This window comes from Rhinatrema bivittatum, chromosome 1 (genome assembly GCF_901001135.1).
Source record: "Rhinatrema bivittatum chromosome 1, aRhiBiv1.1, whole genome shotgun sequence".
Lineage (NCBI taxonomy): Eukaryota > Metazoa > Chordata > Amphibia > Gymnophiona > Rhinatrematidae > Rhinatrema > Rhinatrema bivittatum.
Window position 1 is genome coordinate 808,645,460 of NC_042615.1, and position 131,267 is coordinate 808,776,726.

The 131,267-nt window shown below is 42.9% G+C and overlaps 1 protein-coding gene across 3 annotated transcripts; it reads left to right on the forward strand.

Annotated features, from left to right (window-relative positions):
- The first annotated feature begins 13,026 nt into the window (after window positions 1-13,026).
- On the forward strand, window positions 13,027-108,257 carry UBAP1 (ubiquitin associated protein 1). 3 transcript variants are annotated; one of them, XM_029581209.1, is made up of 7 exons: window positions 13,029-13,209; window positions 53,813-53,853; window positions 55,789-55,913; window positions 73,954-74,892; window positions 97,119-97,319; window positions 102,373-102,474; window positions 107,085-108,257. In XM_029581209.1, exons 2-7 carry the CDS (start codon window positions 53,820-53,822, stop codon window positions 107,223-107,225), a joined length of 1,542 nt encoding a protein of 513 aa, XP_029437069.1. In that variant the 5' UTR covers window positions 13,029-13,209; window positions 53,813-53,819; the 3' UTR covers window positions 107,226-108,257. The 3 variants fall into 3 exon arrangements, with proteins under 3 accessions (XP_029437088.1, XP_029437069.1, XP_029437077.1); XM_029581217.1 differs by lacking the exon at window positions 13,029-13,209 and adding an exon at window positions 42,800-42,890; XM_029581228.1 differs by lacking the exon at window positions 102,373-102,474 and having other exon boundaries at window positions 13,027-13,209.
- The last annotated feature ends 23,010 nt before the right edge of the window (window positions 108,258-131,267 follow it).

The following is a 131,267-nucleotide window of genomic DNA, read 5'->3' on the forward strand; positions in this document are numbered from 1 at the left end:
CAAACTCATTCAGATTGCTCCTTGTTCTGTGGCTCCCGTTTTACCATGAGTACCAGGGAATTGCACTAGTCTAGCGATGGTGAATCTTAGCTATTGAGCTCAGAATGCCTGAGTTGGATGGTGAAGTGCACTGTCATTATGGTGCCGGGCTTATGGGATTTGATAAATCATTAAAAAAAAACAAAACATTTATTCACGCTGACAGAGAAGGGTGCAGGCTAGAGCACAACGCCCCGATACGAGGTGGACGCCCTAATCTCTGCTCAGCAGTCCTAGGAACATCATCACGTGGTCCAGGAAGCCAAAAGGCTCTCGTCGACACCATCTACATAGCCATTAATTCATCATGTATGAACACTGTTCTGCAACTCTATAGGCCATCACGATGACTACGCACAGCGAGTAAAAAATCTACTGGAGGTGCCATCCCTGAAGCTGGCTCATTTGGGCATCACAAGGAAAAGGGCCTTTGCGGTACAGAGGCCCCTAGTGCTGGAAATCCTTTCCTGAACAATTGCATGCTAACATGCTTTAAATCATTCAAGCAAGCATTAAAGACCCACCTGTTCACCCGGAGCCAGCCCCAAGCCTGCAGAGTGCACCTAAGACCCTCCACTACCTGAGCCTTGGCAACTCAGCAGTCAGCATCTCCCCAGCTCCAGGGCCACAGCTGCAGGGGGCGCTTCCTGCCCTAGATTTGGAAATCCCAGCTGCCTCCTGAGGGATATAACAGGGAAATGTATTTAGTTTTGTGAACAAGGAGAAAAATAATCATCTCAATCCCTCTCAATTCAAGCCCCCATCACAGATCCTCTCAATACTGGAGCTGACAATTTTTAAGAGAGAAATTGTGGGCCTATGGTGTGGCATACCACCACTGTAAGGATTATAAGAATATGCTGAGCCAGTCCAATACTTCCCCGTCTCTTGTAGGGACTGGCAGTGCTACAAACAGTCATCACTTACTTCACCTTTCTATACAACCCGATCAGCCCAGGAATTCACACCCGTTTGTCTCAGAAGAGAGAGCTGTTTATTGTAAGGCGTAGGTTACCAGGTAATGCTAACAGCGATTTTAGCAATTTTAGAAACTTATAATAAATCCTTAGCACGTCTGGTAATCAGCTTAGCGGATATGAATAAATAAGAAGAAATAGAATGCATCACCCTGGCTGCAACTTGCTCATACTTTAAAACAGTTCTGACTTGCTAGTCCATGGATACTGAGCCAGGATTTAACTCCTTCTCACCACTTTGAAGATCCCTGGTCTCTGAACTGTGAGGGAAGTTGACAGTACCAAATGCGGCCCCTCTCTCTCTCTCTCTCTGAAGCGAGCTGTGGGTCGCACCCCTGAATGAGGGCAGAGGACTTTGCCTGGTTCCTTGGGAAGACCCCCAGCAGGTGAGACTCTGGATGCCATAGCAGAGCCGGGACCCTGATTCTGGTCGGTCAGCGCAGTTGCGGGGCGGGGGACAGGGTGCAGTGTCTCAGACGTCTTCTTGTTGGTGTGTGGAATATCTGGTGAGCCCCCAGCCTCCTTTTCCCCCCAACAGATTTAAAAGCCAGGGTGTGCCTATTCAAAGGCTTAATGCATTCTAATTTAGTGACATGAGTCCAATTCTGACGGGGTCTTTCATGGCCATCAGGCAGACGTGTGACAGTTTGAATCTAGCTTCTGTTTCTGATTGCTCTTGGCTTTCTCTTAGTGTCCTCTCTGCCTCCTCATTCCTTTTTCTTCTTAAACTTATTTTCCGATCTTCCATTCATTTCTTTATCATTTGTTATTTTTTCTTCATGTCTTTCCATCCGTTACCCGTCTCTCCAAGGCTTGTTGTCTTCTCTCATATCTTCCTGCCACTTCCATTTCATCTCTTCTTGCCTCTTCCCTCCACCATGATCCCCTCTTTTCTAACAACTCTTCTCTTGGTTTACCGCCCCTTTCAGCACTCCTCCTTTTGTCTACACATCTCCTTTCCCAGTCCTCTTCCCCCTTCTCTTCCTTTTAAGTTCCCTTCAGCTAACCAACCACTCCTCTTCTTACCACAGCCTATAACCCCTCTCCCTGCTTGCATCCCCCTTTTCCCTTCTCTTAGCTACGTTCCCTTTTTTTGCTATTTACCCAGCCCCTCACAGCCCTGTGTCTATTCCTTTTCCGTAGCTCCTCTCCCGCTCCTTCTTCCCCATCACGGCCAGAATTCCTGATTTCGGTTCCTCTCCCAGATCCTCAAAGCAGTATTCTCTCTCTTAGCAGTCCTCTCAGCCCTTCATTCCTTGTCGCAATCCCTCTAACAACAACGCTCCTCATCTCCACTGCATTTTAGGAAGCCCTGTCTGTCCTATGCTGCTGCTGCTTTCTGGTTCCCCTGCAGCTCATTGGTCAGACATTCCACAGCAGCCAATAGGCTGCAAGGTGCGATAGACACAAGGCACTTCTTGTCTGATCTCCCCCGCAGCCCATTGAAATAGGAAGCAATATCCTTCTGGGGATTGAAAACGGGTTAAAAGATAGGAAACAGAGAATGGGAATAAAGGGTCAGTTTTCTCAATGGAGAAAGGTTAACCAGTGGAGTGCCTCAGGGATCTGTACTAGGACCAGTGCTTTTTAATGTATTTATAAATGATCTGGAAAAGGAAGCAACGAGTGAGGTGATCAAATCTGCAGATGATACAAAATTGTTCTGAGTAGTGAAATCACAAGCACATTGTGAGAAAGTACAGGAAGAGCTTGTGAGACTGGGCATCCAAATGGCAGATGAAATGTAATGTGGACAAGTGCAAAAAGATGCACATTGTGTAACTACAGTGTAGGTTACTTTTCCCAATGTTAGGTTCCATATTATAAATTATATCCCAGGAAAAGGATCTGGGCATCATCGCTGATAATACTTTGAAAGCCTCAGCTTAGTGTGCAGTAGCAGTCAGAAAAGCAAACACAATATTAGGAATTATTAGGAAAGGAATAGAGAATACAACAGAGAATAATACTTCTGTATTGCTCCATGGTGAGACTGCAACTAGAGTACTGTATGCAATTCTGGTCGCCGCATCTCAAAAAAGATATAGTGGAACTGGAAAACGTAGAGAGAGGTGACTAAAGTGATAAAGGGGATGGAACAACTCCCCTAACAGGAAAGGCTAAAGAGGTTAAGGTACTTCAGCTTGAAGAAGAGATGTCTGAGTGAGGATTTGATAGAGGTCTATAAAATCAAGAGTGAAATAGCACGGGTAAATGTGAATCGGTTATTTACTCTTTCAAATAAAACAAAAACAAAGGGCACTGCATGAAGTTAGTAAGTAGCACATTTAAAACAAATGGGAGAAAATTAATTTTCATTCAATTCACAATTAAGCTGTGGAATTCATTGCCGGAGGATGTGGTAAAGAAGCAAGTGTAGCTGGATTTAAAAAAAAGATTTGGATAAGTTCTTGGAGAACAGTCACTACACTTATCCCCGAGGGATAGCAGCATAAGATCTATCTGTTGTTTGGGATTCTGCCAAATACGTGTGACCTGGATTGGCCACTGTTGGAAACAGGATACTGGGCTTCATGGACCCTCGTATGGCGATTCTTATGTTTAAACAATGGGCTGCAGTGGGAAGCAGGAGCAAGGAGACAGTATCATTCCCCTATAGCCCTGCAGCATGGAGTTCTCAGGAGTGCAGCAGCCAATAGTGTGGGTGTTCCAAGCACCCATAGCCAGAGCACCTATGCCCTAACTCTCCTCTCCCATCCCACGCTCTAACATAATAAATGACAGCAAATAAAGACCAAAATGTTCCATCCAGCCTTCCCAGTAGATATTTGTCCAATCTGGATGAATATGCATACAAATTACTACATGGAACATAATACAAAGGAGAACATAAAACAAAAGAGACCACATCATAGGAACACTCGCTGAACTACACTGGCTTCCAATTGAACAAAGAATACAATGCAAGGCACTGTGTATAATTCATAAACTAATCCATGATGAAAAAGCCGACTGGCTTAACACAGCTCTGCGCTTACATGTTCCACACAGAAACCTGAGATCTGCTAACAAGGCCCTACTACCTGTCCCTTCTGCTAAATCGGCACGCCTCACTCAGGTAAGGGAGAGAGCTCTGTCGCTGGCTGGACCTGTTCTATGGAACTCCATGCCACTCGAAATAAGGCTGCAGACAAATCTGAAACTATTTAAAACTAACCTGAAAACCTGGCTCTTTAAACAAGCTTTCTTGAAAGACAAAGAGGAGGAGGCAAACAGTCGACAGATAAGGATGCACCAAGCAATCAGTTTTTTCTTTTATATCTCCAAATTCATATTAATGTAGATTTGAACCGCTTTACAGTTTCCTAACCGACATATAAGCTTTATTTAACACATAGTTTCTATTATTAAAATATATGTTATCGTTCTATGTTGGCACATGTTTAATTTGTAATCTATACCAATTATAGTTTTTCTTATTGCGCCTTTCTGTGAACCGTTGTGATGGTGAATTAACTTAACGACGGTATAGAAGAGTGTTTAAATAAATAAATAAATACCTACCTACCTACTCCCTTGTCTCCCTAGGGTTGTAACTGCCGCTCTCTGCAGATGACTTCAGTGCTCCGTTACCATTCTGTTGCCACTAGGGATCCTCCGTTCATATTCCATCACTCATTAATCTCCCCTCTTATCCCCTTGTCTGTCCTCTCAGGTTGCAGCCACCATAGTCTGGCAATACAGGAACTGTTGGATAGTGCACACTCATGGTCCCTGTGGAGCCTCCTCCATGTGTTCTTAAGTTATGTTACGTTCTTGTTTAGAGGGGGGGAACCTGTGCCCCGGAGAAGTCAGTGTATCAGGAGACGGGAGAGAGAGGAGTGAGAGTCAACCTGGAAAGACCCAGCTCAGTTTGTTCGCCACAAGGATGAGATGAGACAGCATCAGTGCTAGATTTGAATTGGGCGAACCTTATCCCATGTGACCATTTCAGTTGGTGAGACCTCGGTTTTCTCTTGAGAAAGTTAGGTCCTGCATGTGAGAAACTTGGCAACCTAGACCAGAGTGCAAAGAACTTTTTTTGGAGGCAATTCACAGGGAACAGGGGAGTCAGGCCTGTTGTTTCAACTCCTATTTTAAAGCTTTCTGCATTCCTGAACAAGAATCCTTTGAAAAGGAGAGTTGGAGAAACAGGATTAACTCGTGTCTTTTATCACTGGGAACTAGATGTTCAGTTTAACTTCATCTTTAAACATCAGACTTCCAAATAATGCATGCAAACAAAAAATCACGGCATTAAAGTTGCTAAGTTTCAAATTGTATTTATAAAGATTAAAAAAAAAATTGAACTTGCAACCTTTTCATTAGAGAAACATAAGAAATGCACTTTATTTTAACAATCAGAAACGCAAGAATACTTTTTAATTCTGGGAAATGCTGTGCTGCAACCCATTTTCTGTAGGCCTGTGCTGGCTCTTGGACACCCTTCCCTGTTGTCTGGTGGTGCCTGTTGTGCTGAAGCAGTACACCTGCAAACAATGCTGTGGGGCTGGTTTGTAAAAAAAATGGGAAGAAACAAAAAGCTTCCTCCAGAAACTGGGCCACTTAGCAGCTCTGTCCTTTTTTACATGCTGCCTTGAGGAGGGCGCTTCAGAGTCCTATGACAAAAAAAAGGAGCTGCAAATGCAACAGAAGACAGCATGCCGTGGCCAAAATGAACAACCCCCAGTCTCCCATCCAAAGCTGTGACAAAGATTAGCAATCTCAGATCACCAGCATCAGGCATCTTTGGTCCCACAGCTGAAACAATCCTGGAAAACAAACATTCTCAAGGGTTTCTGGACCCTTGGTCTGACTCAGTATGGCAAGTTCTTCCTTTCTTAAGTCAGTTTCTCCAGATGGGTTTATTTTGTGCATCCCTTGACAGGCATGAGCCTCGTTCGTAAGCCATGACAGGCTGGGGCTTGATCTCCATCTCTGAAATGTACTGCTAATGCCCTTCTTAGTACTTGCATTGTACCAAAGAGAAGCCTCCTTCTGGAGTTCACGGGGTGCAGTCTTAACAGGCAACATCTCAAGATGCGCTTGGAAATTCTTCTTAATCAGACCAGTGGCACCCAATATGATTTGGACGATTTCTGTGACTTTCTGCCACATTTTCTTACTTGCTGATTGCATCTCTTACAGGCCGATACAATACAGTGCGCTCCGGTGGAGTGCACTGTTAACCCGCATTTAGACGCATGTTTTCGACGCGCTAACTTTACCACTTATTCAGTAAGGGGTAATAGCGCGTCGAAAATGCGCGTCCAACCCCCCCAAGACTAATAGGGCCATCAACATGCAAATGCATGTTGATGGCCCTATTAGTCATTCCCGCGCGATACAGAAAGTAAAATGTGCAGCCAACCTGCACATTTTACTTTAAGAAATTAGTGCCTACCCAAAGGCAGGCGTTAATTTCTGCCGGCGCAAGGGAAGTGCACAGAAAAGCAGTAAAAACTGCTTTTCTGTGCACTCCGACTTAATATCATGGCGATATTAAGTAGGAGGTCCCAAAAGTTAAAAAAAAGTTAAAAATAAAAAAATGTAAAATCAGCCCGCGGCTCACGGGTTGAAAACCGGACGCTCAATTTTGCCGGCGTCCGGTTTCCAAACCCGTGGCTGTCAGCGGGTTTGAGAACCGACGCCGGCAAAATTGAGCGTCGGCTGTCAAACCCGCTGACAGCCGCCGCTCCTGTGCAAAAAGAGGCACTAGGGACGCGCTAGTGTCCCTAGCGCCTCTTTTTACCGCGGGCCCTAATTTAAATATTTTGTTTTACTGTATCGCGCACACAGGACACAGGCCTCTCCCGCGAGTTTTACTGTATCGGCCTGTTAGTACTAAAGGATCTTTGCTCTCTCCATATGATCTACAGAATAGTCACTGGGTACTGACACCTCTATCGGCAATGCTGTTTTTGGGTTCTTCTCAACTTATTATTATTTAATATTATTTGGCTCAGGCTTTTTCATTGTAGCTCAAGGCGAATTACATCCAGGTACAATAGGTATTGCCAGGTACTGTGAGGCACTGCCAACGTTAAATCCCCAGCAATGACCGCTCCCTCTCTCTGCCCATTTATTGGGATAGTTGGAATATTATTCAGTGACTAGGTGATACCTGATGAAATTCTCCAGAGGCCCCTATTTGCTCCCCTCCTCTCAAGCCTGACTTGGGTTGGGATCCCAAGTGGAGTCACAAAACCTTCAGCTGGAATCACAAGGGTCTCAAAGGGCAGTACTCTGCATGCACCAGCAGCAGCATTAGTAGTGGAAATCAGTACGGGGCCTGTGAGCCACCAGGCACTCACAAGCCTTATGCTGGCACTGCCCTTGCATGAATTCATGAGGAAACCCTGCATGAGAAGGGATCTGGGTGTGCGAGACTGCACTCACCCACAGGCCTGGTGCCGACTTTCATTAGTGATGCAGATCACTGCCAGGCTTGGGATCGGTCATGACAGGAGATCACCTCTATTCTCTCCTCACCCATCACAGGACCTAGCCGAGGGAAAAACATTACCCCTTCAATAGCCTGCCCTCTCTTCCCACCTGTTGCCATCTACCTTTGGCCTGAGCACAAGGACAATTTTTGCCACTTACCTTGGCTATGGGTAGGTTTGGAAAAGGAGCTGTTTATTATTATTTATTTATTTATTCTTATACCATCAATCTGGTAGACAGTCTTGGCGGTTTACAGAAATTAAAATACAAGTATACAAACCATAAAACATCAAATAAAAATACAATAATATTAATACTCTTAATACAACGTTGCGCCCACCCAAGTGGCATAGTTTTCCTGCTGCTCTTTGCTAATTGTAATAGTTAAATCAATCTTGACTGTTCTCATTACCTACTGCCCTTTTTCTGCCTGAGGAAATGCTATGCCAAACAGCCATGATTTTAGTCCTTTTTTAAGGATCATCTTACTCGGCTCAAGTCTGAGTTCGACTGGCAAAGTGTTCCATAATTTGGGACCAGCTACGGAGATTGCTCTCTCCCTGACTTCACTCAGGTGAACCCCTTTAACTGTCGGCATTTGTAAAAGCCCTTTATTTGCCGATCTTAATGTTCTGTTTGGTGGGTAAAGATGTAGAGAAGAATTTAGCCATGTGATGTTTTTATTGTATAAGCAGTTATGTATAACTGTTAGTACTTTATATTGAGCTCTGTATTTGACAGGAAGCCAATGCAGTAAAATGCGATGGCGTTTTGTAAGATCTGTAGCGGTCAGATAGTGGTCGTTCAGATGGGCAATATATATGGGAGTTGTATCCTTTATTTTTCTATTCAAAAGGATGATTTCTGTTTTGTCCAGATTTAATACTAGTTTCATTTGTCGTAGTAATTAATAGCGGAGAAATAAATTTGGAGCAGTTTTAAAGAGTGTTCTATCGATGTGGTAATTGGAATTAGGAACGGATGTCGTCTGCGTAAACAAAGTATTGAATGCTTATGCTCGTTAACAGGTGGCATGTATATACTGAACAGCATTGCCGATAAAGATGAGTCTTGTGATAATCCTGTTTCTAATTTAAATGAATCTGATGTATAGCCTTCAATTCTTACTTTATATGAACGATCACTTAGGAAAGAAGAAAACCATTTTAGGACATTACCGGTTATGCCAATTTCTTTTAGCCTGCTTATCACGATGTTGTGATCGATTGTACTGAAGGCGGCTGACAGATCGAATGGCACCAGTAGACATACATAACCTGAATCAAATCCACGCAGAACTGTATCTTGCATTGCTAGTAGAAGTGTTTCCGTGCTGTAATTTTTCCTGAAACCATGTTGTACCAGGTACAATAGATTGTTGGTGTCTAAATATTCAGACAGTTGCGCAAGTACTGCTTTTTCTATTACTTTGGCTAAGGCGGGAAGATTCAAAACTGGTCTATAGTTATTTAAGTCATTTATCTCTTTCTTGTTCGGTTTTAAAACTGGTCTAACAGCTGCGCATTTTAAGTCGTTTGGCATGTAGGCTTCCTTAAGCGATAAATTGATTTTGGCTATTAATAGTCCTATAGTGTCTTTTATTAATTTCAAATTATTGACGGGAATCAAATTTTATTTATTTATTTAAAAACATTTCTATACCGTTGCTAAGTAAAATACCATCGTAAAGGTTTACATGTAGGCACATATTTCATGTAGGTGAAAGTGTACTATAGTACATTCTAACAGGTGCCATCAAAGATTCGGTTACAATATATCATTATACATAGTTGTTTAGCGAAGTAGTTCATGACCAATTGTACCAAGGTACTTACACGGGTGGTTTTATCACACATAGTATTATAGTTATGCTTATTGTAAAGTAGAGTTCATAGACTAATCTACTGTAATGTTCTAAGTACTGTGTGTTGGTGCCTTTCTGTCTTTCCTCAATAATTTCTCTCTATTCTCTCGTCTCTTTGCAAAATGCTTGTTTAAAAAACCATGTTTTTAAACTTTTCTTGAATGCCTTGAGATCACGTTGTAGTCTGATCTCTGGAGGCATTGAGTTCCAGATTATGGGTCCTGCTAGTGATAGGGCTCTTTCTCTCACTTGTGTCAGTCTTGCTGTTTTAACTGATGGAATGGTTAGGAGGGCTTTATTTGCTGATCGGAGGATCCTGTATGGAGCATGTACCCGTAATGCTGTGTTCAGCCAATCTGATTTCTCATCATAAATTAATTTGTGAATGATGCATAGGGTTTTGTATTTAATTCTGTGTTCAATTGATAGCCAGTGTAACTCTGCTAGGGTTTCAGTTATATGGTCTCTCCTTCTTTTTCCGGTTAGTATTCTAGCTGCTGTGTTCTGAAGTATTTGCAGTGGTCTTAATGTCGTATTAGGTAGTCCTAGCATAAGGGCATTGCAGTAGTCCGTACTAGAGAAGATTAGTGCCTGTAGAATTGTTCGGAAGTCATTCTGAGTTAGTAGTGGTTTAAGTTTTCTGAGTACCATGAGCTTTGCATAACCTTCCTTTACTTTTATTGATATGTGTTGTTTCAGATTGATTTCAGGATCTATAATTATTCCCAGGTTACGTACTTTTCCAGTTAGTTCAATTTTCTGGTTGTCTTTGAGTATTATTGAGGTTTGACTGATCTCAGAATTTTTTCATTCTAAGTGTAGAAATTCTGTTTTATCATAGAAACATAGAAATGACGGCAGAAGAAGACCAAATGGCCCATCCAGTCTGCCCAGCAAGCTTCTCTCATTTTTTCTCTCATACTTATCTGTTTCTCTTAGCTCTTGGTTCTAATTCCCTTCCACCCCCGCCATTAATGTAGAGAGCGGTGATGGAGCTGCATCCAAGTGAAATATCTAGCTTGATTAGTTAGAGGTAGTAGGGGTAGTAACCGCCGCAATAAGCAAGCTACACCCATGCTTATTTGTTTTTACCCAGATTATGTTATACAGCCCTTATTGGTTGTTTATCTTCTCCCCTGCCGTTGAAGCAGGGAGCTATGCTGGATATGCGTGAGGTATCAGTTTTTTGCTTCTCCCCTGCCGTTGAAGCAGAGAGCTATGCTGGATATGCATCGAAAGTGAAGTATCAGGCACATTTGGTTTGGGGTAGTAACCGCCGTAACAAGCCAGCTACTCCCCGCTTTGTGAGTGTGAATCCTTTTTTCTTCTCCCTTGCCGTTGAAGTTATGCTGGATATCAATATTAATCACAAGTTCCATTTGTGTCAGTAGTTGTTTTATAATGCTTAGGTACATGTTGGCTAAGTTTAATGTTTTCTCTAAAGTGTCCTCTATGGGTAGAATAAGTTGGATGTCGTTGGCGTAAATGTAGTGTATAATTCCTAGCCCGGCAAGTAAGTGGCATAATGGCAGCATGTATATGTTAAAAAGGGTCGCGGATAGGGCTGATCCCTGCGGAACTCCTGTTTTGAGATTAGTTTTTTCTGATAATGTATTGTTGATCTGACCTTGGAAAAACCTGTTTTCTAGGAATGAACCGAACCATCTAGCAGATGCATAGCTGGATTGAGAAGACATATAGTTAAATTCTGCCCAAGTGTTTGTCATTGATGTTTGCAAAAATACTTTATTTGTGGCAGTTCAGAAAAGTTTTCAGTCAGTTTTGATACTTTTGAATTTAAAAATTTTGCAAAATTATTACACATTTCAATTGAGGGCAATGATGTAATGTCAGTATTGGTATTAGTGTTTGAAATAAGCATTTGTATTAGTGAGAATAATACCTTGGAGTTACATTGGACATCATGAATTTTGGGAGTGATGACAATTAGAAGGGATTTTAGGGTTGGATAAGGTATTGGCTGTGGAGGATGAGGAGGGGGGAATGACAGAAAATCAACTGAGAGATGTAAGAGGGGTTGGGGAGGATGAGAGGCGATCAACTGGGGAAAATATAAAGGATTGTAAGGGAGGTGGTGAAGTTGGGAGGTGAGCGAAGGGATGGGGATAGGGTGTGAGGAAGGGGATGCCAGAGGATTAGTTGAGTGTTATAAGAAGGTCTTGGAGGTAAGAGATCAGTTGAGGGGATGCAAAAATGGCTGGAGGGAGAGGGAGGGAATGGGCTGGGGGGGTGACAAGAAGGGGAAGTTGAGAGAGAGGATATACTGGAGGAGAAGAAGTTAAAAGAGAAGTTTATTTGGAGAGGGTAGAGATTGAGAGAGGGGATCAGCTGGAGTGTGAGAAGGAATGATTGTTGGAGGGGACCACAACTCTGATAATTTGTTTTGGTTGTCCTTTGGGGGTCATGTGAATTTAAGTGCTAAAATAAGGTCACATTGGCCAAACCCTTCTGCAGCCTAAGCCCAGAACTCTCATTGTCCCTCTCCCCAACCCAACCCCCCCCCCCTCCCCAATATGAGCCCAGAATTCTCTTCCTGAATCCCAGCTTGATCCCTGCACACTCCAACCCAACTCCAGAACTTTCTTCCCCCACTCCCTAGCCCAACATCAGCACACTGAGTTCTGTCCCCAGCCTGACCCAGCCCACTCTAATCCCTCTACAGCCCAGAACGTTTTCCTCCCTCCCTGACCCCTCTCCTCAGCCAGAGCCCGGAACTTTCTTCCCCTCTCCACAACCTGACCTCAGCACACTTCAAGTCGCCTCCCCAGAATGAGCCTAGAACTCTCTTACCCTTTCCTCAACCTGATCCCAGCACTGTCTACCCCATCTCCAGCCCAATCCCAGCACACTTCCCTCCCACCCTGTCCCCAACACATTCTGACCTTGCTCCTCAGTACAAAACCAAAACTTTCTCCTCTTTCCCAGCTCAAACCCAGCACACACTACCCCCCTCCTCTCTCCCCAGTATGAGCCCAGCACACGTTACTACTGCTACATATGCAGCGTTGCACTGGTGCACGTAAAAGTCAGTCCTAATGTAAAGAGTTTAATCTGCGGTTTTGTATATTCTTAATAAAAAAAAATTAGCTGTACATACGTGGCTTGAAATCCTCAATTTATATTTTAATTTATAGTTTTCGTTTATGGATGTCATATAATTATGTGCATTTAGTGAAAAGGAGAGTTATAAATAACAAATAAATAAAACGTAGACAAAAAGTGAAATTGAAATCTCTTAAAAGCAGGAACACAAATGCATTTCCTCCTGTGCAAAAGACAAAAAAATATCAGATGTGCGCATTACCTAAATCAGAGAAAAGAAAATAAAAGCCGTCCCACAAAAGAAACGCTCTATAATCTTCGGAGAACCAGCAGCCGCAGCAACTAACATTTCTAACCATGTTTATGTACATTGTTTGGTCGGCACAGTCACTATCAATAGCATTTCCTTGGATCCGAATCCCTAAATTAAAGAGTAACTCCGGAAATTGATACGCGCGCCGCACTTCCTATCCCGAGAGCTGCGAGATTCCAGACACCCGCCGTCCCGCCCCGACCCGACCATGCCCAGCAACCGTCATCGCCTCCTCTCATCCGCATTACGTCATCCCAGCGGCCTCCCATTGGTTGCCGGACGGGCAGCTGACCTGCGTGGTGACGTTTCGCCGAGCGGGGGGGGGCGCGGCGTGGAGGGCAGCGAAGGAAGGAAGAGGTGGAGAGACAAACTGGCGCAACATGGCGTCGCGCGCGGAGGCCGGAGCGCGGCCCTGGCTGCCGTAGAGAGGAGGAGGAGGAGAAGGGGGAAGGACAGCAGTGCCTTGGACGCTTCGCGGTGTGTGGGGGCAGGTCCGCCGGAATCAGGTGAGTGCTTGCCGCCGTACCTGGGTCCGGGGGTCCTTGATGGTTGGCCTCCTTCTGCCAACCGTAATAATGGAAATAGTTAGTCCGTTGTTGTTTTCCGCCCTTGCTCGGTGACCCGACGAGCTGGGGCAGGATGCGGCGGCCTCCTCCTCGCTGTCCTGAGGCCGTGCCCTCGCTGCCTCCCCTCGGCACCAGCTGTGTAAGGGGGAGGGGAAGGAAGGGAAGTTTCCAAGTTTTATGTAACTCCGGCGAGCGTCGGGTCGCCGTCTCCTTGGCCTGGCCCGGCCCCCCTGTGGCGCTGAAAGAAACCGAGCGGCGCTAACACCACATCCCCCCCAGGAGGTGAGAGGTGTGCGGCTCTGAACCTTGGGATAGGCCACAGTCATTCGCCTCTGCACAGGACAGAAGCCTTTTTATTTGAACTGTAAAAAAAAAAAAAGGGTTCATGGTATCGTAGCCTGATAGCCTAAAGAAATTATTGGGCTTTCAGTTCAGGTTTATCAGCTGGACCCCCTTCTGTTTTCTCCGTCACTATCCTACCACGAAGATCGCTGAGCCATCCACCTTCTTGCATAGACACACAGGGATTGGTATCCGATAAAGCCATCTAGGTTATTATGGTGTGCTTATGTTTCTTACCTATTCGATCTCCTATCTTTACCTTCTCTTCCGCCTCACTAAAGGTTCTCTTTCTGCTCCGTGCTTTTTTATTATTTTTTTAAGGCTTGCAGTACTGTTTAATCTGCACCATTTTTCAATAAGTAGGTGTTTTCTGTACCCACCTCCCTTCTGTAAGGTCTTTATCTGGCATGTTCTGTGTGTGTTTACATTTTTGAAGTGGTACAGAATCAAATTAAGTGGCCCAGCAAATTGGAATTAGCTTGTAGCTCATATGTGGAAATATTCTCCATAATAGTTTCTTTTTTTTTTTTCACTTATTTATAATTTCACCAAACTACAAAAACATAGTTTCTGCAAGAAACCTTCATGGTAACAGGTGAAATAAAAAAAAAAAAGAGAAACAATACTGTGAAACAGAAATAAAAGAAATTACTGCTGTTTACTGTAACATTAGATCTCAACTGGAAGGACCCATAATCAGTTATTAGAAGAAACAAAACAGCTACTCTAGGTGAATATTTGAATGCTTGTAAATTGTTTTGATTGCAGTTATATTGATTTACAGTTAATATAGTTCATATATCCTATCCACTTCTTTCCCACAGAACCTAGTTTGTCTTAATTGGACTTACCCAATGAACACATTTTAAATAAGTGAAGAGTTACAGATCAACTCTTTGACAGACTGTCCTCTGCCTTAATTTATTTACAATTTTTTATATTCTGTATATACAATCACAGCTTAACCACTAAAAATATAAATGTCAAAAACAAATGACACAAAATCACTAATCTTAATATATTTACAAAGTCTAAAAATAACAAACTTGGAAACCTACTTGTACTATTAAATTGCTTGCTGAAAATTCAGTGTTTAATTATTTTCAGAATGATTTAGTTTCATAAATTTCACAAAGTTCTAAATGGAGTGTATTCCAAGTTGAAGGCCCAGCTACTGAGAGAGCCTGCTTATGAGGTTTTTTTTTTTAATGTAAGTTGGCTACTTTAACTGAAGGAATCTCTACTTAATGATGATGTGATGAGTTGAGCAGAGTGGCATAATCTTTTCTGAGTCACGTTCTAGGAAATGGAAAAAAAACATTTGGGTGCAGCACTTTGGGACTTTACTCATTACTCAAGTATTTTAGTAATAGACTTCAAGTTTTACTAACATTGTTTTTTGATAGAATTTGATTTTGCCATATTTCTGAGCAAAATAGTTTTCAGATAGAAGATATTGTAACAATAAGGTACTAACTATGGCCTCCTTTGAGGAACTTGGCCAGCTTTGATTTTTGAAATCCCATGGTATTTTGGAAGTTTTACTCATTCTCTTTCTGTTAAGTTAGGGCTTCCCAAACCTTTAGCCTATGTGACCCCATCTTAGCACTTGAAAATTCACATGATTCAAGAGGACAACCAAACCTAATTTGGTATTAGGTTACCCTATGAAATTAAGATTGTAGAACATCTGGATTCCCTCAAACCATAACTTTAGGTCATCTCTGATGCTTCTCTCCCTCTGCACACATTCAAATCATTGGTAAAGCATGTCTCTTCTTCCTCTATATCTGTTCCTTTCTTTCTAAGCATGCTACTAAATGCCTCCCGCATAGACCAGTGTTGCCCAACCAGTCAGTTTTGCCATATTGAATATGCATGAAACCCTAATTTCAGCTGAAAAATCTAGAATAGTTTATTTTCTGCTTCAAAACTTTTATCTTCTGGGAAGTCACTAACAACTTCATTTTATCTGTAAAATTCAGAAACTTAACAATTACTTGACTCAGTTCCTCATTAACTGTTTTGAAAGGCCCTAGCCAATGTATCTTCTTTCACATAGATCCCCAAAGCCTCAGACAGCCAATTCTCACAGGTGGGAAACCCTGGCTTAGACTATTACAGCTTGCTCTTTGTGGGACTCCTGCTGAATTGTCTTTCAACTTCAGTCTATTCGCATCTCAAGAAAGATATAATTGCGATGGAGAAGGTAAGGAGAAGGGGGACCAAAACTATAAAGGGGATGGAACTGCTCCCCTATGAGGAAAGACTAAAGGGGTTAGGGCTGTTCAGCTTGGAGAAGAAACAGCTGAGGGGAGATATGATAGAGGTCTTTAAAATCGTGAGAGGTCTAGAACGGGTAGATGTGAATCGGTTATTTACTCTTTCAGATAATAGGACTAGGGGGCACTCCATGAAACTAGCATGTAGCACATTTAAAACTAATTGGAGAAAATTATTTTTCACTCAATGCACAATTAAACTCTGGAATTTGTTGCCAGGGGATGTGCTTAGTTCAGTTAGCGTAGCTGGGTTTAAAAAAGGTTTGGATAAGGCCTTGGAGAAGTCCATTACCTGTTATTAATCAAGTTGACTTAGAAAATAGCCACTGCTATTACTAGCATCAGTAGCGTGGAATATATTTAGCTTTTGGGTACTTGCCAGGTACTTGTAGCCTGGATTGGCCACTGTTGGAAACAGGATGCTAGGCTTGATGGACCCTTGGTCTGACCTAGTATGGCAGTTTCTTTTATTTATTTTTATTTAAGACTTTATATACAGTCTTTAGCAAATTAGATTTGAACAAAAACGGTTTACAATAATGAGCAAAATAATAAATACTATTGTTTCATAAAGTGAAAGTAAAAATAAAGTGTGAATAAAAATTACATAGTAACTTATCACTATAAATATTACTAAATATCTTTATCCTAAAAGATATTAAAATTAAATTAACTTTAAATTTAACCAAACATAAAGATGGAAAATTAAATAACATAATAAAAGAAAATGGATCTACTTAATCTTTTATTCAGTATTCTAAATGCTTCTCTAAAGTGTGTTTTTAATGATTTTTTAAATTCCTTAGTATTTGAAATTTGGGTAGGGTATTCCAATGTTTAGGAGCAGCTATAGAAAAAGCTCTATGACTGGTAACATTTAATCTTGCTAATCTGACTGAAGGCATGTCCAAAAGGTTCATATTTGAGGATCAAAGCTCTCTAGAAGGATTGTATATTCTCAAAACAGAACATAGCCAGGATGAATTAGGGCTGTTTAATAGAGAATGAATTATGGTCTCTTCCTCTACCCCTTCTTATGTTCTTATGAACTTGGATACATGACTTATCTATCTTAATCTTATGACAATGCAACACATTTTCTCAAATCACTATATTTGTTCCCTTTCTGCTTCTGCATGCAGTTTCAACTTCTCTTAGTCTGTCAATGCATTCACTCTGCAGCTCCTCATCTATCTTCTCTTCTCTCTCCCTACAACCTTCATCATGAGCGCCATTCATTTCCTCCACAGCTAGCTTCCAGCGTTGTGCTTGCCACCTTGTTGTTCTATATGCCTGGAATAGACCAACCGAGTCTGTCATGTTCTCTCTCTGGCCTTATTCAAATCCAGTTTTAAAAAAATCACCTTTTTAAAGTTTTTAAATCCTAAGCTCTTCTCTTCAATAAATACTGTCCATGGAATATAAAGTGTCATGTATGTTTGCTTTGACTATCAGCTCCATGGAGCAGGGACTGTCTCTTATGAGTATCTGAACACTGTTGCTTCTGTCTAGGAGCACTTTAGAAATGATAAATAGTAAGTGGTTGTGGAATTGAAGCTCTCTCAGCACAGTCCCTTCCTAGTAAAATCTGTCATCACTCGGGTGCATTGGGAGCTTGCTAAAGGGGAGTTCTTGCTTTAGCAGAACTCAGTTAACAGTGAACCTTGATAGAGTGAAAAAAAACCAACCCCAAGCAAAACAAATTCAAACACTTCATTGGTTTCCCAGCTAGCTTTACAGTGCTCTTGAGAGTTTGTAACTTCATGGACCTTAGGTTAGTGACTGGGAAAACTGTCCCAACATATTGCTTTAAATGCTGATTTTGTAAACAGTTGTGATCTTCTTTTGGAACAACAGTATATAAAACACTTAAATAAATTGTAGGATGGTTTCCCCAAACGTTCAACAGACGGGGCACATTGGACATCATCAAATCACTGAGATGGCTGGGGAGTTTGGGGTGTGGGAAAGAAATCTCACCTTAACAGTGGTTAGAATGGAGGAGACAGGGTTCCCAGGAGTGGCAGCTAGTAACAATTTCTATATTTTTTAGAACTTGCCAGCCCTACCCTTGCCTTTTCCAGTGTTTTCCCCCACCCCCAAGATATATGTGTGGGAGCGTGCATTCACTTTCCTTTCCTTCTCCACCCCTCTTAACTCCTTCCCTCTCATTGTCCCCTTCCCTCCTTTTGCCTCCTTTCACTCTCAACTCCTCCACCTGTGCCCTCCTTAACAGACTTCTTGATCTTCAGCTGGATGGGGCTTGGCCTCCCCGTTGGCAGCTCTCTGTATCTTGATGAGTCCGGCTGGCTTCTCTACTGCTGGCAGAACCTGTCCTTCCCGCCAGTCGTTCTCTGCTTCTTTCGGGGGGGTGTTGTAGCCGGCCAGTCAGCTGGCTCTTCTACCACAGGCAGGGTTTGGGAAGTCTAGCCAGCCTTTATGTTGCTGCTGTACATGAAAAAAAAATTGTGTACTGGATCTAGTTGCCTAAAAGAAAAGTAATACTGGCTAGAAAAACAAGTTGCCTAAGCCGGAACGGAGCCATGGGCCATGATCTGGCCACCTCTGCTGTAGAATCTTTAGGGAGTCTGCCCTTTTTGTTAAGCTGCTGCTTTTCCATGATGGTATTTTGGTCTCTGGATAGTGAAGTGAAACAATACCCAAGTTTTTGCTTTGGCAGGCTGAAAGACCATAAATGGAATACTGACTTTAAGATGGAAACCAGAACAGATATTTTTTTTTTAATGTGCATCTTTTCTGTAATCCATTTTTTAGGGAGGAAATATTAAAGTATCTTTTGGATAATTGAATCGCAAATCTTATCAGAACTTTGCCTCATTGACTTCATGTGTTACTTCCCTTATTTTAAATCCATTTCCTTGACCTTTCAACTGGTCTGAAGATCATGCTTTTAGAGAGTGGTAGAGTATAGACCATAGATCAAGTGTCAGAATAGAGTACCTGTAGTCCAGGCTTAAAAAAGCTAAATAATTCCCAAGTAATTCAGGAGTGGGTAGTTTTCAAAAGTCATTTACACCAGTAAATAAGCTGACTGAAAACTGCCTGCCCTTTCCCCCAGGTAAAAGTAGGTGCGAGGTTCAACATGCCTACTTTCACCCTTGGGAAAAGTAGGTGAGGCCAGAGAGGTAGCGAAGTGTGTAGTTCTGCATTTTCAAAATTAACCCCCGTTCTTCAGGGAAAAAAGCTGTCACTTCTTCCCAAGGCAGTTTTCAAAGGTAAAATAAGTGCATGTGTTCCTTAACTTTTTAGTTTATTTGATTTATATTCCACTTTTCAAGCACATCAAAGCAGATTGCATTCAGTTACTGTAGATAATTCCCTGTCCCCAGAGGGCTCACATTCTTCATTTTGTACTTGAAGCAATGGGGGGGGGGGGGGGGTAAAGTGAGTTGCCCAAGATTACAAGGAGCACCAGCTTTATACCCTAACCATTAGGCTGCTGCTCCTGTAGTCCAATCCACTCCTCTCTCACAAACCTCTTTGTTCATGCTCATAGCTCTCTCTCCTCTCCTCCTTCCAGAGAAAACAGCACAAAGAATGGAGGGGCAGCAGAGAGTGAGCTGAATAATAGGATACATGCCCTAAATAAATAAATAAATGGAGGAGTTGTAAAATTGCATTTTTGCCTAGGTTTGCAAAAAATGTGCTTGCAAGTACTGATTAAAGCATAATTGTGTTGCTTGGATGTAAAGTTTAGCTGGATTATATGAACATGATGGGACACCAGAATGCTTTTGACACATCTGATCTGTATTGCTTTTTTCACCAGGATGTAAGAGCTTTCTTGCATTAACCTCTCTCTTTTATGTGTATGATTGCCAAGTTTTCTTAGTCTGTCTCAGTGTAAAGTGAATGGTTTGAGAGGTGAACTGTTGGAAAGTGGGTGACTCATTCGGAACAGTGAATTATGAGTCAGTGCAGTTGAGACAGATGAGTGCACCTGGAATCTAGGACATCCTTTCCCTACAATTCATGAAGGGCTGTACAGTCCAGGCACATTGGAAAGATATTAGTAATGACAGGGATTGAATGAAAGGATGAAATCATACAATGGACCAAACATACCCAAAATGAATTAGTTACCTGCCTTCCCTGTTCTCAGTGAGTCACCGAGCTTCCACTTCATCAGAACAGGAAAGTTTAGCCCCACTACATTTCAGTGCTGCAATTCCTACTCATCCTGAGGACAGCCTGGTTTCGCCAATCCCACAACTTGGTGCTCTGTGCTGCTTTCATGAGAATTTTGGTTAAATCTGTTAAATCTGCAGGGATCAGGAACCTATGGCTCGCGAGCCAGATGTGGCTCTTTTGATGGCTGCATCTGGCTCGCAGACAAATCTTCAATAAAAAAGTAAAAATCTAACAAAGCCCCCCAAGACCTACCAAAAGTCCCCGGTGGTCCAGGAGCGGTCCGGGAGCGATCTCCTGGACTTGGGCTGTCGGCTGCCAGTAGTCAAAATGGCGCCGACGGCCCTTTGCCCTCACTATGTCACTGGGGTCGACCAATGGCGGCGGTAGCCCCTGTGACATAGTAAGGGCAAAGGGCCGTCAATGCCATTTTGACTACTGACAGCCCAAGTCCAGGAGATCGCTCCTGGACCGCTCCTGGACCCCCGCTGGACCACCGGGGACTTTTGGTAGGTCTTGGGGGGGGGGGTCAGGAGGGTGGGGGGTTGTAGTTAGTATGGCTCTCATGGAATTACATTTTAAAATATGTGGCGTTCATGGCTCTCTCAGCCAAAAAGGTTCCTGACCCCTGCCTTAGTAAGGCTTCCCAAACATGGCTGGTAACCCCACAGCCAGTCTGGTTCTCGGGCTATCCTCAATGAATATGTACAAGAAAAATGTGAAGACTTTGACTCGGTATATGCAAATTTACCTCATGCATATTCATTGTGGATATCCTGAAAGCTCAACTGGCTGTGGGATCGGGAAAGGTTTGGGAACTTGCCTTTGAGCGTGTTCTTTATTTTGCTGGTAAAAAGATCACTTGTGAAATCACTGTAGGATTTCTTGTTTAAATAATAATTCTCTTTTCAAACCCTTTATCTAATATAAAATACCTCCAGCTTGGAAATCCTTTGGCATATTTAAACAGTTATGTCCCCTTTATTAGCTTGGTGGCCCCTTTTTGTAAGACCTTTGTGGTTGCCTACTGTCTTATATTCTGTACTGCATTTCCTGTTCTGAGAATATATTGCTTCTCAGCAGCTATCATGTGATAGTGGTCACTCGACCTGTTGGACAAATGTTTTCAAAAGAGCAATATTTATGAATTGGATGCTCAAGAGGCACAAACTGCTATACTTGTATTTAGAAATTTCATTTTATTTAAGCAGTTTAAATTCAGCTACCATTGATAAGGTGTGAACTAAATCCAAATACATTAAAAAAAAAAAAATCAGGATTGTACTATTTGATTTTCAGTACGTAGTTTGTTTACTTATGGAAGGTGACTGGGAGTCACAACTTGGCTACCTGATCCTGTTCTGCCTCAGAGCCACTTTATATGTTGTGTTTATAATGGAGAAATATGGAAAACTATTTCTTCTTGCAAAAATGAACTAAGTCATCCAGTATGCTTGCGTAGAGAGAGGAAAAAAGAAAATTCAGATTGGGGCCAGAAAGCCTGTCTAGTTAGTCTAATTTCCTTTTCTTTTGCAATATGCTCTACTTTCAATTCTTTTGCAACTGAAGATCCTCTAATTCTAAGCTTATCCTGTTGAGTGGAGAAATGCTCTGTAATAGAGGACACAGCATATCTATCTTCTTTTGCACCTCCATAGTGCTCTATCTTCCATTTCAGCCCTGGTCATTGTTTTGAACAGAGGTTACCTGATACATAGCAATTACTAGCAAATTTCCTCAAAATAGCACCTAATTTTGGATGTTTTTTTAAAAGGTAACTGGTTATAAGGACTTTTTCCATTGATAAGCAGCCTGAATTAGTCAAGGGGGGAAACGGTACATTAGAGGTACAAGGGGAAATCCACTCACTGTTGTAGATTTCTTCTTCCAGTCCAACATGTTGTGAGGTAGGATGATTGCTTTCATTTTTTGTTTTGTTTTTTTAGGTAGCACTAAAAGTGATGTAGGGCTGCAGGGGCTGCGAAGCAACTTAGAAAGAATTTTAGATGCAAAATATCACAAAGATAATTAGAAAAAAATACCTGAGGAGAAAGAGTACCATGCTTAAGCTTGGACAAAATAAGCGACTGAAGAGGTACAAGGGGAAACGGACATGCTCAGTATACTGAGCTAAAAGCTAAAATTCTTTCTAAGTTGCTTCGCAGCCCCTGCAGCCCTACATCACTTTTAGTGCTACCTAAAAAAACAAAACAAAAAATGAAAGCAATCATCCTACCTCACAACATGTTGGACTGGAAGAAGAAATCTACAACAGTGAGTGGATTTAAAAGCTGTCTGTGGCAAAATAATGTCCTTCATGGATGGGAACATACTGTTACTAGTGTCTCTGGCTGGATCATGACCAGAATTGTTGTGCCTGTGGATGTATGGCCTCCATGCTCGCAGTGTTCCAGAGTACTTTGTATCAATAAGGTGCCTAAATCTCGAGCCGCACAGTGCAGCATCATCTGTTTTGCCAGGAATAGTTGAGCTGGAGCTCCTCTAAAATTCCCCCATCCACTCAAGCTGTAGCTGTGGGTCGAATTCTGCCAACCACCCTGCGTTAAAGACAGTGGCCTTCGTTAGAGCCATCGCAGCCTGCATCAAAAAAGCATGAGCACACGATGCATGCTGTTTGCCACTTCAACGGCACTGATGCTATCTGTACCATCAAAGCAAGAGCCATTAGTGTTCCTTATGCATGATGCATCAACTTGCCCAACTACTCCCCATTCTATGCCTCAATGCTGAAGAAGTCAGATTACCTCTGCCCTCTCTAATAACCAGGGCACTCATCCTACTTGTGGTGGAGGGACGTTGCCTGGAGACTGCGGACCCGGTGTGCTGCATAGTCATGCTCACCTCTAACAAGCTGCCCATTCTAATTCAGGAGCCTGTCCTATGCCCGGCCAGAGGATACACTAGTCACTTGACCATATTGCAGCTTTGGTGAGGAGTTTCTTTGCCTTTCTGACTGAGGCTGGATTGTACCTTCCATCTCTCCTTTCCACTTTTGCTACGGCAATTCCACAGATTTGAATCCTGAATTCGCCAATAGGGACATACTCATCAGAACCCATGATTAGAGGTTCTTCATTGTCTCACTTCTTTGCAGCAGAGTCCAGTCAATAAGAGGTGTTGGACCAGCAATGCCTTCTCAGTCAATTGGACGTATGTCTCTTCATTACTGGAGTCCTGGATAAGCGACCTGTGCCCTGAGGTTCAGATGAAGCCTCTGACCCACTTCTGGAACCGCCCCCAGAAAATCTCTTATTCAACGTTGTGAAAAAGATGGGAACAACACTGAGTGTTCATATCCATAAAGGTAAAGACCCCCAATCTGAACTTCTTGATCTTCTCCAGATTCTGGATACTCCTGCCGAAATAGTGGCCCTTCCATTCCACAACTTCCTCAGTATACTTCTGATAAAAATGTGGGAAACTCCAATTTTAAGCACTCCTATGGCTAGGAAGCTGGACCTGAAATAGTGTCCAACAATTGTCAGAATTTGGCATTCAACTATCTAACAAAAGGGGATGATTGAGATTCCCAGGCAAAGTAAAACTGAAAATGAAGGTCTTTAAGTACATCCTTGACTGTATTCAGAAGCTGAAATCTTTCCTTCAGCCTCCTGATGAGGGCTCCCACTATTCTCAAATACCTCTGGGTATGGAAGAAGGCATCTGTCACTTCCTTTATACTATTTGATTCTATTTCACATTTCCTCTTCAGCCTCCATTGGCACTCAATACATGGCTTTGGCAAGCAACATCTGTGACGGTATTCACGGAAAACTCACAGATCTCCTATGCTTGGGAGACAATCTCTTTGGCAAGAAACTCAGATGGTCACGGATTGTACTGCCACATTTTGGTCCTTTATCTAATGAACCTGACCAGCACTTCACGTTGAGGCATCCCTTCTATGCATACAAATGACCATACTTTTGCAGGCGGCCCTACTGGTTTTAACAAAACAATCTGCCACCGCTTCCGACCAGACCTCAAAAAATAATATCGGCTAAAGATCACACAACAGGCCCAGGCTAAATCAGGACCAAATCTTTGATCCATCAGAACAATCTGTTAAGAACATAAGAAAATGCCATACTGGGTCAGACCAAGGGTCCATCAAGCCCAGCATCCTGTTTCCAACAGTGGCCAATCCAGGCCATAAGAACCTGGCAAGTACCCAAAAACTAAGTCTATTCCATGTAACCATTGCTAATGGCAGTGGCTATTCTCTAAGTGAACTTAATAGCAGGTAATGGACTTCTCCTCCAAGAACTTATCCAATCCTTTTTTAAACACAGCTATACTAACTGCATGAACCACATTCTCTGGCAACAAATTCCAGAGTTTAATTGTGCGTTGAGTAAAAAAGAACTTTCTCCGATTAGTTTTAAATGTGCCCCATGCTATCTTCATGGAGTGTCCCCTAGTCTTTCTACTGTCCGAAAGAGTAAATAACCGATTCACATCTACCCGTTCTAGACCTCTCATGATTTTAAACACCTCTATCATATCTCCCCTCAGCCATCTCTTCTCCAAGCTGAAAAGTCCTAACCTCTTTAGTCTTTCCTCATAGGGGAGTTGTTCCATTCCCCTTATCATTTTGGTAGCCCTTCTCTGTACCTTCTCCATCGCAATTATATCTTTTTTGAGATGCGGCGACCAGAATTGTACACAGTATTCAAAGTGCGGTCTCACCATGGAGCGATACAGAGGCATTATGACATTTTCCGTTTTATTCATCATTCCTTTTCTAATAATTCCCAACATTCTGTTTGCATTTTTGACTGCCGCAGCACACTGAACCGACGATTTCAATGTGTTATCCACTATGACACCTAGATCTCTTTCTTGGGTTGTAGCACCTAATATGGAACCCAACATCGTGTAATTATAGCATGGGTTATTTTTCCCTATATGCATCACCTTGCACTTATCCACATTAAATTTCATCTGCCATTTGGATGCCCAATTTTCCAGTCTCACAAGGTCTTCCTGCAATTTATCACAATCTGCTTGTGATTTAACTACTCTGAACAATTTTGTGTCATCTGCAAATTTGATTATCTCACTCGTCGTATTTCTTTCCAGATCATTTATAAATATATTGAACAGTAAGGGTCCCAATACAGATCCCTGAGGCACTCCACTGTCCACTCCCTTCCACTGAGAAAATTGCCCATTTAATCCTACTCTCTGTTTCCTGTCTTTTAGCCAGTTTGCAATCCACGAAAGGACATCGCCACCTATCCCATGTATTTTTACTTTTCCTAGAAGCCTCTCATGAGGAACTTTGTCAAACGCCTTCTGAAAATCCAAGTATACTATATCTACCGGTTCACCTTTATCCACATGTTTATTAACTCCTTCAAAAAAGTGAAGCAGATTTGTGAGGCAAGACTTGCCCTGGGTAAAGCCATGCTGACTTTGTTCCATTAAACCATGTCTTTCTATATGTTCTGTGATTTTGATGTTTAGAACACTTTCCACTATTTTTCCTGGCACTGAAGTCAGGCTAACTGGTCTGTAGTTTCCCGGATCGCCCCTGGAGCCCTTTTAATATTGGGGTTACATTTGCTATCCTCCAGTCTTCAGGTACAATGGATGATTTTAATGATAAGTTACAAATTTTTACTAATAGGTCTGAAATTTCATTTTTTAGTTCCTTCAGAACTCTGGGGTGTATACCATCCGGTCCAGGTGATTTACTACTCTTCAGTTTGTCAATCAGGCCTACCACATCTTCTAGGTTCACCGTGATTTGATTCAGTCCATCTGAATCATTACCCATCAAAACCTTCTCCATTACGGGTACCTCCCCAACATCCTCTTCAGTAAACATCGAAGCAAAGAAATCATTTAATCTTTCCGCGATGGCCTTATCTTCTCTAAGTGCCCCTTTAACCCCTCGATCTTTTCCAGAAGAGGGAAGAATCCAACTCTTCTTGGAAGAGTTGTCACATCGCCAAGGATTCCTGGGTCCTCCATATTGTGCAGCCTGAATAGTTGTTGCATTTCTTCCAGCTACTATCCCTTCCTCATTGTTGACTCTGTTCATCCAACAGTTCATGTCTCTTTCTATCTTGGCTGCACTTGCATATCAGCCATCATTTTCAACAGCAAGTCACTTATTGCATCTGGTTACCTGTTTTTTGCAGCAGCTTGCATGCAGAAGGGGCTCATTGTCATCTTGCTGTGGCAGGAGCAGCCCTCCTGCCGCTCCATGAGCACTTTTGGACTGGTTAGAGGTGGACATATGAAGCCTTGAGGCTGGTGCTGGAAGAAGGTCAAGGGTGCAAACAGATCAGAATCTTGTCAGCTGACAGGTGACGGGCCATGTCCAGGGCAGAGGTGACAAGGGCTGTGGTAAGCAAGGTGAGATCTGGTGAACAGGCAAAGGTCAAGACAAGTGGCAAACAAGGCAGAATCCAAAGCTCAAAAACTCAGGATATGTGGGACTAGACCTGTTGCTCAGGTATCACCCAACAGAATGAGCAAGTTTATATTCCTTAATAGCAATGAGATCTTCAGGACTAGCCACAGGAAGTCCATGGTGTTAGGCCTATAAAACCAGGAAGTGAAGAGAGGCTAAGCCAAGCAAGGAGCAGACAAGGAGCCAGTGTCAGAAGTCTATGCTGGAGGTATGTTACACTTGCTTTTTAAAACAGCTCATTGCATGTCTGGGTCTCTGCTTGCTAATATATCTTTAGGTTGGCAAGCAATTTATGGCTATTAAGCATCCATTCTCCAGATGCCTCTTATAGGTATTTGCAGTTCCCATATTTTCCTGTGACTTGTGTTGCATTACATGCTACAGTGGGCAAAGATATAACAATCTCTACAAACATCTGCGTTTGTCGTGTGTCCTCGACAATTACGCTGGCTGATTGAATTTTTTAGTTCCTTAATTTCCCTCTTTTTTTTTTTTTTTCTGTAGGCAAGAATCCAGGCATGAATACCCCTTATTCATACAGTCCTGTGTTTAACTTGCTCCTTATGGGCCAATAGTTCTCATGTGGCTCAGACAGAGCTCCAGCCTTGAAGCGGGCGGACCTAGGTTCAAAGCTCCTTCTATCATTGCTCAAGTCTTCCACACTCATTGCTAACCATATTATGTTTCTGCTTTAACTGTGACGTACCTCGCTGTGCAACTTGTGATTATGGAGGATCATCTAGCTCTTAAAACTTTTCCACATTTTCCACAGTGGAACATCAGTGTATGATTTAATATTTATCCTTTATAAGAAGCTTATTTGCCTCAATATCTGGATTTATATTGCTCTGCATTTTTGGTTGGTCTGTCATGTTAAGCACATAACTTTATTGCCACTACCTTTCATTCTGTATCTGATCATTTTGCATTTAACTTTGTTTTAGATGTATTGGTCTATGCTAGAGGTCATGCTGTCTTAATTATATTCTTATGTTTTGGGGTCACTACGAAGGTGGAGCATTTAACACTGTTCTCTGCCTACTTTTACAGGAGAGCTACTTTTGGTAACATGTTGCTGCTTTATTCTTTCTCTACAGCCTTCATTTTGGAAGCTTAATGGGTAGTACTCTGACACTTGGGTCCTAACTGTGCTTTGTTCTCATGCTCTATTTCATACTGCAAGCTTGTTGCTTTTCACAGCCTTTTCATTTAGCATATCAAGAGCTAAGGCCTGTGAGCATCAGTGAAGGTTGGGGCGTAGCACAGGGCAAATCTGACTCAGGTTGGGGACCTCTGTCATCTTCAGTCTGCAGAGAGCGCCTGTCATAATCCGCAATGTAGATGGGAGGAGCAATCAGATAGGAGTAGCAGTCTGATGTATTCTGTAGGCGGAGTTAGTAGTGGGTGGATCCTTGGGCCGGTGGCAGATGACCACGCCCTCGGGAGAAGATCCCGACAGGGACCACCGGCTAGGCTTAGAGTATGGAGACTCACACTAGTTCTTTTATTAAACAGGTCTTGAAACCACCAGAGGTGGCAGTAGTGAGTTGTAGTGCCCGGCAGAGCTGAAGTCCCTCAGATACTGGAACAGCGATCCCTGGATGGCTGAGCTGTTGAGAAACTGTAGACAGTGAGTAGGCAGGGTATACAGAATTCATGAACAGAACTAGATGACAACACTCACATGTTGGTCTCTGGGAGCTCAGGAGCTGGAAAGGATAGGCCCTCGAGGAGCGAGTACCTGGTTCCAGGGAAAGCTCTGAGAGAGCGATGGTGACTCTCAATGATGTAGGCAGTGATGGCTTCCAGGCAGAAGAGAAATCAGCAGGTAGTCAGGAACGAGGGCCCTCGAGGAGCGAGTACCGGTTCCTGTCTGTATCCTGAAAAGTAAAGAGAGAGCGAGGCCCCCGATGAGCGGGTACCTCTAAGTCCGAGGAGGCAGAGGAGCTTAGGCAGGGTAAAGAGTAACCTTGTCCTAACCCGAACCCTTGCTAACTCCATTTGTTAGCGATATCAGAGATCTTTAAATATCTGAAGCGGATGACGTCATCGCAGGGGGACGCCCCTGAGGTTCGCGCCCATGCTGGTACTTCACTCCGCGTGCGCGTGCCCTAGGCTTCAGGCAACATGGCAGATCTGCAGCGTCGAGCCGGTCCGGGGACACCGAAGAGAGACGGCAGGGAGACGCCGCGGCAGCCAGCCATCCTTCAGACCTGGAGGGAGTCGCCACAGAGGTAAAGAGGGCGGAGTGGAGACGTCTGGCAGCGACGGTCGCAACAGCGCCGAGATTGATGCGATTCTGCGATGGCTTGCATTTTTGGGCAGCACACATTTCAGTGTTTTTTTTTTTTTTTTTTTTTTTTTTTTTTCTTTTTCTTCTTCTGTGTGGTGCAGCTTTACCAACTCATTGAGTGCCAATTTGGGTGGGGCAGCTGCTTTTAGGGTTTTATTTTTAGCTGGGCAGGTATCTTGGCAACCCTTGGGCCGTTTTGTTAAATTTTCTTGCAGTGGAGCACAGACCACATTGCCTGCAATGCTTGTATACATTCTGTCGTTTTAATTCTGTGCAGTTAAGTCACCTGCAATTCATGTGACACTGTTCAATGGTCCTATGGTTTTCTTCCAAAGGAATGCAATAACCCCAGGACGCGCCTCCCCCTGGGGGAGGCAGTTGCCAAAATTTAGAATTTGATGTTGTACAGAGGCATACACCAGAAATGGTTCAGTAATAGAGCTCACATATGGCAGCCTAAATAGTAAAGGAAAAATGTGTGGAATTAATGCGAACTGTTCAGTGATGTCAAATGCATTCAAAATAGCCATTTATTCAGAATGTTTTATCAAATAATTGCAGTAAACTGTACAGTCCCTCGACATGACTTGTTTCACCAAGGGACTGTGTTGGGAGGAACCAGTGAGGAATTCTCACATCTCAAAATCAGATTAATAACAGCACCAATCAGTCTCACATATCTCAGAAGGCCAAGCAGCAAAGTGCAAATGCACCCAGAGAACAGGAGATATGTTAAGTCTGTTTTAAGTATATTAATTTCAAGTCAATCCATCAAAAATATTACAAATATTTCTTAATCCACAACCACAGACCTCATATCCGATAATGCTATTAAGTTCCTGTTGTAAACCAAAAATACAGTGCTGTTATTTTCAGTATAATCGCAGGACTGTTTTAAGGCCTTGTATTGTGCACTGTATCCTTGTGAAAGATATTCTTAAGGTTCCTGTGAACTGCCTTGAGCAAGCTATTAGTTTGATAAGGCATTGTTTACCAACCCTCTGTCCCGAAGGCACACCTATGCAGTTGGGTTTCCAGGATATCCTGAGACCAGTGCATGCAACTCTCTTGCATAGTCATTACAGACATCCTGAAAACAAGGCTGGTTAGGTGTGCCTTCAAGAGGGCTGGGAAACACCGTGAGAAGGTGGGGGTATAAATGCAAGAGACCACCAAACCAATTCTAAAGGTAACAATAAAGCCAAAATTCAATAAAGAAATAGGATTCTCTTCTTTACCATTACCTTGTTTTTACTCAATTTTCTTCTATTTATTATTTCTATTTAGACTTACATCTGTCTTACTGAACCCAATAAGAACACACACAGCAGTTTAGAGATTCATAAAAAATCTTAAGTAGAATTCACATGACAATAAATATAATTCATAACCAAATATTAATTGCTCATTAATAATTCACAAAACTAAATAACCAATTTTCTTCCTTTATATTCCTCTCCCTGAAGCTTTTTCCTATTTCCCTCCCCCAAAGTCTCCTCCCATCTCCACCACCATAGGTGGGTTAGCCTGGCAGAGCCTACACTGCATGCCCTTATCCAGTGACACCAGGCTGCACCAGCATGTCATTGTCCTGTCAGACCACGTGATATAAGCACACTGGAGGCGCCTTCCCCTCCCACCCAGTGACTCCAGGCAGTGTACTTTTCTCACCACCTCAAAAATACTGTGATACATTCCCCTCAGTACATCTGGCAAGAGCTGTATCAAGCAGGTGCCAGCAAAAAAAAAACCCAAAAACAATTTCACAAAACAGTTTTCCAAAAAACAGGTCAAGTAGGCCAAAAGTCAGAAAAATTGAGAGACTCGCCCGACCACGAAGTGACAGGCTTGGAACCCTGTGGTATAATGCATGCTCAATGAGGCGCAGTGAAAGTTCTAGAAAAGGTTTGACACAAGTTTTCCATGCCGGGCTCCATCCAATGATTCATGCATGTGGGAGGACTACCATCCTGCTTGTCCTCGGAGAAATTTCTGTGGCAACCAGATGTTGAAAGGATCGCCATTAACAGATATAATGTTAAAAACAGAAGGTCAACTTAGAGGCTTGGGTGCTGAGAATTAGGTCAGTATTTAAAAAAAACCTAAGGTACAAGCAAATGAACTCAATTCATATTCAAATTAGGCAAAGTATACTTCAAGCATTTTCATTATGAGTGATATCTATACCTCTTGTTGGTGTCCTCTACACCAAAGTTTTAGAAAGTGTTTGGGGGGGGGGGGGGGGAAACGACAAGAGGGCTAACAGGTGAGGAGAGGGGAACAGACCATGTACACACGCATCCCAGAAATTAGGCTCTTGTCCTGAGTGGAACTTATTGTATTCAGGACTCTGGGTTAATGTGGTAGCTTTGGCCCCTATCACTCTTATCAACAGCTACTACTTAACATTTCTATAGTGCTACATGACATATGCAGAGCTGTTTCATGTTTTTATTATTAATTTCCATGTTCAATTAAAGTTAGTTACACACTATTCCAGGGGTTTTCAGCTCTAGTTTTCAAGGACTGCAAGCAAGTCTGGTTTCAAAAATTTCCATGATGAACATTCAGATACATTTGCATGCATGTGATATGAGAACAAGGCCAGATTCAGCCGCAATAGGTTTTTAGGCACTTGGGTGGCCTGGTTCCGAGAATTTTCCTAGCCCTTGGGTACCATATACTCCTGCTCTCAATTTCACTCTAAGGCAGAGGTGGAAAGTTATTTAGAAAACAGACGCCAGGCAAAAATTTTAGGAGCAGGGAATTTTTCCCTTTTAGACCAAGGGGATGGAGGGAAGTTAACGTTGGTTATTGTGAGGGTTTTTTGGGGGGGAGGGGGGTTATAATTTTACCCTGCAATCTGTGAAAGCGCTCACTGATGCGACACTTCGGGTCCTGCTTCCCTCCCCAATGAGCCAGAATGCCTGCAGTCTGGTGCCACTGAGGCAGTGTTTGAAGTGGCCCTCCCATACCAGAACCAATTCTCCAACAGGCTCCTGGCCCACTACAAAAGCAGAAGTGTAGTAGCCACAGCAAACAAAGCTACCAAAGGAGGAGGAAGGAAGCGACTGGAACCACCACTAGAAAGGATGAATGCGGGACCACGGAGTAAAATGGCAGCCTGAAAGGAGAGCTCCTGAGCACCACGAGCGATAACTAGCAAAAAATCCTCACCCAGCCCCCCAGAAAGGGAAATTTTCAGAGGTAAACTTTCCTACATATTTTTTTCCATGACTACGAAGAAAAAAAACGGCTCGACTTGAGCAAATATTCGTACTCTAAACTTAGAGACGAATCAGATACACAGGGCCTTAGTACGGAGGCAAAAATGGCGGCCCAGACAGAGGAGGACTCTGACGCCCTCAGCAGTGAGAATAATTGCTCGCTATCAGAGGTCCCACTAGAAATGAGTTCTGACAGTGGTTCAGTGATCTTAGGCGGGGATATGAAGGCAAATAAGAGAGAATTACTCGAAATGATGGCAGAAATAAGAGAGGAAATGGGGGAGATCGGGCACAGAGTGGATGATTGTGATGTCCGCTTAGAATCACAGAAGCACAAAGTGACACAGCTGCAATCTCAATGTGATTCCTTGTCCAAAGGGGGAGACGAGCTGCTTTTAAAACTCGAGGATCTAGAAAATAGGAACCAGAGATGCAACTTGAGGTTCCGTGGGATCCCTGAGTCAGAGGCCTACAGTGACTTCCATGAGGTCGTCCGCTCATTGTGTTATTTCTTCAGGTCATAGAATGAGGGTTCTGACGTTGTGCCGCCCCCACAAACCATAGAGCTTGAGTGGGCACATCGCACCATGGGACCACGGAGTGGTAATCTGCCTTGAGATATTATCGCTTGTTTTTTGCGCTATCCTGTTATGGAACGGGTTCTCACGGCAGCGCGGAAAAAACAAGCATGGCAGTGGCCGAATCAAACCGTCCATGTGCTCCCAGACTTGTCACCTGGGACCCTAAAACGCCGACTCCTACCTGCCAGTCACCTCCGTATTGAGGAAACAAAATTTCAGGTACAAGTGGCTTTATCCGGCTGGGATATCGGTGACTATCCAAGGAACCACCTCACAGGTGGCAGAGGCGGCAGCCATTTTAACTGCGGCGGGTTTTCCCGTTCAACCGGTTGTGGAGAGCAAAGGACGTCCGGTTCTTCCCCGATGGCAGCGAGTGGAAAAAGGGGGGAGAAGATTAAGACGGCAGGAATTGTCCCTCTGTGTAGGAGAACGAACCAATGATGGATGAGCGGCACCATTGCAGTTATTTGGAAGACACGGTCAAACCTGATTGACATTTTATTGATGATGAGGATTTTTGTTCACTTATGGAAGGTGGCCTCTGTTTACCAATAATGGTTGGTCAGGAGTAAACGTGCTAGTTGTGGTGGCTATTAGGAAAGTGTATTGTATGGGGGGGGGGGGGGGGGGGGGGGGGGAATGGGGAAGTAAGGGAATTGTGGTTTATGGTGCTTGGGGCGAGGCGGTTTTGCTCCGAGGGGGAACAGCACCCCAAACCTGCTTGTGCGGGAACGCCATGCAGTGCTGGTGCTTACAGAAGGGGGAGGGGAGGGGGGGGATTATTAGCACAATGGATGGGCTCAGGGAATACTTTGGATGCGGGTGGAGAGGGACTCTCTTGGCATTTGGCTCTCAAACAACTGAATGATCATCTCGACACAAACAAAATCTTATACCATACCCAATACGGCTTCAGAAAAAATCACAGTACCGAAACATTACTCATTAACCTAACAAACACCATCCTAAGAGGATTTGACAACGGACAACGATACATCCTCATCCTTCTCGATCTATCGGCCGCCTTCGACACAGTCGAACACAATAGTCTAATCGACAGACTATCTGAAATCGGTTTAACAGGGAAAACCCTAGACTGGTTCGTATCTTTCCTCCAAAACAGAACATACAAGGTAAATTTCAACAACCACACCTCCGAAGCCATTCCACTTGAAACAGGAGTCCCACAAGGCTCCTCGCTATCAGCAATCCTTTTCAACATTTACCTATTACCTCTTTGCCAACTTCTCTCCAGTCTCAGTGTCACTTACTTCCTGTACGCCGATGACATACAGCTCCTCATCCCAGTCACAAACACCATTGAGAACGCTCTACAACTCGCAGCTACAACCTTTACAAAATTAAACTCCTATAAACCAACTGAAACTATGCATCAACACAGACAAAACTGAATGTATGCTGATTGAAAGAATCAACACAGGAGATCACCAGAACCACTCCATTATCATCGACAACAACCCCATCAAACTAAAAGAAAACGTTAAAGATCTGGGAATATGGATTGACCCACAGCTCAACCTTAAAAAGCACATCTCCTTGAAAATAAGAGAAGTTTCCACAAGCTATCAATTCTCAAGCACCTCAAACTATTACTAAACCAATCAGACTTCAGAACCATCCTACAATCCTTGATTTTCTCAAGCATCGACTACTGCAACTCGCTCATGATAGGACTCCCAAATCAAACCCTTCACCCTCTACAAATACTACAAATGCCACAGCGTGAATCCTCAGAGGTCACAAAAGATCAGACCACATCTCCCTGTCTTAAGAGCTACACTGGCTCCCGATAGAACAAAGAATTGAATACAAAACTCTAGCAATCATACACAAACTCAAACTCACCACTAAGAGTACGACTGCATTAACACCCTAATCAAAACACACCACTCTCAACGCAACACCAGATCAACAAACAAAGCTTGTTTAGAGATCCCATCAGTAACCACAGCCAAACTCACTACAACCAGGAAAAGAGCATTCTCAATAGCTAGTCCACATCTATGGAACTCCCTACCAACCTACCTAAGAACCGAAAGCAATACTATATCTTTCAAGAAACTGCTCAAAACGTGGCTCTTCAAGCCTACAAGGATGGAATAGGCTAAACTAACCATTGCTCAGCACACACTCCCTTACCTATCACCAAAGCACCCCCTCCCCACTGAACAAGTTCCCCAACGTCCCCCTTCTATTTATCCTACAGTTCCAACTTATGCCCTCCCTCCAACAATGCGACCCAAGCCGTCATCTTTACCTTGCTAGAATAACTGTTTCTCCCTCATATCAAGTTTTTCCCTTTGTTAATCCGACGTTTCTGTTAGGATTGTTAACTCTCGTTACAGCTGTCCTCTGATTCTTATGTTCACTGTTACTACAACCCTCATGATTTTTATGTATATTCAGATTTTTATGTATAATGTTGTTCAAATGTAAACCTGAGTGAAGGCCAACACTAATACTTCGGTATATAAAAACAAATAAATAAAATAAATAGATTTGCTTTCTTCTTAGGGGGTGGAGAATTGCATGGAGGTTTCTTAGTGTCTGGCCTGGAGGGTGAGGAGGGTTGGGGACTGGATCTCACTGTGGAAGTCTAATGGCATTACAGCTCTTTTCTCTTAATGTTAAAGGACTCAATATACCGCGCAAAGGACATCTTACAGCAAGATTTGAATGCTCACCCAGGAGGGATTATTTGTTTACAGGAAACTTACTTGCGGCGTTATGAGCATCTTCTCAATTGGCCTCAATTTGCCTATCGATTTTTCTCCCCTGCGACAAAAGCGCATAAGTATGCGGGGGTCTGTGTCCTGTTTAAGACAGGTTACGATTGGGTGCTCCATTCTCACACTGAAGATAAAGATGGGCGCTACTTGCTGATTAAATTTGAGTATCAGGGGACGCTGTATTCTCTCCTAAATATATATGCCCCTAATACTAACCAAGCGAGTTTCCTGGATTCTCTTGGCCAACTGCTTACCAAGGAAGTAGAGGGGTCACTCATAATTTTGGGGGACTTCAATCTAACGCTCAGCCCCCATTTAGATAACTCTGGAGGGAATGAGATGGGGACAAGACAACCACGGAAGAAGCTCCAGGGAATTATTACTAAATGGGACCTAGTTGATGTATGGGGTCAACAGAATCCTAGTATTAAGAATTACACCTTCTATTCCTCTCCTCATCAAACATATTCGCGCATTGACTGTTTTAACTGACAAATTATTGCTTGGTAGGGTTTTAGGGGCTTCCATTCATCCTATTACATGGTCCGATCACACCCCGATAGATTTGAAATTGGGGGGGACAGAGTTGGGGGAGGGATTCCGACCCTGGAAATTAAATGATTCTCTTATCAGCGAGGAGGGTTTCTCTACTTATTTAGGGAAGGACATTGAGGCTTATCTTGCTATTAATGAAGGAGAACCTCAGGTCATATGGGATTGCCTGAAGGTGGTTATGCGGGGCCAATTGATTTCTCAGGGTCACATGTTAAAAGACAAAAAACAGAAGCGGAACAGACTTTGGTGGACAACATAGCGGGCGGATCCAAGATGGCTGACCTGTAGCAGTGCACGGCGTTTTCTGAGTTCCTAGGACAGAAATTAAAACTTTTTTTTCCTGCAGCAATTTCTTAGAACATGGGACGAAAACGCAAACAGAGAGGTGAGCCATACCCTGCAGCCCCTCCGAACATTTCAGTCTCTGGTCTGATGGATGCACACGTTGTGAGGAAAGACCTGAATGCAGAAGCTCAGCCGCTGGAGAGAGGGCGGGGGATGAGCTACCCTCTCTCCTTGGCTCGATATCACCTTTGAGCCCTGCTCAAGGAACTCCACCCGGGAATCTGGCCGCAATTTGGAGTTCTCCGGAGTCAGGAGAACGGTCGTTGGACCAGGGAGCCCACCGACAGAGCTCTGCAGGGTCCGACAAAAGAGAAACCGCGACCTTGAGCCCAGGATTGCCAACGGGGCAGACCGGGGAAGAGAGAGGTACATTGCTGAGGGAGACTGTTTGAGCTGAAGGAGGTGTCCCTGTAAGATTTACATCTGCTGTGGTAAGACCGGCTGTATTCACATTGGAAACTATTTGGGAGACTTTGGTAGATCTGAAAGTCTCCATTATGTCGCAAATTAAATCTTTAAGTGACAGGAAAAGAATTGGAGGATAAAGTCAAAGTGGTGGTCAGTTCACAAGTGGATATGGACCAGCAGATTATGACTAATCGGGACAAAATTAAGAATATTGAGTTAACTCAAACAGTGATGATAAAAGAAAGGAAGAATATTTCAATGAAATTGGAGCAGATGGAAAATACAATTAGAAGCAAAAACTTAAGGTTCATAAACTTTCCACAGATTTCTTTAATTTCCCCGAGAGATATCTTTAAAAGGTATCTCCAGGAAGTTTTACATATTGGGGATAATGAAATGCCACCTATTTCAAAGATTTTTTAATCTTCCAAAAGTAAAGAGATCAACGGAACAGAATGGAGGATTAACATCTTTGGTTCCTACTGCTGACCAGCCCTTGAATATTTCTACCTTCTTAGAGACTTCAGATACGGAGCTTGCGATACCCGCTACTTTAATTGTGAATTTAACATTGGAACCGGATAGAGATTGGTTATTGAAATGTTGTCTTAGACATAGAAATGATCAGTTTTTAGGATGCAATGTAAGGGTCTTTCCAGATGTAGCCCGGGAAACTCAAAAGAAGAGAAAGGCCTTTCTCCTAATGAGACCACAGGTGATTCAGATTGGGGGGAGTGTTTTTCCTAAAGTTTCCTTGCAAATGCTTGGTCAAGCATAATGGTAATTCTTATGTATTTTATGACCCCCCTCAGCTGTCTCAGTTCTTGGCAGGGAAAAAACCCCTATAGGCTCCACAGAACTCAGTGACAATGCAGCCGGTTCCTCTTGAAAAGATATCGGTCTTGAATGCTACAGTGAAGGCCTTTATTTCTTGAAGTATTGTTTATCATATTTCTTTAGGTTGTGTATATCCTGCCCTCACATTTTGAGGACTAAAGTCAAAGGAACAATATATGTTGTTATTGCTTGTTTTTCCTTTTTCTTGCTTGTGAATTATGACTTTCTCTTGTTTCTTTGTATTTCCATTCAAGAATGTAATCTTGATTAAATATGTAAAATTGCATAAAGAGAAATTAAATAAAAAAAGACAAAAACAGAAGCGGAAACAGACTTTGGTGGACAACATAGCACACTTGTCCACAACTCACGGACATTAGCTAAAAACATATACAAGCAGATACAAAATGCTAGGGACGAGCTCAGCGCCATAGCGGATAAGGAGCTGAGGGCTAAGTTATCATTAATAACTCAAGAAAAATTTGAATGGGGTAATAGGTCTGGGAGACTTCTTGCTCGATATTTAAAAAACGGCAGTCTCAGTCCCAGATTACTGCGATTCGGAGTCTGGATGGGAGCCTACTATCTTTGCTGCCAGATATCAGGCAACGGTTCCAACAATTTTATGGGGATCTCTATGATCCTAATCAAGCCATTACTACTGACAATATAGATAGTTATTTACAAGACACAGAGCTCCTATGCTTGAGCGAGAAGGAACAAGCGTTCCTAGATTAAGCTATCTCACCCGATGAAGTTAGTGAGGCTATTAGGGGTTTAAAAGCTAACAAGGCCCTGGGACTTGATGGATACCCCCCTCAATTTTATAAGAAGTTTGCATCTGTTTTAGTAACCCCGTTACAGGAGTTTTTCAATCATTTATGGGAGGGTGGTCTGATGGGGAAGGGAGCGAATATAGCTGGGATTACTATACTGGGCAAACCAGGGAGTGACTTCACTAGTTGTGGGTCTTATAGGCCAATTTCACTTATTAATATCGATCTTAAGCTCTTAGCCAAAATCATGTCATCTCGGCTGAATAAAATCATGGGCCGCTTAGTGCACACGGATCAAGCGGGCTTTATTCCGGGTAGAATGGCTGCTGATAATATCCGCAAAATTGTGGACTTAATTTGGTGGGTGCGAGAACAGGATACCCTGTCTGTCCTATTATCAGTTGATGCGGAGAAGGCCTTTGATATGGTCCACTGGCCATTTCTATTTCGCACTCTGCAGAAATTCAATTTTGGCCCGAAGTTTTTAAATGGATTATAGCAATTATAAACTGAGCCCATGGCCCGAGTGAAAGTTAACGGTATTTATTCTGAGGGGTGTCCTTTATCCCCACTCGTGTTCGCCCTTTTTCTAGAACCCTTGGCTACTAGAGTCCGCAAGAACACAACAATTCAGGGAATTTCTGTAGGGGGTTTGGGATATAAAATATCAATGTTTGCAGATGATATTTTGTTTTCTCTCACTAACCCTACACACGCACAGGCTGCTACCTTGGGGGGAATTGCAGTTATTTAGTGCGGTGTCTGGTTTTAAATTAAATGTTGACAAGTCTGAAATTTTGAACATCTCCCTCCCTGAGGAAACGCTTCAACATTTGAAGTCCCAGTTCTCTTTTCAGTGGGCTGCCCAGAAAATTAAATATTTAGGGGTGTATATTAGTAAGGACCCAGCTGAGCTTTTTAAGTATAAATTATCCTCCCCTCATTTATAAGATATTTCAAGACTTGGATCGCTGGTCTGGTCTCTATCTGTCATGGTTTGGCTGGATCTCCTCAATTAAAATGAATGTCCTACCCAGATTGGGATATCTTTTCCAGGCTCTCCCAATACCTATCCCCAATGCCATCCTAAAAAAATGGCAACAGAAGATTTTCTCCTATATCTGGAGACGTAGACCACCCAGGGTATCCCAACTGGTTATGTATTTTATTTATTTCGTGGGTTTTTTTTATATACTGCGGCACGTAAAAGAAACATCACCTCTGTTTACAATAAACAATAAATCAGCAACCGGCTTTACATACAATATAAATTAAGGTGGACATAATATAAATCGGTTAAGAACAATTTCAGAACAAAATATAATATAAATCAATTTAGAACCAGTTAAGCACAAAATGCAATTAAACCAAAGATAGTCATATTCCATAGTTAATGGCGAGTCAAAGAATCATAAACAGGGGGGGGTCAGAGCGTGATAATAATGCAGAGCGCAAAATAAATTGGAGTGGGAAATAGGATCAGGGATAAATTAGGATCAGGGATAAATTAGGGGAGTGGGAATAGGATCAGGGAGACAGAGAACATGTAAGTCAGCATTTCAGCAGAGGCGGTGTTCATAGCGTGTAAGCTTGTTCAAACAGCCAGGTTTTGAGGTTTTGTTTGAATTTATGGCAGGGTTCGAGACGCAGGTCCGAGGGCATTTTGTTCCATATGTTGATTCCAGCTATAGTGAAAGAGCGGTCTCTTGAGGCGACGTGTTTGATGTGTTTGAGTGAAGAAGCAGCGAGTTTAGCTTGGTGCATACTTCTTATTGGTCTATTTGATGTACGGAAAATAAAATGATTGGAGAACCATTGCATATCTGGGTTATGGATTGACTTATGAATGAGGGTGAGAACTTTGAATATAATCCTAGATGCTACAGGAAGCCAGTGCAGGAACATGAGAGCTGGTGTAATGTGTTCATGGCGGTGAGTATTAGTGAGTAGGCGTGCTGCAGCGTTTTGTAGCATCTGTAGTGGTTGTATTGTATTTTTAGGGAGACCTAGTAGTATGGCGTTGCAGTAGTCTAGTTTTGACAATATTGTAGCTAGTAACACTGTCCGGAAGTCATGTGGATGTAGAAGAGGTTTAATTCTTTTTAGCGTATGTAGCTTGAAGAAACCATTTTCTTGGGTACTCCCAATCATCCCCTTAGCTTGTCCCAAGCTAAGGGGATGATTGGGAGTACCCAACCTTCGATGGTATTATGTGGCTGTCCAACTCAGAGCGGTCCTAGATTGGCACCGCAGGGGGGAACAAAAACAATGGGGGGTAGTGGAACAGTCCCTGGGGGGAAAATGCCATGCCGTTCCCTCATGTGGCTGCCTAGGGAGGCATGGCGCCCACTTCAAGAGTTCCTTTACCAGCTCAAACCACACTCCGTCTATGGGAGCAGTGGAGGAGGCATTTTGTGGGAGATAGAAAATATTTTCATAGCTCCAGTATCATTGAAAATACTCTTCTACACACAGGGGGCAGATGCCTTATTTTCGAAACTGGGAAGTAAAGGGGATAACCAGTTTAGGGCACCTATGGACAACGGGAACTATACTTTTGTTCCAGCAGTTGCAGGAACAATTCCAGTTATCCTCGAGGGATATTTTTGCACATCTACAGGTGAGGCATCTATTTATCACAGAGGGAATTAGCAAGGACTTGGAGTTGGGGAAAACTCAATTTGAGCAGTGGTGTGATCATGCAGACATGTTGCGAAAGGGGATATCCCGGTCCTACAACTTTCTAAATAAAGACCCCACGATTAAGCCGGCCTACATGAAAGCGTGGGAGGCTGATATTAGTAAATTGACTATTGATATCTTTGTGGCAACAAAGCAAGGTTCCCAGTACACTGCCCTAGTGGAAAATTGTTATAAAATCTTGCTTCGGTGGTACATTGCTCCTGCGAGGCTACATACATTTGTGCCCTCCCACAGCCCTTTTTGTTGGAAGAGGTGTGGACAGATTGGCACTTTCTATCATATGTGGTGGTCTTGTCCTAAAGGGACTGAATTTTGGGTTCGCATCACACAAATCCTTACTCGCGTATTAAGCACACCAATTCAGCTGGCACCTGAGAATGCTCTCTTAAATTTACCAATAGATGCCCTAACCAATAAATGGAAATTAGCACATCTTATTATCATTGGGGCTCGTTGCGAGTTGGCAAAAATGTGGAAGTTAGATACTCTCCCCTCGGAGGCTAACATTCGGATGAGATTTCACAGTTTATGGAAAACTCATGTGGAGATAGCTGCTCAAACCCGGGACAAACAGGAGGGCACAGGTTTGGGAGCTCTTGGAGCGTTGGTTGGCAAGCAGAATTTCTAGTTCGTCATACAGTTTCTTTTTTAAATAAATGTTCCGCATATGATGAGGCCAGCACCAGCCATGCTATTACTCTACTTGTGAAGTGGTTAACCATGTTACCTTTACATATGTTTCATATTCTATGTTTGATGGTGCAGTATTCAGAGGGAGTCTTTACCATTCCCGATTGTGTCCTCGGATATTTACTATGCTCATTCTGAGCTGGGATTGGGGGGAGGGGAAATATTCCAGGAGAAATGAGAGCTGCAAGTCCAAATAAAGTGGATAATGGACATTATGTGAGGACAGTTGACATACCACTAAGAATACCGTTCAGATAATGTTTACCTTGTTCAAGTTAAATTGTTTTTCTATTTGTGATCCAGTATTGTTGGATTTGTTAAATTGCAGTAAATTTAATAAAATATAAATTAAAAAAAAAAAAAGAGGATGAATGCTGTTGCAATACTGGGGTATACAAGAAGGAGATTCTCGTTAAGCTTGTGGGGGAGAGCAAGACATGTCAAGGCAGGGGTCGCTGCTGAGTGGGAGAATCTACTTAATATTGTTTTGTCTTGGCTTCTGTACACCAAAATAAACCCTAGAGATTTACCAAGAAAAATGAGTGACATTTTTCAACTGATTTTCTCCTTTTTTTGTTCTTATAAGAAACCCTGATAAATTCCCAGGAAAAATAAAGAACAAAAAACAAAGGTTCCTACACATGTTTTTAGCACAGATTTTTTTCCAGTGTAAAAAAAACCTTTTCAAACCCTGGGTTAAGATAGCACTGCAAAATCCATGCAAAGGTCAGTGAATCTCGTTACATCAACCTCAAGGTCATTTCCTGCTTTCAGAGTTGAATGGTACTGACGTAAATCTATATGACTTCACTAGGAGTCACAGCCTCAATATTACATTCACACATCAGGAAGTTTACAAAACACCAGATATAAACAGAAGCATTCAACCAGCCTTAACTGTCACATGCCAGATCATAAGACGCACTTTGCTAATTGTTAAGGATATGAAATGTAAATGAGTAGAAGTGATCAGAAGAAAAGGGATGAAAAAGGCAGCAGTCTAATTTTTTGGGAGCATAGGAGACCTTGTATAAAATCATCTGCTAGCTTATCCTCTTCTACCAATAGGTCATTCCTCATAAATGACCTCTGTCTTAGCAGGGCACAGGAAAGAACAGTTCCTTGTAACATCACAAGCACTGATCACTGCAATATTCTCTTCAAGGTTTACTTCCATCATAAGAAAAAACATATGAAGGACAAGTAATGCAACAGCACACAAATTACACTACAGCAAAGTGAGTAAAACTTGATAATATCGAATTTCCATTTGCCAAAAGGTAGTAAACATTTTAGTTAGTCTAAGAAGCCATCAACTAGAAGAAATTATGCTTTTTTTAAATTTATTTATGCATATTTTAACAAATAGTAATATCTACATGTCAATGATAAGGTCTATTACAGGCAAAAAAACCAATCAACTTTTAGCTCCAATTTCTATCAAAGAAAAAGTAAATGATTATAAACAACCTAAATATTAATTTAAACTTATAAGACCATTTATAAGGAATTAGAGATCCTAATATATTTATTCTGGAGCAATTATTAATATCCTTATTCAAAAGTATCAGTGCACTAAACGTTTAAACTCTCTATTTTACCTATAACTAATCTAAGTAATTCTTGACTGGGAATACGTGCTTCAAGAAATTTCCTGAGATCTGAAGGTTCCATAAACACAAACTCTCATTCTTATACTTTACAATACATTTGCAAGGAAAACAACTATCTGGGCCCCGAGTTTTTTAATCTCGGGGCTCATCTGTAAGAAATTTCTTCTCCTTATCTGAGTAGGCCTAGTTATATCTGGGTAAATCCACATTTTTTGTGTAAGATAAGGTTTATCTTGATTACGGAGAAATAATCTCAAAATTAGATCTCTATCCTCTATCTTCGTAAATCTCACACACAGTGTACCCCTTGATTCTTCTTGTTCATCCATTGACTTCTCTAGAAATTCTGTAATATTACCCAATTGTTGGGATTGGTTTAACCTTTCCAAATTTTCCTTATCTTTTGTAACGAGAAAAAAGATTTTCTCAATAGATGGTATTTTCTCTGGGGAGAGCTGTAGATTCTCCCCTAAAAATCTTTTAAATTGTTCCATAGGTGATATGTACTTTATATTGGGAAAATTCAGGATTCTAACATTGTTGTATCTCAAGTTATTCTCAATTACTTCAATCCTTCTAGTATTAATCAGTTCTCCTTTTATTATTCCTGTCTGGATTTCTTCATTTGGTTAAGCTGTTTTTCCTGAATTTCTAGTTTCTCTGAATGTTTTTTCACAGCCGCATCTGTTTTTACTTGAAGATGTATAACAGAGATTTTTATTTCCATTTGATTCATGGATGTTTTCATGTCCATTAAGACCAACCAAATGTTTTCCAAAGTAACTTTTTGTGTTGATTCTACTCAGGTCTCGGTTCTCCCAAAGCATTTTTACTAGATTGCGAACATCGTACATGTCTCAATTCTGAGGTCGATGTCCTACCTTCCCCACCATTAGTGTTGATGTTAGCGGGTCTGGTAACAAGATATTACCTCCGCTGCTCTTTCCTTCCAACACCAGCGGGCTAGTTCCAGTCCCTCCTACTTGTTCACCCGCCTCTTGATCCCCCTTTCCATCCCCAATGAAATGAAGTACTTCCACACCTTCCGTGATCTCTACTTCATTCGGATCAGAGTTTCGGGCAGGATTAGGTGGGTCCAGTGTTATAGGTGCACCGGGGCTAAGAGATGTATGAAATTCCTCGCCAGCTCCTGACCGACACCCACAGCAGAAGCCTCTCCCGGTGAAATTACGTTTAGAGGTGAGAGAAACTCTTCTATCAACTGCTGAGATGGGGCAGAACTAGCAACAGTTGGGATCTCTGGGCGTAGTCTGCCCTTCCTCTTTGTATGAGGCATTTTATTCATGGGAATAACTTTTATATTAGAGTTTTCTCAAATACACCTATTTTCTATATAGGATCTCTATTTGAAAGCAGGGAGAGAGAAAAAATGTTAACTTACTTTAAACACATTGAAGCAAAGAGTGTCCCCAATATACCAGACAAAGCCGCGCGCTGGCATCATCTGCGCACCACAGGGAGGTCCGGTATTAAGCTTGCCGGCCCCTCCCCCTCTGACAATGAGGGCACGTGACCCAGAACAAAGCGAGGGCTCACCTCTCCACAGGAAAGTTTTGGTCCAAGTAAGTCCAGGAATATTTTAATCAGGGCCGGGATTCCTTCTCATCCGAGGCCGCTGTTCTCTCTCTTTCCTGCTCCCAGAAATTATGCTTTTTAAATGAAACAGATATTCTAAGTGGTGCCAACAGAATGCTTTGGACCTGTTTTCTTGGATCCCAAGTATTTACTGACATATTTGCTCCTTTTGGATTTCGGCTTCTCCACTTTGCACGTACATCTCTGCACCATAGTAGCATACCATGTTATGTTGGTCAGTAAACTGGTTTTCACTTATCCATTGATTTCTAGATTTATGAAAGGTCTATAGCATGTCAGACCTCTGGTACGAAAACTGTCTGTTTCATGGGACTTGAATATTGTTCCTTTTGAGCTGCTGGAGTCAACTTCACTTAAATTCCTTATGTGGAAGGTAGTATTCCTCATTGCGTTCACCTCTACTAGGAGAGTCTATGAACTCCAAGCTCTTGTATACTATCCACCATACTTGCAATTCTTTCACAGTGAGTCCTCCGTACTCATCCAAAGCTCTTCCTGAAGATTGTCTCAGCTTTCCTTATCTAACAACCTATCATATTGCCTACCTTCTTTCAGAGACCTCAAGCGTGTGAAGGAGAGAGAACATTTCACATCTTGGACTGCAAAAGGACTTTGGCTTGTTACAAGAAATGAGCTCAGCCACATTGCCAAACTTCTCAACTGTTTGTGTCATATGACCTTAATAGGCTAGGCATGAAAGTTGCTAAACATACTCTATCTGGATAGCTGAGTGCATTCAGTACTGTTTCACCTTAGCAGGATTGCAAGTCACAGATGGTGTAAAAGCTTACAGAATTAGAGCTATGGCTTCTTGTTTTGCTCATCTTAGAGAAGATTCCTCTTGGGCTGCTTCCTGGTCATCTGTTCACATCTTTACATCTCATTCCTCTCTGGACGGTATTTCAAGGACTGACAGATTTGGACAGGCAGTTTTGTGTAATCTCTTCTTGCAGTAAGTCTACTCTCCATGGTGAAATCTGGATTACTTATTAAGTGTTCCGCTGCAACCCTTAGCTTGGGACTCCCAACATGTAATGGTTAATTCAATCTGTTTATAAAGTTTGCTTACTGTAAACATTTCCCTAGATAGCAGGATGAATTGACCATGGAATACCCACTCACCGCTCTGGAGAGTCAACTACATAGCTAAAATGAATTCTGATATAGGCTGCAAAGGCTCATGAGGCAATGCCCAATGCAAGAACTCCTGCACATGCTCATTAGAACTCAAAACTATACTAGCTGAGAGATGTCTGTCCAGTGCTGTTGAATGTCATTCACAAGTAATAGTTACTTCATCATGCTTCTACACTGTTTATGATGAGCAGACTTGCTTTACAGACTCAGTTCAGACTTAGTTGAGAGCCATGGCTCATTTGCAAGCTGTGCCTATCAGAGACATCTGCAACTTTGTTGTCTGTGCATACTTTCATGTCCCATTCCTATCTGGACCATCTTATCAAGATGTGAAAGTAAATTTGGACAAGCAGTTTTATGTAGCCTGTTCACCCAGTAGTTTACTCTCCTCAGTGGGGTCCGGGTTGCTTTTTCAGTAAATGCTCCACTGCAGTCCTTAGGTTGAGTGTCCACTGACAATTTCATAGCTAATTTGTCCCTGCTTGTTGCTAGAGAAAGCAAGTTTGTTAACCTTAAACTGTTATCTGTAGACAGGATGAATTATGAAAAAAGCCCTTTATTGAAATTAGCCCGACTCTGGCCGAGTTTCGCTCTTTGGTTTAAAGCATGTAGTTATGCTGAACTTTCTATGATACGCACCGCAGTTTTTTATGATCCTATCCTATTTTGAAGATACAAATTGAAGGAAGCGATCTTTACATCTTATGCTGCACAGCATTACTGCATGCTTTAAATAACAGATTTATGCACAACCAGGAACAAAAAATTGTATGCAAAGTGGATACATAATCTTTGTGGCATCAGCCCTGCAGGCATGCAATAAGTCCTGCTAACATCTATTGCCCCTGAGGCAGCTCTTGACCAAAGAGCGAAACTCAGCCAGAGTCTGGCTAATTTCAATAAAGGGCTTTTTTTCATGCACCGATCTTCGCTTTCTTTACTGCTATACAGCCAACTGGATCGGCTTCCGATTTGTTTTCTGGGGCAGGATGAATTAGTCATTCTAAATTCATGCCTGCCTCCCTGGAGAGTTGATTACCTAGCTAAAGTTAGCTCTAAAATCAACTGAGGGGCTCAGGAGGCAACACCTGTGTGGGAACTCCCACACATGCTCAGTAGTGCAAAAACTTTATAAGCTAAGAAGGGTCAGTTTGGCGCCAGCACATGTCACCCACCGGTCATGGCTAATTCATCCTGCTGTCTACTGAGAACATGGATTGATTGTAAGCAAACTTGCTATGCATAAATAAATAAAAATAATGGAAGAAGGCGCTTTTTATCCAAATCTAAAGGAAGATTCACAAAGTAGTGGGTGTAGGCAGTTCGTGCTCAGAAGTCTCTAGGATAGCAGCTTCGATTTAACTCTGTGGATTGCTATGTAGAATTTAACATCTTTCAAGATCTCTTTTATGAAGAAACAATAAACCCTAGAGACTGGTGGAAGTGACTAAGGGCTCGCTTAAAATTTTAAGCAAGTGTCTTTTAAACATATGTGCTGCAGTAACTGATTTGAACTCTGCAGAATATTGATGAGAGGCAGGGGTCATGTGATGATGACTGGCTGCATTGAAAAGAAGGCCTCTAGGCCCCCTTAGAATTGAGCCAGGATTCTGGCGGGAAATCACTATCACGTCTCATTTCTTTGCTGCACTTTGCCTGTGAGAAAAGCCCCGGAGAGATCAAACCAATCTGATCCTGGAGCCTGCATTGGTGCAGTGACATCACCGTGTGGCAAGGGCTGCATTGAAAAGAAGGCCGCTAGATGGGCCTGCCCCTTAATGGTACTTCTGGGTTGTGGGCCAGATATTTTAGTTTGCTGAGAGGATAAGTAATATTTAAAATTTTAGTAAGTGTGTTTAACATTAATCATAATGCAAGTTGCGAGGATGCATTTAATATCTTGATCCATGTAGGCTGAGGTAGGTATGCTGGTTTGGGTGTAAAAAAGATGAGTAGGATAGAGACTAGGATATTAGTCCCCATTGCAAAGGCTAATATAAGTGGTAATGGTAAATAGGTTGATAATTTAAACATAGGCTATAGGAATGTTAGGTCAGTAAGGGCAAAAGAACATTGCATCTTAGATATTGTTCAGAATCTTTTTTTTTTTTTTTTTTGTGACTGAATCGTGGCAATATGAGCACGATTATGTGATGTTAAATCCTTTAGGATATTCTTATATAGAAGGAGCACATGAGAATAAGCAAGGGGGTGGTTTGTTTAATAGAGAGAGTTTAGTGGTGAATAAGGTGAAGTTTGAAATTATCTTATAAAAACTGTTAGAAGAGAAGTTTTGGTTTATTTGCTAGCCCCTCTTGGAAGCAAATCTATCTCATATTATACAGTTGTGTGAACAAATAGCCACTCTGCTGTTTGGAGATTTTAATGTACACATTGATGGAAATTTGTGATTAACAATTTAATTTTTGTCCCTTATGTCAGTGTTATTTCATCATAGTAAGTTTACAGACTGTATTACTTAAATTTGTACTATGGAATTTGTATGGTCTGTTTTTTTTGTTGCTGTTTCAAATGAACAATTGTGTAAGGACTAATGATTGCATAATGAAAAAAAGGAAGGAGGTTTGCTTAGCAGCAAACTTCGTTATTGGTTAATGAATGGGTTTGTTCAACCCATTTTAATATGATGGAATCAATAGCATCACAAGATTTATGCAATAGTCTTTGAGTGCTGCATATGACAGAGTAGCGCCAAAGACAGAAATTCATTCTAGAGGAATTTGTAAAAGGGCATTGTGGTATACCACTGCTTTGAGGGAGCGAAGGAGAAAACAGAAAATCTGAGAAAAACAAAGGAAGATGTAGTAAAATAATGTGTAGTTTGCATGCTTACAGGAAGCAGTGCCACGACCATAAATCAGCCATTAGTTTAATACTGTAAAAAGGATGAGAGGAATCCATTTTTTCCTAATTGTGGTGAGCTGGCAGATCTCTGATTTGCATGCAAGATTTTATGGGATTTTTGATTTAAAAATGTCCCAGAGAATGTTACATTGGTGGGGGACAAATGGATTAGGTTTCAATGTAACCATTTTGGAATTGATGACTATGATTAATGGTCTTAATGCTACTACCTCATTATTGGATCCTAGCCCATTTACTGTTGTGAAGGGATTAAATTGATACCTATACGTTTATGCAATGCATCATAAATAAAATATTCCCTACACAGTTATTTTTTTACAGTGTGACTAATATGGAGTGGTTATTTACTGATCATTAACTATAATATTATGGATTGCCAAATTTCATCTCCTAATCTTGATGAGATTGGTACGGAAGTCTGCAATTTGGGTGTAATAATTGACTTTTGTGCCCCAAATCAATCAGGTAGTAAAGAGCATTTTTTTTTTTTATATGTTAAAAGGTGGTTAGACCTCAAAATTATCTATTTAACTAAAACGATGTTAGGTCAGCTTTACAAAGCTGTATTATTCAGATAACTTGATTATTGTAATAGCCTATACTTTGTATTAGAACAAAAGCATGATAGCATTACAGTTATTGCAACATGCCGCAGCGTGTGTGCTGTCTGGAGTGGTGCTCAAGATCATATCTTGCTGATACTGTATGAGCTGTATTGGTTGACTCACTTCTAGAGCTTATTTTAAGGTGCTTATAATTTACAGTTTGGCCCAGGTGGAACACAGAACTTATTTGATTCTTGAGATCTAAGCATCCACTTGGGAGAATCTCTTTACTATACCTATCAATACACAAGGTGGATCTATGTTTAATAGCTTAAAAATCTGGAAAAGAGCATTCATCTACATGGCTCCCGTATTTTGGCATAGATCACCTGCTGATTTACAAACTTTATCAGATGTTGTTTAGACAGCAGGTAACAAGCATATCTTTTTAATATTGCTTTCAATTTAAATAGATTTTTTTTATAATTGACAATTTTTATTAATATAAAATCACATGAACAATACATTGTCAACATAGAACTATCACTTGCAGAATGAAAATTACAAGAGGCAGTGTAGTTATACGTGCTATCAATAAAATACTGACTGCAGGAACAAAGCATCCTCTTATCTTTTACATTGACCTACTTCCCGCCCCCCCCCCCCCCCCATCTTGTGGACCCTCCCAATTTTCCAATTCCTCTTTATTCTTGAAGATAGAGGGAAATCGGGGACTATACTCTGCGAAATGTAGAAAAGGCATCCCTTCTTATTGCCATCAGTTTTAATTTAAATTGATTTTTAAATGTATTTTGTTTTGAATACAGTTTTGTGTGTAAATTATAGTCTGTGTTGTAAACTGCATTGAACACACATAGGCTTCCAAATAAAATAAATGAGGTGCAAATTATGGTGTGTTGCTGCATTCTCCAAAATCTTAGTTTTATTATGTAAAAAAGTATTATAGGATGTTTTCCTTTTTCTTTGCCTTAACTTCAAGGTTATCTTAACATCCAATATATCATTTTCATGGGCTTTAGAAGTGTTGTAGCTCCAGGATTCCCCGACTTTTAGCCAATATGACCCAATTTAGCACTTGAAAATTCACATGATCCCATAGGATGACCAAAACAGCAAGGGTGTGGTCCCCCTCCAACAGTCATGCACTCACCTGTGCTGCACTTCTCTCTCTCAGCCGCTATCCACTCCCGAGGACCCCTTTTAGCCTCCTCCCTTCCAGTGGACCCACTCTTAACCTCCATACCTTCAGCTCTTACATCCCCAACCCACCTCTCATCCCTTTTTGTAACCCCCTATTTGATCATCTCTCGCTTCTATGCCCTTATAACCACAAATTGATCTCAGCTCACCTCCTCTCTCCAACCCTTCTCTCATCCCCCCCCCCAGCAGATTCCCTCTTAACCCCCAGCGCCTCTCCTATAATCGTCCAGTAAGTCTTCTTTAATTTACCCCCTCACCCTCCATGTCCCATCCCTCCCAACTGAACCATCTCTCAACACCATCAGTATCTGAGCCCTCCCTTCAAACAGCCACTTGCCTAAACATCTCCCCGGGTCCAGAGCCAGCAGCAGTATTTTCCTTTGGACCTCAGGCCAAAGGTTGATGACGACTGGTAAGAAGAGGGGTAACATTTTCTCTCTAGTAGATGCAGTGTTGGGCGAGGAAACGAACCATGGCAATCTTCGTGGGCCCATACACGTTCAGCCCTTACCTCCCCTTTCCTTCCCTCTTGGCTGGTAAAAGCCAGGCTGTGATATGCAAGTAGCAGGAGTATTAGTAATGAAAGTCAGCACGGGGTCTGAGCGCTAGAGCAAGTTGACAGGTCTTGCTGTGGCCCCAATCACTCCTGTTACCACAGAAACTCATGCAAGTACATGGCCTCTGCAGGACCTGCGAATGTGTATTAGCTTGCAGGCCCCATGCTGCCTTCCACTACTAATGCTGCTGTTTCTAGCATCTGAAGAATGCTTCTGTTTGAGGCTCTTGGGACCCTCAGCTATAGGTTTTGTGACCCCATTTGAGGTCCTGACGCACGGTTTAGAAAGCCCTATTGTAACTTCTTTAAATTGATCTGAAATATGTTGAATCTGCTCAGACAAAGATTTCCTATTGCCTGCAGTTTCCCATTATGAACTCCACTTTAAAGTCTTTAGGATGAACCCAAATAGTCATAGGATATGTGACCTGTGGAAATCAGCTCTGCCCAAATCATAGCCACTTTAATCAATACCACATCCCAATTATATCCTTCACGAACCTCCAGTGCATGACCTGAGATCTCCAGCATATCCTGAACGCTTCCTGCACTCTGGGCATCTGCTTTGATCTTACCCTTGCTCACTCTTCAAGGTGCTAGCATCATCATAGGCACCAAAGCAGGGGGGACCTCCAACTACAAACACTGCAAACAGAGCTGTTTGAGGAACCAGTTTGTCACATAACTCTCTTGTGCTATCCATACCAATCACTTGAGGTTAAACCCTTGGCAACTTGAGTCTTGGCAAACACTGCACAGGCCTTGCCTGCATCTGCACACTTACATCTCTCCTGGCAACCTGACAGCTGGCTTTGTGTGTGACTGTGCAATTACTCTGTCTATAATCTACTGCCTGAGGGTTTCTAAGAACATAAGAAATTGCCATGCTGGGTCATTCCAAGGGTCCATCAAGCCCAGCATTATGTTTCCAACAGCCAGTCCAGACTACAAGTACCTAGCAAGTACCCAAACACTAAGTATATCTCATGCTACTGATGCCAGTAATAGCAGTGGCTATTCCCTAAGTCAACTTGATTAATAGCAGTTAATGGACTTCTACAAGAACTTATCCAAACCTTTTTTAAACCCAGCTGCTCTACCCACATCCTCTGGCAACAAATTCCTGAGCTTAATTGTGCATTGAATGAAATAATTTTTTCCAATTAGTTTTAAGTATGTTACATGCTAACTTCATGGAGTGTCCCCTAGTCCTTCTAATATCCGAAAGAGTAAATAACCTATTCACTTGTACCTGTTCTAGACCTCCCATGATTTTAAAGACTTCTATCATATCCCCCCTCAGCCTTCTCTTCTCCAAGCTGATCAGCCCTAACCTCTTTAGCCTTTCCTCCTAGGGGGAGCTGTTCCATCCCCTTTATCATTTTGGTAGCCCTTCTGTACCTTCTCCAGTGCAACTATCCTTTTTGAGATGCGGCAACCATCTTGAGTACACAGTACTCAAGGTGTGGTCTCACCATGGAGACACTGCAACCTCAAAACAACTTTAGGGCTCAGTCATTCACAGACCTTTTGCAAAGAATATTGAGGTCATGTAGCAACTTGAATACCTGGGTCACTAATCAGCCATAAACACAATGCTAATAAACTATAAAGTTTTATTAAAGGATTGAAAAGCTACAAACAGGGAAAAATAAAAGAAATTTTCACAGTAACTCTGTTTAAATCGGTTGACTTCAGATTCAAATGCTATATTAGTTAGATCTGAGGTCCTGAATAATGTTTTGCTGTTAGCATACCAGCCATCATTCTGCTTCCTTTCACGATGTGAAGACAGCTTACTCTGACTCAGCTTCAGCTACTTGTGCTGTAGAACCCTACTGTTATGCTTCCACCTGCCGCCTTGTGAATGTCTCTTGAATAAAGAAAATTAAAAATAAAATTCATCAGGGAAGGAAGTTCTCATAATTGTTTTTTAAATGGAAGACCAGTTCTGGTTTTAACTAACTTGATGTCTTGCTATGATTAAATGCAGGTGTAAGATCTAGGTGTTCTTCCTCCCCCGCCCCCAAGCTCTCTGCAGTGGTCAAACCCACAGATCATTTTTTTTTGCTCAGGTAGGAGCCATCCAGCTGTTGCCATGCTAGGCAGCTTTAAAGAGGTTGTTGGTGTCTCCGGACCATGATATTTTCTGGCACCTGGAGGGTCAGTGTGGTGAACCTATTTTGGATCTTCATTATTATCTGTATTTGCTATAACTGCCACGGCACACTGAGCTGAGGATTTCAACATATTGTCCACAATGTGACCAAGATCCTTTCCGTAGGTGGTGTCTCCTAATACAGAACCTAGCATTGTATATCTCTGTGTGCATCCTTTTTACAGTTCACATAAAATTTCATTTTCTGTGTAGATTGCCAGTGATTTGAATGAGTGTAAGGATGCAGCAGGTTTGATGCAAACTGTGAGTGCCGTCCAGGGGAGGAGAGCGAGGTATAGGAGCACAGGGATATTAAAGCTTGTTGTAAAGCATCCTATGTAGGCTCATCTATAAAGACAAACACTTTGAATGTTTTTTTTTTTAGTTTTGAAAGATTTGTGAATATTTCTCTTTAAATCTTTTTCAGATTCTAAATGGCGGCTAGGAAGTTGGCATCAGATTTTCATGGTAGGTGCAATGGGATGTTTCACAAAGTGACTTTATAGGTGGGAATCCTCATCCTCCACTTGTTAGAAGCATCCTTTATTTTTTATTGGTCTGGCAGTTTCCTCCTGCTTTTTTGGGCTTCCAACCAAATTGGTTTATGGCACCCCGAGGTTTACTTGCATCTGCTCAGGCTTCTTCCCACCAGTTTAATTGTTCGTAAGCATGTTTCCTATGATCTAGCCCAGCTTTCATAACGATCGTTGTCAACCAGGGGCCAGAGACTGACTTTGGAACTCAGTACATGTGCACGCTGATCAAAGAAAAGCCCCTGTCTCTGGAAATAATTAAAAATGGCAATAGAGAGGGGCCGGAGCTGAGAACAGAGGCTTTTCTCTGCTCAGACCTGCACTGCTGGTCCCTCCTGACTGTATTTAGCAGCTCTGGTGGGAGAGCCGGGAGCAGGAAACAAACAATGTCTCTTCTGTTCTACTGTTTGCTCCCTGCTCCAGCCCAGATCCTCCTGTGCTCAGTGTCATGGGGGCAGGAAGGCAAGAGCCACATTTTGTGCATGAGCCACTGGTTGTGACCACCTCTTATCTAGAGAGGTGAACCAAGAATTAGAGGCATTGCCACTGAACCAGTCAGTATACCAACCTCCAAGGAGTATTTTAAATAATTTTGGGTTTGCATCATATTAGCATTTCCAGTTCTAGCTATTGCACTTCAGAAGCACTCATAGGCATGGCATAGGGAGAAAAAGTGATAATTACACAATTACACAGTTTAGGAATTCAAGCAGTTCAAATTCATGAAATAACTGGGGTGCTGTATGAAATGTATTATGTATTCTGGATTAGCCTCCACAAAAATGGATTCTTCAAGAAGGCCTGGGATAAGGACACAGAGGATCCTTAGTTGCAAAGAAGTGAAAGAAAAGACTGATCAAATGGTGCTTGTCATTGTACCAGGAAATATTGGGCAGAGTTGATGGGCCTCAGTGTGTTTTGTTCCTATATTTGTTTACTGCCATAAAATGGCATTAATTTGTGCTTAGGTACCATTATCTTTGGGACTTCACTCCTTTTTCTTTTTTTTTTCTTCTCTCTTCCCTTCCATCTTTGAACAGCTTTCCCTCAAAGATATATGGCCTGAGGACTGGAAAGTGCCTTCTGAGATGCTCCCTTAGCATTACGTTTTAGCCAGTAGGGGCTGTCATGCTAGAGCAGTCTTCTCTCCCTCCCCAGGCCTGATGGATGAGGAATTGTCATTGTTGCATGCTTTTCCAGCTTGGGAGTTCAAAGCGAGTCACAGGGTTGGATTAACAAATCTGCTACAACATAGATTACATTGGTTAATGATATAAAAGCTGTGCTGGGATAGTAGTCATGGGGAGACTTCAATGAGAGTGATGCTGTAAAATAGTTTGGTTAATATGAGTAATAGAATGTAAAGTACAGAATATTTGTTAAATCAGGGACTGTTGTAGCTAAAGATTACTCATTCAAGTATCATGCACTGTTACCAGTCTTCTGAAGGAGAGTGTAGGTCTGGGGCAAGTGTTGGGACTGCTCCTATGACTGGCACTACCAGGTGGGCAATATATAGAGTAAAGGATCTGTTCAGATAAGACAGAGCTATGCCTTGAAGGCAAGGGATAGCAATTTGAATGTGGCTTTCAGGATGGGTGTTATGTAGTTGAATTTGTTTACATTCATTGTTAGGCTGGCTGCAGTATTTTTAATCAATTGTAAGTGATGGGGATTCCAGCAACAGTGCTACAGCCTGAAGTCCAAGGTTGGCCTTACTTCATTGATCTGTAATTGGAAGTTATGAATTCATAATGGATCGTACACTGGGCACTTGTACCACTGTGCCCTCAACACTGCTGTATGAATTTACTATGAAGTATGATGTTGGTATGTTGCAGAGCTCATGTATTCTTGCTATTGGTTTTAGGGCCTTTCAGTTACCTAGATGATGTCCCCTTCAAAATAGGAGACAAATTCAAGACCCCAGCCAAAGTTGGTTTACCTATTGGATTCTGTGTGCCTGATCCTTCCCAGCTTGTCAGAGAAGCACAGGTAAATATGCTGCTCTTCTCTTTGTGATGATTCCCCTTTGGCATGGAGAGTAATTGAGATTGTTGTATTCTAAGAGTGTATATCCTGCTCTCAGCCCATTCCCAGCTCCTTCCCCTCATCTCCGAAATATTTTACTTACCATTTTTCTGGTCCCTATACATAATACTTTTCAAAAAATTTTTCCAGTTGATTTATAGATTTTTTTTTTTAACTTAATCTGAATAGACCCTTATTGGGTTTGTGGCACTATGAGCCTTTATTTACAAGTGCCAAGGGACTTATCCCAATTTTAGTTCTGTTCTTGTCTAACCCAATCATCCTTCACAAGAAGCTGTAAACCTCAGTTTGTTCCAGAGCCTGGTATGTGTAAACCCTGGGTCTGGCAGTAACTGGGACCTCCCTCAGAAGCCAGACTTGGGAATTGAACCCAGATCTGGTTGAGGTTTGCTAGTTCATTTTCCCTAACTGCAGGCAGGATCAACTATACCTCAACTCTCTTAGACAAATGTTTGTCCAGCCTGCTGTTAAAAGCCTCTGCCGAGTGTTCCACCATCTCAATATATAACGTTTTGTTTTTTTCTAGTGCTGAAAGTTAGTCTAATAATGTTCCACTCTTGCTACATTTAAGGCCCACTAGTACTTGTATCCTCAGTGGAAATGGAGAATGATTACTGGCTTAATAATGGCCTTTTTGGTATTTGAATTCTGCTCATGATCAAATCTTTTCTAATTTAATAAAATTCGACTCCTTTCGCTTGTTCTTACAGGCTATATCGACATATCACTTTTATTGCCTTCCTCCTATCTTTCTCTGGTTTCTCTATGGTCTTTGGGATCCAGAACTGAACACAGTACTCTACAAAGGCTGTACCAGTTTTGAATGGAGTGAGAGCATGAAGTTTGCTTGACTTACATGTGATACCCTTATTTAATACAGCAGTGAAAGAAATGTCAGGGCTTCATCCTGTAGATGCTGCAATTGGCACATGACTTGGATCACGGCTGATGTGTCTATCCAATGCAATTATTGGGGGAGGGGTGAAAGGAAATTGAATGAAGCTGCTGCTTGAACTTTTCTGCACGTTGCAAGCTGGTCAGAGCAGCTGGCTCTGGTTCTTTAGCAGATGGCTGGGAGGTTCTGCTAAAGAACTTGGCCTCGTTTACTAAGCATTTTTCCCATAGACACAGAATGGGAGAGAACCTTTAGTAAATCAGGCCCTTAAATTGAAACACTGACAGCATCAATTTATTTGATGAATTGCACTTTTTTTTACATTAAAATTAATGCAATGTGCAATAATTACAAAATACAAAGTAATAAAGATAAGTAATAAAAACAAGCTAAAAGCAATAAATGTAAATGATCAACCACGAGCATAAAAAGACAGTGAAACAAAACAGAAAAGAACAAAAACAAACTAATAGCAAGAAAGAGAGCCATTCAGGCATATGATGAGAAAAAGAACATCAAAACCAATGTAGTTATGAAACCGAGCTAAATATTAAACGTCTAAGAAAACAAGAGTTTTAAGTTCTTTCCTAAATTGATCATATTTTTGCTTTGAACAAGGAGGGGTAAGGAGTTCCAGAGCGCAGGAGCAAGACGATAAAATGCCATTTTCCCTGATTGTTTTTCAAGTTTGATTTCTTTAAAAGTGGGAATTCTTAATAGTTCTTGTGACATTCGTAAAATGCGGCCTGGAACATAGGAAGATGAGATTAGACGAGTATTGTGGGTTATCTAATTGAAATGCTTTGAAAGTGAGACTGGCAAGTTGGATTGTATCTGCAGAAAAATTGGCTACTACTTAAGTCCCTGTCATGAGGGGGGGGGGGGCAGATGGGATGTGGTCCTACTCCCCCCCCCCCCCCCCCCCCAAACATAAACTTGGCAGCTGTGTCTGGATTAACAAAATGAAAGTCCATGTTATAAAGAGTTACAATAGTTAAGGTTGCTGAGGATAGGAGCATGGGTCAGAGATTAAAGATCTGCTCCATCTAAGAAGGATTTGAGGCACCAAATGTACACAAAAAAAATAAAATTTCTGCACTAGCTTAGATGGGGTTTGCATGGTGAAATATCAAACTTAAATGTGCACTACTGATTATAGCTTCCAAGGTACAGTCCTGTTAAATTGTATGAAGAGCAGTTTATAAACCTGTTAATCCCACACCATGAAAGTTTGGACAAAACAGGAACCTGGTTGGGAATTAATAGAAGGAATGAATGCTTGTGTACATTTTTCAGTGCAGTGGGAGAATATTTAACAGTAAGCTTAAACTATACAGCTTTAATGTAGTGTGTTTATCAATGTGTACTGCTGCTTTAATGGACATTAATCTCGGTATTTTTGACCTGGGGGTTACTGTTTTGTGCCTCCAAAGTAGGCGCTTAGTTTGGTAAGCTAGGCACCAGCAGTACTTCAGCTGAAGAAACTGTGAAGATGACGTGTATCCCATTCATTAAATAAGGAGGAAAAGGACCAAGAGGTTATCATAGCTAAGTAGTAAGGTGAAAAGAGGCCATCACAGCCGAGAGAAGTTCCTTTACAAAATGGAAAAAGGACCTGAAGCATTGAAAATAGAAAGGAGCACAAACAATGCCAGAATAGATGTAAGCTATTGATAAGGCAGGTCAAAAGTTTTTTTTTTTATTTTGAGAAGAAGCTTGCTAGCAGGCAAGAAAGCTTCCCCCCCCCCCCCCCCCAGTATTTCAATAAGAGACCAGCGAGTAAGGCAGGCAGTCCTCTGGATGACCAAAGGGTTACAGAGTATTAAAGATAAGGACATCACAGGTAAGCTGAATGATTTCTTTGGCTGTTTTCATCAGCCACCTTTAGGGATGTAATAAGACATCAATGTGAAGCAGGAAAAAGTAATAGGGTAAACAGTAACAAGCTCTCAGGACCAGATAGAATCCACCCCAGAGTTCTGAAGGAACTAATAGACATTGCAGGTCCACTTAGGCTGATTTGTAATTTGTCAGTAATCATGTCCACTGTGCCAGAGGACTGGAAGGTGCCCAACATGTCTCCAAGAGAGGGGGGGCTCTGGGGGGGAACTGGAAAGTTAGAGACTTGTAAGTCTGACATCAGTATGACCAAAATAAATTCTCACTTCGGCAATATTAACTGGTATCACAGCACGTGCACTGCAGCCAGTGTATCCTGCTAAAGCACCAGAAGATCTAATCATATACCAGTCCCCTTTTTTTCAATATTTTTCTTTGCCTGATATCAAAACCAGGTAAGATGATGGAAACAATTATCAAGAGCAAAATTAAGCACATAGAATGGCTAGTACGGGTTTTGGGGTGGCAAGTGATGTATCACAAATCTGTTTAGAATTCTTTGAAGCTATAACTAGGCACATGGAAGCTGGTGAAACAGTCAACATACTATATTTGGACATAACGTGTTCAGCAAATTAGCACATGACAGATTATTCAGGAAATTGTGGAATAGGGGGCAACATACATTCATTGATCAGTTCCTGGTTAAAGGAAAAGACAGGGAGTGGGATTGAATGACCCGCTGTCAAACTGGAAGGGAGAGGTACACAGCGAAGTGCTGCAAGGATTGATACTAGACCCAGTACTATTCAATTTAAAATGATTTAGAGGATGGAGTGATGAATGAGGTTACAAAATTCATGGGCGATACCAAACTATGGGCCAAATTCATCTCCCATTTTGTATCTATGGGAAAAATCCTTAGTGAATCAGGGACTCTGGAAGTTAAAACAATGGTAAATGGAACGGAGTAGACAAGGTAAAATGATGCACATTGGCAGAAAAAATCCAAACTGCCAGTCACACTGTTGGGATCCACTCTGGGCAGTTACCTTTGAGAGGGAGCTTGGAATTGCTGTGGACCCACACGCTGAAACCATTGGCACAGTGTGCCTGTCCTGGATGACCCCCAGCCAGTCAGGTTTTCAGAATATCCACAGTGAATATTCATGAAACAGGATTGCATGCAAACTATATCTCATGCATATTGCACGTATCCTGAAAACCCGACTGGCTCTGGATCCCCCCAGGACAGATGTGGGAACCTCTGCAATAGAGATAATTTGGTAAGGTGTTGACAAATTCAAAGATAAGCTTCTGTCTAGAGCTCAGGTGTCGAAAAATGAACCCAGTACTCCAGTGTGGTTGCCTCACCTCAAAAAAAAAAAAAAAAAAAGGTGTGGTGAAGCTCAAAGTACAAAAGGCCAAAAAATGTTGAGTCTTGTTGAACCTCTTATATGAAGATTAGAGATTTTTAGCTTGAAACTGAGAAGACTGAGGAGGGGACATGATGGAGGTCTACAAGATCATTAGTGGAAAAGAGCAAATCACAAGCAAGCAGTTCACTTTGTCCAAAAATACTAGGACTAGAGGGCATCCAATTAGTTTCAAGCCTAATTCAAGGAACTATTTCTTTAGTGAGCAGGTAGTTAAATTGTGGAATCTGCTGCTGTTAGAGGGTTCAAGAGGGGTCTGGATGTGTTTCTGGAAGATGAGGACGTAAACAGTTATTAGGGAGTGCTTAGATGAACTCTGATTTTAATCTTTTGGGTGGTAGTGTGACTCTGGGACCACTATCAGACAGGATGCTTGGCTAGATGGACATTGGTCTGACCCAGCTTGGCTGCTGTTATGTTCTTAATGTGCTTGTTTCCATTGGCAATACCTTACCAGTCTGGACCTTGAACTTTGCTCCTGTAAATAAAGGAATTTAAGATGGCGCTTACAGCTGCAGCTCTGCTTGCCCGAAGAGGGTTTGACTTTATAATGTTGTTCCTATGTGGTTAAGCAATCGGATATTCCTCATGCTCTCAATTTTAAAATCTATATATATTGAATAGATGCTATAGAAATGACCATCATATTAGGCATCACCGGTTTGTGCTACCACACTTCATAGGCAGCCTTGCATATAATCATAGGTCATATTGCAATCTCAGTTCGTTTTTATATCTGAATATTTTGCTTATTTTTTAATTTATTTGCAATTAAAATATGTAAACATACAATCTTCTCCACATTTGTCAAAATAAAGCCATAAAAAATGACTTCATTTTCCTGAACCTACCCAGATCAGTCCAGACAAGTGGGTTAATGCATCCCTACCAGCAGATGGTGGCAGAGATCAAACTTTGTCTGTGCCTATAATTGAGAGTGCCACCTGCAGCCCCTCAGTATTTCTCTGCCGCCAGCAGATGGTAGAGGTGCATACTTGCAGTCCTGATTGGGTGTTCAGAAAATTTTTCTGCTCCTCAGGGTCACTAGGTCTTGGTTTCTCAGACCATCCCCGGGGTTGGATACCCTTGGTGGTGCTAGCCTGCTACTTCCGAGGTCCCTGATAGCCAGGAGACTGGCTCCCTCTTCGGCCTCGAGGTCCCCTCTTTGTGACAGCTGCCAGCTCAGGGAAGTATCCCTTTAAGGTTTTTTTCTTTTGCCTTTCTTTATTAAAGTTTTATTTGTTTAAAAAAAAAAAAAGTAAGTCATTTGGTTTCTTTTTGTTCTGCTTCTGAGTGCAGCAGCTGTGCTGGTTAATCGGCCTGCCTGTCAGGGCTGCTGCTGGCCAGGCCAGGTTGGTAAGGGCCTGTGGGGGATTGGGAGTCCCGCGTATCTCAGCCGGGGGGGGTGGGGGGTGTCTGACCCTTACCTGAGAGGGAAGCAGACAAGGTCTGACACAATTTACTGCATTGCAGTTCATGGCACATGTACCATTTTGCTTTTTTAAAAAATTCCTCTCAGCCTGTCTTGGCTTCCTGTGCAGTGGTGGCAATTTTTTAGCGTGCCATTTTTTAGCGATTTGCCTTCTTTAGGACCAGGAACTGAAGCGGCGCTCTGAAAAAAAAATAATTTTTTTTTCCTTTCCCTGCCACCAGAACGCCTCACAATGTCTGCGTTACTGACAGTGGGGGCTTGTGCAGCCTTTGGTCTCGTTCATCCCAAGCGGCCCAGGGTGGTCTCTGTCGAAGGGGAGTCGAGATCTGGGGGATTCTGATGACCCTCGGGGCGAGGGCTCTTCCTCTCCAGGAGCAGACCGGAAGGGGATCCGGATGCGGATCAGCCTAAGGATGATCAACCTTTTTTTGGAATCTATCCTGGAGGTTGATGACCCTCAGGTCGTTTTGGCTTTTCAAAAAAGAACAGCTACGTCCACTTATCCCCTATGTTCTGGAGGAGCTGGGGGTCAAAGTGTGTCAGGAGGAGTCTGACAATGAAGGGGTGAACCCGGTCCTTGATGGTCTTCGGGGGGCCTCCCAGTTCTTTCCATATTCTGAAGAAAATACAAAAACTCATTAGCCGGGAGTGGGTCTTCCCGGACTCGGGCCTCAAGGGTAGGGAGAGTGATGACTAAGCTGTATCTGCTGTCGGAGGAGCATCTAGATTGCCTCAAGATGCCCAAGGTGGATGCTACGGTTTCTGCGGTCACCAGGAAGACCACAATTCCAGTTACGGGGGCGGCTGCTCTCAAGGACGTTCAGGATCGAAAGCTTGAAATGCAGCTCAAATGTATGTTTGAGGACTCTTCCTTGGGACTTAGAGTAGCCGTCTGTGCGAGCATGATGCAACATGCTTAACCTAAAAAAGTTCGTAAACAATACCACGAAGGACTGCTTTTACAAACTGCAAGTCCTCAAAAAACTTAAACCCCTCCTTTACTTCTCCGACTTCAGGCTAGTACTTCAATCCATTATATTATCTAAGCTCGACTATTGCAACTCCCTGCTACTAGGTCTACCCAACAACACGATCAAACCATTACAGATGGTACAGAATTCTGCTGCCAGAATTCTAACAAGCACTAACAAAAAAGATCACATCACCCCAATCCTTAGTAACCTACATTGGCTTCCCATTAAACAAAGGATACTCTATAAGGTACTCACAATCATCCACAAAGCGACAAACAAAATAGCTCCCATCACGTTAAGCTTTCAACTCCAACCGCACACATCTTCTAGACCAATCAGAAGCGCTTACAAAGGAACACTGCATGCCCAACAAGTAAAATCATCACTGAGCAAAAGAGCGCTATCCTTAGCAGGCCCCCACCAGTGGAACATGCTCCCCCCAAATCTAAGACTTGAACCCAATCATCAAGAGTTCAAAAAAAGACTAAAGACTCTTCTTTTCGAACAAGCCTTCCCAGACTCACAATACTACCAAGACGGAAAGACTTCCCAAATAAGAAGTATCCCCTAATTATGGTCACCATACCAAGTCCTACCTTCAGGTCTCTGCAACTGGACAACAATCTTTGAGTTCTAAAAATTAATCTTATTATTTATATTTTCCTCTGCAACTGGACTACAATTTCTAAGTTCAAAAATTCATTTTATATTATTATTTATATTTGGCATGGTTAATATGTCACTATATCCAAGTTAAATAGTTAAATTATACAGATTATATTACATAATTTTATTAATTACAATGTTAAACTATACCATATTATTTATTATCATTATGTTAAATTGTCATCCAGTTATATTGTTCCATATGTGCCACTGTTCTATGTAAAGCCCCTTATCTCTGTTGGGCAGTTTATCGTTATATGTAAACTGGAGTGATTTGTAGTCTCTATAAGAACCTCGGTATATAAAAATTAAAAATAAATAAATAAATGCCTGCTTATGCTGGGTCCAGAAGCCACAAGATCAGGCGTCCTTGGGTCATTTGTCCCCAGTCCCAGCAGCTCATCTGGAGGTGGGAATTGCCTACGTGGCAGATGCCTTGTACAACCTAGTACGCTTGGCTGCCTGGGGTATGGCTTCAGTGGTATCGGCGTGGCGTCTCCTCTGGCTCCGTAATTGGTCAGTGGTCATCTCGTCCAAGACTCAGTTGTGTAACCTTCCCTTTAAGGGAAAGCTGCTCTTCTGGGAGGATCTAGATCAGCTTATGAAGTCCCTTGGGGAGAACAAGGGAAACAGGTTACCAGAAGATAGGAAAGGCCCAAGAAGATCCTTTGCGCCTCGCTCCCAATTTTGTGAGGCTTGCAGATTTCGTCCCGGGAAGGGGGCTTCCTCCTCTGAGCCTAAGTAGTCTTCAAACTGTCACCGCTCCTTTTGTGACCCGGCAGCTCGTCCAGAGACTGCCCCAGTTGAGGAGCTGCTACTGGCAAGTCAGCCCAATGAGATCAGGCTTGCCCACTCCTCAGGCATGGCGGTCGTGGGCAGGTTGTCCCAGTTGTATGAGTAGTGGGTCAGAATTACCGCCGACCAATGGGTTCTGGAGGTTATTCGTCACGGCTACGCCTTAGCATTTTCTCAGCGCCTGAAGGAGTCCTTTTTGGAGTCGCGCTGTATTTCCCAAAGCAAACGGGAGGCGGTTCAGGAAACACTTCAAAGACTCTTCTTGTTGGAAGCCATTGTCCCAATGCCCCCGAGCGAGCATGGTCGTGGACGCTACTCCATTTACTTTGTGGTCCCAAAGAAAGAGGGCATATTCTGTCGCATCCTAGACCTACAAAAGGTGAACTGGAGTTTACACGTTCCCAGGTTTCGAATGGAGAACATGTGCACAGTGATTGCCGCAGTTCACAAAGGGGACTTCCTGGCATCCTTGGATCTCACGGAGGCATACTTACACATTCCCATCAAAGATTCCTCAGGTTCAAGGTGCTCGGAAACCATTTCCAGTTCCGGGCTCTCCTGTTTGGTTTGGTCATGGGTCCTTGCACCTTCATGAAGGTCATGATTGTTGTAGTAGCGTTCCTGCAGAGGGACAGAATTCTGGTGCATCCATACCTGGACGACTGGCTTATCTGTGCCAAGACAGAGGAGGTGTGTTCGCGTTCAATTCACCGGGTGATACAGGTCCTGGAGACCTTAGGTTGGGTGATCAACGTGGCAAAGAGTCATCTAACTCCGTCCCTGTCCCTGGAATATCTGGGGGTGCACTTTGATACCCTGAAAGGCACTGTGGCCCTAACCCAAGACCGGATGTTCAAGTTGCAGGGCCAAGTTAGACGACTGCTTCGCCTTCCAGTTCCAAAGGTCTAGGACTACTTGCAAGTCCTAGGATCCATGGCATCGACCCTGGAGCTGGTCCCTTGGACGTTTGCTCATATGCGTCCCCTGCAGAAGGCGCTGTTGTCCCGCTGGAACCCAGTGTCAGAACAGTTCCACATTCCATTGCCCCTGCTGAAGGAAGCCAGAATGAGCTTAGCATGGTGAGTAACAAAAATCAGTTTTCATAAGGGCATGCCCCTTGAAGTTCCGGATTGGGTGGTAGTGTCAACAGATGCCAGCCTTATGGACTGGGGAGCAGTGTGCCTGGGTCATTTGGCTCAAGGCCTATGGTCAGCAATGGAATGAGCCTGGTCTATAAATCGCCTGGAGACGAGTGGTGCGCAGAGCTCTTGCACATTTTCTCCCTCAGGTCCAGGGACGAATGGTAAGGATCTTCTGACAATGTGACAGCTGTGGTGTATGTGTACAATTCTGGTCGCCACATCTCAAAAAAGATATAGTTGCGATGGAGAAGGTACAGAGAAGGGCAACCAAAATGATAAAGGGGATGGAACAGCTCCCCTATGAGGAAAGGCTGAAGAGGTTAGGGCTGTTCAGCTTGGAGAAGAGACGGCTGAGGGGGGATATGATAGAGGTCTTTAAGCTCGAGAGGTCTTGAATGAGTAGATGTGAATCGGTTATTTACACTTTCGAATAATAGAAGGACTAGGGGGCATTCCATGAAGTTAGCAAGTAGCACATTTAAGACTAATCGGAGAAAATTATTTTTCACTCAATGCACAATAAAGCTCTGGAATTCGTTGCAGAGGATGTGGTTAGTGCAGTTAGTGTAGCTGGGTTCAAAAAAGGTTTGGATAAGTTCTTGGAGGAGAAGTCCATTAACGGCTATTAATCAAGTTTACTTAGGGAATAGACACTGCTATTAATTGCATCAGTAGCATGGGATCTTCTTAGCGTTTGGGTAATTGCCAGGTTCTTGTGGCCTGGTTTGGCCTCTGTTGGAAACAGGATGCTGGGCTTGATGGACCCTTGGTGTGACCCAGCATGGCAATTTCTTTTGTTCTTATGTTCTTCTTTTCATGTGGGTAGAGACCCACCTCCAGGGGATTGCGGCCTCTCACGTGGCAGGAGTAGACAGCATTCAGGCCGACTTCTTAAGTCGTCAGCAGCTGGATCCAGGAGAATAGGCATTGTTCCAGGAAGCATAGAACCACATTTGTGTTCAGTGGGGGACGCCTGAGTTGGACCTCATTGCAAGAGCAGTCAACACAAAAGACCTCTGGATTCTTCAGTCGCAGACGTGAAAGAGGCTCGGTAGAGCTGGATGCTCTGGTATGCCCATGGCTGACAGGAGTTCTCCTCTACTTGTTCCGTGGCTGCTCATAGGTTGCGTTCTATGACGCATAGAGGCACATCCCTGGTCGGTAATTCTCATGGCGCCGGAGTGGCCACGTCGTTCGTGGTTCACGGATCTGATGTACCTGTTGGATGGACCCCTTCCGCTAACTCATTTGCCGGATCTCCTGCACCAAGGTCCCATCTTTTTGGATCGGGAGGATCGCTTCTGTCTCGTGGCTTGACTTTTGAGAGGCGCATGAGGGCATATTCGGAGCAGGTGACTTCTACCCTTCTTCAATCCAGAAGGCCTGCCACTTCCATGTCCTAGGTCAAGGTCTTGAAGGTGTTTGAGTCCTGGTGTAATCATCAAGGCTGGGATCCCCTTGTCACATCCATGCCTCAGATTTTGGCCTTTTTTGCAGCAGGGATTATCCAAGGGCCTCGTGTTTAACTCCCTTCGAGTTCAAGTGTCTGCCTTAGGCTGTCTCAGGGGAAAAGTACAGGGGGATAATTTGGCCTCTTACCCTGACGTCCTCTGTTTTCCAAAAAGGGTGACGCATTTGAAGCCTCCTCTTTGTAAACTGTGCCCGGAATGGAGACTCAGTTTGGTCTTATGGGCTCTGTGTGAGGATCCCTATGAACCCTTGAATCGAGCTTCTCTGAAAGCTCTGACGCTAAAGACAGTTTTTCTGGTAGCGATTTGCTCGGCAAGGAGAGTTTCAGAACTCCAAGCTCTCTTGTCGTGATCCATTTTTATGAATCAGTGATGAGTGTGTCCTTGCGTGTGGTCCCCTCCTTCTTACCAAAAGTAGTTTCTGACTTTCATGTTAATTATTTGGTGGAATTACCAGGATTTTTGGTGTGGTCTCAGGACCCGACGATGGGGAAAGATCTCCATCTTTTGGATGTGAGTGTTCTTTTGCATTACCTTAAGGTCACTAATTCCTTCTGGCATTCAGATGGTCTCTGTGACTTTTGGGGGATCCAAGAAAGGTGAATGTCTAAGGCTTCCTTAGCTCATTGGTTGAAAGAAGCTATCTCCGCAGCTTGTTATCAAGGGTCGTCTGTTACATTTGGGACTGAAGGCGCATTCTGCAAGAACTCAGGCAACTTTGTGAACAGAGTGCCAGTTGGTTTCTCTCTAAGAGAGTTGTAGGGCTGCAGTGTAGTCCTCCCTGGATACTTTCACCAAGCATTACCGTTTGGATGTTCAGGTGCCTGAGACTTCTACTTTTGTCAAAAGTGTACTGAGAGTGGGTCTTTTGGGTTCCTGCCTGGTGTAGAGGTGCTTTGGTACATCTCACTGGTCTGGACCGATCTGGGTATGTTCAGGAAAATAAAATTGGTTCTTACTTGCTAATTTTTGTTCCTGTAATACCACAGATCAGTCTAGAGGCCCTCCCTGGTAGTAATACCGAAAGACTGATTTTCTGGTGTTTGGCTTGCGTTCAGAAGTATTGAAGTTTAAGTAACCAAGTTTATTAAAGCAATACTTTGTATAATTGTTGTTCGTTTTTTTTTTTTGAGGACCTTAGTGGTCTAGTTCCATTTCAGGGTATCCAGGCTGGGGTTTTGTTCCCCCTCTAAGTTAAATTTCCTTGGTCTAAGGTTGGGTACAGATCAATGCTGAGTGGCTGCAGGTGGTGTGCTGAATTATAGGCACAGACTCAGTTTGCTCCCTGCCGCCATCTGCTGGTAGAGATGCATAACCTACTGGTCTGGACTGATCTGTGGTATGACAGGAACGAAAATTAGCAGGTAAGAACCAATTTTCCTTTTCAAAGTTTTTCAAAGCTTGAAAAAATGCCGTAGGATATCAAGAGCTGCCATAATGTAGAAGCCTGCTGTCAATCTAAGTCCAAAGCGAGTCCACGTTTCGACTACAATAGTTCTTCTTAAAGGGACAACAATGATGTATGCGTCTGATTAAAAAAACAAAACAAAAACCATATGTAGATACAATCCATCCACAAGTGTATATTACATTCAAACATCTTACTCACTTGATATTTTGTTTCTTAAACTAATACTGGCATTCAGCAGGAAAAGGTCACGTTTGCCAGAATGGCTCAGGTTTCCTCTTAATAAACGGATCTGTCAATCATCCTTCATCTCATCTATTTGCTTACTCTACCCTAATGATGTCATCACGTACTATTAATAAATGTCTATAATAATGATTTCCAGTCAATTTCATTGTTAAGTCCATTAGGACTAATAGAATTAAGGTGAAAGATCTATTCTATTCTCTGTAATTCAAGAAAACTTTAGGAACCTCCCCCAGGTTCAGTCGAACCTTTTCAATGACTCACTACTTCAGATCCTTAGTTATGTGTCTGTTGATTACAAGGTTTGCACCATAGGTGCTTGCTCCTTTCGTGTTGCTATACAGCTCCAGTGTTCAATAAGACACGTATAGGATATTTTGTTCTACCTACATACATTTTAGGGCAGGAACAACTAATCATATAAATAACATTGGAAGTTGTGCAGTCAGAATTTTCACTTGCAGAAAACTGTTTGCCTGAAAAGGGTATCAGTCCACACAGGGCCCACAATTGCTTGATCACTAAAAGTGCACCCATCACATGGCCAATGGCTACTCTGTTTTGTTATATTATCTCCTTGTGGCTCATTAGATGACATTCATGAATGAACAGTATAGTTTCTGATGTTTTTCCCATGAGTATAAGCAATCAAGGGCTTCTCTGAAAACACCGGATGTATTTGTAAAATCGGCCAGTAATGATGAATTATAGAAGCTACTGATGTAGATTTGGTGGAATATTTCAAAACATATACTATACAATTCATTTTTGTCTGAGCCTTTAATAATAACCATTGTCGTTCAGCATACTTAGCTCATTTAAAGACATGTTTTATGAGCCTGTATTGATACCCTCATGTTCATTTCCTGAACAGTTGTTGAGCCTGTCAATACTCTTCTCTTTTTTTGGACATAGCCTTTGTAAGTGCAAAAATTGGCCCACCAGCAAATAGCTCTTCAAACGGTATGGATGAAAACTATTAAAATGTAGCAACATGTTTCTGTCACTAGGTTTCTTATAAATACTAGTGCTAAGCAGATAACCTATTTTAATTAGAATATCCAAAACGTTAATAGCATGAAAATCGTGCAGCATTGTAAATTGCTACTTAAGATGTTCAACTATGAAACAAAAGCCACTAAACTGTTCTCATCCGATCACCATATCATAAATACATCACTATATCTTACCCGTAAGGATGCATGTGCGAAATTGGATGCAGGATGATATAAAAATTGCTCTTCAAATTTTTCCATATACAGATTTGCCAAATCCAGCGCCATAGTTGCACCCATGGCCATACCGTGAATCTGTTTGTAGAATACATTGTCAAAACAATTTTAACTTAATGCCAGGGTGGTTAAAGTAACTGGAAATTCCGTGGGAACACGATTGGGACGTGGTCTAGTGTCTAAATACTTTGAACAACCTGCAAAGCCTCTTCGATGCTTGTATATAATGCTTTTATATCTAGAGTGACTAAATATGAATTCTATATATCAACAATGATTCTACAATCCGCAACATATGTTTGGTATCTCGCACATAGAATCGGGCTATAAGTACGAACGGTTGTAAAAACCGGTCAGCAAATAATTTGGCTCTGAAATTGACCCAATGGCTGCCATAATAGATCGATTTAAATTTTTGTGCATCTTCAGTACCATATATATAGTGGTGATTTGTGGATATTCTGTGAGTAGAAACACAGCTTCTTGGTGTGAGGAAACCCTGAATGCATGCTTTGTCAACATCTTCCTTGATTCTTTGTTGCAGAGTCGGACAAGGATCTTTATCCAGTATCATAATTGGTACGATCAGCGATTTATTAATGTACTTCATTTAAATATTTGCCTTTGTCCTGTATTACAAGAGCACCTCCCTTATTTTATAATAGTTTGTTCTAAAGCCAGGGTATGGAGTGCCATATATCCTGATTTTGTAATATTGTAATGCCGAATAGATCTTGAACCTTCCAACTTTTTAAAATTCTACAATACCAAATTCATAAAAGTCATGATATGGGGGATATTTAAAACTGAGGGCAGGGGGAATGTCTGATTGCTTGACTATGTACATTCCGCTTTACCGCACAATTTATGCAAACGGAAGATAGTGGCTTTTTCTTGATACATTGCTCTTATGTGGTTAACACATTTTTATTAAGACAACCCTCTGGTGCCTTTTAGTTAGGATTTGTAAACCAGACAAAGATTCATGTGTTGTCTGTTGTGGTTTCAGTTAATTTCTCAGACAGATGTCTACATCACTAAATAAAGCAGAATCCCAAACTGGTATTGTTTGCAGTCTAAGCAGAGAGATCTGGGATTGAATATGCACAGAAATATGATTAAATCTTAACTAAGAAATTGACATATGAAAACTGGTCAGTATGAAGTAGTCTCACAAGGAAACAGAGCATCTGTTTTTACAATTTGCTACTTGACTAAGTAAGATTGATGTGCCAGTAGAAGATAAAGGAAAACTAACTGGGACTCAGATTCTGCGAGTCCTGTGTCTTAATGAGGTCATGTGTTTCATAAGAGTTGAGGGGTTTTTGACATGATGCTTTGCAGGTTGCCCTTTGTTTCTCCTTAGTACAGCTGTTTGTACAGACTTCCTTTGAGTCGAAGCCTGCTTTTGTACTTTTTAAAGTGATGAGATGTTTGAGTAACTTATTGCTGTCACCTTCTCGATAACTTTTGCATGAAGCAGGGCTGGTGTATCAGTGTATATATGGTAGCATTGTCCCTTGTGTGTAAAGTGCTAGAATGAACTCCACCCCAAAATACAGGATTAGTGCCTTTGTGCAATGTCTGTGCTCCCAGACTCTAGGAATGGAAAACTGTGCTAAGAGTTTGGTGCTGGCATCTTCAGTGATGATTCTAGATTCTTAGCTCCCTGAAGAGCTAGAGCCAGGCATTTTGTGAAAACTCATGGGGCTGACTCTAGCCCAAATTGACAACACCCAGTACTGGAAGTGCTGTTTTTTCGCTACAAATCTGAGATACTTCCTGTGACCAGGGAAAGTCTCGATGCGAGTGTACATGTCCTTTAGATCGAGGGAGCATATTCAGTCCCCTTTTTGCAAAAGGTGGATCAAGGTGCCCAGGGAAACCATATAGAAATTTTCTTTTTTTAGAAATTTGTTCAAGGCCCTTAATGTCTAGGTTGGGGTGGAGCCCTCCTGTTCATTTTGGAATCAGGAAGTACCTAGAGTAGAATTCTCACCCTCTTTGCCCTGGTGAAACAAGCTCAACTGATCTGACCGTTAAGAGGGAGGAGTATTCCGTTAGCAGTACCTTCTGCCGCGCCACCTGCCCCTAAAATGGGCTCAGAGAGCAATTTGACGGGACACCCAGTAGATTCAATTGGCATCCTTGATGGATGATAGAAAGAACCCACTGGTCCACGAAGAACCGCAGCCTGCCCCTGACCAGAGGGTCAAAGTGCTGCATACAGGCCACTGGTCTATGCTTCCTACGACCCAGTCCAAACTCTGTCACTGGAGTTGACTGAGGCAACAGCAGGGTCTTAGGGGCTCTCTGCTGCCTGGGACAGCCACAGGAGCCCTGATGCTGTTGATGGGTGCAAGGGGATGGAGGATAGTATTTCCTCTGGTGAAAGAAAGATTTCCTCTGCCCTGATCTCACTGAACTTGTAGTGGAGGATGGATCCGGAGTGCTAGTGAAGAGTTGTTGGAGGGTTTCATGGTGGTCTCAGAGCTGGGCCACCACATTCGTCACCCTGTCTTTGAAGAGATTCTCCCCAGTACCCAGCACATCAGAGAGTCATTCCTGTACCTCTGATCCGAGGTCCGCAGCCATGCTGTTCTGCCGGCGCGAATTCCCAATGCAGAGACCCTGGATGACGTCTCAATTATCGTAGGTTGCTCGGACCTTCTTCTGTTTTTCATACTCCAGGCCCTTAATGCACCAGCGATATGAGGGTGTCCTGTTGCTGTTGAGACAGCTGCTCGGCCACCTCCTGCACCTGCTTCCAGATGTCCCACGAGTACTGGCTCATGAAGAGCTGATAGGAAGCGATGTGGACAATGAGCATGGCCCCTTGAAACACTTTTCTCCCAAGAGCATCCATTGCTTTGTGGTCTTTCCCTGGGGATGCCAAGGAATGGGTCCAAGAATGCTTGGCTCTCTGAGAACAGATTTAGCCACCACAGACTGATGAGGCAGCTGACACTTATCGAATCCGGCAGCTTTCTGGACGAGGTAAAGTCCATCAGTCTTGTTTTCAGGAGGCACTGTGAGGGATCTTGTTTGCTACGCTTTTTCCATCTAACTTTTTCAGCATGCTTATCCCATGTGTTTCTAGTTTGTGGTTTCTGTTGCTGAGTGCCAGTAATGGGGGATTCACTCTTTGTGATTCCTACTGTATGGCCACCCAATAGAGTGGCTGCCCCGCGCTTATAGACCCACTTGTTTCACACCCAGGAGAAAATTGTGTTTTCATTGGAACATAAACTCCCAGATTCTTGTGCTCTCCTATTTATGATGCCATTCCAATCTAAACTAGCTGCTTACAGATCTTGATTACATAACCAGATCTTCCTGTGCTTCCCTTGTTGTAAATTATCGTATGAGTTAATTTTTTTTGCTGTAAGCCTGCATAACAAGCTAATTGGCATTCTAAGCCCAGATATATTTTTGTCTCCCCCTTGTTTTGACATGTGAGGATCCTCTTTAAGATTTTCAGAGGAAGCTGCAGTTGGCGAAACAAGGGCCACCTTGTGGCATTTGACGTCATACCCAGGAGGGAACACCATATTGTTATAACCTTAAAGTTGATGTATGCACAAATAAAGATTGGTTATATTTGCTGCCTTATCAGGCATTTGTCTTTATATCCCTATAGCGATGCTTTTGAGTTGATATTTATTGCAAATTGATATTCTATGACATGTAAACATGCAGTGGGTTAACACTTCTGTGTAAACTCACGTCACCGCATATTGTCAGTTCAATACCGTTCATAGTTTTTTCATGTAATCTACTTTTATATGTTACAACAATAGCATTCCCAAATTAGCTTTGTATTGATAGAGGTCTATGTGTATGTAACTAGCAAACAGATTTATAAATATAGGGACACATGTTAGCTTGATTGTGCTATTTAACAGTATTAAGGTGTTCATTTATTTTAATTGTTTGAAATAATCAAATAGTTTTTAATTGTTACCATATTTACACAAGTGCTCTTTTTCCATTCCTTTGGAGTGTGTGTTGTTTTTTTCTATCTATATATATATTAGTTCTATGTTAACTGGAGAGGGACCCCGCATGGATGCGTGGTATAGGGCTTGCTCAGTGTGCCAAGTCATATTTCTAGAAACTTTGACATACGTTTTCCATGTCGGGGCTCCATCTGATGATGTCGCCCATGTGTGAGGAGTAACATCTTGCTGTCTTCGGAGAACAACAGTTACAAGTGTAAGCAACTCTGCTTTCCTTTAATCTTTGGCCTTGTATTATTTGTTTGACTATAATACTGCCTGTATACTGTTTAGCTTGCTTTCCAACTATGCCCTGTAATTCCCCCCTCTTCACACCATTTCTTCTGCATTCCCAGGAAAAAGGCAGAATATCAATGAATATAAATAAAATGCAGTTTGTAAGTGGCTATTAGCAACCTATCTGTTCTTCTCCCTTTTTGTTTTGATGCAGTATGACTTCTCTTTGGAAAAGAAAACAATAAAATGGGCTGAAGAAATTCAACATATCCAAGAGGCTCAGAGAGAGGCAGAGTTAAAAGCTGAAGCAGCCCTAACAGAAGTTAACGTCAGTCCTCAAGGCTCCCCTGAGGGTGATGACAGGATTGGTTTCTCCAATGGCTGTGACCCAGCAGCTATGCCACCTCCAATTAATCCTGTACTTGCCAGCTTACAACACAACAACATTCTGACTCCAACCCCAGCCAACACCAGTGCCATAAAACAGAAGGTCATGAGCCCAACTCATGCTAAGGCTGATTTCAACCCAGCTGATTTCGAGTGTGAGGAAGACCCATTTGATAAACTGGAATTAAAAACAATAGATGAAAAGGAAGAGTTAAAGAACATTCTTGACATTCATGTTCGGCCTGTTGCAAACCCAGTATTGGATAATTTACCCAGCGTAGGGCCTGAAGTGATCCCTGAGTCCGCATTAAAGGAGAAGGATATTTTGACCTCCATGGAAGGAGTTACCTTGGACTTCAAGCCCCAGCACAAACCTAATGGCTTTATCACTTTACCACAGTTGGAAAACTGTGAAAATCTGCCTCTGTCTTCCAAAGTGTCCCTTTCCCCCATTACTGCTGTCAGCAATATCAAATCTCTCTCCTTTCCAAAACTGGATTCAGATGAGGGTGATTCAAAAACAGCCAAGCATGCAAGCACTTTCCATAGCACTACCTGCCTGTCAAATGGCACTTTCCGTGGCTCCTTAAAGACCTGCACTCGGAACAATATTAGTGAACTCAATGGGCATCAAAGGCTAGGTTTGTCTGCTTTACATTTGGATAGTGTAATGGGGGTATCGACTCTATCATCCTCCTCTAGCATGCCTATCGTGTCAACACCTTCTACAGAAGAACTGTCATCCTCTCAAAATACAGCAAAAATGGTAAGGCATCAGGGCTGTGGAAAGTCAGTGTGTTGAGAGCTAGGGCGCACTAGCTGTGATTTCATGTTTGCCCACACCTATTGAAATGAGCACTATTTGGATTGATTGCATGCAAAATATCTCATGTATAGTTATTTTAGTTAGCGTGAAAACTTAACCAGTTTGATACTTGATTTAAAGTTGCTTACCATGGGGTCTTAAGGTATAAAGCTAACTCTAATCGGTTACTTTTACTTTATTTGGGATTAGTGTATCCAAATGAGTTTGCCTTGTGCATACTGTGGGAATCAACCTCACTCATAAGCCAGTTATATTGGGTAAGATCTCGGTCTCTCAATTCACTCACTGGTCAAATTGAGCCACCTCCTGGAGCCCAAAGTGTACTTGGAAGTTTTTTAATTAAGCCAGTGGTGCCTAATACAATTGGGACTATTTTTGTGTTGTATCTTTCTGCCATGTTTTCTTAGTCTCTGATACTGACGCTTACATTAGCAGTGTTATGTCTTTCACTTTTACCCCAGTATGTGATTTTCTAGTATCTAGCATTTTTTTAAATCAGTTGGAGTGGGAATGTCCCAAGTGCTCACAACTTCATGATCTGCATTTTTTGTTAGTGTTGTGATTGCAGTATTTTTCTGGCACAGCAATGTTAGCAGTTTTCAGTGGATGAACTGTGCTACCTTCTCATGCATTTCTGTATACTTCTGTTTATCCTGGAGAAAACTAGTGTCTTTGTAGGTTGTCAAGCTGCACGGCCTAGAGTGCTCAGCTACAGCAACACCTGTGGGCAGTTCTTATGTTGGCCCAATGAAAAGAGTTTCAGCCTGCAGTGTGTCCTGTCGTTTCCCTTGAGAAAGTAACAAACATTGGTCATCATTTTAACACTTTCTTTTTTTCTTTGTAAAATCACAGTTTGCTGCTGTTTTTTAAATAACATGTATTGGGAGTCTGGGTCATACAGATCTATCTTTAGGAAAAGCAGAATTTCAGTTCTCAAATGTCATTGGGATTTCTAAAAAAAACTGACTCAGCTGCTTTGTATCGCTGAGTAATCTGGTAACCTTAATCTTCCTTGGCCTGCGTGACAGGATCTGATTTTTATTTCTAAGTAACTTTCCAGCTCTAGCACAAAAGGCCATGCTGGGCAGCAGCTGTGGCTGAGCAAGTTGCTGAGACAAGTGTGCGCTGGGAAATGCCAAAATTCAGGAAAAAGCATGGTAAGAAAAAATATATATTAAACTGTAACAAGTGTTCTTTAGAGAAGTCCATGTCCTGCCTTTCAGTGTTAACAGCCAAGGTCCTGCCTTTTTAGGGCTTTACAGCTGGGCTGTGCTTGGGAGCCAGATAACTTTGTAGCTTTTTTTCTTTACAAATGACTCAGATGAAAGGCATGTCTGATCTCAATGTCAGTTTGTAGTGTAGCTATTTAGTTGTGTAGCAAGATCTCCTCGGAAAAGAAAGCAGTGCCCTCTTTGTTTTCTCCAATATTTAGTTATTTATTAAAACTTTTTATATTCAGCTTTTCTGGTCCTGACCCTGATAGGCTTTATCACATAGCAGCTTCTGACTGGACCCAGTAAGGACAGGGGGAAAAGAACATCATGTGATAGAGAAAAAATATTAAAATTAGAATCAAATATTCCCTCCAAAAGTTCATTGCTCTGTAAGTTTGAAGTTATAACATTATTCAAAATTATAATTTACAGTAATATCTTGAGTTAAATGTTTAAATTATTCATATTTTCTACTTTAAGTCTCTAATTTTAACAGAATTATGGAATGAATATGTTGTGCATTCAGAAGAAACATTTTATGCATTACCATTTAAACACCTAAGGCTGACGCTGTGGCTCGGTGGTGGTAGTTTGCACCTCCGTGCAGAGATCCTGAGTTTGAGTCACAAGATAGGACTCTGCTCCCTGGGCTGGCTGGGTATACTGCAGAGGAGAGCTGCAACCATTGCTAAGTATTGACACCAGCAACCAGACTTGGGGATAGAGATGCACAATTTCCAGAAATTTTGATTTCCTACTTTCTTATCCAATATAAATTTACTTTGCTACTTTTAAGAACGTACAGGAATCAGCATTGCATTTTCCTTGGCACATCACTCCCTCCCTCCCACCATGCTGACACCATAAGCAGTTTCAAGGCTCATAAGCTGGCTTTGCTAATCTCTCCTGATTCTGGTTGGGGCCCATCTTCCTTCACCCTGCAATACTGGTTCTAGGCAATGTTGCCCCCCCCCCCTTATTTTTTTTATTTTTTTTTTTTTAGCAGCACACGGCTCTAAAAGCTTTTTGACCCTTGTGCTAAGTCATACAGTGCATTTAGAAAGTATTCAGACTGCTTCACTTTTTCCACGTTTTATTACGTTATAGCCTTTTTCTAAAATGAATATGCCTTTTTCCCTTCCGCAATCTATATGCAATACCCCATAATTACAAAGCAAAATCGGGTTTGTAGAAACTTGTGCAGTTTAATTAAAACAAAACTGAAACATCATATTTTACATAAGTATTCAAACATTTTGCTATGATACTCAAAGTTGAGCTTGAGTGCATCCTGTTTCTGTTGATCATCCTTGATGTTTCTCCAACTTGATCGGAGTCTACGTGTGGTAAATTCAATTGATTGGACATGATTTGGAAAGGCACATACCTGTCTATATAGGGTCCCATGGTTGACAATGTATGTTAGAAAAAAATCAAAGCTATGAAGTTGAAAGAATTGTCTGTAGACCTCTGGACAGGATTGTGTTGAGGCCACAGACCTGTGGCAGGGTACAAAAACATTGCTGCAGCATTAGAGAGCCCAAAGAACACAGTGGCCTCCATCATTCCCAAATGGAAGAAGTTTGGGACCACTAGAGCTGGCCACCCACCCTAATTGAGCAATTGGCAGGAGAAGGGCCTCGGTTATTAAGGTGACCAAGAATCAGTTGGTCACTCTGACAGCTTCAGAGTTCTGCTGGTGGAGAACCTTCCAGAAGGACAACCATCTCTGCAGCACTTTGGCCACTCTACCTAAAGGCCCAATTGGTAAACGGAAGCCACTCCTTAGTAAAAGGCACATGACAGTCTGCTCGGAGTTTGCCTAGAGGCACTTAAATGACTCAGATCATGAGAAACAAGATTCTGTGGTCTGATGAAATCAAGATTGAGCTCTTTGGCCTGAATGTCAAGCATTATGTCCAAAAAAACAGGCACCACTCATCACCTAGAAATACCATACCTATGTTGAAGCATGGTGGTGGCAGCATCATACAGTGGAGAGATTTTTTAGCTGCAGGAACTGAGACTAGTCAGGATAGAGGGAAAGATGAATGGAGCAAAGTACAGAGAGATCCTTGATTGAAAACTTGCTCCATAGCGCTCTGGACCTCAGACTGGGGTGGTGATTTACCTTCCAACATGACAAAGACCCTAAGCACACAGCCAAAACTAGCTTTGGCACAAATCTGTGAATATCCTTGAGTGGCCCAGCCAGAGCCTGGACTTGAACCCGATTGAACATCTCTAGAGAGTGGTGAAAATAGCTGTGCATCAACACTCCCCATCCAACCTGACAGAGCCTGAGAGGATCTGTAGAGAATGGGAGAAAATCCCCAAATCCAGGTGTTCCAAGTTTGTAGCATAATACCCAAGAAGACTTGAGCCTGTAATAGCTGCCTCAGCAAAGTACTGAGTAAAGGGTCTGAATATTTATGTAAATGAATTTCAATTTTTTTAAATTAATTTGCACAAACTTCTACAAGCCTGACTTTGGTTTGTCATTATGGGGTATTGTGAATAGACTGAGAAGGGGAAAAATGCATATTCATTTTAGAATGGATAATATGCATAACATAAAATGTGGGGAAAAAATCAAGGGGTGTGAATACTTTCTGAATGCACTGTACATAATACATTTTAAAGCTGGCAATATTAATGAAATGTATTAGCAGAAATGCTTGTTTTATTCATACAATAGTTACTACTAAGGCATTTACAAATCATTAAAAATAAGAGTGGCAAGTGAGATGCATTTCTTCAGTGTGGACTCCCTCAAGCTTGTATGTGTGGTTTTTTTTTTTTGGTCCCACTTTCTAGTTTGTCTGAGGTAAAAATGGGATGAGTAGACAAACTACCTTCAAGTCTTAAAAACCAAACTATACAGCCTAACAGATCATAGTGTATTAAGGACTAGAAATCCTTATTTTGGCGGATTAGTTAAATGTGTATTAATAAAATCTAACCCTTGGCTCTAAGCAATGTGCATGATCAAATAAACTACAAACAGTATCAAATAATACACAAAATAAAATGTACATCATCTTGTAACATCAATATCACTCCTGTATTGAGCCACTGTGGGCAGTTCTGGTCATCCCATCTCAAAAAAGACCTAGAATTAGAAAATGTGCAGAGAAGGGTAACAAAAATGATAAAGGGGATGAGGAAGGCTAAACAGGTTAGGGCTCTTCAACTTGGAAAAGAGATGGCTGAGAGGAGACAAGATAGAAGTTGATAAAATCACTAGTGGGGTGAAACAGGTAAATAAAGGATGATTATTTACCCTCTTAAATGCTAAGACGAGGAGATGCTCCATGAAACTGATGGATTTAAAACACCTCCTAGAAATTACTTTTCCACTCAATGCACAGTTGAGCTGGAATCTTTTGCCAGAAGATGTGTTCAAGGTGATTAGCATAGCAGGGTTTGGACAAGTCCATAAGAATTAGGTCAATTAGGAAAAGCTATCGCTGTCCCCGGAGAGAGGGCTCTGCCAGGTACTTGTGATCTGGACTGGCCACTGTCAGGATGTTGGACTCGGTGGAGCTTGGTTTGATCCAGTTTGATATCTGTTTGTTAAAACCCTAGAACAAAAGTAAATCCCTCAGCTCAAAAAAAATAGTAACTTCATAAATTTTCAAAATAAATAACAGCATCAAGACTTTGAGTTGGAAAGGCTGAATGCCTTCTCATATAACAGTGACTCGTAAACCTGAGAGACAGAATTCTGTGCTAAACAGTGTTTTTGGCAGGGAGTTGCAAAGAACAGGAGCTACACAGAAAAATGCTCTTGGGTGCACACAAACCAGTTTACAGGCTTGAGGTAACTTAGGAACTCTGAACAAAAATAAAGCACATGAACCCAATATGTCAAACAATGAAATACCCTTGAAAATGAGTGCAGCAGGATTTTGTCCAACCAAATTTGGTTTCTGATGTCACTAGTTTCTGATCCTGAGCATATATTTTATCTTCATAGGCTTTGGAAACTGAAATCACTGGACGAAGTAAACCGAAGCTGTAACAATACTTGGAATCCTTTTCTTACAATTCATTTCATTCATCTATTCAAAAACATTTCATTAGGAATGTTTCCATTTTTTTCTTTAAAATTCCAGTTTTTCCTCTAGGCTGCCTTGTCTGTATTCAGGGACCATGATTAAGGCACATGTTCTGAGGTTGCTGTAGGGTGTGACCCCTGGCCAAGGACTCTTACTGTGATGGTCAGTCTAAGTGAGGGAGAGGGATATAAAAATAGGTGTAAAAGTCCCAGGGTAGGTACAAATAAAGGCTCGTGCCACTAGATAGCAGGAAAGAAATTGGAGATCTAATAAATCTGACCAAACACTGAGTATCGATCTTTTCTAGCTCATTACAAGAAACTGATAAATCGGGCAAAAAAGGAATATTTTGTTTATAAAATTCAAAAGTTTACCCACAACCCGAGAATTTTGTTTAGCCTAGTCACTGATTTGACAAAAACACACGCTCATAACAATATTATGCTTCTGGAAAACAGATGTAATGACATAGCTTACTTCTTCAAGAATAAAATAACTAACTTAATAGAGAGCATGGATCCCATTATAAATCAAGAAATAAACATGCAAATCAAAAAAGTAGATAAATCGTCAAGCTTTGAGGAAATTTCAACAGAAGAAATATAAAGACTTATGACATTAAACCCCGCCAACCATCCTCTAGATACAGTCCCTATAGTTTCGTTAAAAGCAATTGTGAACACAGTTGCTCCAATTGTAACTTCAATAACTAATCTCTCATTAAAGGAGGGAATAGTGCCTGAGATAATAGTGCTACTATCAAACCAATATTAAAAAATTCAAAATCTAGACCCGACCATTCTAAATAATTTCAGACCAATATCTAATCTTCCTTTTTTAGCCAAAATCTTAGAGAAAGTAGTCCAGAAACAACTGACAGAGCATCTGGAAAAGAACAATATTCTTTTCCCAGCCCAATTTGGTTTCAGGAAAAATGTTAGTACAGAAATTTTATTATTAGCACTAACAGATACGGTACTAAGGGGTTTTGACAGTGGATATAGCTACCTCCTAATATTACTTGATCTCTCGGCCACCTTTGACACAGTTAACCATACTATACTTCTCAACAGGATAGAAGAAATTGGAATAACTGGAGCAACTTTGCAATGGTTTAAATCATTTCTGGTAAACCGTTCATATATAGTGCAAATTAATAACGTAAGGTCAGATAAAATTACCCTTGATACAGGAGTTCTGCAAGGCTCCGCCTTATCAGCTACTTTGTTCAATGTGTATCTTACCATTGTGCCACCTGCTAACCGGGCTAGGCTTAACACATTTTATGTACGCAGACGACATTCAAATTCTAGTCCCAGTAAATTATACTCTCGAAAAGGCACATAAACTGACAGCTATGTATCTAAATATTAAGCAACTGCTCACACATATGAGACTAGTCGTAAATGTAAATAAAACTGAGATCACTGTACTAGACAGAAAAATGAGACAGGAACCTCTTCCTGACATATCATATGAAAACCATATAACGATTAAACCATCAGATCAGACTAGAGTTCTTGGTATAATTATAGACACAGAGCTCAATCTAAAAAAAACAACATATCACAGCGGAAATTAAGAAGGCTATGGTAAACTGATGACACTGAGGCGATTGAAGCCATTATTAACGGATGAAGATTTTAGAACAGTGCTGCAGTTGTTAATTTTCTCGAGTTCTGATTATTGTAATTCCCTGTTACTAGGACCTCCAGCCTCAACAATATGCCCTTTACAAATATTACAAAATGCTGCGGCAAGGGTACTAACTGGGTCAAAAAAGAGTGATCATATAACACCTTGTTAAAACTTCACTGGTTATCTATAAAATATCGCATCCAATGTAACGTACTTTGCATTTTACATAAAATTATTTATGGAGAACAAACGGATTGGTTGAATACAGCAATTAGTCTACATAAACCCCAGAGAAACCTGAGATCAGCTAATAAAGGGCTTCTAACAATATCATTGGTAAATTCAGCCCATCTTACAGGCCAATACAGTACAGTGTGCGCCAATGGAGCGCACTGTTAGCCTGCTCTTGGACGCGCGTTTTCCCTTGCCCCTTATTCAGTAAGGGGAGGAAAACGCGTGTCCAACCCACAGCACCTAATAGTGCCCTCAACATGCAAATGCATGTTGATGGCCCTATTAGGTATGCGCGCAGGATACAGAAAGTAAAATGTGCAGCCAAGCTGCACATTTTACTTTCAGAAATTAGCGCCGACCCAAAGGTCGGCACTAATTTCTTCCAGCACCAGGCACATGGCGATATTAAGTTGGAGGCCCCAAAGAGTAAAAAAAAGTTTAAAAAAAAAAATTTTGAATTTGGCCCGCAGCTGTCGGGCCGAAAACTGGATGCTCAATTTTGCTGGCATCCGGTTTCCGAGCCCGTGGCGGTCAGCGGGCTCGAGAAATGACACCAGCAAAATTGAGCGTCGGCTGTTAAACCCGCTGACAGCCGCCGCTCCGGGCTAAAAGGAGGTGCTAGGGACGAGCTAGTGTCCCTAGCGCCTCATTTTGCCCGATTCTACCGCAACACCTCATTTGAATACTGTATTGCGCGCACCGGCGAGTGGCCGGTGCACGCGCCGGGAGAGCGGGCATTCGTCCGCTCTCCCGCGTTTTTACTGAATCGGCCTGTTAGGTCAGAGATAGTATTTCTCTGGCCGGCCCTAAGCTGTGGAATGAGCTTTCTACTGAGTTAAGGATCCAAGCGGAGAGGAAATCTTTTAAAAATAATTTGAAAACCTGGCTTTTCGGAATTGCGTTAGGAGGGACTGACTGAGAACTATTTTAATATAAGTTTAGGGTGATTGACTAAATACTATTTTTATTTTTAATTTTTAAGTATTTATACAATATTTTCAAGATTTACAACTTGAATTTGCAAGCAGAATCTTTATTCAACAGGATAAAGAAAATAACAGTGCATATCTAAACTTATACAATACTTCTGCATGTCAAGTCCCCTACTTGGGGTCCAATCACAACCTCATGAAAAAAAAATTACATCTATACCTAAGATATGGCATCTGAACAGGAGGTATTTATACATCCTTCATTGAATAAAGCCACCAACTAATTAGCACTTATCCACATCTATGGGTGAGGAGGTGGTTACAAGAATTTCTTTATTTTCCATGAAATTTTTTAATTGAAAGGGAACAAAAAAAGTATATGATGAATTCCTATACTTAATCATACATTTACATGGAAACTTTAAAAGAAAAAGTGCTCCAATTTGCAAAACTTGACGCATTTGAAGAAACTGCTTTCTTTTCAACTGTGTAGCCCTAGCCAGATCAAGAAAAACGCTGACTTTCAGGCCCCAAAAAATATCTTGACGGTGACGGAAGAACATTTTCAGAATCCATTCCTTATCGGATTCTTAAAAAAGGTAACTATTAAAGTATTTATTTAAAAGTTTTATATACCGCACAGTGGGGTAGGAGTCTATCCGTCTAGGCGGTTTACAAAAATAAAACATGCATAATTAAAAACAATACACCAGGTTTAACCTGCTCACTTTGTGATGTTTCTAGGATTTTGGTAATGTCCAAATCCACAGTCATAGGAGTTAATACTTGTAGGCCAGTTTGAGAAGCAATATTATTTTTAAATGGAGGAATATAATAAATCCTGGAAACCAGAGGTATAGTCTGCTTGGGTATTTTCAATATCTCCAACTGATATTTTCTTCACATGTCCTTTGTTGTTATCAGAGGATCTTTGGAGAAATTTATAAATCTGAGATTATTTTTACTCTGATTTTCAAGCTGTTCAATCTTATTTGTTTTGTTTTTTTTATAATACTCTGAGAAATTGTTGAAACAACCTTAATTTCCTCCTTCAATGAAGAACATGTCTCCCTGTTTTCCTTAACAGCATATTCTACTTTTTTTTAATTTATACTTTAAGATTTTTTTATTTTATTTTTTATTTATCAATTTTACAAGTTTAATTCAGGAACACTTGAAATGAAATATATACACTTCACATGTTTTTGTAATCAGGCAATAAATCAATTTCGTAATGCAAATAATAATATATACATCTAACAATAAGTAATTCATATTATAATCCATTAATAGAATCAGTGAAGTATATTTTTTTAGCCCACAATATAGATCCAAGAATCTCACAACCTTAAAGAAAATAATTTTAAACATTAATCTAGCATTAGGGTAAGTTATTTCTTATTTATAGACCTTTTAATTCACCTCTAGAAGTTTGCATATCAAGTCACAGGAGAGGAGGACACTACAGGGTTCTTTCTACTAGTAATGAAAGATATTTGTTGAGAGGGTTGAAAGAACATAAAAGATTTTCCTTGAAATTTAACCAAGCACTTGCATGGAAACTTTAACAAAAACAACCCTCCCAATTCTAACACTTGTGACTTTAACAAAAGAAATTGTTGACGCCGTTTCTGCGTCGTTCTCGCAAGATCAGGAAATATCTGAACTTTAATACCAAAAAAGTTTTCATTACGATGGGAAAAATACTTTTTAAAGACCCATTCTCTGTCTGATTGAAGCAGGAAGATCACTATCAACGTAGATGGTACCGCTGCATTTTCTTCCGACTGTTCAAGCAGCTCTGAGATATTCATAGTTGGTGTTGTTTCCCTAGGAGCCAATATCGGAAAATTATCCAAGTTACTCTCAGTAATTCTCATTGGTAGTATATAAAAGACCTTAGATATTATAGGAAGGGTCTCTTCAGTAATCTTTAAATTTTCTATCATATACTTCCTCCAAAGATCTTTAGCAGTCATATATGATAATTTTGGGAAATTGATACATCTCAAGTGTCTAGCTCGGATCTGATTATCCAAATTTTCCACTTTCTGTTGTAATATCTGATTTTCTTTAATTAAATCACTTTGAAGATTATTTAAGCTGTCCATTTTTACTTCCGTTAATTGTCTTTTTCATATTTTCCCCAAGTTCTTTTTCAACACTCAACATTCTAGTTTCTAAATTTTCCACTGCTTTTACAGTTGAAAGAATCTGTCGTTGAATATTATTATTAGTTTCTTTTATCGCTTCCCATATTGTTTGTAAAGTGAAAGTTTGTGGTCTTACCAGCTGACATACTTGAACCAAATTTTCAGTAACTTCCCCACTATTTCCAGATATTCCTTCTCTCAAATCTCATGGAAGTCGCTCTGGCGTCTCTCCTCTCACCGCTTGTTGCTGTTCCACTTCAGGCGTTTCTCCCATACCCGAACCCGGATGTAGTAACATAGGGAGACTTCCCTCCGACAACGTGGGCTCTAGAGAGGCTTCCCCCAAGGCACCCGTTCTCTGTACCTCTGGTTCCTCTTGCAGTTGTTCGGCGTGTCTCTCAGCAGGGTTCCCGGGTGGGCGTCTTTCCTCCGGCGAGAATATCAAAAACTGCTCAGGGCTGCTCTCGGACACCTCTTCCCTCCGGGATACAACCAGCGAGCTCCTGCCTGGAGTTTCAACTCCCCGACGAATGTGAGCGTCCATAGGTCCGAGGACCGCATGGGTTGAGGGGGGCTCTAGAGCTAGCCGCTCCCTCGCTCTCTTCTTGTGGCCCGAATGCGGCATCAAACTACGGTAAGGAAATTTGGAGAGAGAGATGCTCACACACGTCTTACTCTCCGCCATCTTGGATCCACTTTAAGATTTTTAAACAAAATTACATTGCAAAATATCAAAGAACAAATTTTGTATGCCAAGAAATCATACAACCATACCTTCAACATTTATTAATTACATCAAAATTCCTAGTCAACATCATGGGAGGATCCTTATCAAATTATAATTAAGGAAAACTTTAATTATAAATCTGGAAACATTCTTTTTTTTTTTTTTTTTTTGCAGCCATTACCTCAAACTGATTCTTTATCCACGAGAAAGGATTCCAGGTGGGTGGGATCCTGTAACACACACTTTTTTTTTTTTTTTTTAATATCAGGCACTTACAAGGAAATTTTAAAAAGAACATTGCTCCAAGAGTTAAAATCTTGGCTTCAAAATCAAAAATTGTTTCCTCCTTAATTGCATACTACGCGATACGTCAGGAAATATTTGAACCCTTTGTCCACAAAACAGGAACTCCTTATTCTTAAAGTACTTCTGCAATATTAAACGTTTATCTTTTTCTCTACAGAGAGTAACCAATAAGGTTGCTCTTTGGGGTATATCATCCACTGACGATTCCAGGAAAGAAGTTAAATTAGGAGATTCCTGTTGGACAAGGTCCATTCCTTCCTCACCCTCCTGTCTCCTTATTCTGGTGTTTGAAACATAATACATTTTTGATACAAACTTATCTATAGTTGAAATTGACAAAACTTCTAATAGGTATTTTTTTAACAATTCATTGGCTGATAGGAGTCTGGAAGTAGGAAAATTTAAAAACCTAAAATTTCTTGCTCTATTTTCATTCTCCAGATTCTCCATCTGTCTATAAATAACCAAGCTGTCTTTAATAAAAGTTATTTACTGACTGTAAAGTAGTTACTTGTACTGTTGTTGTTTTACTCAACTCTTCTAGTTGTTTTAAACGACTATTATGTAATTCTATTGCATTCTTAATTTCAATTGATTTATTATTCTGAATTATAGAATTAGACATAACTTTCTGTAACTCATTTATTGCCCTCCACACATCTCCTAAAGTTATATTTTGGGGGTCTATGGCAGGGGTGGGCAATTCCGGTCCTCGAGGGCCGCAAACCAGTCGGGGTTTCACGATATCCTTAATGAATATGCATGAGAGACCTGCATACACACTGCCTCAGTTGTATGCAAATCTATTTCATGCATATTCATTAGGGGTATCCTGAAAACCCAACTGGTTTGCAGCCCTCGAGGACCGGACTTGCCCACCCCTGGTCTATGGGCTCTGTAACTGAATTCTGTATTCCAGAACCCATTGCAACCCCCAATTCCTCTATATCCCCACCTTCTGTGGGTAGCACATCTCCACTATTAGTTGTTACCATAACGCCTTGTGTCGAACTTGAAGGGATGGGGCCAGGCATTTCCATCAAGGGTTGAAATTGCTGCTGTTGGCTGGGACTATCAGAGGCACCAGATGACAAAATATATCAGGAATTGAATTGTGGGCTGATTGACTTACCTGCTTCATAACATGAGAATCCATGGGTCCCCTAGCCAATGGAACAGATGGAGAAGATGTCCAAACTTTCATTTTACTTTTTCTAACCAATTAGGTTAGAAAAGAAATAAGGAAAAAATTCTTACCTAGGGGCGCACCCCTTTGGCACGCGGCTTTGGTAGCGCGCCGGTGGCTGCGTGCCACACCTGGCCCAAATTTATTTCGGCGTTCCGGCCCCACTTGATGATGTCACTAGAGGGGCATAGCTATAGGTCGGTCGCGATGTTATGGCTCCAAGATGAAAAAGAAGCCCTTTCTGCCTTTCCTCTCGAAGGAGAAGTTCTCCAGCCAAAGGTCCTCCATATTATTCTTTTTTAAAATCTAGATTCCATATTTTTTTTATCATATTTGTAACAGACTTTAACTGTTGGAACACATTTTCATTTAAAATCTGTATTGCTTCCCATATGGAGTCCAATGAGAGAACTTTAGGTCTTACCAGCTCCTTCCTGATCAAAACAGGGATCTCACCATTTTCCACCGTTGATTGTGGAAATTCCACACTGCTGGTGGCTTCCCCGGGTCTGTCAGGAGCTTTTCGGGACTCCAGCATAGCACCTGAAAGGCTGAAGTCCTCCAAGTCTGTGCTGATCTTCTCTCCCTGGGGATGGTTATGGTAGCGGACCTCTGACGGGTTAACCGGGGCCTTTAGATCCTCCGGGGACAGAGATGTTAGTGACTCCTGTAGGGAGGCATGTACTTCCTCCTGCTCCCCCAATGGCAGGCTGACTCCTGGAGTGTCATCCTCCCGGACAACGTGAGCGCCCATTGGTCCCACACCTAATGAGGTGTAAGAGGAGCGGTCAAAGACTCATGCTCCTGTGCCCTCAGTTTCCTACTGGAGTGCATGCCGCACTTCACAAACGAAGCAAGTAAATCGGGGTCCGATGGAACTCTGCTCACCAGTGTCTTAATAGGGCCGCCATCTTGGACCTCTGACTAAGTACTATTTTAAATATTTATATAATGTGAAGCAACCAGTTTTTTTACAACTGAGTGAGAGATATAAAAGCACTTAAATATGTATTTTAGATTATTTTACATTGTTTTATTATGAATGTATTTTATAGTGTTATTTGTTTAATCTATTTTTAAGGAGTAAGTGCTTATTATCTGGTTGTTTTGTTTTATTTACATTTTATGCTTGGAAACAGTTGTGATGGCCAGTCTGAACAATGGTATATAAGAATTTTGTATAAATAAATATAGTTTACAATGTAAACAGGAGTAGTAAGAAGCCACCAGGTTCAAGAGGGAAAAATAGCGGCAAAATATCTCACTAAAGATTTTCTGGTTCATGGTTGCCATGGGTTACATTTCGGCATTTTACAGTTGACTGGAAGCCTTTGATTACAATATTTTTTGTTTTGGGGGGTATTTTTCTACTGCTCCAAGATGAATTTCTTCCAGTAATTGAGAATTATGAAACGTCTATTGCTGCTACTTTAGAATTTTTATATACTGTCTCTTGTTGTAAAGCTGTAAATGGTCTTTGCATATTTGCTGCTATTCTGATATAGTGTAAACTGCCCTGGGTGAATTTTATATTCACAATGGTGGGTAAAAATAACCAAATAAAACTGCTTATCTATCACACTGTGCTATAGCTTTCCAGTGAACTAAAACAGAGAAATCACTATGAGGTGATTAGCCCACTTTCTGTGACCTGGATTTAGTGATAGGCAACAAATTTTTATAGGCTCTGAAGTGTCACCAATGCGTGCCTAAATCCAGGCCTGCTGCCTCTTATGGCATTCCTCCTTGATTTTCTATGTTGCGACGTAAGCACCACAATAGCAGCAGCAACAATCAGAGTTAGGAATTTCAGTGCAGGACCTCCTGCATCTTTTGGGTGCTCATTGGCCCTGTGAAATCCCCTGGTGTGGGTTTCCATAGTAATGTTGCAGGAGACTTCTGTTGTGGGGCCTGTGCTACAGTATAGAGATGAGGGGATCATTTCAGCTGGGGGGACAGAGGGGAGGAACTGTACCTCGACACTGAGGTTGGGTGGAGGATGTGGACAAACCCCGCCACCCTCCATTGCCTATAGGCACTGGCGATTTAAATCCGGCATTCAGTAAATGCATAATGTTCGTTAGAAAGTTTCACTGTTTTCTCAGAATTCTTTCTTCCATTAAGTGTTGGTCCTCAAAATATCCAAAATAGAAAAAGTTTATATCTAAAAGGAATGGTGAGATGTTTTGTGAATGAAATGACATGCTGTTAAGTTTATATATTTGATTTTAAAGTAGCTTGCATTTCTTGGTTGCTGAAGGTGTATGTATGGATTTTTGGCACTGCATGTGGTTTTCATTCCTTTTTGTTTCATGGTAAGATACTACATGACAGCAGGTAATGTTCAAAATGGCCCATCCAGTCTGCCTAATTGATACATCCATTTTGGGTAGATGCGAATATAAATTGCCATATGCAGCCCAATACCAAATCCCTTCTCCATGATGACCTTTTGTGGATTGCAAGTTGGTTAAAAGATAGGAAACAGGATTAAATGATCAGTTTTCACAGTGGAAAAAGGTAAACAGTGGAGTGCCTCAGGGATCTGTACTTGGACTGTTGCTTTTTAATCTATTTGTAAATGATCTGGAAAAAGGGGTACAATGAGTGAGGTGATAACATTTGCAGATGACACAATTATACAGAATAGTTAAATCTCAAGCGAATTGTGATGAATTGCAAGAGGATCTTGCAAGACTGGAAGATTGGGTTTGCAAATAGCAGATGAAATTTAATGTGGGCAAATGCAAAGTGATGCTATAGGGAAAAATAACCCTTGCTGTAGTTACACAATGTTAGGTTCTGTCTTAGGAGTTACCACCAGGAAAGAGAATGGATAATACATTGAAATAGTTGGCCCAGTGTGCTGTGGCAATCAAAAAAGCAAACAATGTTAATTATTAAGAAGGGAATGGAAAATAAAACGGAGGATGTCATAATGCCTCTGTATCGCTCCATGATGAGACCGCACCTTGAATACTGTGTACAATTCTGGTCACCGCATCTCAAAAAGATTATAGCTGCCCTGGAGAAAGTGCAGAGAAGGGCGACCAAAATAAGGGGCATAGAGCGGCTACCCTATGTGAAAAGGCTAAAGAGGTTAGGGCTGTTCAGTTTGGAGAAGAGACAACTGAGGGGGGGATATGATAGAAGTCTACAAAATCATGAGAGGACTTGAAGTTAATGTAAATCGGTTATTTACTCTCTCAGATAATAGAAGGACCAGAGGGCACTCCATGAAGTTAGCAAGTAGCTCATTTAAAACAATTAGAAAATTCTTTTGCATTCAGCACATAGTTAAGCTCTGGAATTCATTGCCAGAAGATGTGGTTACAGCAGTTAGTGTAACTGGGTTTAAAAAAGGTTTGGATAAGTTCCTAGAGGATAAATCCATAAACTGCTATGACAGTAATTAATAAGCAATAGTAGTTTGATCTCTCTAATGTTTAGGTACTTGCCAGGTACTGTTGGAAACAGGATACTGGGCTTGATGGACCCTTGGTCTGACCCAGTATGGCATATCTAAAAAGGTTGACCTGAAATATCTTCACCTTTCCAGAATTTGGTGTAGTTCAGCTTCCACATTACTTTGGTAGTGAAGTCCACCAAGCATTCCAACATACCCCCCTAGAAAAGATTAGAAGGCCCGGGATTCTTTTGGAAAAAAAGATCTTTCAGGGATTCCTGCTCAGTGTAAGGATTGTGGTAAACCAGCTGTTTATGGTGCAGAATTTTACACTCCTGGCAGACTTGCAGGATCCTTGTCAGGCTGAATTCCAGTGGGCCTTGTAAAGGAATGAGAGAAACATCTGATCTGTTCTGCTTATGAGACTGGAGCCAGAAGGCTCGTCTGGCTCTAGGCAAGTGGAGTCCTGAAAGATGTTAGTGATCACTTGGCATTTAATCCCATACGTAGGGGAGAACTTATTTGGAATAATGGGGCAGGAGACTGGCACTGATCAAGGAGCATCATTCTACTCTGCCATCGCTGTTTGCGGTGCCAGAGGACCATACTGCCATATCCAGGCATCCATACTTCTCCTACAAGTGACCTTTTTTATTTTCATATTTATGTACTGCCATTTCTACAAGGTGGTGTACAGAAACAGATGACTCCATTCTATGCTTTCCAGAAGCAATAGATTTCTCCTCATCCACAGCAGCTTCCTTCTAGAAGTTGACAGCAGGAAAAGCATCAACCCAAGCCTGGGATGAGCGTTTTGAAGTCCCTTTCAGCTGTCTCTTTGTCTTCTCTGATAATGTTTGGGGGATGCAGGTTCAGTCCTTCAGTGGAGCTGCATCATGAAGGACAAGTGGGTCCTGAGAATTGTGGAGTTCAGCTACTGCTTGTACTTTCACCTTTTTCCAAACCAGAGGATGTTGGGTTTTATTTGATTTATATCTCACATGCATCCACAGTTCACCAAGGTCAGACTAAACAATGTAGTAACTGATAATCCAGCATAGAACAGATAAAAATATTCACAATATATTGGTAGTGATAAGTTGTTTACAATATTAGGAAACTTCTGATTTCCATATTGATTATTTCAACTAAAGGTCTGCTGAAGTAAAGTCCTTCAGCATCTTTTTAAACTGAGTACAGGTAAATGTGTGCGGCCGCTCAGAAAATGTGTTCCATGGGGTGGGACCTCAGGCCACATTATGCTGATCTCAGTGCGCAGGGATTATCAATACACAGTATGGTGCTGATCCAAAGAGACAAATTATTGGTTAATTTATGGATCAGCATAGCCATTTTATATTTAATCTTCCATTGGCCTGGTAACCAGTGGAGGGAACAGAATATGAGGTGTTCTCTGACACTGGACATTGTCAAAATGCGCTCTGAAAACTGTGCAGAATTTTGCTAAGTTTGAATGGCATTTGCTGGTAGAACTTGGAGAACTGTATGGAAGTGTCAAGGATTCAATTGTGGTTTTAAATCTGTGAAGCATATGCAGACTGTAGAAGGCAACCTAAACCACGGTCTTCATGCGGACGCACATGGGTTGGAATCAAGGATGATGCCTAAATTCCTTACCAGTGTTACAGTTGGCATACTGCAACCCACAAACACTGAAGGAGAGTCCTCAAGGGGAAATTGACTGAGGATGATCTGTTATCAAGTGTGTTTATTGTAGAGCAGCTAAGCATATAGAAACAAAGTTGAAAGTTGCAGGCCATGATGACAGTACTGACATGAAAATCTGTCGAGCAGAATTTATAGATAACTTACATAAGGGAATCAAATGTTAAAAATGCAGCCGGAAGACTCCTTAAGTGATCACACGTGAGGAAACTGAAGGGCTAATTCTGACCTGCTTTACCTGGCCAAATTCAAAACATTACCAGATAACCCGATGTTACTCAGAAAAGATAGTAAAATGCTATGGTGAGATAAAGAAAGACCATGACATAATTAGTCCCATTGTCATAACTATGCTTGATAGTATCTAGACTAGGTAAATATAAGGTTTCTGTGCTGAACAGTGTTTGAAACCCGAATTGATGTTGGTCCAAAATCAAATGCTCTTTCAAATAATCATTTGGGTGGTTTGAAGACAACCATCTTGATAATCTTGGACAAAAATGGTAGGCATGAGATGAGGTGATTGGCCAAAATGAGACTGGTCAAGGAAAGGCTTTTTCCAAATGGGTTGAATAGAAGCTTGCTTTAAATTAGCAAGCAGGAATCCTAGCAGAGAAAAGTTCACAATTTTTGTGATAAAGCCACTGATGTCATCACATGGTACTTTAAACCCTTGTGCAACTGCTTCAACAGCAGGGGAGAAGAAAAACAACCAATAAGGACTGTATAACATAGTCTGGGTAAAACAAATAAGCATGGGTGTAGCTTGCTTATTGCGGCGGTTACTACCCCTACTACCCCTAACTAATCAAGCTAGATATTTCAATGGTGGGGGAGGAAGGTAAATAGAACCAAGAGCTAAGAGAAACAGATAAGTATGAGAGAAAAAATGTGTGAAGCTTGCTGGGCAGACTGGATGGGCCGTTTGGTCTTCTTCTGCCGTCATTTCTATGTTTCTATGTTTCTAACTATTCTACTTAAAGTAGGAGGACCCATTCATGTTTGCTGTAATTTGATGTCATAAATTCTTTCCATCTTGTCTCGATAGTTCTAGATATATCAGAGGACTTTTGGGGGAAATCTGTTACAAAACTCAGTGGCTTTATTGGTGAAAAATGGCAAAATCCCTACATTTATCTACAGAAGCTTAGGGGTGGGTTCTGTTTCACAAATGTGAAATTCTTAAGCATGTTGACACAGCCATCTTTTATTGTACATTATATAGGGCCCCATTTGGAATCCCTGTGAAGGTGTGGCCTTGTAGGAAGAGAGGAACGTACCACCGCTGCTGCAGTGGTTGTTTCCTATGATTATATCTGAGATCCCTAGAGCTGTTGTGGATTTTTGTGTTGAAAGTCTAAGGGAGAGAGGGGTGTTTTTGGTTCTCTTTTTGTTTGGAGAAAACCCTAGGCCCAACTTAGTATGGGTTAAGGATTTTGAGAGATTTGAGAGACTGATTTACCCTTTGAGATTAGAGAAGATTCTTCATTTTGGAAGTACAGTTGAAGTTTTTTTTCCACCTTTCTTCTCCCTTTTTGCTTGGGAGTTTTTTCCTATCTGGAGTTCTCGGCCAGTGTGTGTCAGTACAGTTACTGGTGAAAAGAGATTGATTTCTTGACTATGGATTTACCAAGGAGAGAGTATATTGTGTGTCAGATCAATCTTATTGAACAAATGCTTTAGTAAAATCTGTATGCTGAAATACCACTCCCATGTCCTTTTGTATTTTGACAATCACAACAGAAATTTTTGGGCTTTAGATTAGCGTTTTTGTATTTTGATGCATTTGGAGACACATGGAATCCACTAGATGGGGCTTAAGAAGAGTGGATGATATGAGACTGACTTATTCCCAGCATCAAATGTGATTGGCCTTGAGTTGGGGTTACAGTTATAAAAAGAAAGTCGTTTTTCAACTTTACTTGTTTATATAATCTTCTTTTTATTGAGTGAGGAAAAGGCATCTTAAGTATCAGTACAGAGAGGAAGTCTGAGGAGTAGAGAGATGACAGGGATAAGAGGAAGAAAGACCAGGTGAAGGTTACAACTAGAGATGGGAAAGATTGAGGGCATGGGGGGAGAGATTAAGAATCTGGGATGAGGGAAGTAACAAGTGTGGGCCTGGTTTTAGGATTTGCCGAAAAGGAAAGTGTAGGAAGTAAAGGAGGATCCAGGACTTTAAGATTGAAAATTTTGTGTTATACTCTGGACACACTTTTTTTTAGGAATCTGCAGAATATAAGAAATGTTTAAATAAGTAATAAATAAATCCTGGGTGATAGATTCTGGAATCAAGGGGGAGAGGATCTGGATTGTGAAGGGGGAAGAACAGGCTGCTTTGTCTTGCACCCCCTGACATCCCACCCAATCTCTGACGGGCACCTTCCAGCAGCCCCCATCGCTTTCTGTTGCAGGCTCATGCTCCCCCTCCCCTTACACACATGTTCCTGAATGAGGGAAGGGGGGGGGAGATTGGATTTGGGAGCAGAATAGCTCTTCGCTTTGTTTGCTCCAGGCTGTCTGGGAGGTGCTGAATCAGGAAGCAGATGACTGTTCACTGCTGGAAAAGATAAACAGGCCGATACAGTAAAAATCGCGGGAGAGCAGGTGAGCACCCACTCTCCCAGCGCGCGCACAGCCCACTCTCCTGTGCGCGCAATTCAGAAAAAAAAATTATTCAAATTAGGGCCCGTGGTAAAAAGAGGCACTAGGGACAGGCTCTTTTTTTTGACAGAAGCGGCGGCTGTCAGTGGGTTTGACAGCCGACGCTCAATTTTGCCGGCGTCTGTTCTCAAACCCACTGACAGCCACGGGTTTGGAAACCAGACGCCGGCAAAATTGAGCGTCCGGTTTTCAAGCCGTGGGCCGATTTAAAAAAAAAATTTTTTTTAAATTATTTTTAACTTTTGGGGCCTCCAACTTAATATCGCCATGATATTGTCAGAGGGTGCACAGAAAAGCAGTTTTTACTAGGGATGTGCAGAGCAAAAGTTTAAGTTCATATGTCCATAAGTCGAAAGGGGGTCTCATTTGCGGTCAATATGGACATATGGAGTTGAGTCTATGTCCATATGTGCAAATAAAAATTTAAAACCCCCCACCCCCCCCCAAGACTTACCAAAACTCCCTGGTGGTCCAGCGGGGTCAGGACACCCCCCCCGGAGCAATCGCGCAGAAAATGTCAAGTTTGGTCATATGATCAGCACTCCAAACATTGCATCATTTCCACATTTTGTCTTTGGCAATTTTTTTTTATAAAGGTTTTTGTGCCTCGCTTTTTCTTTTCCTTCAGTATATCTAAAGGCTACAGGTAGTTTTGTTGATGGTTTGATTCACTTTCCCACTTGCAGCAATTTAAATAGTATTGTGTTCCATATTCAGCCTAGAGAAAAGAATCACGTGACGCCGCGTCGGAGTGACGCGGCGTCACGTGATTCCCCGCGCGATCGCTCCGGGACCCTCCGTTCGACCCAAAAGGAACTTTTGGCCAGCTTGGGGGTGTCAGGAGGCCCCCCCAAGCTGGCCAAAAGCTCCTTTTGGGTCGAACGAGGGTCCCCCGGAGCGATCGCGCGGGGAATCACGTGACGTCGGCGCCACGTGATTCCCCGCGGGACCCTCCGTTCGACCCAAAAGGAACTTTTGGCCAGCTTGGGGGGGCCTCCTGACACCCCCAAGCTGGCCAAAAGTTCCTTTTGGGTCGAACGGAGGGTCCCGCGGGGAATCACGTGGCGCCGACGTCACGTGATTCCCCGCGCGATCGCTCCGGGGGACCCTCGTTCGACCCAAAAGTTCCTTTTGGGTCGAACGGAGGGTCCCGGAGCGATCGCGCGGGGTATCACGTGACGCTGCGTCACTCCAACGTGGCGCCGACGTCACGTGCTCCTCGCAAAGGAGTTCAGAAATGGCGTCCTGACTCCTTGCTGGACCACCAGGGAGTTGTGGTAAGTCTTTGGGGGGGGGATTAAGGACGGTGAGGGGTTTAAATTTTTATTTTGGATCAACAATCGCGATTTCCAACGTATTCAACATAGCTATGTTGAATAAGTTGGAAATCCGATCATTTACGTGTTAAAAAAAAAAAAAAGTAGCGTTTTACATTTAAGTTCAAAACGAATGCACACCCCTAGTTTTTACTTTCTGTATCGCACATTTTGTATCTGCACATTTTGCTTTCTGTATCGTGCGGGAATGACTAATAGGGTCATCAACATGCTATTAGTTTCGGGGGGGGGGGGGGTTGGACGCGCATTTGACTGAATAAGGGGTAAAGCTAGCGCATCCAAATGCGGGTTAACAGTGCGCTCCGCTAGAGCGCACTGTACTGTATCGGCCTGTTAGTGCAGCTGGAAGGCAGCATATCTTTATATCGTTAGTCAGCCTGCAGCCCTCAGATTTTTGTTGCCCCTAGACAGAGGCCTAGTGTGCTTATTGACAAATCCAGGCCTGCCAGGGGTAGCTCAACTTTTTTGAATGCAACTGTATTTGTACTTGTTACCATGATAGTACATTATATCTCTGTGACTACAAGGATTTAATGTGGTTTTTGAAACTTAAAACTCCCACGTCCTTGCATGAAATGTTAATAGCCATCATTTTTCAGGCCTCTTTTTGTTTCTTTGGCAGACGACAGCCCCGCAGGTCCCGCTGTCCAAAGTGTCCATTAACACCAGCTGTACCAAGTGGCCCAGTGGAGCAGTGTACTTGGACCTGCTGCAGGCCCTGTCCAGCAGTGAGAGGCAGTGTGTGGAGACCATCGTTAGCATGGGCTACTCGTATGAGAACGTCATGAGAGCCATGCAGAAGCAAGGACAGAATGTAGAACAGGTATGGCGGCTTTACTTGTGCAGCAAAGCTGCCTGAGATCAGAATGCCTTTCATTTTGCATATGGTCTTCAGCATTAGCTTGCTCATTTTTTTTTTTCTTGACTGTAGGTTAATTGCCCCAGCATCTCCTGTGCTAATCTTGCTCGGAGGTTTCCTCCAGGGCTGCTGTTTGGCTGGCCAGCAAGCCTTTGAGCATTTCTTTTCTCTGCAGTCTGCTCCTGCTTTTACCCCTAACCAGCCTAAGGGAAAGAAGTTAAAGACCAGAATAGGATAATTGGGACCATCTGGTATCAAATTGGAATATTTTCTTCTTCTATTATTTTTATTTAAATTTTCATAATATACAAATTAAATATAAATTAAATTAGACAATAACAATTTTCTTTAAAATTTTTACAATTAAAATATAATTTGTAATTCTTTCCCAATTATTAATTTTCCAAACTATTATTCCCCTTTTATTACTAATTCCACCCAACTATTTCCCCCCCCTTTTTTTTACTAAGTCCTCCCAACTACTTTCCCTAAATACTTTTCCTTATATTTATAATAAAGAATTGGTTTTAAATAAATAACATCAATATATTTTTCTATTCTAAACAATATATTAATTATTATAAACATTCTCCTTTAAATATATTTAAGTAATATATAGCAAAACATTTTTCCATAATTGGAAATATTTTCTTTGTTTTATTTTTTGATGAGGATTTTGAATATCTTTTCTTCTTTGAATTTCATATAATGCAGTATGGTGTAATAATTTTATCCATGTTTCATATAGTGGTACTTCTTCTTTCCAAGACATTAATATATTTTTTTTAGCCAATAAAAGTGATAAACATAAAATTTTTTTTTCTCCATTGGACATCGTACTCATGTGTTCACATAAGTGTAAATACAATAATTTACCTGACCATTCAATATTGGTATTTAACAATTTTTCTAAAAAACATTGTACTTTACTCCAATATATTTTTAATTTATGACATTCTGTAAACATATGACAAAAAGTACCATTTTGTATTTTACATTTTAAACATAAATTATTATTCCATAATCTCATATAATAACCTGTTCTAGAAATATAACTTCTATGTATAATTTTAAATTGAATTTCTCTTAAATTAGCTATCATTAAATACTTATAAATTAAAGAAAATGCTATAATTTCTTTTTCAGTTAATAATATTCCTAAATCCCTTCCCCATAAATTTGCTAATTTATTTAAATGAGATAATTTTAAAACTTGTTTTAAAGTAATAACCCATTTTGAAATTTTGTTAAATTTTGGTGTAATATCAAAAAATATTTCATCTATAGAAAATATTAATTTTTCAACATTAGTTTTACCTTTACTCAATAGTATTTTATATACAAATATGCAAAGAAATGTTTTTTTGGTATAAACCAATTCTAAAAAAAATGTCTTCCATTTGTTTGACATTTCAGTTTTCAAGCATTATTTTTTGTTCATAATTCTCTAAGCATTTACTTGCAGGTGCCTCCAGTGTGTTTAGGTTCTTCCACTTCTCTTGTAAATGACCTTCTCATCCCTCCTTCCCTGTCCCATATGCAAATACTGCAGTTACCATGCATGACTAAGCAATCAACGTGCAGTGTTGTATATTATTACCCCAATAGTTGTCAATATTAGAGCAGTACTTGGCTCCTGCCCATGGCCTGGAGGCACTCCTGGTCTGCCTAAGAGGTTTAACCTGGTCTGTTGATTAGCCGTGTTTCCATAGCTGCTGTCAGAAAAGGCATTGCTTTGAAATAGGTAGATGAGGAACCTCAGACAGTGTCTCACAAGCAGCATCCTGCAAACTTGCTAAGTGTTCTTTGATGAAGTGAAAAGACTAGAGCTTGGAGATGTAGTAGGTGTTGCTTATCTGGCTTTCTCTTATGCCTTTGATACAGTTTTACATAGAAGACTGGTAAACAAACCAGTCTATGATTAGGCAGAAAGCTGTTAACTGGACTAAACTGATTACAACAAAACATTAATTTATTCCCTGCCTTTCCAATAAAGATACTCAAATCTGTGCAACAGAACTGAGCGGTGGTCACCGGTGTCCCTACCATTGAGGGAAGTTCATGGTTTGGTGCTAGACTTTTTTTTCTAATACCTTTTCTTAGTGACATTGCAGGGGGACTTGAGGGACAAATCTGCTGCTACTACTTCATCTTCTTGGGGTATTTTATAAAGCAAGGCAATGGTTAAAAAGAGAGCTAGCTAACAAGACTAAAAGCAGACAATCAGGCATAAGATTTAAAAGCGGTTTAAAAAAGAGGAGTCTTCAGATGGGATTTAAACACAGCTAGAGAGAGAGCATGATGCCCAGATTTGTGTGTCCTCTCACAAGGTAGACAATAGGGAGGACTTGAAAAAAGTGGGAGAATAGTTGGTTTTGGAAGCTGTGATTGAATTGGGAAAAATCATGTGTCTGAAGTGCAACAGCTCCATGAGCTACTTATCAGATAAGAGGACAAACAGGAAAGATCTAGGAGTGATCCTCCTGGATAATCTTGCTGTTTGTACAGGGATATAGGCAGCAGCATCACCAATAAGGAAAAGGAGTATTGTCCTTGTATGGGTCACTGTGGAGGCCTCACCTTGAGTACTGTGTTCAGTCCTGTGGGCCTTATTTTCCCATGGACATTGAGAGGAGAGAAGCAACACAGACCCTACACAGAGAAAATTAAGACATGATAAACATGTAAATATTTGACTTTCTTCAATAAAGTACAAGTTGCCATTTTCTCTAGGAAAATTCAGGTAAGGGGTCATGATATGAAATCTAGGGAGGCTAAGAGGAAAGATGTGGAAAGTAGAAGAATGCAAGAGCTCAAAAATGTCCTGATTGAATAAACACAAGTTTGGAAAGAGGTACTGCTTACATTGTTTTTGGTCCTTCCTCTCCACCCGCTTATCTTGATCTACCCTTCCCTCCATGCTCTTCCCTAGTAGCCTGCTCTGTCCCTTCTTGCCCACTTCAGTACTTCTGTGTGTGGGAAGCTCCTTTCAGCAACTCAAAAGGAAACCGAACCAGGGCTTTGAGTCCCTGGCTGCCAGGGTGGCTTGGCACCAGTTTCGGAAGTTGATTAGTTGGCAAGAGACTTTTATGAGTAGTCTGCTTTGAAGTGGCTGAAAGGCAGAATATAAATAAATATCCAATTTCTGTGACAGATGGAAATTGGCTTTTATTATGTGGAAATATTACTTTATAGATGGTGGCAGATGCAGCAGAGCTGCAGGGAACCAAATCAAGCACGTGACAGATGCAGTAGGAAGACCAAGAATGGAGAGATGTAGAGTAAGGCAGGAAGGCCTTTGGATGTTAGTTTTGATATGGAAATGTATTCACTTATTTATTGTTCTATACTGCTACAACAGACCAGTATGCTATGCAGTTTATGGTATAAATTAGTACAACTGAACAAACTATTCAGTGCGGCCTAGATCAATACAGCTACACATACTTGAGTCTTATATCCCTGGCTCCTTAAAGGGCCAATATAATGTGTGCTGCTTAGAGTGCAGTTTAACCCAAAGTTGTGTGCACATTTTTTGTGCATACTCTACAGGAGATTTGTGCACAACAATGTACCAAAGGGTTAGTGCCCTCTCCTACAAATCCAGTGCTAATGATGGTATTAGCTGTTAGCCTCCAATGCAGAGAGGGGCTCTGGCTTATCTTATGTTTCCTTAGCATTGGAAGCCTAACCTGTGGTCAGAGGTGGAGTGATTGTAATCTGTGGGCAGAAGCTGGAGTTCCCATGCTGGGAGTTGTAGTTGGGACTTTCTGTCCTGGAAACAAACTTTGTGCTGAAATGTTTGTCATAAGCATTTTCTTTACTTGTGTTTTTGGTTTCATTCACATTTTTCATTTCTGATGCATTAGCATGCCGTTAGCTTATTGCATCAGGAAGTTAAAAACAAATTTAGCATGCAGATTAAGAAACTGTGTGCTGAATCTCAGTGCGGTTTTATTGCTTGGCTTATTACATAGGCCCCTCAGAATAGTACACAGGGAATGAGGAGCAACACTAAAACTGACTTGAATGAGGTGATGCGACTCTCTGGCCGATTCTATAAAGTGCGCTTGGCTGTGCGTGCTGTTAAACATGCAGCCAAATGCGTGTTATCGACGCGCGCCTATTACCCCTTATACTGAAGGGGTTTAGCGCCTCAAACGCGTGGCCAAACCCCTTGAAAACTAATAGCGCTCATCACATGAAAATGCATTTTGATGAAGCTATTAGTTAGTCACTCGGGATTCTGAAAGTAAAATGCACGGCCAATCCACACATTTTACGCTCATAAATTAACACTTGCCGAAAAAAGTACAGAAAATACTGCTTTTCTGTGCACCCTCTGACTTAATATCCTAGCTATATTAAGTCGAAGGAACCAAAAATGTGTGTAAAAAAAAAAAAAGTGCTGTCTGGTTAGAACAGACATTCAATTTTATCGGCGTCCGTTATCCTAACCGATCACTGTCAACGGGTTCGGAAAAGAGACACTCGTAAAATTGAGCATCGGTTCCTAAACCCACTGACAGATACCTTTCCTGGGCCAAGGAGGTGCTAGGGGTGTATAATCATCCCTAGCAACTGTTTAGCACAACTCCTCATTTTTAAATATAGGATCGCGTGCTCAAGAGAGGTGGCTTGGGTGCGCGTCGGGAGAGCAGGCGCTCAACACGGAGCGTTCGTTCTCCTGCGATCCTTTCTGAAGAGAGGGAACTGAATCTGTAGTCTGTCAAGCTTGTAGAGCTGTCAGCTGGGAAATATTCTTAGAGCTCAACCAAGCAGAGTGGTTGGGCCAGTTGATCCTTTACTAGACGGCCATCAGGCTAGCCAGCTATCCATTTTTACTATAAATCACTTGCTGTTTGCAATGTTCTTTTCAGCCCCTCATGCCATGACTGCCTCTAAAGTAACACACACACGTTTAAGGTATTCTAGTAATTTTCCTCTTTACTGAATCCTTATTGTTACGATGTTTTCCTGGGTTTGCATAGAAGGTAATCTTGTTTCTTCTCATTAGGTCCTTGAATACCTGTTTGTGCATGGACAATTGTGTGAGAGAGGATTTGATCCACGTCTTGTAGAAGAAGCTCTGGAAATGTATGAGTGTTCGGAGGAGAAGGTGAGGCCATTTACAGAGGATTAAACAAGTCCTTATTAAAAAAAAAAACCAAAAAAAAAACCCCAAAATGTGGTCTGCTCCTTTTTTGCCCTGTATGATGATATGTATAGAGACTGTAAAAGGTGCCTTTGTAAGGGGTTCAGTAAAACTGGCTGAGTATCCCCTGAGGGAAGTGATGCTTTATGGGTCAAGCTGCAGTCTGTATGCTCTTTTTGTCATTAATGGTTTTTGCTTGAATGTTTGCGTAAGAATCGTTGAAACCTCGGTACTATCAACAGATGAAATCAGATCACTGTAGCCCCAATTTTATATTTCATTCTTGAGATGGAGCACACTAACAAATTTTGAAAAGTTCTGTTTAGACACACTTATTATAAATGTTAAGTAATGCATTGATCTGTGCAGATGTCGGCCAGCATTTCTCAGGGAAGGGGAGGAAGACCAAGAGGACAGTCTAAGAACGAGTGCAGGGATTGAGGAGGAATACCTCCAAACTGCTGTACGGAGGCACCTTTCCATGGCTGGCCCCAGAGTATTGCCCGCCTTCCCCCAGCTACCTGAAGCCAGTTTTAATGGCTTGCTTTCTGAAGGAAAAGGCTTGAGATCACTAGTGTCTGTCTCCCGATATCGTTTCTTGTATGGTGTCCTCTTACACCAGATTTTCAGGACATGAGGGAGAATGTTCAGATTTACACACGTGCAGACCACAGACGCATGTTACATGCATCCCAGAAAGTAGGCCCCTTTTGTCCTGGCTGGAATTTCTTGCAAATAATCAGACGTGAAGGAAGTGTTATAAATGTGCTGTGATGTAGTTAAGTAGTTGGCATAACTGCATTGGTATGGCAGGTAGTAATGCTTTACAATATGCAATAAAGGATTTACACTAGATGGTAGATAAAGCTTGTCCTACCCAGTTGCCTCTGTTTAGATGTTACCATTGGTTTTTGACTCATGCTTTGAGTATGTTGTCAGTTTTGTGCTTTAGTCACTTAGGAAGTACGTCAAAATCTTTAAATGGAGAGACTGGAAAAGTGGGAGCCTGGTTTCAGGGGGTGCTATATTTGTGGTAGAAAGGAGACACACACACATGATTGTTTAGGGTCAGTTTCCCTATAGGAAACCAGGCTAAAAAATAGGCAGAACTCTGCACTGTTAGTCAGTGTAGCATGGAGATAGTTTCATTGTTAGCAAAAGCAGGTTTTAGTTAGTGAAGTATGAGCTAGACTGGCCTTGTCCCATTGTAAAGTTTGCTACCAGTTTCTCTAAATAAAAGCATGAACAACCAGATGTAGAACTGGCTAGCCTGCCCTAGACCACCTTAGTTTGAAAGTGTTTTCAGTCTTCATTTTTATGTGAGTCAGAAGCTTATTATAGATCAGCTTACAGATCGCAGGCACTCTGATCAGTCCTAGCTGAAGTCTGAAAAGTGTTAAGAGCAAAACATTTGTGGCCTAGACAAGCTAAAAAAGAGTGCTTTGTATTTTAGCACGAGCTGTGCATAAATGTTGCTTTTAGGAAGCTAAAGCCCTTCCCCCATTCACTACATAGGCATTAACTGTCCTGCGGCAGCACATGTCTTTTTAGATAAGCTATTGCTGTGTCCGTCCGTCTGTCCATGGAGATGTATCCAGACTCTCCCCTTCAACAGATTTGACTGAAATTTGGTCGGAGTCTCTGAGGTGCCAAATCCATCTAGAGGGAGGATCTCCAACAGATGCACTGGGAGACTGGGGCTGTCTAGGATTTGGCAGGAAATCTGCCTTTCTTTTGTTAGGCCAGAAGCTCATATTTCTTCAACTTGTTGAATGTATTCATTCATCAGCCTTCTCCAGGTCTTAAAAGTCCACACTGCTTTCTTGGAGAGATGGAAGACACATTCAGCTCTGCACTGTGATATGCTACTGGCTTTTTATCCATTCTCACTTAAAACACTGAACATATTTATCAAGTCAAAAAGGAAAACTTCAAAAATACTTAAATGTATTAGCTTCTGTTTTAGGGTATTTTTAATTAATCACAAATTTCGATTACCAGTGTACATACTCAGTTGGAAGAGTCTCTGTTCATGGTATTTCCTGGGTTATTTAACAGCTCGGCTTTCTTTAACATCAGCTCAAGCTGTCAAGGGATGCAAACAGGCCTTGCTCGCAAGATGTACAAAATATATTCAGATATATTTGCATGCACTTGGTGCATATTACTCTTGAGGACAAGACCTGTTTGTGACCCTTGAGATCCCTAGCATTGTGAATCCCTGAAAGTTCCAGGATAATCACGAGGCACTGGCTCAGTCATGCGGTGCTGCTTTACACTGAGGTTCCAAAGTTATGGGAGCATTTTGTATAGCAACCTAAACAAGGCCACTTAAGTTACACACAGGTGCAGTGAGAGCTTACTGTATGGGAACATGAGGCAATGAAACCTCCAAATGTATACTATGTTACTGCAATCAGAGATGTGCTTACATCCACTTCATGTTATAGTGCAAAGCAAATTCAGGTTACAAATCCCAGAATGCTGTGCCCTGAAGTAATAAAAAGGACTGGGCAATGACGTAGCAACATAGTAAATATGGCAGATAGGACCAAAATAACTTATCCAGACTGCCCAGTTGAGATTTGTCCACCTCAGGTAGGTGCGAATACGAATTATATACAATCCAACATCAACTCCTCCCCTCTCAAATGTCTTACCTGACCTTTTTCTTGCCACTGCCCTCCATAGTTCTCCCATGCATGCCTAAAATCTGTTAGTAAGGGCGTTCTCCACCTCCACTAGTAGGCTATTTCTGACCTTTCTGTCTTAAGCTTGCCTTTTTACAAGACCAATAATTAAGCCAGCATTCAGGCCCCTTTCTTTGTCTTGCCACCAAGTTTTGTAATAAATCCTTATAGCCACCAAGGTTAGTGATGCTGTTGTGTGAGTAAAAAAAAAATAATCTGGCCTCGCTATGCTCATTGAAATTTGGGTTTTAACATGGTCTCGCTATGCTGGGCATCCCAGACTCCTTGGAAATCATAACACTGTTTAGGGTTGTAAAACTTACTGGTGCTTTTAGTTACTAATCTGGTCACTTAAGCACATGCAAGAAGTAGACATTAGCAGGATCATAAATTAAAGAAAATCTTTGGAGGAGAAATTAAAATAGAAGCGGGTTGTAAGGCAGAGCTTCTCAAAAGCAGGAAACATTACCCGTATGATCTACGACACAGGAAACCTGCTAGCATTAATGGCGCAGGCAGCACCATTTATACAATTCCTCCTTCGATTAAAAGAGCTCCCTTCTTAGCTACTTGGGAAAACTGCTTACAGAACACTTTGGAATTGCTGTAAATTTGATGATATTCTCTCACTCTATCCTTTAATCTGTTCTTGCTAAGTATTGTTATAGTCCTCATGCAAGTCCATATTGTAAACATACCTGGTGGTTTCAGAGGACAGGCACCGATTGTTCATTTTTATTTAAGACTGTCTTTGCACTACAAAGTAGTGCTGCAGGCCATTTACAGTAAATGGAGTCATGTGATCACTTAACTAGAGATGAAAGTTAAGAACTTAACCTAAAACACTGATGGGTAAACTAGAGATCCTGAATGATCCTGCGCAGGGCATCAATTGGAGTTTTGTTTTTTTTTTTGTTTTTTTTTAAGGAGCTATAGGCTGGGAAGTGAGTGGTGCAGCAGCAAGGTGAGGGGTGAGAACAAGAGATTGGAGGGGGGAAGGCAGATTTTACTAACGTAGGACTAAACTGGGGATTTGGTCCAACCAATTGCATGGATGGAAGTGAGGGGTACGGCCTGAAAGGTTTGCTTACTGCTGACCTAAAAAACATAGAAGTATTCATCTGCCACAGATCCACTGCACATGGTGCTAAGAGAAAGGCGGCTGGAGAGAGAGACTGCAGCAGTCCTCAAGCAGCCGATGTTCAAGATGAAGGAATGGTCAGGGCCATGGCTTAAACACAACAGCAAGCAAAAAGATCAGGACCAAACCATCAAAATACCATCCAGTACAAAAGAGAAGTGTTCGGATGTATTGTCCAGATTTATAATAGCATTAGTTTTATTTAATCTTAAAGATGTCACAAACACAGTATTCTATATTCTTCTGAATGATTCCCTGACACGGACCATGTTTCAATGAACTAGAGTCTGTATCGGGGGACTGTTCAAGTGGACCATAAAATACTGTTTGTGGCACATCTTTAAATAAAACTTAAATCTGGACAATACATCTTTGACCTTCCTCTCTTGTTCTGGATAATTAAACACAACAGCAAGAAAATAGAACAGCGACATAATCAATAAAGATGACCCCCCCCCCCCCCCTGGTAAAACTAGCCAAAACGTTGGCATGAAAGGAGACCTGCAGCCAGGGTCAGAAAGGAAACCCCAGCATGTGATCTGCAATCAGCAGGGCAGCTTGAATCCTGTCTCAAAAGGAAGAATTTGACTTCTTCACCGTCCTGGGCCTTTCCTTAATCTTTGACAGGTGCTGATAAAAAGCTTTTGCTCAGCGCAAGGGGGACTAAGTGAGAGGTGTGCAGTAACTGTAATTGTGACTTTTCCTTGTTTAACATCTAAAAGTCTTTCTTTTCTTTTTGTCAGACAACAGCATTTCTTCAACTGATGAGCAAATTTAAAGAAATGGGTTTTGAGCAAAAGGACATTAAAGAGGTTTTATTATTGCATAACAATGACCAGGACAAGGCATTGGAAGACCTAATGGCTCGTGCTGGAGCAAGCTGATTTTTCACCCCGCCCTTGCCCTGTACCTGGTGTATTTCTCAGGGGGAGGAAACCAGCCGATGGAAACGGTGGGCGATTGCAGGCTTTACCTTCAGAGAGCGTGAGCGACTTGATTTTAATCCAGCAAGGAAAACACATTCTTCTGCTTTGGTTTGAAAGTTCTGGAAAAAATTTGACCAAATTCCCATCTCTGCGACTAACTAAGGCGTCCCCGCAACAGAGGCAGCCAGCTGAAGAAATGAGGTGGCCTTACCTTGTTTTCCAGTTTGACTGGTGTTAGGAGAACTGACAAACTCTGCTGCTTTGCTCTCCGTGGCAGTGCGCCTTTGGGGAATGATGGAGGGGTATAATCAGCTGGTGAGAAGATGGGAAATACTGACTGTCAGGGTCAATCTTTAGTGCAATGGATTTCATTATTTTAGTTTTTCTTTCCTGATTATACTATAATTAAAGAAACACTGGGTCATCAAACTGTCCCCTATGCATAGAAAATAATGCCGTTTTCTCTTTCTGGCCTATGAATTCCACTATAGATGGGAGGCACCAGATGTACCTCGCTCCAGTGGTGTCACTTTTTTTTTTCTGTCAAGGCAGATAAGCTGTGAATATGTACCTGGATTCTGTATGAATGACAGGGATGGTTTCTTAAACCAAGCTATCAAAGAGCATAGTCTCTGCCTCTCCCTTCCAGGCCATCATTTATTTAAGAAAAACTCTTATAGGAAATCAGTCATCTATTTAAGTCAGTGCGAAGGAGGAGGTTTGATCTTTTCAGCACTTTGTTTAAAAAGAAGCAAAACAAACAATATACTGCATTTGTTATATTTTTCACTCTGGTTTTGATTACTTTGCATATTCAATAACATCTAGTGATAGAAGAAAACAGTTTTTGTTTTGTTTTGATAGTACAAAGTGTATTATGTTGTACATTGTTAAAGAAGAAAAAATATAAGCAGTCTTGATAAATCTTTAAATAATTTGCTAAGTATTTTGATTCTGCTGAAAGAGGTACTAATAAAACCCTAAAATAGTCTCCTGACTTGTTTCCTTTCCTATATAGACCTTTGGTTGGCTTTGTAATTGAGTTCCAGTCCTCTTCTCTGTAACTTCTGTCTGGAAAGGCCAAAAGATGACTTTCAGAGGAGAGTCTGGCATTGTTTCTAAAGATTTGGACCCTGAATATCAGATTTATAACACAGTAATGTTCTTACATATCTTCCCATCTTTTACTGGACATTATAAAACTAGATGTGACCAATCAAACAATGCTCAGGGCTTTACTTTGCATTTTGATTGTGGAGCTCAAAAACCGGTTTTTAATGTTGCAAGAAATGAAATTTGTATAGATTAAGAATGTTAACTACTCTGGGAGCAGGCGTATACTATGATTGACTTTGGCAGCACTGTGTCCGTCACCAAAGACTTAGATACAACTTACCTGCTATAAGAGGTATTGTTACTTGAAAAGAAGCTGTTTGAACTGTGTTTTCTCTATTCTAAACATCTATAACAGAACAATTTGAAAAAGGTCAAAATTAATAACTTTTGCACTTGAAAGCTTTTTCTTTTCTCTTCCAACCTTCACCAGCTCGAGGACTGCTGCCTTTTGGCTATCAAAAGCTACCATAGTAGCTGCTGCCATCTTCTATCACCTCTGTGGCACGCCCAGACAGATAAGAGACCCATGGGTGCAGCCCCATTGAGATTTATTAATCTATGCTGTAATAATTTAAAGATGCTTCCTATAATTCCTAGGGAGCTGTCATTTTTTAAACAGTATTGCAAGCTATCTCACATGAAATGGTATCTGATTGAGGTTAACTTGGGACATAGCCGCCATTGTCCACTATGATTCAATGGATGTAGGATACTTCCAGATGCTTTAACAGCCACTCCTAAAAGTTTTTGGAAATTGTAAGGGGGGGGGGGGTCATTTAAAAAAGTAATTGATGCAGTAGTGGGGTACTAGAGTACAGCTTTCTTAGGAGACATTAACAGGATTTTGCATTGCATGCATACTGTTTTCTTTGTCTACTATTTCAACTTCGTGATGAGTTTCTCATTCCTGTGTGTACCAGAAACAAATAGTTGCGGATCTTAGGTCTTAAGGTCTACTGTATTGTTCAGTTTTAGGGGTGCAGTTTTCTAGTGGGAAAGGACCTGTGTAGTAATATGTGGCATTTTGTTCTAAAAAGCCTGTTCCCTGCTGTTCAGAGGAATTGCAGGAGAACAGTTTAAAGATTTTGAAATGTAGTAAAATTTGTAAACCGTACAGAATGTTAATATTTGAAGTACTGACAGCAGCTTTCCTTTTTAAAGGAAGTGAGAAGATACTCAATTACATTAACACAAAAACATCATGTGCTCTAGAAGAGAGGGGTAGGTAACCCAGACCTTGAGGACCCCAACCTGGTCAAGGCTTCAGGATATTCCTCATGAATATGTATGAGAAATGCATGTACTCACTGCCTCAGCAGCATGCAAATTTATTTCATGCATATTCAATATGGTTATCCTAAGAAACTGACTTATTTGGGGGCCTTGACAATCTGAGTTGCCCACACCTGCTGTAGAATGAAGACAATTACAGTATTAATTCCTTAATCTGTCAACATGTTTCTAGCAATTAGGCAAACTCTCTGTTGTACATGGATGTGTTACTATCAAATAATGTTGCATACCTGTAAATGTTCTGATAGAAATCTATAAGGATTTATTACTTGCTATCCTGCTGCAGTACTCAAAGCAAAGTACAGGGTTAAAAGTGATTTACAGTCATATGGTAGTAGAGACGAGGCAAAATGGCATAGCTTAGGGAATCTTAACACATCTGATGATCTAACCAGATCTCAATTCACATCACACAATAGTGCTGTATCACATCATCTAGAGGGCGTAATGACATGATACACGCCACCATGTTGTGTGATATGAGTTTGTCTGGTTAGAAGATCAGATTTGTTAAGGTCCCCCCTAAGGCAGATACGAGAGTGGTGAATCACAGTTGCTATTGGACATTGTGTTAGAAACCAGACATGGTGTTAAACTGTGGAGTCATTACAGTACCCAATAAGTATCTTTTTGGACTGCGATGTGTTCAAGATGCTTAAGTTATGCCATATCTATTCTTAGTCTTTGATAAGCATTGCCTACTATTTTGAGCATTGAATTGTTTGTGGATTGCTTTGGACATTGAGTTGTATTTTCACGTTAAACATAGAGAATGCTTATATTATTATAAATTATGGAAGGCTGGGAGGGAAACAGTAAATGATTATCATCACAGAGACTGCAGTTATATGATTATCTCTGGAGTGCATTATGGGCACAAGATGGTGGATTTCTCAAAGAAACATTACTAACCCTGATACCATTTTTCCTTTCCCTGCCTTTCTGGGCTGTGGGGGTGGTAGGTTTTGTAAATTATTTATCTCACACCTTTAACTATTTTAGTCTTTAAACACTTTCGGGCCGATACAGTAAAGTCCACGAGACAGCGTATGAACGCCTGCTCTCCTGGCGCGCGCACCGGCCCCTTGCCGGTGCACGCGATTCACTATACAAATTAGGCGGCGCGGTAGAAACGGAAAAAAGGAGGCGCTAGGGACACTATCGCGTCCCTAGTGCCTCCTTTTTGACAGGAGCGGCGGCTGTCAGCGGGTTTGACAGCCGATGCTCAATTTTGCCGGCGTCGGTTCTCGAGCCCGCTGACAGCTACGGGCTCGGAAACCGGACTCCAGCAAAATCGAGCGTCCGATTTTCGGTCCGACAGCCGCTGGCCGAATTCAATTTTTTAATTTTTTTTTTTACTCTTCGGGACCTCTGACTTAATATCACCATGATATTAAGTCGGAGGGTGCACAGAAAAGCAGCTTTTACTGCTTTTCTGTGCACTTTCCCGGTGCCGGAAGAAATTAGCACCGACCTTTGGGTCGGCGCTAATTTCTGAAAGTAAAATGTGCAGCTTGGCTGCACATTTTACTTTCTGTATCCCACGCGCATACCTAATAGGGCCATCAACATGCATTTGCATGTTGAGGGCGCTATTAGGTGCTGCGGGTTGGACGCGCATTTTCTTCCCCTTACTGAATAAGGGGTAAGGGAAAACGCGCGTCCAATAGCAGGCTAACAGTGCGCTCTGTCGGAGCGCACTGTACTGTATCGGCCTGTTTGTAAGAACAGCCCATGACAGTTCTGAAACTTAGCAGGGGCTCTGCGATGGCCAATGGAACATGCAGAAATGGCCTGGCTTTAAAGCCTTAGGCTTAAGAGAGGCTCTCCCATGAGAGCACTGTACCCTGCCTAGGTTTGAACCTGTTTCGCAGTAAGGTTAAAATAGTGGATCTTAAGGATCCACTGAGTTTCCATAGCAACTCAGAAAAAAGGGGCAGCCTTTTTACCAGTGAAAAGATACACAGTGCTCTATAGGATTCGGCCAAATCACCACCAGAAATTATGGTAGCAGAATTACAAAACAAACAGGCTGGGTATAAATGCAATGCTAAAACATAGGCCCTGCTCAAGCAACAGATCTAATGGGCTGCTGATTACTCCTCTTTGCCCATGTGTTTCACATAGTAGAACAGGCTACAAGATGAATTTCAGAAGGTACCTCCAAATCTATCATCTCAGAGACTGTTCCAATATGTGGTTAGTGCAGTTAGTATAGGTGTGTTTTAAAAAAGGATTGGATAAGTTCTTGGAGGAGAAGTCCATTACCTGCTATTAGTTAAGTTGACTTAGAAAATAGCCACTGCTATTACTAGCAATGGTTACATGGAATAGACTTAGTTTTTGGGTACTTGCCAGGTTCTTATGGCCTGAATTGGCCACTGTTGGAAACAGGATGCTGGGCTTGATGGACCCTTGGTCTGACCCAGTATGGCATGTTCTAGGAACGGGTCTAAAATACCAACCCTATATATTGATTATATCCAAATAATCCGGGATCCCAATTCTCTGTGCAAATAACTTTTATACCTTCACCAATGAAATTTGAAAAGATTTTGAAGCCAGTGGAAAGTTCAAATTGGAATGAATACATGAGGCTCAACAAGAAATTAATCAGGGCTGAATTACATGGGATTACCCTGGTGGAATATATTAAACAACAAATTATACCACGGGGACTCAGGGTACAAAAAGAACTGATGTTCTCGGAAGTCAGTGAATTTGTGAACACATGGATAGCCATTTTGAACAAATGTTCACTGGACTTAATGCTGCTGATCGTAAATTGTGTGAAAATATACAGATGAATTAAATACACAAATACTTCCTATTGTAGCCGGTTAAAAAAAATTGCTGATTTTGAAAACAAACTCAGTGGGGCAGATTTTCAGAGCCCTGCTCGCGTAAATCCGCCCAAAACGGGGCGGATTTACACGAGCAGGGCCCTGCGCGCCGGTGAGCCTATTTTACATAGGCTCACCGGCGCGCGCAGAACCCCGGGACTCGCGAAAGTCCCGGGGTTTTCGGAGTGGGCGTGTCGGGAGGCGTGTCGGGGGGTGGGGCCGGAGCGCGCGGCGTTGCGGGGGCGTGTCGGCAGCGTTTTGGGGGCGGGTACGGGGGTGTGGCTACGGCCCGGGGGCGTGGCCGCGCCCTCCGTACCCGCCCCCAGGTTGCGGCCCGGCGCGCGGGGATTTACGCCTCCCAGAGGGAGGCGTAAATCCCCCAACAAAGGTAGGATGGGGGTTTAGACAGGGCCGGGCGGGTGGGTTAGGTAGGGGAAGGGAGGGGAAGGTGAGGGGAGGGCAAAGGAAAGTTCCCTTCTAGGCCGCTCCGATTTCGGAGCGGCCTAGGAGGGAACGGGGGTAGGCTGCGCGGCTCGGCGCGCGCAGGCTATACGAAATCGATAGCCTTGCGCGCGCCGATCCAGGATTTTAGCCGATACGCGCGACTACGCGCGTATCTACTAAAATCCAGCGTACTTTTGTTTGCGCCTGGAGCGCAAACAAAAGTAGGCTGTTCGCGCTCGTCTGAAAATCTACCCCAGTGAGTACAAAACCAATTTAGAACAATTTCGTGCAACAATTAAGAATTTTAAAATCAATAAATTCAAAAGAGATCAAATGGATTATACCAATAGGATTTAGATGTGGATAGAGGAGATAGGAATCGACAAGGAAGGGAAAAGAGTAAGATTTAACTTTTCATCCAGTGACAGCTCGAGTGGATCGGATGAAGATCCAAAGGATGATAATGTAAACACAACAAGTGAACACAACATGGGTCCACTAAGAAGTACTTTGATTACAAAAAAAGATTTTTTCGACAACTAGATTCACATCCATGGCACCTACCGCAGAACCCGATGGAGGGGTCAGCAAGTCTACCATTCATCCACGAGCAGAGTGCCACGTCAACAGGCGCACAAAACTATAGTTAATTTATCATCTGATGCTAACACGAGAACAGATACAAGTATTGGATAATGGCTTATCATTCATTCTGACCACATTTCATAAACCATTTGAAACAAGAATAGCCATATATTGGTTCATAAGAAAATTGAACTGTCTATTTTTTCAACAGCAGGGAGATAGTAATTTGGTTCCCTGTACGTACCAGGATCAGTCCAGACAGCTGGGTTATGCCTCCCCTCCAGCAGATGGAGTCAGAGAGAAAACTGAAAGCACCCCCTAGATATACTGGTGTGCCTCCTGCGATCCCTCAGTATATTTTCTGACTCCAGCAGATTGAGAGGCATAACCTGCGGTCCTGCCCTGGTCAGTGTGTTAGTACTGGGAAAAAAAAAAAGGGAAAAATGTTATTAGAGGGACAAGATCATTTGGTTTCTTTCTCTCTGTCCTGTCTGTTTTGTGTTGTTTGTTTGAGCGCAGCGCGGTTTTGGGCTCAGTGTGGGGCAGGCACATAGGGTACTACCCTATAAACGTTCCCAGGCTAAGCGGTCCTTGAGGCTGGGGGAGAGCTTACCGGTGGGCTGGTCACCCTCCCCCCCCCCAATTCCAGGGGTCCCGTCCCTGAAGGGGGTTTGGGGGGAAAAAAAAGGCTGTTTTTTCAATTTTTAGCCACTTCAGTCCTGTTGGAAACAGGCAGTGGGTTTGTGCTTTTCCACCCCGGCCTGCCAGAGCCTCTACGGACCCCGGAGGGGGTGGCTTAGTCACCCGGCGCGCTGGGCTGGTGAGGGGTTTCACTCACCTAGGTTTTGGCGCCTTTTTCTTTAGGGCTCCATTTTTCTTCCCGCGATGCCGCGATCTTCGGCCTGTGTGGCCTGTGCTGGGGAGGGGGCGCGACTCTCCCAGGAGGGCCTCTGTCCCCGATGTCTCCCTGGGGACGAGGGACCCTCCCGGGGGCCGAGCGCTGCCCGCAGCGATCTTTTATTGCCTTCTTCGCCACGGCATCGCGGCGCTTCTTTCAGCCGTTCTCCGGCCCCTCCTCCCTCGGGGAGGAGTGCGGCGGCCATCTTGGCCACGCGACAGACCGACTCGGAGGCATCGGAGGAGGAAACCTCCCCTCCTCCCTCACTGGGCGAGCGAAACCCGCGGTCCCCGGCCGATTTGGGAAGCCCCCACCACCCCCTCCCTCAGGAGCCATTCAAAGGAATTTAAAACAGTCTGTGCCTTTTTCGTCCAATTTTGTGCTTTTGATGCACAAAGCATTTTTACAGGCTGAATCAGGTTGGGAAGCAGAGGTCCCTTCTCCCCCCAAGGTCCCTAAACCTACTTTGCCCCAGGGGAAACCGGGCGTGGGGTCCTCCGGGGCCAGTGTCTCCCGCCCGCGGGGGGGGGGGGGGGGCTGAGGGCACAGGGGACGCGGAACCTATTCTGGGTCCCCAGGAGCCTTCGGATTTGTTGGCAGTGGACTAACAGATGCCCGTTGAAGGGGATGACCCCCAGGTGCTGCGTTTATTTGGCAAGGAGGAGTTAAGCACCCTTATCCTCCATGTCTTACAGGAGCTTGAGCTGACGGCGCCCCCCCAGGACGCTGACACTTCTACGGGGGATATCGCTATGGCGGGGCTTCGGGCCCCTCCTCAGACCTTCCCATTCCATCATAAGGTGTTACAGATTGTTTCAAAGGAGTGAGAATTACCAGAGTCTTCCCTGAGGGTCACTCGAGCTATGGAAAAACTATATCCCATGCCCAAGGAATCTCTGGATCTCCTTAAGACGCCTGCGGTGGACTCGGCTGTCACGGCGGTGGTTAAACATACGACTATCCCTGTTACGGGGGGTATAGCTTTGAAAGATCTCCAGGACCGTAAGCTGGAGATATTGTTGAAGCGTATCTTTGATGTGGCAGCTCTAGGGGTCCGGGCAGCGGCGTGCAGCAGCCTCGTGCAGAGGGCCAACCTGCGATGGGTCCAGCAGTTGCTGACCACGCAGGAGCTTCCTCCGGGTGAGGCTGAGCAGGCTAATTGCGTGGAAGCCGCGGTCTCTTATACAGCGGATGCTTTATATGATTTGTTGCGCACTTCAGCTCGCATTATGTCATCGGCGGTTTCAGCTAGGAGGTTGCTGTGGCTCCGTCGTTGGTCGGCGGATGCCACCTCCAAAGCGAGGTTAGGTTCCTTCCCCTTTAAGGGCAAGTTACTCTTTGGTGAGGAGCTAGATCAGCTTATAAAGGACCTGGGCGACAACAAGGTATATAAGTTGCCGGAGGATAAGCCGCGTCCATCTCGGGCATTTGGGAACGCTAAGGCTCGTTTTCGGGGTCAAAGACGTTTCCGTGCGGGAAGAGGTGGTACTTTCCCCAGCGGCAACAGGCAACGAGAACCCAGTCCTGGTCTCCTTCCTTTCGCGGCAGGAGGCCTCCACGTGGAGGCGCCTCACAAAGTTTCGCTACCAGCAAGCCGGCACAATGAAGGTGCGCAGGCCCATTCCTCCGTTCCCGTTATCGGAGGTCGACTGTCCCGGTTTTGGGAGGAATGGGTCAAAATAACTTCGGATCAATGGGTCCTCGACGTGGTTCGGTACGGCTACGAGTTGGATTTTGTACGTCCCCTCCGGGATCTCTATATGGTATCGCCGTGTGGCTCGTGGGAGAAACAAATGGCCGTAGCTCAAACGCTCGATCACCTACAGGCTCTGGGAGCAGTGACTCCGGTCCCGCCGGACCAGCTCTGGACGGGTCGATATTCCATTTACTTTCTGGTTCCCAAAAAGGAGGGCACCTTCAGACCAATTCTGTATCTCAAGGGAGTAAACAAGGCCTTACGAGTGCCTCGCTTTCGGATGGAGACTCTACGGTCTGTTATTGCGGCCGTCCACAAGGGAGAATATTTGGCTTCTTTGGACTTGACCGAGGCTTATCTCCACATTGGAATCCGAGAGCGTCATCAACGATACCTACGGTTCATGGTGCTAGGGTCCCACTATCAGTTTTGTGCCCTCCCTTTCGGACTGGCCACCGTGCCGCAAGTGTTCACCACGGTGCTAGTAGTGGTCGCGGCTTCTCTCCGTCGGCAAGGAGTACTCGTGCACCCTTATCTCGACGATTGGCTCATCCAGGCAAAGTCGCATGCGGATTGCAAACGGGCAGTTTCCCTGGTAGTGCGTCAACTTCAGTCGTTGGGTTGGGTAGTCAACTTCGCGAAGAGCAGACTCGAGCCAACCCAACAATTGGAGTTTTTGGGCGCGCGGTTCGATACCTCGGTGGGCAAGGTTTTTCTTCCTCATCAACGCATGCTCAATCTCATGGCACTGGTGTGGCGTCTGTTGGCTCTCGCGACTCCCACGGTGTGGGATTATTTACAGCTCATTGGTCATATGGTATCTACTATGGAGCTGGTGCAATGGGCTTTTGCGCATATGCGGCCTTTACAGAGATCACTTCTATCTCGTTGGGATCCCAGATCAGAGGATTACGGGCTGGAACTCCCTTTACTGGAGGAGGCCCGCTCCAATCTCTCCTGGTGGCTCAATCCAGACAACCTGCTCCAAGGAGTGAACCTGGAACCCCCATCTTGGATGGTGGTGACGACGGATGCCAGTCTTTCTGGCTGGGGGGGCGGTCTGCCAATCCCGAGCTGTTCAGGGCACCTGGTCAGCGCGCCAGTCCACTTGGTCCATCAACCGCTTGGAAACCAGAGCGGTACGTCTGGCTTTGCGTCGCCTCCTTCCCATGGTAAGCGGACGGTCGGTACGAATTCTGTCGGACAACGCGACCACAGTGGCGTACATAAATCGACAAGGAGGCACAAAAAGTCGTGCGGTAGCGACAGAGGCGGCGTTGATGGCTTGGGCGGAACGCCACGTGTCGCGCCTAGCGGTCTCCCACATTGCCGGCGTGGACAACGTTCAAGCGGACTACCTCAGTCGCCAACATCTAGATCCAGGAGAATGGGAGCTTTCGTCAGAGGCGATGTGTCTCATCACTCGGCGGTGGGGGACTCCGCACTTGGACCTCATGGCGACTCGGACGAATGCGAAGGCGGCGCGTTTCTTCAGTCGAAGAAGAGAGCACGCGTCGGAAGGAGTGGATGCACTGGTACTTCCGTGGCCCCGTCACATCCTTCTGTACGTGTTTCCACCATGGCCCCTGGTGGGGAAAGTGTTACGACGCATAGAGTCCCATCAAGGTCCGGTGATTCTCGTGGCTCCGGAATGGCCGCGTCGTCCGTGGTTCGCGGATCTCGTCAACCTGGCAGTGGACGGTCCTCTACGGCTAGGTCATCTTCCCAATCTCCTGCGTCAGGGTCCGGTAGTTTTCGAGCTGGCGGCTCACTTTTGTCTGGCGGCTTGGCTTATGAGCGGAAGCAGTTAAGGAGGAGAGGTTATTCGGATGCGGTGGTGTCTACCCTGCTTCGGGCGCGTCGGTCTTCTACTACGCTTGCTTATGCTAGAGTTTGGAAGGTTTTCCATGATTGGTACGCCGGTTTGGGTATAACGCCTAAGCGTTCGACCGTTCCTCAGATCCTCATGTTCTTACAGGAGGGCCTGACAAAGGGTTTGGCGTATAATTCGCTTCGCGTCCAGGTAGCGGCTCTGGGATGCTTGAGAGGTCAGATGGAAGGGTCTTCCCTTGCGTGTCACCCAGATGTAGCTCTGTTCTTGCGCGGTGTTAGAAACTTGCGTCCTCCTCTTCGGCTTCCCTGTCCTTCCTGGAACTTGAACTTGGTACTCCGTGGCTTGTTTGTGGCCCCGTTTGAGCCTATTCAGTCGGCTTTGTTGAAGGATCTGACCCTCAAGACGGTTTTTCTTGTGGCTATTTCCTCTGCTCAGAGTGTCGGAGTTTCAGGCTCTTTCTTGCAGAGAGCCGTTCTTGCGTATTTCTGATTCGGGTGTTTCCTTACGAACCGTGCCTTCCTTTTTACCTAAGGTGGTCTCGGCGTTTCATGTCAACCAGACGGTTGAGCTACCCTCCTTTTCTGCAGAGGACTTGCGGTCTCCTCAAGGTAAGGACTTGTGGCGTCTTGACGTCCGGCGAATTCTTCTGCGCTATTTGGAGGTTACCAATGATTTTCGAAAGTCGGATCATCTCTTCGTGTTGTGGAATGGGCCCAAGAAGGGTCTTCAGGCATCTAAGGCTACGATTGCCCGCTGGTTAAAGGGGGCCATTACATCCACGTACATTGGCTGCGGTAAGCCTGTTCCGGATGGGCTTAAAGCTCATTCGTTGCGTGCTCAGATGACTTCGTGGGCAGAGAATCGATTGGTCTCTTCCCAGGAGATATGTAGGGCGGCCACTTGGAAATCTTGGCATACGTTTGCCAGGCATTATCGCCTGGATGTCAGGGGTCCGTCCTCTCAGTCGTTTGGCAGCAGCGTGATTCGAGCGGGACTCTCAGGGTCCCACCCCAGTTGAGGCGGCTTGGGTACATCCCAGCTGTCTGGACTGATCCTGGTACATACAGGGAAAGGAAAATTAGGTTCTTACCTTTGCTAATTTTCGTTCCTGTAGTACCATGGATCAGTCCAGACTCCCGCCCACGGTGTTCTGGGAGTCCGCTCGTATTCCATTTTTATCCTTTACATTACAGTTGGTTTCCACACCACAGATGAAGTGTGTTTTTTCACTGTACAATGGTCATTGTTTCCTGTTGACACTACAACTTTGGTGTTCTATTTGTTTGTGTTTAAGGAGGTTACTGTTTGATCTGGCCTCTAGGTTGTACTGCATTCAGTTGCCTTGTGGAAATTTATTGGGGGTGGCATTTGCTATGGCTAGATTCTTACTTCTGCTTTGATATCACATATACTGAGGGATCGCAGGTGGCACACCAGTATATCTAGGGGGTGCTTTCAGTTTTCTCTCTGACTCCATCTGCTGGAGGGGAGGCATAACCCAGCTGTCTGGACTGATCCATGGTACTACAGGAACGAAAATTAGCAAAGGTAAGAACCTAATTTTCCTATATGTCTGTAGTCAAGTTAAGATTGATGTGGACTCCCCCAGGACCGATGGACCCGCATGTCTTGACATTTAGACAACTAGTTTTGCAAGACATAGAACATATAGAACAGAGACAAACACCACGATATAACCTCCCATATGAATTATGTACAGCATTGTCTGTTCTTGCTAAGGAACAAGTGGTTATTAAACCAGCTGACAAGGGAGGAGTGATTGTCCTACAAGATCGAGAGGCATATGCTAAAATTATGTTGGCACATCTACAAGATACCAAGTATTACTGTATGATAGCACAGGATCTAACTGAAGTGTTACAACAAATTAAGGAATGTGTGGATGGAGTAAAATTTCTCACATCAAAAGAGAAGAGATTTTTAGTGAGGAACATCCTAGTACTCCAATAGTATATTCTGTACCGAAAATTCATAAGAATATACATGCTCCTCCCATTAGGCCGATTGTGTCACTACGTAGACATTGGCATGTACTGGCACTACATGAAACATTTAAAGAACTGCCATTGATAGCTACCTCATGAGGGACAAATATAAAGGATCAGATAGTCCATACGCATATGGAGGTTGAAACATCAATTGTGGGTTCTCATAACAAATGTAAAAAATGTGATTTATGTGTGTTGACTATTGAAGGTGAAGTGTGGGTAGAACAGACATCAAAGTTTAGGATAAAATGGAGACGCAAACCAGATTGTACATCTACAAATGTGATTTACATACTCATGTGTCCTAAGATTTGACTGACTGAGTCTGGCCATTCGAAGACAACTGCTAGAACATCACTCTCGATTGAACACATACATTATCTGCACCTATAGTACAGCATTGTATGGACAAACATATTTTTGAGGATTTAAGGTGGACTGTAATTGATAAAGTATTGCAATCGATTAGGGGAGGGGATGAGGCAGCTTAATTAAACTACCGGGAACAATTCTGGATTTATAAATTGAACACTGTTATACCGAATGGTCTTAATAAAGAACTTGATTGGCTGTTGTTGATAACTGATTGAAAGGAACGTTGTGGGTTGGTTGCTTGCTTTTCTATTCTAAGGAGGAGTATATATAGGCGTTCTCATGAACAGGAAGCAATTCCTATTTCATTGAAATGAAGACTTGAGAGAGGGAAGATGTGTGACAAACTCCCTGATGAAGAAATTTTGAGTTTCAAAACATGGTCATGTTGGGAGATTTAACAAGAGGATCACATGAGCAACATAAGTTAATTTTATTAAAATCTTCCCATCTTAAACTTAATAGATGGAATAAAAGTAAAAATTAAAAAAATGTAAGAAGAGATTGGATGGGATTTTTTTGGCTTTTTGAACAAAAACAAGGAAGGATGGTGGAATGTTGATTAAAATAACAATAAAAGACCAGCATGAACTCAAAGTTTTTGAGGTATAATGAGTGGGTCAATAGATGAAACTTCTACTCCCTTCCCTAAAAAAAGTTTTCAAAATCTTTTCAGATTTCATTGGTGAAGGTATAAAAGTTAGTTGTACAGAGAATTGGGATCCTGGATTATTTGGATATATAATTGATATATGGGATTGGTATTTTAGAGTTTTTGAGGAATATTGGGTAAAACTCTTTTGAGTGTTTGTCCAATAGGAGCAGGGGCATCTTAATGGGGCAGATGTTTTATTGAATGTGAGGGCTTAGGGTGCCCCCAGGGCAAGTGGAAATGGGGTTCTACTCATATTTCCTGATTCTGAAGCAATTAGGAGTTCTTTGCCGTCTCTTAGATCTCTGGGTCCTGAACAAGTTCCTATACAGAGAAATTCAAGATGGTCATCCTGTCCCTAATCCTTCCCTTCCTGAAGAAGGGAGACTGACTGCACTGTCTGGATCTGAAAGATGCATATAGCCTTATTTCTCTTCAGCTCCAACACACACAGGTGGCTCTCTTCTTCAGATTTGGCTCGAATCAGCCCATCATCCAACTATGGGTGCCCCAAGATTCCTTCTTTTCGCAAGGCTGCCGCTACCACCACCATAATCTTGGAAAATGTTCTGGGAGCAGTGGCTAGACCAAAAGGCAGCACCCAAAACTGATAATGGTGCCCCAACACCACAAAGCGTAGAAAGCGTTGGTGTTCCAACGCTTTCTACGCTTTGTAGAAGCAGGGGAGAAGAAAAACAACCAATAAGGGCTGTATAACATAGTCTGGGTAAAACAAATAAGCATGGGTGTAGCTTGCTTATTGCGGCAGTTACTACCCCCTACTACCCCTAACTAATCAAGCTAGATATTTCACTTGGATGCAGCTCCATCACTGCTCTTTACATTAATGGTGGGGGTGGAAGGGAAATAGAACCAAGAGCTAAGAGAAACAGATAAGTATGAGAGAAAAAATGTGTGAAGCTTGCTGGGCAGACTGGATGGGCCGTTTGGTCGTCTTCTGCCGTCATTTCTATGTTTCTATATGTTTCTATGTTCCAATTGGATGGGAATATGAAGGTAAGCCTCTGACAGATCCAAGGAGGTCAGAAATTCCCCTGACTGCACTGTCATTATTACAGAGCTTAAGGTTTCCGTTTGAAAATGAGTCACCTTCATGTGATGATTGACCTTCTTGAGATCCAAGATGGGACGAAAGTAGACCTCTTCTGCCTTGGGCACAACAAAATAAATAAATAAGTAACCTGAATTCTATGTAAACCGATGTGATGTTACATGAACGTCAGTATAGAAAAGCTCTAAATAAATAAATATCGCCCCATACTTTCTTGCGATATAGGCACCGGAACCACAGCCCTGTCTGAGGAGCCTTAGAAGCATGAAACTTCACTGCCACACTCCACTGCCTACTTCTGCAGAGAGTGGCAACGGGGCACCATGAACACGTCCTGAGGAATACTGTGAAATTCCAGTGAATACCCTTAGTGTATCGCCTCCAGGATGCACTGGTCCGATGTGATCTCCACCCACCTCCAATAAAAGAGAGGGACGTTGTCCTATTTCCTGTTCCAGAAGGTGGGAAGCTCAGGAAGGTTCACCACCCAAGCCCACTCCTCTCTTGGGCTGCCGGGACGAAAGGACTGAGACTTACTGAAAGGCTGAGTCTGCTGAAAGGTTGTCCCTCTGAAGGGACAAAAAGGCCTGGAACCCTGGAAACGACACCTCATACAAAAGGGGCCAGTTTCTCTAACTTGCTCCCAAACACAAGCAAGCCTTTAAAGGACATCTTGCTAAGATTGACTTTGGAAGCTGTGTCAGCTGCCCAATTTTGCAACCAGAGTTTATGCCTGGCTGCTATCACCAAAGCCACTCCTCTTAGCCTAGGTCTGTTAAAAAGGCAGCAGCAGGCTCCATAACCACTCTGGAATTCCCTCCAGACTTATCAACCTCCTGAGAGAGAAGGAGACAAGATCTCCCTACTAGCACACAACAAGAGCCAGTCTGTAAATTCATCTCCACTCCCTCAAAGGCTTAAGAATAGCCTATTATGTACACCTTTTAAGGCCAGTCCTCCCTCTATGGGGATAATTGTCCGCTTAGACACGGCACATACCAGAGCATCCACTTTGGGAAAACGCAAACACTCTTACACAGCCGGATCCAGGGAGGTACAGGCCTTCCAATGTCCGACCTCTCTTTTAAAATTTGCCTCTGGGGCATCCCATTCCAGATCAATCAATTCCTGGATCGCATCCATCACCGGGGAGAAGCAAGAGGCTTTTCGTAAGGAAACCAAAATGGGATTGTTTCTTAGCTCTGACATAGCATCCAAACCAGGAACACACAGCTATTTCAAGGTCTGGGAAATCAGGGCCGGCAGTTCATTTCTGAAAGAACTGCAACATGGTTTGATACAGTTCCAGTCCTAGACTAATTTCCTTATCTTCCAGGGAATCTGGAGCAACCTCATAATCGGTGCCATCTGGATTTTTGTTGAACGCCTGCAGGGAGCCGAAGCAAACCCTGGCGCTTAAGCATAGGACTGGAGGAGCCACTGCCGGAGGGTCTGACTAGACAAATGGGGGAAGTAGAAGCTTGCGCCTGAAGAAAGGCTTGTAAGCCTTGAAAACATTTTACCTAAGAAAAAGTAGCCAGGTCCAGACCAAGCCCAGAAAGAACTGGAGCAGGTCCCACAGAACTGCCCTCGCCAGTGCAGGAGCCAGTCAAGGGAGAACCAAGATCTGGCATCCCCCAGTCAAGGCCTTGACCAACCCATCATCAGACTGGAAAGAGCCAGGCTTAGCAAAATCCGAGGATGACAACTCTCCCTGAGTGTCTGCAGTGCTGACATAGGTTAGAAGCCAGGTCAGGTTGAAAAGCTCTAATATGACAGGCACCACAAATAGGAAGATGCTTAGGCTTCTTGCTTACTGGCGCCATCACTGCGGTAAACGTGTCTGAATGGCTTGTGCTAAAAAATGAAATGCACCTAAGAGCAGCAAGGTGCACGCATACCCTGTACGCCACATAAAGCTTCTAACAAAGTTTGTGCGCATAAAAAGCACACCCAAAATGCGGGCACAGAACACACAGTACGCATGCCAATGCCCTATAGAGGGCAGCAGAACATGCACAAGATTGCATGAAAATGGCTGCCGCGGCGAGCAAGAAAAAATTCTAAGTGCAGAGCATACCCCATTGGGAGCCCACTTTAACCCGCCAGGCTGCCCAGTTCCCCAACCCTAACGGGAGTGGGAACAAACATTGGCCCAGTGTGCCAAGAAAGGAGACCAGAGGAAGTTCTGAAACTCCTCTCTCCAATTCAGATAAAACTATTTTTTTTAAACCTTACCTGAGCTCAGCGCTTACCAGCTGTATATAGAGACTGTCTCTGGTTGCGGGGGAAAAGGGCATCCGCACTCAGCCTCCTGCACCTGGTGCCTTTCAGCTGAACTAGCAGGCTGTGAAACTCAGCTACTGGACCAAGGGACCACAGCAATCGCCTCAGGAGTTCTCAACTGGGGAGGAACCTTTAGGTATCACCACAGGAGCACAGTGCTTTCGTTTCCTGAGTTTAGAATTTCAAATTTCTCCTTTCAAAAAGCTCAAAACAATCCCCATAGGGAGATGCATGTCCATTTGCTGGAGCCAGAGAATACTGGCAGGCTGGGGTAACTGCAGGGTTATGCATACTGTGATGTCAGCTTGCTCTGTCTCCTGCTGGCAGGGGAGTGTATACCCACTGGTCCTGAGTCCATCTGTGAACATGCTAGGAAACTTATTTTACATCCAAAAAATTGCAGCCTTAGCACAGATGTTGAAAGAACCATAGGGGTAGATTTTCAGACGAGCGCAAATAGCCTACTTTTGTTTGCGCTCCAGGCGCAAACAAAAGTACGCTGGATTTTAGTAGATACGCGCGTAGTCGCGCGTATCGGCTAAAATCCTGGATCGGCGCGCGCAAGGCTATCGATTTCGTATAGCCTGCGCGCGCCGAGCCGCGCAGCCTACCCCCGTTCCCTCCTAGGCCGCTCCTGAATCGGAGCGGCCTAGAAGGGAACTTTCCTTTGCCCTCCCCTCACCTTCCCCTCCCTTCCCCTACCTAACCCACCCGCCCGGCCCTGTCTAAACCCCCATCCTACCTTTGTCGGGGGATTTACGCCTCCCGGAGGGAGGCGTAAATCCCCACGCGCGAGCGGGACTCCTGCGCGCCGGGCCGCGACCTGGGGGCGGGTACGGAGGGCGTGGCCACGCCCCCGGACCGCCCCGGGCCGTAGCCATGCCCCCGTACCCGCCCCCAAAACGCTGCCGACACGCCCCGCAACGCCGCGCGCTCCGGCCCCGCCCCCGACATGCCTCCCGACACGCCCACTCCGAAAACCCCGGGACTTACGCGAGTCCCGGGGTTCTGCGCGCGCCGGTGAGCCTATGTAAAATAGGCTCACCGGCGCGCAGGGCCCTGCTCGCGTAAATCCGCCCGGTTTTGGGCGGATTTACGCAAGCAGGGCTCTGAAAATCCGCCCCATAATTTCTTCATTTAACTGCTTTTGTGACCTCTTGAGTACTTCTAACAGCTAGAAAGTTGACCACTAAGGACTCCTACTTTCACGCAGGCAAGATTTACTTTGTGGTGCAAAGCGAAGAGCCTAATACTGGTTTCCTATACAATTCCAGAGATCCTAAACTCCATGCTGCATCTTTCAAAACCAGGATTAAAGACTAATTCAATGAGGGGTAGATTTTCAGAGCCCTGCTCGCCTAAATCCGCCCAAAACCGGGCGGATTTAGGCGAGCAGGGCCCTGCGCGCCGGGAAGCCTATTTTACATAGGCCTCCCGGCGTGCGCAGAGCCCCGGGACTCGCGTAAGTCCCGGGGTTCTCGGAGGGGGGCGTGTCGGGGGCGTGTCGGGGGGCGGGCCCGGTCGACGCGGCGTTTCGGGGGCGTGTCGGCCGCGTTTTGGGGGCGGGTACGGGGCGTGGCTACGGCCCGGGGGCGTGGCCGCGCCCTCCGTACCCGCCCCCAGGTCGCGGCCCGGCGCGCAGCAGGCCCGCTGGCGCGCGGGGATTTACGTCTCCCTCCGGGAGGCGTAAATCCCCCGACAACGGTAAGGGGGGGGTGTAGACAGGGCCGGGTGGGTGGGTTAGGTAGGGGAAGGGAGGGTAAGGTGAGGGGAGGGCAAAGGAAAGTTCCCTCCGAGGCCGCTCCGATTTCGGAGCGGCCTTGGAGGGAACGGGGGGAGGCAGCGCGGCTCGGCACGCGCAGGCTATACAAAATCGATAGCCTTGCGCGCGCCGATCCAGGATTTTAGTGGATACGCGCGGCTCCGCGCGTATCTACTAAAATCCAGCGTACTTTTGCTTGAGTCTGATGCGCAAGCAAAAGTAGGCTGTTCGCGCGCCTCTTAAAATCTACCCCTGAGTGCATTGTCTGCCTTCCATGACCAGAATGTAAGAATGCTGATCTCAAACAATCCCTTACTTATTCATTTTATAAAGGGTTACTTTATTTGAAATCTCCCTTGAGGCTGCCAATAGTATCCAACCTTGACATAATCATCACACAATTGTCAGATCCCTTCAAACCAATGGATAGGTGCCTCCATGCAAAACATGCTAAAGGTGGCATTCCTTATTAGTCACCTCTGCAATAAGTAGATTTTTCCTTGGACAAGCAGGATGGTAGTCCTCGCATGTGGGTGACATTCAATGGAGCCTGGCACAGAAAACGTCTGTCAGTTTCTAGAAGCTTTGACCAGTAGACTGAGCATGCTACTATCTGCATGTCCACGCGAAGTCCCCCCTTCAGTCTCTTCCGTGGTACAGTTGCGTCGTGGTCCGTGGAGCTCCAACTTTTTCCATTTTTCCTCTATTTCTTCGGGTTGTTTTTTCAGGTCCTCGGGTCCCCCTTCTCGGTTGGTGCCTCCTTGATATGGTAAGACTTTTGGTCATTTTTTCCCAACTCTATTCCTGACTTCCCACCCCCATGGTGTCTGTTGGTCATTGAGCGAACGCCAGGTCATCAACTGGTTTTTGTCTGTGCCCCCAGTGCCCGCGGACCATGTTCATCATGGACCTGCATGAGGTTGCATCCTCTGTCTGGGGTCTCGCACAATGTCCTTGTGACCAGATGACACCCAAAGGGCATTGGGCGCGCCTCGACAAAATGGGAGAAACTTTTCGGGACCCTGAAGTCCACCATGCCTGCTTCAGTTTCTTTGATACCCAAGGAATGTGGGGAGCCATCTGAGCCACTTCCCCTCATGACCCCTCTGGCTAACACCTCCAAGGACCAGGAAGAGGGAGATCTATCTTCGATGGTCTCTCCACTCTCCCGAACCTCAGAGTCATTGGCTTCCTCAGCCCCAGGGAAAGACCAGACCAAGCACCAGCAGCGGTCCTGTAAGCACTGGCACCGGTCACTGTCTAGACACTGTTCCGGCTCTGGAGCAACATCGGCGACCATCGAGCTGCCATCGAAGTAGCACCAGCTGTCTGCGGCCCCATCCTCCGATGCCCCTGGTAGCCCAAGGCTTTCCCCACTGACATTGGTGCAGGGCGCTGTGCCTCCTCAGGGACCTGAGGATGAGCTGGCAAGGCCTCGTCCCCTTCCATCAGACCTTGGTCACCCAGGACTTCCAGGAGGAGTTGGTCCGCAGGGTGCAATCGGTGGTGCTCAAGGCGTTGCAAAGTGTTGAGCTGCTAGTGCCACCGGCCCCCCTATTTGTGCCGAGCCTCTGCCATTGAGCGGAGCATCAGGATGTCCTTGGCACACTACTGACACAGCTGGTGCACAAGGTGCCCCTCCATCAGAGTGATCCCGATTCTCTGGTCCTTAGAGGAGGAAGATGCGGCCAGTAGTGTTCCCTTGTCCACAGTTCCCAGAGTTGTTGCCGGATCTCTCCAGCTTACCACGGCTGCTGATTCCCCCCCCCAATGCCAGGTGAGCCATCGGTGCCCTTACGGCCTCCGAAGCCCTTGGAGCCTAGGGCTGCTGCCCTCAACATCTTGGCCTAAGTGAGAAGGAAGGTCCCTATGACCCCTGGGGTGATGACTCCAGACTTGTCCTCAGACTACTCCGATGACCCCCTCTTGGAACCCTCTCCTCCAGAGGAGTGGTGTCTGTCACCACCCGAGGACCTGTCCTTTGCAGGGTTTATCAGGGCTATGGCTGAAGCCATTCCCTTTCAGCTCCTTAAGGAGGAGGATGCACGTCACAAGATGCTGGAAGTCCTCCAGTTCAACGCTCTTAAGGAAATCGTGGCTGTTCCAATCCACGATATTTTTAAGGAACTCCTCCTCTGCATGTGGGAACACCCCATCTCTGTCTCACCAGTTAACAGGCCAATGCCACCTACTTGGTGCAACAGGCCCTGGGGTTTGAGAGGAGACAGCTCCCCCACCAGTCGGTGGTTGTGGAGTCTGCCTTAAAGGCACGGCATTCCCATATCCATGCCTCTGCTCATCCGGGATGCGAGCATAGGGAATTAGACACCATAGGAAGAAAAATTGCCGAAGCCACCATGCTCTATATGATTCAGTACATCCGCAATCTCTGGAAACAAGTCCAGGACTTTGTGGAGGGCCTTTCCCAACAACAGGAAGCCCTTGCCGCCATTGCCCCACTGGGTCTGGAAGTAGGAAAACACGAGGTGCGTTCCACTTATGTTTTTTGAAACTACAGCTCGCTTAGGTGCCGTGGGCATCAGCGCCAGAAGGATGGCTTGGCTCTGGGCCTCGGACATCTGGCCGGAGGTCCAGGATAGGCTCGCCAACCTCCCCTGTACAGGCGAGAATCTGTTCGGAGATAAGGTCCAGGATACGGTGTGGCAGCTGAAGGACTATCATGATACTTAAACCATGATATCATGGTTTAAGACTTTTTTTTAGAGAACAGAGGTTTCAAAGTCAAAATCTTCAACAAAGAATCCCATAGATACCCATCTTCACAAGGAGTTCCTCAGGGTTCCTCTCTCTCACCAACACTCTTCAATCTATACCTTCTCCCGCTTTGCCAACTTCTAAACAAATTGAACCTAAAACACTTTATTTATGCTGACGACGTCCAGATTGTGATCCCCCTCAAAGAATCCATCAATAAAACTCTAAAACTGTGGGAAAACTGCTTTAAAGAAATTAATGACCTCCTATCCAGCTTAAACCTAATTCTAAACCAATCAAAAAGTGAATTCCTGCTAATCTCACCAGATAACTGCAAAATCACTACGAACCCGCCAGCCAACTTACAAATCTCAAAAGTAAGAGATCTAGGAGTCTCCTTAGACAACAGACTAAACCTAAAAGCATTTATTAATCAAACAACTAAAGACTGTTTCCACAAACTACACACATTAAAAAGAATAAAACCCCTATTTCATTTCCATGATTATAGAACAGTGCTCCAAGCAATAATCTTTGCGAAAATAGATTACTGCAACACTATACTACTAGGCCTCCCATCATCCCATACCAAACCTCTCCAAATGATTCAAAACACGGCAGCAAGAATCCTAACTAACAAGAGAAGAAGAGATCACATTACGCCAGTCCTTAAAGACCTTCACTGGCTGCCAATCCACTACAGAATAATCCATAAATCTCTCACCACAATCTTCAAAAATATCCATGGACTAGCTCCACTCCATCTACAAATAGCACTCAAAAAACACTCCTCCAACAGACCCACTAGAGAAGTGTACAGAGAATTTCTACAGGTACCACACGCCAATACCACCCAACATATAACTCTGAGAGACAGGGCCTTCTCTACAGCAGGTCCCCCACTATGGAACTCAATCCCCTTAGAATTACGACAGGAACCATGTCTTCCAACCTTCAGAAAGAGACTCAAGACATGGCTGTTCAAGAAAGCCTTTCTGGACTCTGACTGATGCTCTTCCACCAAATACAGAAAGACTGATTATCACCCATTAAACTGATACAGACATACCAAACACTGCACGTTCTACTTCTTGTTAAACTTCTATCATCCTCTTCTTCTTCTCCCAGTTAGAACCATCCTTGTTTTATTGTAACTGATTTTTCTGCGCACTTGTTATAACTTATTATTTGTAAATGTATACTCTCATGTTATATTTATGCACGTTTATAATGTATTGATCACCCCTCGTTTTATGTAAACCGACATGATACGAATAGAAAACTCAAATAAATAAATAAAAATACTCTCCAGCAGCTGTCCACTAGTGCCTCAGAAGGGCTGTCTTCAGCCAGGAAATCCTCCAGGCAAGGTTCTCGTAAACCTTTTTATCGGCAGAGGCAATATTACCTTCTGGCTGCTCGGACTCGCCCACCTCGAACCAGTTCCAGGGGTCGTCCCTGCCAGCAGCGGGCCTCTAGATACTCCCCAGCAAGCCCCGGCCATGGACTTTTGAGTGGCGGCGAGGGAGCATAAGTCAGCTAGCAGTTCCCCCTGGCGACAGATCCACCAATTGGCGGCAGGCTCCTCAGCTTCACCCGGCACTAGGAAGAGAGAACATCAGACCACTGGGTCCTCTCCATTGTCCGCCAGGGTTACAGTCTGCACTTCAGCAGGCTCCCAGAGACCTCCCCCATGTCCATTGTGGAGTGCATCTGCCCATTTGCCTGTTGTTCAAACAGAACTTGCTGCCCTCCTCGCAGCGGGTGCAGTAGAACCAGACCCTCACCATCAATAGTAATCAATAAATCAATAAATATCTTTATTGTTATCTAATGTTATCCTATCCTTTTTTTCCTCTTCTGCCAGTTTTATCTCCCCTGTTATTTGTAACTGCTTACTTCCTCACCAATAAGTTACTCAATTGTTCATTGTACACCCCTTGTTCTATGTAAACCGGCATGATGTGATTGTATCACGAATGCCGGTATATAAAAATCTTAAATAAATAAATAAATAAATAGGGCCAAGGGTTCTATTCTAGGTATTTCCTCTTCCCGAAAAGGAATGGTGGCTTGTGCCCCATTCTTGACCTCAGGGCGTTGAACAGGTTTCTCTCTGTTGCATTCATACTTCTACTCCATTGATATTTCGTTCTCTGTTATCGTTGCATTATTGCTTAATTCATTATTGTTAACTACTGCACCCTCCATATATCTTGTAATCCCTGCTTCAGGTAATTCTTGTTTACTGTTAACATTTCGCTATTGCTTGTCATTATTGTTAATTTACCACGTCTACCGTTTATCTTGTAAACCCGTTACCCTATTGATTACACTGAATCACCTGCCCTGCTTCATGTAATTTTTGTTTTCCCTTAACTTTGTATTTTTGGTTAACTTGTTGTTATTAATACTGCTTCTAT

Bases quoted from the DNA above. Each gene is read 5' to 3' on its own strand.
- UBAP1 (XM_029581209.1), top strand. From the start codon at position 53,820: ATGGCGGCTAGGAAGTTGGCATCAGATTTTCATG. The intron at 97,320-102,372 runs GTATGGCGGCTT...TCTTCTCATTAG, and splicing joins AAGGACAGAATGTAGAACAG to GTCCTTGAATACCTGTTTGT. The intron at 102,475-107,084 runs GTGAGGCCATTT...TCTTTTTGTCAG, and splicing joins ATGAGTGTTCGGAGGAGAAG to ACAACAGCATTTCTTCAACT.